The sequence below is a fragment of the Argentina anserina genome, chromosome 1 (assembly GCF_933775445.1).
Source record: "Argentina anserina chromosome 1, drPotAnse1.1, whole genome shotgun sequence".
Taxonomy (NCBI): Eukaryota; Viridiplantae; Streptophyta; class Magnoliopsida; order Rosales; family Rosaceae; genus Argentina; species Argentina anserina.
Window position 1 is genome coordinate 5,657,703 of NC_065872.1, and position 121,972 is coordinate 5,779,674.

The window sequence follows — 121,972 nt, forward strand, 5'->3', positions numbered from 1 at the left end:
CCTCTCCAAATCTATATCAACCTAAAACCATCTTCTAGCTTCAAAGCTCTAACCTAAGTGACCTGTTTCGAGCTCTCTGCTTCTCTTTCTCTCTTACCAGCTAAGTTATATATAAGTCTACCTCTGCTTATTACTCTCATGGCGATTATCCGAAAATCATCATCAAACAAAGCACTGCTACTGCCTCAAACGACAGCCATAAAGCAAATTCTCAAAAGGTGCTCAAGTTTCGGGAAGAAAAACATTGGCTACAATGGTGGTCTTCCCGATGATGTTCCGAAAGGGCATTTCGCTGTGTATGTAGGCGAAAATAGAAGCCGATACATCATCCCGATCTCTTGGTTGGGCCACCCGGAGTTTCAGAGCCTGCTGCAGAGGGCTGAGGAGGAGTTCGGGTTTGGCCATTACATGGGTTTGACGATTCCATGCGAAGAAGTCGTCTTTCGCTCCTTGATAGATCAGTATTGTTGAGTTCACTATCTGTGGCAGCAACGGTGGCTCTGACCATATGTGCGTGAGTGATTGATTAACTTGTTCAGTGTTAGTAGTGATCAATATATTAATGATGCCATAATGAGCGTGCATGTTAGCAGTAATATTTTTTCGGGTTGATGATATAGTAGTGTGCGTGCGTCCGTCATGTGTACCCTGACAGCCTCAGGGCTCGGACCGGACATTAGTATATTTAGATAAGTGACGGATTGAGTCGGTTATTTTTACAAATATGAAGATCTATTTCGGCTATTGCGGGTTTTTACGAGTCGGACCTTGCAGACTTGAATTATGAAAAAAAAACAAAATACTTTTATTTAAAGGTTTGAAACAATAAAAAAATTCTTAGAAAACATTCCAAAAAAAAGGTCATAAATAAATTCTAGTTTCAAAATATTATCGATCGACACGAGCAGATGTGATCGATATATATATTTTAGGGACCCTGTAAAAATTTCGTCAGTTTTGGACATGGTTTGACCGTCCATACTTACAGTCTACAAAAAAAGAGACGTTCTGATATATTAAAACTCATTTGACATAGACTTTGCCAAATTGATTTTCTCGGTGCGATCGCGCACGATCGGTAACAAAAATTAGGTGATTTTAAATATGCAAACGGTTTTCAGCATTCGGATCTTGGTAATTGGTCATCCCTTAGAGCATATTAGTGGTGTTTTTGGTTTACCAGAAATTTCGACGGTTAAACAATGTACGAATTGGATGAAATATTTACAAAGTTTCTAAATATATATATATCGATCACATCAGCTGGTGTCGATCGATCCCGAGAAGTTTCTTTCATATAGTCGCTTCATAATACGATAGTTTTTTCTAAACCTAATGTAAAGGTTATGATACATTAGTGGACAATTTGGTGATCGATAACTCTAGTTCAAAATATGGTCGATCGACACCAACATATGTGATCGGTATATATATTCAGGAACCCTGTAAATTTTGCGTCCGTTTTGGACATTGTTGGACCGTTCATACCCACGGTCAACCAAAAAGATGTGTTTTGACATATTAAAATTTTATTGACGTTTTCGCCAAATGGGTTTCCTCGGTGCGACCGCACACAATCGGTGATAAATATTAGGTGATTTCAGATATGCAAACGACTTTCAGCGTTCACATATTGGTAATGAGTCATTTCTCATGGCATATTAGTGGTGTTTTTGGTTTACTGGAAATTTCGACGATCAGACGAGGTTCAAATTGGATGAAATTTTTACAGGGTCACTAAATATATATACCGATCACATCGGCTGGTGTTGATCAATCATGAGAATTTTATTTCATATAGTCGCTTCATAATGTGATATTTTGTTCTAACCCTAATAAAATATATATGTATAATATTTTATTACGTGGCGGACTTTTACGGAAGGGTCTTGCGGGTTTTTGGCAGGCCGAGTCGGGTTTCACATTTCTAAACTAAGTTCGGCCCTCTACCTACGGAAGCGGGCTTTCTCACAGGCCGGGTAAAAGCTCATCAGACTTGCGGATCTCCGTGAACTTATTGGATATGTGGGCAAAATGATGAGGCCTACCTTGACTCTCTAAGAGAGACGGCTTAATTTGCATAAATGAAAGATATTCAAGGCCAGCAAGCTGTGTCCTTTCTCTCTCTCCTCTCTCTGTCTCTCTCTTCTTCTTCTTATTTTTTTTGGTCCAACTCTCTGTCTCTCTCTGTGGAGATATTCTGCCTGTTTTTTATGAGCTTCATTTCCACTGAAACTGCAAGGTTTTAAACAGTAACACTGGCAGGTGGCATATATAACAAAAGGAATTTCGGAGAAAAACAAAAGGAATCTAACCGGAAAAACCATAAAGCTAACGAAAAGGAAGAGAGAGGTCGACTTGACGGAAGAAATAATACAAATGAAATGGTGGTCTACACAATCGATCTACAGCACGCAGTATATGCTTACGTACGTAACGGTACGTTCTGAAAACTAGCTGCTAATTGCTTTTCACTTCGGATATCTTTCACTGTACTAATTCTTTAATCCATAACAAGCTCTCGATCACTACTGGATATAGCTAAATTATTCGCCAATTGAAAAACTGTTTTTTTTTTTCAACATAGATCAAATTTGTAGGATATTATGAATTAATACTATGAATAATTTTGGGACGTTTATACTAGCTAGTTAATTTATTTTGATCCATTTACAAGAGAAGGATTGGTATATATGCATATATAAATGACAGATATTGTAATAAATTGGTTTAACGTATTAATTTGTATCACTTCAGATAAATCTGATTAGTTAACACTAATGCATTCAAAATAATGCTGTCCAAGTTCAAAACACGTTTTTCTCTCTCTTTAAAATCATAATTATGGGTTACCCCATAAAAAAACAGATATGAAGGTACATATATTGGCCTCCATATAGTTGATGAAGATCCAAAGGTGTGGATGACAAGTCATGAAGATTTGATATGCAAAAGGAGAATTGAAGTTGTTTCCTACTTGGACTAGGAAAAGATTATGGTTTGTTTTTCCTACCAAAGAAGTCTTCACCGATTTGATTATGGGTAGATTGATATATATTTGGGAATATATATTTAGTTAAATGGTGTTTGGGAATTGTTATAGAAAAGAGATTTATTTTAAAAGGTGTATTCCATATTTATATGGATTTTTTCCTTTTTTATCTAAAGTTGTATTAGGAAGGGATTTGAGGTTAATACCTATTTGTGCTAGGGTTTAGATGATGGCCGGCTGGTATATATAAGATATATATATGCAGTAGGTTTGTAGCCTTCAAGCACACACGGATAGAGAAGAAACAAGGTGAAACCAAATAGAAGAAATTTCACAAAAAGGAGAGCTTAGTGCTAGAAGATCTGTGTGACTCTATTGAAGACCTTAGTGGCAACATCAACGTTCTTAGTGAGGTTGATCATCCGTGTGACTACAACGATCTTAGTGAAGTTGTATCGACACTTGAAGCAACGATCTTAGTGAGGTTGTTTCATACTTGGTTGTGACTATCAAGTAAGAAGTATTTTTACTTTTGAGAATAACATTATTATTGATTAAGGTGTAATCATTGTAATATTGTTTATTCAGTAGAAAAGTAAAATTCTTCTACATATTCCGTTGATATTACTCGTTATTGTTCTATCTTGTATTTTCAATTGGTACCAGAGCAGGTCACTAGACATACTTAGTGAGATCTGTGGGATTAAAGATGGAACGTTAAGGATTGAATCAACCACCCATGCTTTATAGTATGGATTTCGCTCAATGGAAGTTTCAAATGAGATCCTTTATATATGGTATTGATTTTCAGGCATGGAGAAGCGTTGAACGTGGATGGAAACCTCCAATGAAAGATGTTAATTCAAAAGCTACTGAGGGGACATCCACTAGTGTATTAAAAGACGAAGATGAGTGGACTGAAAATGAGATTAAGGCTAGTGAAGGAAATCACAAGGCTCTTAATGCTCTATATGCGTCAATGAGCAGAGAAGAAAGGAAAAGAGTTAAGAATTGCGTTACAGCGAAACAGGTTTGGGATAAACTCTGTGTTTTAAATGAAGGTAATGATATTGTAAAAGAACAAAGATTACAACAATATTATTCTGAAATCGATGCTTTAAAAATGAGAGATGATGAAACTATTGATGATTTTTATAGTCTTTTTACTGATCTCTCTAGTTTATGTGAAAGGCTTGGAAGACCTTTACAAGAATTTGATATTGTAAGAAAAATATTACGGTCTCTTCCAAAGTCTTACAGGATGAAAAAGACAACGATTCAGGAACAATATAATCTCAACACATATTCTGTGGACTTGTTGATTGGAAACCTGAAGGCTTGGGAGATGGAGCTTGAAGAGGATGAAAGACCGAAAGGTATGAATTCTAAAAATATTGCTTTAAGTGTTACAAAAAATCCTAAATCAAGCTCTGAGGAAGTTGAAAATAATGAACAGTTGATTTTGGAATTTGAGAAATTTTTGAATAAAAGAAATTCGAATTCAAATGAATAAAATAATCAAAATTCTAGGAGGAATTTTAATGGAAATAATAGGCGTTTTGATAAACGTAATGATAATTACTCACAAAAGAAGTATGAGTATGGAAATAGTAGTAATAGTAATAAGAAGTGTTATACTTGTGGTGACATTGGCCACGTTGCTACTAATTGTGGAAATACAAAAATTAATTCAGGTAATAAGGCTTACAAGTCCTCTTGGAGTGATGATGATGATAGTTCCCCAAAAAGAGACAAAACTTTTGCTCTTGTGTCTTCTTTCTCTTTAGATTATGCAGGTTCAAAAATTGAGGATGAAGAGGATCAAGAAGAAGATGGAGAAAACAACTATGAGGATAATGAGATGTTTAAATATCAAGCAAAAGTTATCAAGGTTGCTGAGAAAATTTCAGAAAAGAATGTTCTATTAAAGCAATAAGTGGAGAAGCTGGAAGGTGATAAAATGGAATGGGAAGTGGAGAAACTAAACCTGAGAAAGAAAAGTGACAATGGTGATCATGTGCTTGAAAGAAAACGGCTTCTAGCAAAGATTCAAATGCTCCAGGATGAGATAATCGAAAAAGACAATCTAATTGATTTATTAAACTATAAACTTGGCAAGTTGCAGGTTTTTCTTGATGGAACAGATAACAAGGTTGGAAAATTTCAAAATAGTTCGAAATCGATATCTGACATTTTAAGTTCAGGAAAGATCTACAATGATAGAACCGGACTTGGATATACTGGTAAGTCTAACTCAAATAGAAATTATAATTTCTCTACTAACTTTGTTCGTGAACAAATAGGTTCAAAAGCAAGTGAAACATATGTTGGAGAACATGAAAAAACTGAGAATATTCAGACTTCCTTCAATTCAAAAGTGATCAACTCGAATGACATATATGAGAAAGATATTAAAGATATTCGAAGTAAGTTGAAATAACATGGTCAGTTTTTACGTGATATTTCTCACTTTGTTGGTTTATCTAAATCTTATAAAGAAACTAAGCAGGATGTGAAAAAGCCTCAGAGATATCCAGGTAAGAAAGTCTGGAGGAAAAAGGAAGACCAGAGTTACATAGAAGCTTATTGTAATATGTGTTGTATTGATATAGATTATGAATCTGATGATAAAGAAACTAGAACTGCAATTAACTCTATAAATGTAATTGCTGATCATTATGTGGATTTGTCTGAATTATCTGATGATGGGTTTCCAAGAACTAATAATACAAATATGCAGTCACAAGGAGAATCAAGAGAAGTTGATAAAAGTTTACAACCTGCAACAAAATTTCGTACAGTTTTTAAACATGTTCAAAAAGATCATTCAACTAGAGATGTCATTGGATAAGGCGTTCGGACCAGAGGAAGGACAATGGAAATTGCGTCACACAAAAGAAAAAACGCAGAAAGCTCAGACACTAAAAATATGGAAATTAACAAAGCTCTAGTAAGTTTTATTAAAGAGAAAGTTAAAAGAACTAATGCTGAAATTGCAGGTTATTCTGATGCAGATTGGAGAGGTAATCTGCAAGATCGGAAAAGTACTAGTGGTGGTTGTTTCTTCGTTGGTAAGAATTTAGTTGCATGACATAGTTAGAAACAAATTTGCACTCATTGTCTATAACATAAGCTGAACATGTTGATCCATGTAGTTGTTGTACACAAATGCTTTGGTTGAAAAATATGCTTAAAGATTATGGTATTCCGCAAGGAAAGTTTGTTGTATTATGTGATAATACAAGTGCTATTAGTATTTCCAAGAATCTTGTTCAACATACTTGAACGAACCATATTGATATATGTTATCATTTCATTCGTGAACTTGTTGATAAGAATATTCTATCATTAGAATTTGTTTTTACAAATTATCAATGGGCAGACTTGTTTACCAAACCACTGGATACAGAACGCTTTATGACCTTACGTAATGTCATTGACATTTGCTCTCAATATTGACAAATAACAAATTTGGTGGGTATATATGTCAAGGTAACCTTCATTTGTCCTCGATCTTATCTTACTATGGATGAGTTACTGCACTTTACCTGTTATTTCTTTAGGGCTCTTGACATTGTTACTTTGGATCACCCATCCAATGTTCTCGGATATTATTCATGATCATTAGCCTTTATGTTTGATTCTCACGTACACATACTTCATAGTGGTGGACAAATCTGAGTTGAGTCACATAATCAGGAGCCGGTGTAGTTGAATACATGTTATAGATTGTGACTGCATGCAAAAAAAAATGTGTAAGGAATTTGTGCATGCAGTCTTAGGCCAGACTAGTTCTATATCTCCAGGAGTTGACTAACTACTCGACTCCTAGAGAAATGGACTGGTTTGGTCTCCCCGGAGGATATGATACTCTTAGGCCAGGCTAGCTCTCCTCTCCATGGATTGACTAACTACTCAATACCTGTTGGAATGGGCTGGCTTGGTCTCCACGGTGGTTGAAACATTGTCTCAGCAATGTTTTGAGCATATATTATCATTATCAAAGAAAAGAAAAAAAATATAATATAACTTATGGTGTTATAAGGTGATTTTCTGGAGAGATAGGGGGGAGTGTCGTTTAAGTTGGCTTGCGCATTTAATTACTCCTCATTTTCATTCCCATTATGAAGTATACTTAATGCACATCACATCTTGCTATTGGCTAATGATCATGCATATTACTCGAGGATGTTTGTTTGTGTGGTTGATAAAGTGTATTGTCTTGCTCAACAAGAATGTTCAGGTCATTGTATTAACTCTTACTATGGTTGTATGATACACTTGGACCGCTTGTGTTACTGTGATATTATGGTCTCTGTCATGCCCCTACAAGTAATGTTGAGAGCTAAGTGCATGTAAGGTCTTAAAATGGTTTATATCCTTAGAGTGGTCTGCCTGTTTCTTATTTATAGATTCAAAAATTCCCTCATACCTTGAATAGTATCTATGTTGGGTGGTTCAAACTAACATACTCTAGTTCTATTTTTAATTACATGCAATCTTCTTCAAAATTGAACCGTATGTGTGTGACTAGTCTTGCAAGTTTTCTCTAGGTTCTTATTTATTAGTAGTCGTGTACTAATATACATGTGATTTGCATGCAGTGGCTATTTGTGAAAATGCTTCTAGAGTTTGGTTTTCATGATAATTGATTATATGATAGAATGTAGAGTATTTTACTTCTTACATGTGTGGTTTTCTTGCCGTGTGCTTGATTTTTATGATGTGATTTGTTTTATGGACGGATATCTCTTATATGTCATAGTTATTTTGAGATAGTAATATGTATGCATCTGACTTCTTGCACATGTCTGTAAGGTTGGACCAAAAGCTATTCCCGAAGCGGCTGTCATTTTGAATGCCAGAGTTTTATTCGAATCATGAATTATTTCTTCATCATGCATATTGAGGCTTTACTCTTTGATCTCTATGATACTAATGTCTTACAAGTTTTTGTGAATGGTGACTTCCTCTTCGTGGTTTACGTCTCCTACCTCAAATATGTTATTATGCTTTATTTGTTCCTAACTATGTCTTTTAACATGAGTGGAGCAAGGAGCACTGGTCATGAGATAGAAGAGGATGATGTTCATATTACTTTCTCCTCCTTTGGCTTCATCAACTTAGGGGGAGAATCAAGTCCCTACAACATTAAATCAAGCCCCTACGACATTAGTGTTTATGTTTGAAGTTTGTTTATCGGAAAAAAAATGTACTTACATTGTTCATGGTGGTCTTGTAGGTACTTGATGGTGAAAGTTGCATGGAAGGCCAAAGGGGGAGATTGAAGGTACATATATTGGCCTCCATATAGTTGATGAAGATCCAAAGGTGTGGAGGACAAGTCATGAAGATTTGATATGCAAAAGGAGAATTGAAGTTGTTTCCTAATTGGATTAGGAAAAGATTACGGTTTGTTTTTCCTACCAAAGAAGTCTCTACCGATTTGATTATGGGTAGATTGATATATATTTGAGAATATATATTTAGTTAAATGGTGTTTGGGAATTGTTATAGAAAATGGATTTATTTTAAAAGGGGTATTCCATATTTATATGGATTTTTTCCTTTTCTATCTAAAGTTGTATTAGGAAGGGATTTGAGGTTAATACCTATTTGTGCTAGGGTTTAGATGATGGCCGGCTGGTATATATAGGATATATATATGCAGTAGGTTTGTAGCCTTCAAGCACACACGGATAGAGAAGAAACAAGGTGAAACCAAATAGAAGAAATTTCACAAAAAGGAGAGCTTAGTGCTAGGAGATCTGTGTGACTCTATTGAAGACCTTAGTGGCAACATCAACGTTCTTAGTGAGGTTGATCATCCGTGTGACTACAACGATCTTAGTGAGGTTGTATCGACACTTGAAGCAACGATCTTAGTGAAGTTGTTTCATACTTGGTTGTGACTATCAAGTAAGAAGTATTTTTACTTTTGAGAATAACATTATTATTGATTAAGGTGTAATCATTGTAATATTGTTTATTCAGTAGAAAAGTAAAATTCTTCTACATATTCCGCTGCTATTACTCGTTATTGTTCTATCTTGTATTTTCAAGATATCAAGGCCAATTTGAACTTTAAGGGCCAACGACAAACGCTTTATCATTTTCTTTATCTCAATTCCTTAATTACATGTATGGTTTATTGGCTTCATAGATTTGTGACAGTGAATAGTTCTGCTTACGCTCTGTGTTAGTAAGGCTTTAGCATAAGCCTCTTAATTTACACATATCATTTAAAAAAATTGCATATCCACACTAAATATTAATTCGTAGTGCTTGCTTTGCCAACCTCTTAGCATAACTGCTTTCTGCTTAAATTTTTAGTTGGAGACACCGACAAGACAAATAGCATATGGTTACTCTTGACCGGGGCCGGTCCAGAGCATTAGAGTGTTCAGTGCGAAAAAAAATTAGACCCTTTGCATTTATAAAAAAAAATATTAATAATAAATCCTAATGTTCTATTTAAAGAAAAATTGTATTTATATGTTGTACGTATATGTCCAAAGGGAACTCTTCTAGCTCAAGTACACAATCTTTTATTATCTACAATATTTTTTTTCTACAGCATAGCAAAGCCTAAAACTTATCAACACAGTAAATAACTAACCCCAAGTCTCGATTCAGCCTATTGCTCCAAGCTTCCAACGACAATATCAAGCAGTCCTTCAATTTAAATTCAAGAACAATATAAGGAACAAAAAGGGGAAAAATCAAGAAAAAAAGAGAGGAAAAAATCAATGTAACAGAGACAAGTTTCGAGTTTCAACCCCTTGACCTTCCTTGGAAATCGAATTAAGAGGTCGACCGTATTGTCACCAATGTTCTAAAAAACGGTCTAGGCGGCCGCCTAGGCGCTAGGAGGTCACCGACCACCACGCTTTTTGCCTCGGCGGCCATCTGTGGCGTTTTGTGAATTAGGCGGCCGCCTATGTGGTCATTCGCGGTTTTAGGCGGCCGCCTATGTGGTCCTTCGCGGTTTTAGGCGGTCTTAGGCGGCCGCCTAAGTGGTTCTAAGCGGTCTTAGGTAGCCCTATTTAGTCCTAGGCGGTCTAATTGGCTCTATTTAGTCCTAAGCGGTCAACCATCATTTCACATTAAAAAAAAACTAAAAAATGCCGCAGCTATCACTATTTGTCTATTTTCTGAAAACTGAATCTTATCAACAGAAGAAGAGGAAAAAATATGAATATTAAGTTTGAGTCCGTTACTGAATGAGTTAGGAAATAATTTGGAGAGAAATAAATTGAGATTTCATATTATTGCATTTGTTTCATTATTTATCTTTTCTTCAAATATTTTTATGGACTTTCTACTTAAATTATGTGAATTTAGACTATTTTAAGTATTTTTAAAATTAATATTAAACATCATTATATATTTTTAATCATTAAAATAGTTTAAATATATGTATAAAAATAAATAAATATTTAATAATTCAAAACCGCCTAGGCGCCGCCTAAGAGGCCGCCTAACCGTCTACGCGCTAGGAGGTGGTTGTCCGCCTGCATACCGCCTAGCGTTTTTTAGAACCTTGGTTGTCACTCTGACAACCACCTCTTTATGTTCTAATCAAATAAAATTTATTATATATCATAAATTATTTTTCCACTGAAAAAAAAATTGGGCCATGCCGACCGGAGGGCCTTATACGACCGCATCGCATTGATAACCCCAGAGCCGACACTGCCAGGGGTGGATCCAGCCCTGGCTTGACTGGGCTGGAGCCCAGTTGAAAATGAAGCCCAGAAAAAAAAAACCCAACCCTCTATTTTTAAAAAATCAGCACGGGTCTCTCTCTGTCTCTCACACTTTCGTGTTTTATTCTTTCAATCTCTGAAGACTTTCTCGTCTACTTCTGCTGATCTGCTCTTCAGCCTCTTCTTCTAATCATCTTCTCGAGTTCTCGTTCAAGCCTGCATGTCACCACTTACCACTCATCATTGCCCGTCGCCTTGTTGAGTATTTTCTTTGCCTATTTGGAAATTAGAATCAAAGTAGTGAAGTTTATTAATTAACATCAAGCGAGATAGATAAATAATGAAAGATAAAACAAAGGTGTAGAGATTAATTTAAAACAGCTTCATTCTTGTGACTAATATCGACATACCTAATACAAGGAGAATTTTTTGTTTGCGCTTAGCGCAAATAAAAGTAATTTTACGCATCGCATAAAGTTAGCCCCTAGTGACATTTTAATCCTATATCTACCACTGAACACTGCTCTTGACAAACGTACACTCTTCATGTACGTATCTACTCTCAAATTATGTAAAACAAATCCATGAAACCAATATATGTATGAGTAGTTCATAAGAATTTCAACGTACACAGTTTTTTTTTGGTCAAATCAACGTAAGCACTTCGCAGAGATCGATTTTTGATAATTCATGAACTTAATATACAAAGTTAGAAAAGAAAATGTAGCTCTCCGATCTAGCTTTCCCCGCCAATGATGCATCTCTTAGTTCTACCAAAGCCATGAAATGATCGCAACACGTAGTTAATTATTCAACCAATATGAGACTTAATTTACGAGTTTAATTGATTAAAGATTTCATGCCATGAACTTGGATCCACGTAAGTGAGATATCGAACAACCCAACGTATTTTCCACCAGTGAAGTCCTAATCTCTTTTAGCGACGCATTCATGCATGCTTAATTGGCCTCGATTTTTCTTCATTGAAGCACATGCAAAGTGGGTCTCATTGTCCACCTCTAACTTCTTTCTATGCTCTAGCTTGCTTGGAGGCTCTTAATAATCTTAATGAATCGGTTACTAGATCCCCATCTTAATTAATCAATCACTTACTAGATCACATCTTAATCTCAATCTCATTATTAATTAAACAATGAAACTTCTGGTATCTACCGTATACCACGGTATGCAAATTTTCACAAAACATACAAATATGATTTGTGATGGTACCACTTAAATCTCCAATTTAGAATCCAATTGCGTTTAGATTCATACGAGCTTGTTTTAGGAGATAGATAGAGATTGCTAGCTACTTAACTTTAGAAGATAGTAGTAACTAGGAGACATATGCGAAATGAGAATGTAGTGATGATCAACGCAAGCTTTCGTAGTATTATTTGACATCATCGATTTCTTAACACCATTATCAATTAGGAATATTTCTATTACAAAATATAGTGAAAGGGTTTACTTCCTTAATCGCATATGATGTATGCTAGATAACTACGTATTGATCGATCAATATTTCCACATGCATTTCACTAATTATACATTACTCTTCTAGAAATGTGACTGTATATTGGTCATCCGAAGTTGATTAATCAACCTGATTGGATATTTATCACTCGATTGATCTTGTTGCCCTCACCCACTGTAATTTGGAGAGATGAAGATTTCGATTATGATTTTTTTGTTAATTAAGTCGACTTTCCAAGAACCCCAGCACTCTAGATCTTTCTCTACAACAACACATTTACACATTAAGAGGAGTAATAAGGTGAACAAACCTGAATTTGCATAGAAGATATAATTCATGCTGCACCACTTTTCTCTTCATCTTGTGTAGTACGTTGTGCAATCTCTCCCACATGTATAGGGTTAGTTTGGCTGCAAGAAAGTCAGATACCGACCGTGCTGGAAATTGGGTCAGGTTGAGATGAGGACATGAGGTTGTAGGGCAAAACATGCATGGGGGCCTGGGGGGCTCAATTTCCACTTTATGTAGTTTCCGCTTTTATAATGGAATTTGGGGTTTAATTTTTCAGTACTACACAATCTTATAGAAAAAAAAGGTAGTTATATATATTTCTATTGGACGATAGCATTTGAATTTTCACGTACAATATTTATAATTCTATGATTTAAATAATTAATTTAATTTTTTTATAATTAAACCCAATATATCGAAAGTGGATGGTGAAAAATATTTGAAACGATCTTTATATATCTTCTGTTATAATAATTAGTAGTTGAATGTTTTTTTTTTTAAAAATTGAGTATTTATTAATTAAAAGCCGGGAATGTGAGATAGACCCGATCTCATCCTCCTCTCGTCCCGATCCCGACGGGATTAATTCTAAATTTGATGCATTCTTAAAAACAAAAATCTCATCTCAATTTCCTCCTGAATTAAAAAAGTGAGACGTGACTCGGGACTAGGGATGACCCGTCATGTACAAACAAGCAACCGAAAGAAAGAAACAGCCAGATTTTCTTGACAGGATAAGGGTGGGCCTGGAAGCCCATTAACACAAACAAGGCAGTGACAGACCCACAAGCATAATGTTGGGATTATTAGAGATAAATCATATCTATCGGTGATACTGTGATACTGATCAGTGATGGATGGTATCTACATGAACTGTTCACAATAGTTGATGCAACAAAAATTAGTCTAAATTTGTTGGATCGATAAATATTTTCTTCTAACCAATGCTTTTGTATCATTCTTGAACCTGATCTTTTTAGTTTTTACAGAAATTAGGTAGTATATGTGAAGTGGTATGGAGTTTTGTGGACATACACCAACGGTAGTTTCGTCACGAAAAAACAGTTAGCTAATTTGTGAGTTGTGGACTTGTGGCAAAGATAATTGTAGTAAAAATTTATTAAATTATAAAACTAAATCCCTCTCTCTTTGATGTTAGACCTCAATGAAGATTAAATTTTAGAAGCCTAAACTTCACCATATTTCATAACTGCACAATTGTTATAATTTGCTTCTGTTGATTGATCATAACATCTCATCCATATTTCGTTATGTTTCAGTTACACTAGTCACGTACAAGTCTGAACTTGTAACCCATATCAATCACCAATACCAAGCCTGAAATCCACGTATGGAAGAAGACAATTACATGTGAGAAATATATAGTCATTCAACATTGCCACAACTAAATCACATTGAGAAAAAGACCAGCAGGACTCTTAGCTATAGTTTGAGCTCTAGGAGACAGGCCCGATATTTTCACGATCTTATTTAGCAGCTTCTGAAGATCCGAAACTGGTCTATACACTAGTTTGTGGTAGTAGTGATTAACAATGCTCTTCATAAAGATTTACAATATACAAAAGTGTCCTCATCTATATCATATAACTCAAGACAATATATTATAAGAACATCAACCGATATTTATTTGTCTTTAGAAAATGAACCAAGGTCCAAAAAATATTTTTTAATGTTAGTCATTTCCTTATCCAATGCATCTAAGACCCTCTAATAATTTATAAACTATATCCATTCCAAGTGGTAAATACCAACAATATCAACAATATTTGATGGTTGAGATTAAAAATCATTTAATAGCGAGAGGGGACATGAATAAGCCGGATAAAATTCCGCAATAAAAACGAGACGAGACTAACGTTTTTAGACTTCGGTTTCGTCCCGTCCCAGATCGGGATTTGAGCTTTTTTATGCCTAGCCATACTTATTTCTTTGGCCATTTTCTGGTTTTGGTTTTGCTTTGTTTCTCTTTGGCCTTTGCACCTCCTTTAATCGATAATTATTCAGACCAACAAAAAAAAAAGGCCTTCATTGACTATTGAGGAGCATTTCGAAAGCTTTACACAAAAGGAAAATCCACTTGTCCTGTGTTTCAAACTCTTCCTACTTCCCAAACTTTTTACACTAGTCAAGTACCACCTAAAACATACCCCTCCCAGTCAGTTTCATTCTCTTTGCACTTTGGGCCTCCATACAAGTTCGCCAATTTAACGACATGTCGTGCAGGTATTCACAATTACCACCCTTACGACATCCCTTCGCACTTTTGAAAAACATGCAACGTCTCGAATTCTTGGCCTTCATTTCTGATGGGTTAAAGTCAGCAGACATTTTCATGTCCATCAAGTGATTAAAATTATCACCATTTTTTAACAACATAGGGTCCTGCATTTCTTTATTTTCTGTTCCATGTTGCCTAATGAGGTTCTTATAGTAGTTCAAGTCCTTGACACTTCCGGGTTCCTGGACTGGGAAAGATCTTAGGGGAGCAATGTTCTGTTGAGGCAATGCACTTGGTGGGGGTTGTGTCTGATTCGGCAGTCTGGGCAATATAGCATGGTCAGCTTGAGGGCTGGGCAAGGAAGGTAATGGTGGCGATGGTGCAGGTCGTTTTAGCCCAGATAATTGAAAAACATCCGGGATTGTATTCGAGGTAGTACCCAGTTTACCTGGCACGCGGAAGTTACCATCAGGAGTCCTTTGCATATCAGAGTTTGGAGGGGATGAGGAAACATGGGGAGTTGCCGTTCTTTGCATATCAGAGTTTGAAAGAGATGAGGGAACATAGGGAGTTACCATTTTCGTACTTGGTGCAGTTACTGCTGTATGTGTATTCATTGATGCAATGCCTGTATTGGCTTGGGGTCCATGTCCATTAATCAATTTCTTGAGCATTTTCGGATCGTTAAGAATCTTAATAAGCAAATCAGTGTCGATCATACTTTCCTTCTGGCTGGTTTTCATCATTGCAGTTAAAGCAACAGCCGTGAAATCAGCACTTTGATTAGGCAACTTCCCTGGTGCATGTACTTGCTCAAAACCAGGAGGGTTGGACTCAGAAGCATCATCAGTTTGAGATACCAGACCTTGGAAAAAACTTGGTAGCTGAGAGGAGGGGACAGAAGGAGTATAATCGTCTTGATCTTCTTGGGGTTCTTCTTCAATAGGATTGATGGGTACAGAAGGAGTGAGGCTATGATCATAACACTCACGTTCAACATCCAAAGAAACAAAGGGGCTGCAAAAGATAAAAGACATCAACCTCAATTCTACAATAAAAAAAAAAACTACTACCGAACATACTTCCAAAATAAGAGAGAAACCTTACCTAGGTGGAATTGCAGAAAAACGAGGATATACTGCCTCAAGCACCGACATCTCTCTTAGTTTTTGAGTCTTGGCTTCTTCACTATTCTCACCAGCCGCTACACACCAGTCATCACTCATAATAAGCTGTTAAAACAATATAAAACCCATCCGAATCAGTACATCAATTACAAATACAGGCAGATATGCATTTTGATTTTTTTTATAAAAAAATTGGAATGAGCAGAAAACATGTTCGAGGAACAGATGCCACGGGACTTTTGCATCCCAACCGTTTCACATAATATTTTTTCAAAGATTCATCATCTCCTTACCTTGGGAGGGCATCGCCACTTAATTCGAGGGACGGGAAAATATTGCAGTTTAGATTGCTTCATAGAGATACCAACTTCAAACCCAGGCGGGCTATCATTGGATTCGAGAGAGCTGGAATGCGACATACTTGTTGTCTTTTGTTGAAAATGACTTTGAAATGTCGAGCCAACTTCCACAGGACAATCCAAAAAAGAGAACAGCTTTACCTGTTTAAAGCCAACCAAAACTTAATCAGTGACAACGATCATCAATATGCCCATAAAATGTTAAAGAAAAAGTTTTGACACAATAATAGCGCATATGAAGGATCGTATTAAGAAACAGAGACATTATCTGAAGAACTATTCAGATTTTTAGGTGTTACGCTTCCTAATAGTCCAATTAAAGAACTCAGGCATGGATATAATACAAATGCAGGCAAAGGGCAAGAGAAAAATTGAAAATTCACATTTTCTCCCCAATCACTTTCTTTATAGAGCCTCAAACACTATAACAAAATTTGTAATATACAATTTTGAACCTACTACAGTGGCATTAGAGGGTTCAGAACTTTGATATAGATGTCCCATTCAAACTTAATAGCTAAATGAAACCTGGTTGAGTCTTGCAACTGTTTCACTCCAAACTGTACACAAACTGCTATTCACAAGAGGCTATGTCATTCGTTAATTTCATTCTGGCATCTATAAAGCAACACAATCATCACGGGTACAATATATAGCTGTTTGCAAATCTACTAATCTAGAATTAATCCGAAGGCAAGGATGGTACAATTAAACTTTGGGTGACTCCATGCGCTATTTCAGTTCAGCGCTATCAATTGACACAATGCCCTGTGTTGTTATCTTATTTCTATCAAAAATGGATAATACATGATGTATGAGAACACTTCGCAGCATTTTCTTTTCCAAGAACATAAAAGAACAAATTATAAATGATCACTGACCCTATTATTTAGATACCTCAATGAAACTGTTAGCTCTTATTTCAATCTGAAAAGGATATGCAGTAGTTACCACTCCTAACGGCTAACAACAAAGATGTAAGTAGGCAATTCTGTGTACTGTAACCCGTCGTTTATGGTTTAGGAAAAGTTTTTATTATTTAGAAATTTTCTGTTAAGTTAGCAAATATTTCCATTATAGTACACATAGAATTAAGGAATAAGCTCAAAGCACACGTTACTCACATAACAAAGGCCGGAAGGTTTAACTAATCAAATGCCTTAACGGCAGAGATAATTGTCGAAAAATAGTACTTTTTTTCTTAATGGCAGCTCCAAGGATAGTAAATATATGCTCAGAGAACAAAATGGTCCTCCTTACATGCTGTCATGATATTTTCTAAAGCCGTGACATTTTCTAAAGCCATTTTGTTGTTGATCTTGACGACACTTGATAGAAAAAAAACACACGATTTTGACACTATCGGCCATTCAAGATTGTTTACTTATGATCTAGATGACTTGAGAGAGCCATCAGATCATACTTGGTGGGACTTTCTTGATCCTCTTACAAAACCATTTGATTCATTGCTAGAGTATGGCTTATAGATTTTATCGCAACCCCAATCCTCTGGCTAATCAAATCAGGTTTGATCATGATTTTGTGATTTATTTCATCATAATTTCATCTACTTTTCGTCGATTAACATATTTCATAACAACAAATCGGTCATTGTCTTGATCTATTCAAGATTTCAGACAGTTGTCACAGCCAATATTGCGATGGCTTTCCTCTTTTCCAATTTTTCTTATTTTATCAATTGAAATCCAATTGTTCCTTGTGAACATTAAAACTAAAAATTAAGAACAATAATCATAATCAATCAAATCAGATTATCAGCACTTGTTGATTTCCTTGATGATTATACGAGGGGGAATCGCAGGCATCCGGAAATTTCAACAAACAAATCTAAGAACAAGCCTTGGACTCAAAATCCAACAAATTAAAAGGAAATCCAAAATTTTAAGATTTTGATTATACCTGACAAAGTTTAACTCCAGGAGCCCAAGAAATTGATTTCCTCGATCGCTTCATATTCATTCTCATAATCAAACAACGCTTCAGATTCAATTTACTACAACAATTTTCTTACTAAACGAAGAAAACAACAACAGCTTTTATAATCAGATTCGTAAAATCGCAGCAATCGAGATTCGCTTTTCCACACCCTAGCGCCTACCAGAACTCGGAGAGAAGAAGAATTGGAGACGAAGATAGAGGGATGCCCTAGTTTAGACGATTGCGTCGCTCAAGATGAAGCAGCGAAGCCCTCCTTATATACAGGAGAAAGATGTCATCGTTTTGGTTACGGTTTCTTATTTTCGCGGTGTAAATAAATACTGGGCGGGGGTGGTTTCGTAATTTAGAGTAGGACCATGTTGGGTTTTATTAGGTTGGAAACAGCTGCGCGCACCTAGGTTGAACGGGTACGGCCGCCGTGATGTACGGTGTACGCTTGGCTGGCTTTATACGCTTGTTTTGTGATTTATAGACAGACGGCTGTGATTTTGTTTGGTGTTTCCTCCAAATTATGCTTTAGTTTGAGGTTCGAGGTTTACGGAATTTGTCGGCAACCCTTCTCTAATGTGATTTGGGATTAATTTTTAATGCAAAAATTTCTTCATCGGTATCTAAATTATTGTGACAATGTCAATGTAGTATCTCAATTTTGAGTTGTACCAATGTAGTACCCAAACTTGTAATTCGCTATCAATAAAGGGTATGAGTTCAATTTCCGTTACAGCTCCGTTATCTCGATCACGTGTCTTGCACGTGACCACAAAAAAAAATTCAACAGTGATACCCAAACTCTTGTGACAAGGTCAATGTAGTACATAAACTCTGAGTTGTACAAATGTAGTACCCAAACTCGTTTTTCGCTATCAATGAGGGGTATAAGGCTAATTTTCGTCACGATTTCGTCTTATAGATCAAAGTAAAAAGGGTATTTATCTAAATAACTATATGTGGGTTCTAAGGTCCTAAATAAGAAACTCTTACAGTAAATATCTAGAATTAAAAAACAACTTACAAATTGGGCAAAACACATACCCATTCTCATTATGCTCTGGACACCTCATCCCCACCGTCTCCTCCTTCACCACCAACACCATCTTCGAGGTTCTCCACCTCTCTTTGGAACCCCCGATCCATTGACACGTCACGATCACATACCTTCACTCTGAGATTCTCGACCGCCGACCACACCACTTTGCATACCTCGAATGTCGTAGGTGGAGGGAGAGAAGGTCGTAGGTGGAGGAGGTGAGGGAGACGATGTTGTTGCTCAAGGCGGAGCTGGGATAAATCATCATCGTGGTTGAAAAGTTTGGAAGAAACACAACATGTAGTGTTGCTTTGCCTCGAAATTTGAGCTCAGAAAATACAGTGGAGAAGGAGTGAGAGTGAATGAGACTGAGAAGAAATGGAGAAAAGACAAGAAGTTATGACACGTGACCCAGATGATGAAATTGTGATAGAAATTGGCTTCAGATCCATCGTTGATAGAGAAAAACGAGTTTGAGTACTACATTGATCTTGCCACAAGAGTTTGGGTACCGATGTTGAAATTTTTTTTGTAGTCAGGTGCGGGACACGTGGTCGAGATAACGAAGCCGTAACAGAAATTAGGTTCAGACCCTTCGTTGATAGCGAATTACAAGTTTGGGTACTACATTGGTATAACTCAGAATTGAGGTACTACATTGACATTGTCACAATAGTTTGGGTACGATGGTGAAATTTTTTCTTTTTTAAAAAAAGTTGGTCGGATATTACTGAAAACAAAATTACTAAATCATGAATTCAATTTCGCAACTGTTGGGAGTTGAGAATGTTTCAAGCATCTCGCCGAAGAATATGGTAGAAACTATGTTGACAAGTCTATGAGGTTGTTCGGACAAAGGTGAAAATTTTACAAAAAGATGGGTTAATTTCGGTTACCATTGCGAGTTTAGAATGTTTAAGGTGGAACTTTGTTATGAAATAATTTGTGAAAATAATAGACTAATAGAGTTCTTGGTTGACTTAGAATAAGCATCCTGATTGAACTTGGCATGGCCACAAGAGTTTTTGATATTCATGGTTTGTTGAATGTTGATTCAATTCCATAACAATTAAGGAATAAACTAAGGCACATGAATTGTTATTCTTAAGAAGATAGTTCATCCAAAAACCGGTTATCTCTAAGGTTTCAGACATTGGAGTCTTCTTGCTTGTCTGTCGTTGGACGGGAGTTTGGAGGGTGGCCAGTTGGTGGTTGTGCCCTAATGGCTTGTGGTGGTGGAACACAAGAAGAAGACAATTACAGGCAACAGGTTGAGAAGCTCTGGTGGGTTTCTAATCACGGTCAGTTTGTTTGGCCATAACTTGTTGTTTGCCAAGCGGCGCTTTGTCTTATCGACAGTGGTAGGCGTTGCTTGAATCAACGGTGTGAGGTGAGATGAATGGGAGAGTGTGGCGGTAATCTGCCATTTATATTTGAGTTTGATTTAAGGTCTTGGTCAGGTTGTATCGTATCACTATCATGTGTGTCATGGCTATAGTACCGTTTTCGGGAACTATCTAAATGTAACACCATAAGATGGATCATCTGCCTTAATTCTAGTATCCTCCTCAGTTGCTATGGCTAGGATTATAGTTCATTTAGTCCCGTCTTCTCCTTTTGGGCATTATAGCCCAGCTTAAGTTGACTGAAGGACTGAGGGAGAAGGTGCAGTGCAGTGTGCACTAGATATTCATCTGGTAGCACAAGATTGATGTTAGATTGAGGTTCTTTGGTTTGTTTACTATTTAATCGGTCATCTTGAAAATGTGAACCATGACACCTCCTACACCAGCATACATAAGGCTGCTAAAAGTGTCAAAGATAGTGCCCCTGCTTGAGACTTGTCGATTTGCTTAAACTTCTCATGAACATATTTCAATAAACCATAGGCGTAGACGCGTAGTTCATCTCAAGGATGGTCCTACGTATGGTCTTAGACATAGTGGCTCTAATAATGTCTCTTCATATACTATTCTCCTATACTACGGATTTTCATGTTCATAAGCTGCATCATACTTATTGGTATCCTCTACTCTATACGGTCAAGTACCCCATAAAAATAATTCATCTAACTCATTTTTGAGGGGAAAGTACCTATCAAGCTGCCTCCTCCAGGTTTGGTAGCTGGCACCATCAGTTAAAAAGTTTTATTTGGTTAAAATTTACCACTTGGACACCTAAAGAGCAAAATAAATTTGTTAAGTAAAATTCTTATTTATATAATCATTGTCTCCACACTTCAAACTTGGGCAGCTTTCTGAACTCAAAGATTGGGCTCTGCTCCCCAGCTACTAAAAGGCCATTGTGAGCTATTTGGGCAACATATCACGATCCAACATGTAATTTGGGTTGGAGTTTGGATTAGAGCCATGACTAGGCTAACTGTGAGTTGTTGGTTAGTTACCATAACCGGCAACGTGAATTTATGTGTTCAATCTAATTGACATACACAAAGCTGAGTAGATTAAGGAATTTTAATATCTTTTGCCGTCTTTTAACAAACTCACTCTATTAAACCCAACTTTTGCATTTGTTAACACCACTACCCCTACGTTTTTCAAGTCTACCGTTGGACCAATGGCTCAACTTTCTTTGGTACCTTGGTGGATTTGATGAAATCACCATCTTTTGTATCTATACTTGTGCTATAATCAGTGTAACAAGTATAATTGCTCATTGCTTATGACCGATTTCACTCGAAAAATGATAGTAATTAGTTGTATTACAAAGGCAGGGTATAACAAACTTACAATGACCCCAACTCGATGGTCTAAGGCTAGTTTGGTACAACTTTGCTTTTAAAAGAATCAGCTTCTGATAACTTTGAAAAAATCAGTTTTTTTTTAATTGGTAGGTCACTCACAATGGCTTTTACTAGTAAAAAGCTGCTTTTAGAAATTATTTTTATTCAAAACTTAATAAATATTAATATTTTTTTGTAAAATCTCAAATAACTAGACTCGGCCCTGGCTATAGGCCTAGAACGCCTGTGCCTAGATTCCCCAAATTCACAAGGCCCCCAAAAAATGAATCCTCTTAAAATTATTAAATAAATAACATATAAATTCTCTTACCCAATGAATGTTAATTGTTGTAATAGAAAATAAGGTTGTATGATATATATTGTGGCGATTTTATGTTCAAACACGATTGCACCTATATATTTTTTTTATTTCATTATATTTTCTATTTTTTCTTTAAGTATTCTAGCTTTACACATTTTTGTAATCTTTACACTACCATTTATTATTGTTTTCATCATACACTCACTATCAACTTTATCTCTAAATTCGATTAATCATTTGAAAAATATGTTGTACTATATATTATAAATGAAATCGGATGATATATTATTTCACGTACTAATAATTTTTAAAGAATAAAACAGTTGGAAACATATTTGATTATAATGAACCCCATTTTAAGCGTTCACCTAGAGCCCTATAGAACTCAGGGCCGGCCCTGAAATAACATCCTTATGTATATTTATTTATAATATGTTAAAACAAAATCATGTCATTTTTTATCGTTAACCATTTCTACAACAGTTTTATTTAAAATATACCAAATAATTTATGTACCGACAACACTTGTAAAAGTAATATTTACCAAACAAAAAACTGTTTTGATTCACATCTGATTATTGTCACAGTATAACAAAAACAATTTTTTTTAAAAGTTAAAGCACTACCAAACTAGCCCTAAACATTATATTGCATAATCTAGCTGCCAACAAGAGTCCACTCTCAATTGCTACAATAGCAAAATAAGCACAAACAAAATATTTGTAAAGGACTAACATATTCAACAGGGGGTGACAATTCTGGTAACAAATTTGGCATTGTTTGGTAAACAACTTAATATTGATAATTCCTCTAGGGGTGGCAATGGTATAGAAAACCATTCCAACCAATTTGTATACCAACCGTACCAAATATGTTGGTATACCAAATACTTGATACATGGTATATGGTACAGTATACCGTACCAATATTAAAAATACGGTAGGTAGGTGGTATAGATTTTCCATATACCATGGTATATCGTACCTACCAACTTATATTATATTAAATTATTTAATTAAAAAAAAATATATATCTTTAAATTTCAATTGTAGATTTATTGAAAAATAAATCCAAACCATATATATCTACTAACCTTAATCTAGTCTCTCTGAGTTTCTTTCTCAAGTACACCATTTTTCTCGTCTTCAATTTCTTTATTTAATTATGAATGAATCGATTCAATCGAATTCCCAAGTACAAATGCTTAGACATATCAGTAGCACCATCACTGTTTACAATATGTCAACATATATCGCATTTAAACCTATCATTTATTTTTTCAATTGTTTTGAGAATTCATAAGTACTTTAACAGTTTGACTATTTGGACTTTGACTTTCTATTTATGACTTTGTATTTGGTAATTTGGTTGAAGTTATATAAGACTTTGGAATTCTATTGTTATTTCACTTATTTATTATTATTTATTTGGGTTGGGCCTTAAAATTTTTGGGCCTTAAATATGTTGGTACAAGCCCATTACCAACCGTACCAACCGAGTACCAACCGTACCACTTAATTGGTATACCAACGTTATTGGTTGGTATAAATTGTGGATTTTTCATACCAAATATATATTGGTTGGTATATGGTATTGGAAAATTAAGACTGGTATACCAACCAATCCAGCCATAAATTCCTCTCTACAAATTTAGCAGGGTCCTCTAGTGACCATCCACACATCCGACGTGCCATCCTCCTATTGGCCCCCAATTTTACCGCTAAAAGGGCGTCACTGTCCAAACACAGTGGCTCTCTGACCCGATCCGTCCTTAAAACCCACCCCATCATTTATCGCGAAGAAACTAAAAACCCAGCGAAGTCAGTCCTCCATTTTCCATCAGACTAAACAACAATGGCGTCCGAGAACGACACCAGCGCCAGATCCGGATCTGGATCCAACAGCGAGGAGCGTCGCAAGGTGGCCCTGATCACCGGGATCACCGGCCAGGACGGTTCCTACCTGACGGAGTTTCTCCTCAACAAAGACTACGACGTCCACGGCCTGATCCGCCGCTCCTCCAACTTCAACACCCAGCGGATCAACCACATCTACATCGACCCCCACAACGCCCACAAGGCCCGCATGAAGCTCCACTACGCCGACCTCACCGACGCCTCCTCCCTCCGCCGCTGGCTCGACACCATCGCCCCCGACGAGATCTACAACCTCGCCGCCCAGTCCCACGTCGCCGTCTCCTTCGAGATCCCCGACTACACCGCCGACGTCGTCGCCACCGGCGCCCTCCGCCTCCTCGAGGCCGTCCGCAACCACGTCGACGCCACCGGCAGAAAGAACGTGAAATACTACCAGGCCGGCTCCTCCGAGATGTTCGGCGCCACCCCGCCTCCCCAGTCCGAAACGACGCCGTTCCACCCCCGATCCCCGTACGCCGCCTCGAAATGCGCCGCGCATTGGTACACCGTGAACTACCGCGAGGCCTACGGGCTCTACGCCTGTAACGGTATTCTGTTCAATCATGAATCCCCTAGAAGGGGAGAGAATTTCGTGACCCGGAAGATCACTCGGGCCGTGGGCCGGATCAAAATCGGGCTGCAGAGCAAGCTGTTCTTGGGGAATTTGAATGCCTCGAGGGACTGGGGGTTTGCAGGGGACTATGTGGAGGCAATGTGGATGATGCTGCAGCAGGAGAAGCCTGATGACTACGTTGTCGCCACCGAGGAGTCGCATACGGTGGAGGAGTTTCTGGAGGTGGCATTTGGGTATGTGGGGATGAACTGGAAGGATCATGTTGTGCTCGACAAGAGGTACTTGAGGCCGTCGGAGGTGGATAATCTGAAAGGGGATGCGAGCAAGGCGAAGAAGATTCTCGGGTGGAAGCCAAAGGTTGAGTTTAAGGAGCTGGTGAAGATGATGGTGGATGAAGATGTTGAGTTGGCCAAGAGGGAAAAGGTTCTTGTTGATGCTGGATACATGGATGCCCAGCAACAACCATGAGTTTCCGCGATTTGGTTCTCCGATTTTTGGATCATATAAGTTATAATGTGGGTTAGTTTGATGGTTTCTAGAGTTCCAGTAATTCACAGTTCGTTTGTTCTCCTGAAAGGTTGTTTGATTTTTCTGTAAGCTCATTCATTCTATTTCAGCAGTTTCTACTGTCTAATTGTTGTTAATTTCAGTTCATGTTATGGATAGTGCAGCTCACTGGGATACGATGGGATCGAGATCCCTTTCATTATACAATAATTTGGTTCTTTCATTTTTGTGTCGGTGATTGGGATTTTTTCATTTCACGTGGATCTTATGAATGGATGTTTCTTACTAGCTTATTTGAAAGAGGGAAGAATAAGGACAAGAAAAAGCACAAAATCGTGGCGGGCTGTCTTGTGTCCTACTCTGTCTTACAGAAGTGAGAAAGACAACAGCAAACACTTTCACACTCAAACGCTCACTCATTTTCTTGAAGATACTTAGTTGGTACTTGGTAATCAACAATGAATATAGTTTCGTATAATTCCTGATGTCACTATAATCAGAATCTCTACAAAGTATCTGTACGAGAATTAAATAAAAACAGGATCAGTCTAACTTGGTTTCGGCAGAAGGTAGACTTAGGGTTGGCAAATCAGACGAGGTAGCTTGCTGTTCTAGGTGTTTTGTGCAGATAACTAACGGCTCAACAGATGACCGAAGAGATTCCGGTCCCTCCTCCGTGATTCTCTTGCACACTGCATCACAGTTGCTAATAACCTCCGTCAACCTTCCTTTAAGTTCCCCAAGCTCTACCTGCAATGAATAAACTGTGCCATGTTGCAATGAAAAGGTTAAAGTCTTCTGTACAACTCATTTATCAACACAGTAGGTCCATCAATATCTGTCAAAGCAAAAGGTCGTAGGCAAGCACATCTGATATGATCAATTACCTCCAGATAAATGTTGTGAGGATGTCTTCATGGCTGTCACTGAATAATTAAATCGCTGCTGAAGTTTAACAGCCAATGCGTCTGCAATTTCAATCTTATTCTCTATCTCTTCCTGCCACAATTATCATCAAATCACAATAGTTCTCGTGGAGAGAAGGGCGGGCAGGAGAAGCAAATCATCCCAATACGCTACCAAGCTTTCTCAAATCTTAATGTATATGCAAAATAGGTTGTCCAACAAAAAGAGAAATCAACTAAATTCGTAAAATTTTGATTGCCAAGAGATGGGAAATCAACAATGCCGTCATATTTTGAGCAATGACATATGAATACACAGTTGGAAGAGAACTTGTGCAGAGGACCAGCTAGCCATATCATAATATTGAGGAGGAAGAGCTTGAGCTTAAGTTTCATTCAAACATCTTCTTTTTTAAAGCTGTCTAACACGGTAGAATTGTGTAACTGATCTCAGACTCAAGTCACTCAACCATGATCCCCTTGCTTTCAGTTTCTATTACCTAGAGCATTTAGATAGAAATCTAAGACAACCAAAGCAATTAGGATGAAATACCAATCATAAATAGCTATGAATCTGATTAATCTGCAAGTGCACCAGGTCACTAGAGTGTCGTGATGGTAAAAGAAATCAGCTCGTCAACAAAACTAAAAGCTAGAAGATCACTCCAAAGATCACTGTAATACTTTCAATTCCATGATTCATCACACTGTGATTACAGAACCCCAATTTTGACATTTTCCATTATGAAAATCTATCAATTTGCTCCCTGGACCTTCAATCTACATGAACTACCCTTAACAGGTCAAAGACACACTGAAGCTCTGCAACATCTTTTATATGTCCAAACTAAAAACTAAATAGGCATCAATTCATCAATGCATATAGCTGCAACAAACCTGTTGTTGGCTCAGCTTTTTGACATTCTCCTCCTGCCACTCGCGGTACATCGCAAAGAGTTCCAACAGCACTTTCGGATCCACAATACCTATATAGACAATTCCGCACAGACTAATGAATAATCAGCCACAATACCTAGTCCAATTCCAACCTCTGTCACTCTTTGCTTAGAACTCTAAAATTGAAATTACTGAAGACTCAAACTGTTAGTCAGTAAAAATTTCATACATTATACTGCGGCGATCCTCAGTAGCTCAATACTACTTTTTCATTGCAGGAAATTAGGAAGATAAACAAAACCATAGCCATAAAATAGTCAAGCTCAAGCTTACTGGGAGCTGAAGAAGACGAAGGCTTCCTTACTAAAATGTCAGTCAAGCTCCCCTCACTAGGTGGTGAGGTCAATAACGGCGTCGACTGCAATCAACAATTTCCTATCATCAATCCAAACCCTAACTAACTTTTCCATCCAAATTAATCCTAATTTGAAATGCTGTAAAATACAAACTCACAATTCTTAGGGATCTGAGCCTCTCTAATATCGGATCGGCCACCTCCGATCGCTCCGACACGGTGGTGATTTCATCCGCCGGCCGGCTCTGCAAGATTTTACACTAGTCAATTAAATCAGGCGAAAAATAATACTGGAGTTGATTAGAGAGGTCTAGCTGGGCTACCTGTGAGCTCGAGAATGAGGATTCTGCGGCACCCATAGTTTGGCGGTGCTAACGATCAAAACGCAGCGTTTCAATGGCGCTGCTGCCACAAGTGTAATTAGAACCGGCGCGAATGAGGTTGGTTATTTTGGGCTCTTACTTTATATCAAAACGACGTCGTGTCGTCTTTGCCTCAGACTCCTATATAAGTAAACGACACAGCAGTTTTCCAATCATTTGCGTCCAAACTCCACCGTGGTCCGCCACTCACCCCGGTGACCTTGCTTCAAGTACCTAAACCCCAACCTTATTCGTTAGACTAGTAACTTTCATATACTGCGTATAATCAACATGAAGACTCGCAATGCCGGCGTTCCTAAACCGTCGCCGACCGCGAGGAAAACGCCGCCGGCGAGAAAATCCGCCTCGAAAGCAACGCCGTCAGTAGAGACTCCTAAAACCGTCGAGACGAAGCGGACTTCGGCCAGAGTAGCGAATCAGGTCAAGAAGACTGAAACTACTCCCGTCGCTGCTTCCAAGCGCCGTCAATCTTCAGGTACGGATTAAACTGATTCACTCGTTGCTTATCTCATTATAAACTTCAAATTATTAGGTCAATTGACTTAGTTAGGATTATTATTTAACTGCAAATTGAGTTTGTTGCTCTGAAAATCAGTAGCTTAGAGATGAATAAGCTGGAAAATTAAGCATAATATTAGCAATTAGTTTTAGTCTAATTCAATAGCTGCTTGAGTTTATGGATGGAAGTGTTAGTGTAGTGATTGACTTGTGTTTGAATTACTAGCCGAGGAAGAGTCGGCTGGTAGTGGTAAGGCGACACCAGGCACTGGTGCGGCAACTGCATCAGTAGGGAGAAGGACTTCTGCGAGAGCGAAGACACCGACATCATCGGTGTATGTTTCATCACTAACACAGCCTGCAAAAGTGAAAGGGAGACCATCGAGTAAGAAGAAAAAGGTAGATATCAAGGATGTGGAGTTGACTGAGGAGGAGGTTGTGGCCGAGTCTGATGGAGAGCCTGCAGGGATGGAAGAAAGAGTTGTAGCGGCAGAAGCGCCAGCCGTGGAGAATGTTGAAGTTTCTGCAGCTGATGAAAAAGGCGTGATAGGAGTAGAACTGGATCCTAGTAAGGATGAAAAGGATCCTATTATGGTGGAAGAATTTGTAGTTGAAGAGGTTGCACAGTCTTCTGATAGTGTGCGGTCCTGTGATGAAGTGGTGTATGTTGAATTAGAAGAATCTGGTGTTGAGGAGGTCGCAAAGTCTTCAGAGAGTCTGCCGCCCTGTGATGAAGATAATTCTGTAGAGAAAGAAGAACCTGTAGTTGAGGAGGTTGCAAAGTCTCCGGAGAGTGTGCCGCCCGGTGATGGAGAGGATCATGTTGAGAGAGAAGAATCTCTAGTTGAGGAGGTTGCAAGGTCTTCAGAGAATGAACCTCCCTGTGATGAAGAAAATCCTGTTGTGATAGAAACATCCATAATTGACGATGTTGCAAAGACTTCAGAAAATGATGCGCCATGTGATTTAAGACAGTCTGTACTTGAGGTTGTGGCAAGGAACTCAGAGTATGAGCCACTTTGTGCTGAAGAGGATCCTATTGAGATAGAACAATCTGTAGCTGAGGTAGTTACACAGTCTTCAGAAAGTAGACTGGCCTGCGATGTTGGAGAAAGAGTGGAATTGAAAGCTGAACAGGCCGAAGAGTCTAAAGGTACTGATATTGATGAGGAGACCTATTCTGAGCCTGCTAACAAGGTACAAAATGACAAAGTGAGGTTACAAGGAGAAGATACTGATCTTGTAAAAGAGATGTATGATGTTGATGAGGAAATGGAGGAGTATGGTGAGAAAATTGATCTTGAGGAACATGGAGAGGAGGAACTTCCAGGAGATGATGCAGAAGATCATGAAGAAGAAACTGTGGCATTGGAGGATGAACGCAAGCAGTTGAGCGCCATCACAAAGGAGCGCAAGACAAAGAAAGAGCTGGAGATATTTATTGATGGTCTTGATCCGGATGTTGAGGCGGATGATGTGAGAAGGGTCTTTGAGAGGATTGGCGGGATAGTTGGGGTCAGGTTACAGAAGAATCCTTCAACAAATAAGAATAAGGGTTATGCATATGTGGAGTTCAAAGATAAGGAGCATGCAAGGCGTGCTTTGTTGGAAATGAAAAATCCTGCTGTATGGATCTTACTTTTGTCTTTCCCTGTTTTTTTTTCATATGCTTCATTCTAATCATGAATTTTCAGATTCGAGGGAAACAATGTGGGACAGCACCCAGTGAGGACAATACCACGTTGTTCGTAGGTAACATTTGCAATTCGTGGACAAAGGAAGCTGTAAGTGACCAATCATTTTCATTCATGATTCTAAATTCCCTGAATACACAAATCACTTAAAGGTTATAAATTTTGATGTAAACCAAAATAAATATCTTTAAAATTTGTTAGAATTCTACTATTCTTTACAGGATTGTTTACTCTTGATAATTTCGGATGACAGATAAAACAAAAACTAAAGGATTATGAGGTTGAAGGCGTTGAGAACATAAACCTTGTCCCAGATATTCAACGTGAAGGGTTGAGCCGAGGCTTTGCATTTGTTGAGTTCTCCTGTCATGGTGATGCTATGGTTGCATACAAGAGGATTCAGCAGCCTGATGTTATATTTGGCCACCCTGAAAGGACTGCCAAAGTGGGCTTTGCGGAACCTCTATGTGAGCCTGACCCTGAGGTCATGGCCCAAGTGAAGTCAATATTTGTGGACGGGCTTCCACCTCATTGGGATGAGAAACAAATTAGAGAGCAACTTAAATGCTATGGAGAAATATTACGTGTTGTTTTGGCCCGAAACATGTCTACAGCCAAGCGAAAAGATTTTGGATTTGTTGATTTCTCTAGCCATGAGTCTGCTGTGGCATGTGTTAATGTTATTAACAATACACCACTGGATGATGGAAATATAAAGGTATGTTTCTGTTTTCATGGTCGATCCCTTTCAAGACAAACAATGAAGTATCTGGCACATTACTTAATAATTACTAAATTATTATGTTTCTTAAATCAATGGCCAATATTCACCAGATTTTTGTGTGTCATTCACTGAAAATAATAGCACTCGCATTTACATAATCTCAAGTCTATCCGAAGTATCAAACACTTATGTTGTGGATCCAACTTCAGATAAAAGTGAAAGCAAGACTTTCGAATCCTTTGCCTAAAACACAAGCTGTGAAGGGTGGAATATGTGGTGGATTTCGAATTGGCTTTGCTGGCAGCAGCGGTTCAAGATTTGGTAGAGTTCGTTTTCCTTATTATTTTTTATAAATGATGTTTTTATTTTATTAATATTTTTATAATTCTTCATTTCAAATTTAGTGTAAATTTTCATCATTATCTCTTCTTTTAACTCTGTTGGTTGTAGGTAGGGATTTTGGTCGCAGTGGACACTCATTCAATCATGCAAATTCGCATCATGACAGACATCTTTATGATGGTGGACGTGGTCAATCTGGCAGGATGGGTTTCAATGAACATGACTATGTTAATCAATATAAGGAGTTTTCTGGACGAGGTTAATTGTGTATATTATTATGTTTTCTAGTTTTCATCTCACCATTCATATATGTTGTGCTCATTCTGTATTGCAACTTCAGATGGCAGAAGGGGCTTGTTCAGAGGTGGCCAATTTACATATGGTGGAGGTTATGGAGTTGCTTCCCCATCACCAAGACCCTATGTTGATAGATCTTCGCATGTTGCCCCTGATAGAGGTCATGGTATGCCTGCTCCTTCTAGGAGACATCCTAATACTCCACAAGGACACTTTGATGGGCCACACAGGAGCAGTCACTTTGATGGTCCACACAGGAGTGGTCATTTTGATGGGCCACATACGAGGGGTCACGTTGATGGGCCATATACTAGGGGCCACTTTGATGGGCCACATTTGAGGGGTCACTTTGATGGGCCACATATGAGGGATCAATTTGATGAGCCACAAGCAAGGCATCACTTAAATGGCCCTCAGACGAGAGGTCACGTTGATAGGCCACACATGCGGGGTCACTTTGATGGGCCTCACATGCGGGGTCACTTTGACGGGCCTCACATGGGCAGCCACTTTGAAGGACCTTCTTTTCATGATGAATGTGATAGAACACAAGGCATGAAGCGCCCATTTCATATGAGAGTAAGCTTTTCTATAATGCTTTTGGTTGTGCTATTCCCTTTTATGTCACTCCATTAAATATGGATTGTGTTATCTTTAGGAGCATGATCCTGTTTATTTGGAGCCTAGTAGACAGCGGCCACGATTGAATTATAATGACCCAACAGCTTCATTTCACGGTAACCATTACAGTGGTATGCATATTTTGCTCTCACTCCAAGGCAAGCCCATATAGCTACTGAATTTGCTAATTACTCACGTAACTGGCTTCATCTTATAGATACTTATGGAGCTGGCACAAGACCATACCCTCATGAATTTTATGGTCCTGAAGTAAGCTGTTAATGCCTATGAGCTGCTGATTTTCATTCTATGTTGCCGTCATGATTATTTGATCTTCAGTTTCATTTTGCAGTCTCATTATGGTCCACATTCATCTTACCATGGGCCCAATCAATCATATGGTAGAAGGCGCTACTATTAACCTCGATAACTATTGGTAATACAAATTGTTGCGATATCAAGTTATAACTTTGGACCAAAAAAAAAAAACAAGTTATAACTTGTCATTGTGTATTACAAACATGAAGGATCTGATTGTCCTAGTTTATTGTGAATTTGTGATCAGGTGGACATGAATCTTTAGGACGCACTGTTCAAGGACGGCCAAGTGGCTTGCTGCTAGAAAGACGTTGCATATTTATTTTTTACTCTCTTGCCTTATCTTGCTTTTCCTCTTATTTTTATCTTCTTTACCTAATAGTTGTTGTTTAAGAAAATTTGGGTAGGGGGATTTCCCAAGTTTGATGTTTGTAGTTTAGGACCTTAGGCAGTGGTTATACTTAGAAAATAGTAGTAATTTGTGATGGAGGTTTAGAGAGATTTCCCCTTAAGCCTAGGCCTGGATAGCTCGAAGAACTTTGTTATGACTGTTCTTCTGAAATTAAGATGCTTGTATGATCATGGTTAATTTTGTCGTTTTAAGGAATGAAGTTTGGTTATTGGAAGTAAAAGATTTGTGATTTAGGATGTTAACTTTTCTTGGGGATACAAGAGTTAAGATTAATCCTGCAGATTGAAACATGGAGATTAAACTTTCAGTTTAGATTGGGCACCAGAAATTTTAGCTTATCATGGAGTTATAGTACTTGACACCAAGGAGATAATAAATCATGTTAAAGGCTTTCCATGTTGCATGGAACTGTTACGCTAGATGTCTACTAGAGTTTTTGTTCATATTTTTCTGAGGGAAGGGAGCAGCCACCAGTTGGAAAAGAATTGTGCAAATGAATTTTGTTCAATGCTCATTTGCGATTAGCATAACTGATGGATCAGGTCATATGGTGTCCAATTAATCACATTTACATATATAGTTGGAATTGTGGAAAATCCCGGAGGTATTTTTTCTGTAGCACCAGTTTATGTGGTTTAGATCGGATCAATTGTTTCCAGGTGAAAAGTATAGGTGGCTTCTTTTGAAGGTCATTTAGAACTATTGTTGTTGTCCTTGAGCTATGGATGGAAACTTGGGAATAGTAAAGTACAACATGTTTGTTGGGGTTTCACTAAGCGATCTCTAGTTCTAAGCATGTTTTGGACGATGTTTGCCTGTTGTAGGTTTTATTTTTATTTTAATTTTAAAGCAAGTGAGGATAGGATCCTAAACATGCTAGATTGGGTTCATAATTGAAGGTCAATGTTTGTGGTTTGGGTTTGTATTTTTGCAATAATGTTCTAGGTGGATTTCAGTAGGACTTTAGACTTTCTGGTACTATTATAGTTCGGCAAATGCTGGCCATTTACTTCTGTGATATTTTAGGGTCAGAACCGTGGTGTTACATGGCTATCCTCGTAGGTTTAACAATTTGAATGCTTTTTATAATTTGGTGTTTGATGGCCTTGGGGATACTTGTGATTTGCAAATTAGACCTCTTGTTATCCATCCCACTTCTAATCTGTTCTTATTGCATGCCTATCGATAGATGCATCATCTAAATGTATCCTTTTGGTAACAGCCATTGAGACATAAGGAATCCTTTTTAGGGAAATATGACCACATATCTTGCTGTGAACATAGTTAATGTTATATGCGGTGCAGCAGCTAATGTGTATATATGAATCTTCTGGTTTGGAGGTAGCATAAAAGTGAAAGTTCTTAAAAGTTAAAACTTCCCTTTTTATTTTTGAGCCAAATAGAACAGTGCAATTGTATGTAACTTCCAAAGCTTACTCTTTGGTATAATTACTGCCGCATTTTTTTTTTTGATTTGGAGGTTAAATTTGTGGTAGTCCTGAAGATCGTGTGCAGGAAACTTGGACGTCAGATGATGTTTTTCCAAGTAGACTTGTTCCTCTCCACTCTTGGCCGCAGTGAATTTTCTTTTAATTATTCCATTCATTTCTGCATTTTTGTCCCGAATGAAAACTGCGTTTTGCAAACAAATTTGTATGTTGAATAAGATCTGTATGCTATATTTATTGTCATTAACTCATTAGCTTAGAAAAATAGTTGAATACTTGTATAGGTCGAATGGAATATAAGAATACTGGTTGATGAGCCCCAGGGGTCCTATCACTCCATCTCTCTTTACTTGAACGGTTTGGTGCAAGCGTCTCGGACTCTCGGGAATCATATTTCATAAATAAAGAGAAGTGAAATCACAGTTCCTATTTATTAAACTCCCTTTTGCATCTGTTATATCTTGCAGAATTTCATTCCGTAAGGATTTTAACTAAAACGTGGAAAGAATGAATATGGATCAGGCGGGTGCTTTATATTCTTCGTTATGGTGTCTGTATCGTGGCTACCTGCCTTTTTTTTTTTGCCAAATAACCAGCATTTTAATTGCAGGAGACAAGAAAACGAACTTGAACCCTTCTGCGTTTTATTTGATGCTTAGTGGATCATCATGATACAGAACATTTGCTGGTATTAATCCGTAAATTGGAGCGCACACTGTATGGCAGAAGTGGATAAGAACGAATATAAGAGATCCGATATAGTAATCCCAATAACAAACCATACCATGACATTCTCCTCTCCTGGTAAACAAACTGTTACTATTTCCTGCCTCAACACAACCTTCAAATCCCAACCATTTTTGCTCCTTCAACTCACATTACAACCTTCTCTTTCTCTTCTTCAATCCCCTAAAAATTTCACTTCAAAACACAAATCATACCCTCAGAAAATCACCCTTAAAAATTCACAAGAAAACACAGACCCTAGAGAAAAACCAAAAGCCCAGAACCTTCTGTCCACGTGTACGATCGTTATCCTGCCACTGCGACAAGCAGCGACCCCCAACACGACCAATCAGATCCCTCCGTTGCTTTGCCGCGGATCGCTCCCGCCATATAAATATAGATAGGTCCGTTTCCTATCGGTGTTCTATGAAGTGTCTGCTCTCAGAAAAACCGTCGTTGTTTGTTCTGATTAAGCGATGTCTGCCACCGAAGAAGTCCAAGCTCCAGCCGTCGAGGCCCCGCCGGCGACGGAGGAACCCATCAAGGCTGAAGAGAAGCCGGTGAGGGGGAAAAAGCTCGGAGATCTGAAAGAGAAGAAGCCCAGACAGACCAAAGCCAAAGCCAAACCCAAAACTGCTGCCCACCCTCCTTATTTTCAGGTACTTGCATTGAACTTTTGCTTAGTTTAATTAAGGGTTTATGTTTCTTTATTGTTGTTGTTGTGGTTACTTATTATGTGATTGTGAATTTTGTGTAGATGATCAAGGAGGCACTGTTGGCTCTGAACGAGAAGAGTGGCTCGAGCCCATACGCCATAGCCAAGTACATGGAGGAGAAGCACAAAGCGGTGCTTCCGGAAAATTTCAAGAAGACTCTGGCTCTGCAACTCAAGAACTCGGAGGCGAGAGGGAAGCTGATCAAGGTCAAGGCCTCTTACAAGTTGTCTGTGGCAGGGAAGAAGGACCAAAGCACTGTCAGAAGAACAACTCGATCTTCTAAGCCCAAGGAAGAGGAGAAGAAGAAGAAGACCATGACCAAGCCTAGGACCAAGGCTGTTAAGGCAACTGCTACTCCGAAGAAGAATAAGCCGGCGAAGAAGAACAAGAAATCGAGCGCAACAAGGCCGAAGCAGCCCAAATCGATAAAGAGCCCGACTGCTAAGAAACCCAAGAAGGCTGCTGCTTGAGGCGTGTCGGGAAGTTGTATATAAGTCTAGTGGTAATAAGTTGAAGAAGGTTAATTAATGGTTCTGGTGTTTTAGGACTGTTGCTCTGTTTCTGTTTTGGGAATGTGATGAATGTTTAGGTTATGAATTGCACGGGGTCTTTAATATGGTAGCTTTTGGGTTTATGATGGAATGAAACAGACTTTTTCTATTCGTGCATTTGTGTTTTGGGATTTGGATTTTAGTTCTTTCATCTTTACTTGCTGATGAACGTGAGCCTAAAAAATTCAGACGAGTTTAGCCTGAAGTTTATGCATATTTGATGCCTGCAACTTCAAATTGATCATATGCTTGTAAGTTGATATAACTAGCCAAGTACTTGCTGGCTTGCACAGTTGCACTCTAAATTTGATTAGTCTTTTGGAGGAGTGGATAGATAATCTAAAGGGGCATTCATGGTGTGGCACAAAATAAAGTACAGCAGGGGGTGGCAAACAATAAGAATCTCCTTTATCCATTAATGGTTACTATGGTTTATTACATGTGATGCTGTAGTATTGTAATACGGTAAGGACTTGACTCACTCGAGACCTTACTCATACTCATATGGCATCTGAGGTTATTTTGAATGGTAAATTATAGATTTGTACATATTTATGAATTAATTATAAAAATATTATTATATTTAAATAGAAATTAAAAAAATCAATAAAATTTAAAAAAATCGATTTTAAAATATTTTATATATTGTTTTACCATTTGTCACTTTATTTTTTATTTCAGCTAAAATTTTCGTCTGACGATAGATTTTGATGAAAGTGGTACCGTTAGAAATATCTCGCTTTCCTTTTTCATTTGATATACTATCCACTCCGAATCGACCAACCGTACAAGGTGCAACAACCATCACAAAGGGTTGCCGCCATCAATGGCAGTGCTCCAAACAATTCCGTCAAAACCGAAGCTCAAAGTTCCTTAATTCTAGCTCTTCTCTTCATTCTGAGCATATTTATACCGATCTCAATCTCATTTGAATTTTAACAAAATTTCGCATATTTCCACATTTCCTCTCGGCATGTCACACCTACTGTCACAATCACTGTCACATACACTATCACAACCACTGTCACACTACCTCTTACACTAACTGTCACACCTCATGTCACAACCGCTATCACACCCACTGTCACAGAAGCTGTCACAGAAGCTGTCACAACCTTTGTCACACTACATGTCACAACCACTATCACACTACATATTACACTAACTGTCACACCCACTGTCACATCTGCTGTCACAACCACTGTCACATCTGCTGTCACAACCACTGTCACACACATTGCACATGTCACACTACCTCTTACACTAACTGTCACACCTCATGTCACAACCGCTATCACACCCACTGTCACAGAAGCTGTCACACCTACTGTCACAACCTTTGTCACAACCACTATCACACTACATATTACACTAACTGTCACACCCACTGTCACATCTGCTGTCACAACCACTGTCACATCTGCTGTCACAACCACTGTCACACACATTGCACATGTCACAACTCATGTCACACTACCTATCACAACCCCTGTCACAACCTTTGTTACACTACCTGTCACAACCACTATCACACTACCTACACTAACTATCACACTCACTGTCACAACCACTGTCACACACATTACCCCTGTCACATTACCTGTCACACTACCTATCACAACCTCTGTCACAACTCCTATCACACCCACTATCACAACCAATATCACACTACCTATTACACTAACTGTCACACACATTGCCTCTGTCACAACTCATATCACACTACCTGTCACACTACCTATCACAACCCATGTCACACTACCTGTCACAACCTCTGTCACAACTTCTATCACACTACCTATCACAACCACTATCACACCCCCTGTCACAACCTCTGTCACAACCAATATCACACTACATGTCACAACACCTGTCATAACTCACAACCCCCTGTCACAACCTGTATCACACTACTTGTCACAACCCTATCACACTGTCCCACTACCCACTGTCACACTACCTATCACAACCACTGCCACTGTCACACTTTCTGTCACACCTCATGTCACATCATTTTATGTGACTGTTGTGACTAGAAGAAGAAGAATGACTAGAAATAACGTACTTTTGTTTATTATTATGTGATCTTGAACTTCTTAAATCAACTCATATAATCCAAATATCGACATTAATGTGATGTATTACACTGCCTATCATAATAGTTATCACACTACTTGTCACACTATCTATCACACTACATGTCACACTAACTTTTTGCTGTGACAGGTATTGTGATAGCTAATGTGACAGACAATGTGATACTAATAGTTGTATACTCGTTCAACATCTTTTCTGATGACAAAAATATGCAAAAAGTTAGCCATGCAGCTCCACATTACTCTGGGCACCTGTAATAACCCTAAATTTTAAAATAATATTTGGTTCAATTTAAATTCTGTTAAGTGGTGAAGTTTGATAAAAAAACGAATGTGATGGTTGCAATACTTTGAAACGAAAAACGGAAACGTTTTTGGAACAATTATTAAGAAAAACGTTACGTTTCCGAACGAAATGATCGACTTTTATTCCGTCGCTCGGTTGCGAAAACTTCCTTCATGAAAGTTGTAGGGCTCATCGATACGAGTCCGTGAGTATGTGACGCATTCGAAACGGACGTCGTATGTAAAAGTTATTGACGACGGAAGTTAGTTTCCGATTTTAGAGGAGGGGTATAAAAGGAAATTTTCAGCTAGGGTTCCCATAATTGGAAACCCATTCTTCTTTCCCTTCCCTCCGCCTCCATCATCTCTCTCTCTCGGTTCTCTCTCTCACCTATCGTGCTCTCCCCGAGTCTCTCCCTCTCACTGATCACTCACTCCCTCTCCCACTCACTGATTCACTTCTCCTTCTCCTTCTCCCTCTCACCGATTCACTTTCTTCCTCTCCCTCTCACCCGAAACTCACTCTCCTTCACCTCAGAAATCGCCTCCGTGCGATCTGCTTCCCTAGGCTGCTGTGACACACACACCGCCCATCTCTTCGACACCGCAAGGACCCCTGCAATCACTCTTCAGCTCGCCAGCTCGAGCCTCGCCGCCGTGAGGACGCCCGACGTCGCCAAGCAAATCGCCGCGCCGAGCTTCTCAGCCACCACCGAGCTAGAAGCGAGCTCACCACCATCGATTAGGTGAGGGCTTGATTTTATTTGGTTGTGTTGATTGTTGTTGTGAATTTGGTTTGAATCGGAGGTGGATTGATGGAGGATCGGAGGAGGAGGAGAGTTAGGGATACCGCCGCCTTAGGCGGCGCGTGTGGAGGTGTGGGGTGGCGTAGGGGCTGCCTAGGATCGGAGGAAGGAAGAGGGGAGAAAGGAGGAGGGGTTTGGGGTGGTGGCGACATCACACGCGCCGGTTTTGGGCTCGGCGCGTGTACCCCACGCGCCGCCACGTGCGGCGGTGTGACAGTGTTTTCCGATAGGGGTATTTTGGTAATTTACTTAAATGTAAATGTAAATTTTATTTACTACGGTAAATGTAATTAAATTTTACCTTCGGTAAATGTAAATATCAATTACTTTCAGTAAATGTAAAAAGTAATTTGTAAAAGATGATTAGTAAATTTTATTTACTGAGATTGTATTTACATTTAAATAGTACGTATACGTACAAAATACGTATTAATATTTATACGTACAGAAATACGTATATAATATTTATACGTACAGAAATACGTATTAATATCTATAGGTACAGAAAATACGTATATAATATTTATACGTACAGAAATACGTATATAATATTTATACGTACAGAAATACGTATTAATATTTATACGTACAGAAATACGTATTAATAGTAACAGTGAACAGTAACACTGAACAGTAATTTCGTAAAACCGAAAATTGCTGAACAGTAACCGATTATTACTGTTTCGGCATTTAAAGGTTTACGAAACGATTCTAAATTCTTTTCTTATCTTTTCAAGGTGATCATTAAATCGAGGAAAGGAATTATCATCAGGAATTGTGGAATTACGCTCGAGTCGATAAGGTGAGTAAAATCTCACGTATTTACGAATCTACCCTCGCGGTGATTCAATATTTTGCAAGGGTATTTAATAATGAATTACGAAAATGTATACAACATAGTGGACTACATATATACTGTATAAATGGTAATAAGTATATATATATATATAGTTCATTATGTTATGTACTGTTATTAATTCATTAGAAAAGGTCATTTCAATGACGAGAAATTGTGTATTGAGCATGTGTTTGTGAAATATGACATGTATAGGATATAGTAAACTATATATATGTATTGTATAAATGGTAAATAAGTACGAATATATATAGTTTTCTATATAATATACTGTTATGAGTTTTATTGCGATTATATCGAGCATAATTTTGAAACGTACAATATGATGTGTGATTATTGTACGTGAGTTTAACATTGAGTTTGTTGAAAAGTTAATTTGTCTTTGGACGTGATTTAGTACAATATGATGTGAGATTATTGTACATGTGTGGCAAGTCGGAACCTAGCCTTGGCCGGGCGAAAGTTACGATACAGTTAGAGCTCTAGTCTGTCAGCCATAGTACTTCATGTGAGGTAACGGGTGGTTATCTACTCATGAGTACTCAGATTGTTTTGGATGTTGGGTAGCGGGTGGTTACCCAATATCAGCGTAGTACTGCATGTGAGGTAACGGGTGGTTATCTGCTCATGGGTACTCAGATTGTTTGGATGTTGGGTAGCGGGTGGCTATCCAATATCAGCGGTGTATTACGAGAGGGGTAACAGATGTGTACCAGCGTTCTTGGTACCCGTATTATAAATGCATTTAGGTAACCAGAAGGGTTACTTAATTTCTCATAGGCGTTTTATTTCATATTTCTTTGGGACAACCAGATGGGCCGTCCATTGACTCATGAGGGCATTTATATTGTTGATTGTGATTTTTCGTATAGATTGATATGCGAATTGTATTGTCATTTTACTCATACGAGCTATAAGCTTACCGGGTTTGTGTTTACAATCCCGGTGCACCAATTCAATGGTGTAGGGGATAATTCCGCAGGTACTGATTAGCGGAGATTGAGTGACGACTCCGGAGATTCGAAGTCGTTCGTATCCTGTTCCTGGTGAGATTTCTGGCGTGGATTTGTGTGAGAATTTGAGTGAATTTATTTGTAAGCTTTGTGAGAGTTTGTGAGGATTATTACATTTTCCATCATATTGTAATGTCAAATTATAAATTTGGTTTGTAATAATCGGTTTGACTGAGTTGTAATTGGAACTCAGAGATGATCCGCTGTGCACGTTAAATGATTTCGATTTATTTGAGATTATTTTGTGTTTAACGACTTTAGAATTTTGAGTTTTTAAGCTCGAAATTTTGGGGTCGTTACAGTTGGTATCAGAGCCTAGTTGCGTATTTGGCGATTATCAATATCATCCGGGAGCGATGATCCGACTGCAGGCGGGCACCCATCACATGCTCCTCGGTATTGATATGTCGTCGGGTACACGAGAGTGTTTTAGGAGCCATACCTAATGGTTTGGTCCTCTGAGAAGTATCGTGATGATACTTCGATGATTCATCTTATCCTGAAATTTCATGTTAATACCTATTGAATCTGTTTTAGTTGAATTCGAGATTTCACAAGTATTGACTAAGTGTTTCGTTGTTTGAAGGTGATGAACGCTGATAAGGGCCGAGGACGGGCGAGAGGCCGAGGTCGAGGTAGGACCACAGGCCGAGTCCGCAACGTGGAGAACCTTTATGAGGAGGCTGCTCCACAGGAAGAGCAGGTTGAGCCTGCTGCTATGGTTAGAGATGATGGACGAGTGTTGAAGCTGATCAAGGATATCAGTGCACTGTCAGCGCCTACTTTTCATGGTGGACTAGATCATATGGTAGCTGACCATTGGATCGAGGGCATGGAGACATATTTTGATATGATAGAGTGCACATCGATTGAGAAGAGAAAGATAGCTACTTTCTTTCTGAGAGATGATGCTCTAGACTGGTGGAAGAGCATGCGACAAACAGTGGATGTGGCTACATTCCCATGGGAGGGTTTCACTGCCCTTTTCCGAGAGAAGTACTTTCCAGCCTCCGTACAGCCGAACATGGAGCTTGAGTTTCTGGCACTGGTACAGGGAGACATGACCGTTAGAGAGTATGATGCTCGATTTTCGCAGCTGTACCGATATGTCAGGCCTATGAGTGCGACCTCTTTGGCTCAGAAGTATCTACGTGGGCTGAAACAAGAGTAGAAGACCATGATATCAGTCCTTTGCCTGACTTCACGGGAGCAGATATTTGAGAGTGCTATGAGTTTGGAGCAAGCAGAGAAGACTCAAGCAGGTGATGTGGGGAACAAAGATGCACAGGGGAAAGGCAAGGCAGTCTATACAGGCAGCGAGCACTCAGGGCCGAAGGATAGGTCATGGAAGAGGCCAAGACCCCACTATCAGGCCCCGACAAGGGCACCACCCCTAGCTAATAGGGCGGCGCCAGTCAGACCATTAGCAGTAGTGAGGTGTTATGGCTGCAACGAGATGGGACATTACGCCTCAGCTTTTCCGAAGCCGAAGAGAGCAGGCTGCCACCGGTGCGGGCATGTGGGACACATAGCTCGAGATTGTACTCGACCACTTCCGGTTAGACAGGAACGGCCGCAGAGACAGCTACCAGCGGGCCAAGCTAGAGTGTTCGCAGTGGGTCAGCGAGACACAGGGGTGGAAGGTACATTATCACTTTTTGACTACCTTGCTAGAGTACTGTTCGATACGGGAGCATCGCATTCATTCATTGCTAGTTCGGTAGTAGAGATGTTAGGATTGATTCCTACACCTCTTGGGGACGCCTTATGTGTCACTTCACCCCTTGGAGTGTCACTTGAGTTAGAGACAATCTGCAAAGCTTGTCCTATTTTGATTGGAAGTAGAGAGTTCTCTGCTTCGTTGATTGTGATTCCGGACCACACTTATGATGTGATCTTGGGGATTGATTGGTTGAGACCACAGCATGCTGTGATTGATTGTTTTGACATGGTGGTGTCCTTTCATAGACCCGGAGAGCCAGTGTTTCGTTATCGTTGTCTCAAGTCGGATAACGCCATGAGATCAGGAGTTTTGGCACATGTGGAGTCAGTGGATCAGAAAGTATCTATCGCAGACATTGTGGTAGTATCTGAGTTTAGTGAAGTGTTCCAAGAGATACCGGGGCTACCTCCTCGAAGAGTGGTAGATTTCTGCATTGATGTAGTACCCGGTACGGTACCTGTGTCAAAGGCGCCATATAGAATGGGGCAGAATGAACTTAAGGAGTTGAAGGTGTAGATCGATGAGCTATTAGACCAAAGGTTCATTAGACCTAGTGTTTCACCTTGGGGAGCACCTGTTTTGTTCGTAAAGAAGAAAGATGGTTCTCTGCGGTTATGTGTGGACTACAGAGAGCTGAACAAGGTGACCATCAAGAATAGGTATCCCTTACCTAGGATTGATGACTTGTTCGATCAACTCAAAGGTGCTACGGTGTTCTCTAAGATTGATTTAAGATCCGGTTATCATCAACTCAGAGTGAAGGAAGAAGATATATCGAAGACAGCCTTCAGGACCCGGTATGGACATTATGAGTTTGTCGTCATGCCATTTGGTCTAACGAATGCACCAGCTGTCTTTATGAGTTTGATGAACCAAGTATTTAGCCCGTACTTGGATGAGTTTGTTGTGGTGTTTGTGGATGACATTCTGATATACTCCAAGACACAAGAAGAACATGTGGTGCATCTGAGAACAGTGTTGCAGACCTTGAAGGAGGCGAGACTGTATGCCAAGCTAGAGAAGTGTGAGTTCTGGAAAGAAGAGGTCAAATTCCTTGGTCATGTTGTCTCAAAAGATGGAGTACTAGTGGACCCGTCAAAGGTAGAGGCAGTAAAGAATTGGAGTCGTCCAAAGAACCCTACAGAGATACGTAGTTTCCTCGGTTTGGCAGGATACTACAGGAGGTTTATCGAGGGGTTTTCTAGTATTGCATCTTCATTGACCAAGTTGACCAAGAAAGATACTCCGTTCGTGTGGACGGATGCATGTGAGGAAGCATTCAGCAAACTAAAGACTAGACTGACCACAGCTCCAGTATTGACGATTCCTTCTAGTGGTGGTGGCTATGTCATTTACAGTGATGCTTCGCTCCAAGGTTTGGGTTGTGTGTTGATGCAGCATGGAGGAGTGGTCGCTTATGGCTCGAGACAGTTGAAGATTCATGAGAAGAATTTTCCGACACACGACCTAGAGCTTGCGGCAGTTGTGTTTGCCCTGAAGATTTGGAGACATTACTTGTATGGAGAGAAGTTTCAACTCTTTTCAGATCATAAGAGTTTGAAGTACTTGTTTTCTCAGAAGGAGCTGAACATGAGGCAGAGGAGATGGATGGAACTCCTCAAGGACTATGACTTCACATTAGAGTACCACCCGGGGAAGGCAAATGTGGTGCCGATGCCTTGAGCAGGAAACCGATAGGCGTGGTAGCTTCACTTATGGTCCAGGAATGGTTCATGCTAGAATCTGCATCAGAGTTCGATTTGGTACCATCGGAAGGAGAACCAAGGGTCTTTCTTGGTAGTGTCACAGTGCAACCCACATTGATCACGAGGATCATACAGGGTCAGGCGCAGGATAGACTCTCACAAGCTAAGTTGGCAGATCTTGTAGTTGATACGCTTGATGAGTGCCCTTATGAGTGGAGAGTTGGACCCGATGGAGGGTTGAGGTTTGGGGCAAGATTGTGTGTCCCAGATTGTGATGATCTTCGGGATGAGGTCCTCCGTACGGCACATCGTTCACGTTATACCGTTCATCCAGGGAACAACAAGATGTACAAGGACCTTTGCAGGCAATTCTGGTGGAACGGTATGAAGAAGGATGTAGCGGAGTTTGTATCGAAGTGCCTTACATGTCAACAAGTGAAAGCAGAACATCAACGACCAGCTGGCATGTTGAAACCATTAACTATTCCTCTTTGGAAGTGGGAGCAGATATCTATGGATTTTATGACCGGATTGCCTAGATCAAAGAAGGGTCACGATGCCATATGGGTGATTGTCGATCGGTTGACGAAGTCGGCTCATTTTCTCCCAGTGTCGATGAAGTACTCAGTGGACGTGCTTGGGAAACTATATGTGGATGAGGTAGTGAGACTTCATGGTGCCCCAGTTTCTATTGTTTCTGATCGAGATGCACGTTTCACTTCGAAGTTCTGGGGTGGTTTGCAGAAGGCGATGGGCACCACCTTGGATATGAGTACAGCTTTTCACCCTCAGACTGATGGACAGACGGAAAGGGTGAATCAGCTGATGGAAGACATGTTGAGAGCTTGTGTGCTGGATTTCAAGGGTAGCTGGGAAGATCATTTGAGATTGATTGAGTTTGCCTACAACAACAGCTACCATTCTAGCATTGGCATGGCACCGTATGAGGCACTTTATGGTAGACCATGTCGATCTCTGATCTGTTGGGCCGAAGTTGGTGATGAGGCACTGATGGGTCCAGAGGTAGTTCAGGAAACCACGGAGAAGATCTCGATCATTCGGGATATAATTCGGACCGCTCAGAGCAGACAGAAGAGCTATGCGGACTTGAAGAGGAGACACGTGGAATTTGAGATCGGCGATCATGTGTTCTTGAAAGTTTCACCTATGAGGGGTGTGGTGAGATTTGGCAAGAAAGGAAAGTTGGCACCGAGGTATGTTGGGTCCTTTGAGATACTTGAGAAGGTGGGCGAACTAACATATCGGCTAGCCTTGCCTACTAGCATGTCGGGCGTTCACAATGTCTTCCACATTTCCATGCTGAGGAAGTATGTACTAGATGAGTCACATGTGATCGATCATAGCACCATTGAAGTGAAGGAAAATGCCACTTTTGTTGTCGAACCGGTTCGTATCCTGGATAGATCCACAAAGAAGCTTCGGAGGAGAGAAGTTGAGCTAGTCAAGGTGCTGTGGAGTCACCATGATGAGGGTGATAAATCTTGGGAGCTAGAGTCAGACATGATGACCCAATATCCACAGTTGTTTGTTGAGTGAGCTTGAATTTCGGGACGAAATTTCTTTAAGGGGGGTAGATTGTAATAACCCTAAATTTTAAAATAATATTTGGTTCAATTTAAATTCTGTTAAGTGGTGAAGTTTGATAAAAAATGAATGTGATGGTTGCGATACTTTGAAACGAAAAACGGAAACGTTTTTGGAACGATTATTAAGAAAAACGTTAAGTTTCCGAACGAAATTATCGACTTTTATTCTGTCGCTCGGTTGTGAAAACTTCCTTCGTGAAAGTTGTAGGGCTCATCGATACGAGTTCGTGAGTATGTGACGCATTCGAAACGGACGTCGTACGTAAAAGTTATTGACGACGGAAGTTAGTTTCCGATTTTAGAGGGGGGGTATAAAAGGAAATTTTCAGCTAGGGTTCCCATAATTGGAAACCCATTCTTCTTTCCCTTCCGTCCGCCTCCATCATCTCTCTCTCTCGGTTCTCTCTCTCACCTATCGTGCTCTCCCCGAGTCTCTCCCTCTCACTGATCACTCACTCCCTCTCCCACTCACTGATTCACTTCTCCTTCTCCCTCTCACCGATTCACTTTCTTCCTCTCCCTCTCACCCGAAACTCACTCTCCTTCACCTCAGAAATCGCCTCCGTGCGATCTGCTTCCCTAGGCTGCTGTGACACACACCGCCCATCTCTTCGACACCGCAAGGACCCCTGCAATCACTCTTCAGCTCGCCAGCTCGAGCCTCGCCGCCGTGAGGACGCCCGACGTCGCCAAGCAAATCGCCGCGCCGAGCTTCTCAGCCACCACCGAGCTAGAAGCGAGCACACTACCATCGATTAGGTGAGGGCTTGATTTTATTTGGTTGTGTTGATTGTTGTTGTGAATTTGGTTTGAATCGGAGGTGGATTGATGGAGGATCGGAGGAGGAGGAGAGTTAGGGATACCGCCGCCTTAGGCGGCGTGTGTGGAGGTGTGGGGTGGCGTAGGGGCTGCCTAGGATCGGAGGAAGGAAGAGGGGAGAAAGGAGGAGGGTTTTGGGGTGGTGGCGACATCACACGCGCCGGTTTTGGGCCCGGCGCGTGGGCCCCACGTGCTGCCTGCCGGAGGTGGCGCGTGTACCCCACGCGCCGCCACGTGTGGCGGTCTGACAGTGTTTTCCGATAGGGGTATTTTGATAATTTACTTAAATGTAAATGTAAATTTTATTTACTACGGTAAATGTAATTAAATTTTACCTTCGGTAAATGTAAATATCAATTACTTTTCAGTAAATGTAAAAAGTAATTTGTAAAAGGTGATTAGTAAATTTTATTTACTGAGATTGTATTTACATTTAAATAGTACGTATACGTACAAAATACGTATTAATATTTATACGTATAGAAATACGTATATAATATTTATACGTACAAAAATACGTATTAATATTTATACGTACAGACAATACGTATATAATATTTATACGTACAGAAATATGTATATAATATTTATACGTACATAAATACGTATTAATATTTATACGTACAGAGATACGTATATAATATTTATACGTACAGAAATACGTATTAATAGTAACAGTGAACAGTAACATTGAACAGTAATTTCGTAAAACCGAAAATTGCTGAACAGTAACCGATTATTACTGTTTCGGCATTTAAAGGTTTACGAAACGATTCTAAATTCTTTTCTTATCTTTTCAAGGTGATCATTAAATCGAGGAAATGAATTATCATCGGGAATTGTGGAATTACGCTCGAGTCGATAAGGTGAGTAAAATCTCACGTATTTACGAATCTACCCTCGCGGTGATTCAATATTTTGCAAGGGTATTTAATAATGAATTACGAACATGTATACAACATAGTGGACTACATATATACTGTATAAATGGTAATAAGTATATATATATATAGTTCATTATGTTATGTACTGTAAACTATATATATATTGTATAAATGGTAAATAAGTACGAATATATATAGTTTTCTATATAATATACTGTTATGAGTTTTATTGCGATTATATCGAGCATAATTTTGAAACGTACAATATGATGTGTGATTATTGTACGTGAGTTTAACATTGAGTTTGTTGAAAAGTTAATTTGTCTTTGGACGTGATTTAGTACAATATGATGTGAGATTATTGTACATGTGTGGCAAGTCGGAACCTAACCTTGGCCGGGCGAAAGTTACGATACAGTTAGAGCTCTAGTCTGTCAGCCATAGTACTTCATGTGAGGTTACGGGTGGTTATCTACTCATGAGTACTCAGATTGTTTTGGATGTTGGGTAACGGGTGGTTACCCAATATCAGCGTAGTACTGCATGTGAGGTAAAGGGTGGTTATCTGCTCATGGGTACTCAGATTGTTTGGATGTTGGGTAGCGGGTGGCTATCCAATATCAGCGGTGTATTACGAGAGGGGTAACAGATGTGTACCAGCGTTCTTGGTACCCGTATTATAAATGCATTTAGATAACCAGAAGGGTTACTTAATTTCTCATGAGCGTTTTATTTCATATTTCTTTGGGACAACCAAATGCGCCGTCCATTGACTCATGAGGGCATTTATATTGTTGATTGTGATTTTTCGTATAGATTGATATGCGAATTGTATTGTCATTTTACTCATACGAGCTATAAGCTTACCGGGTTTGTGTTTACAATCCCGGTGCACCAATTCAATGGTGTATGGGATAATTCCGCAGGTACTGATTAGCGGAGATTGAGTGACGACTCCGGAGATTCGAAGTCGTTCGTATCCTGTTCCTGGTGAGATTTCTGGCGTGGATTTGTGTGAGAATTTGAGTGAATTTATTTGTAAGCTTTGTGAGAGTTTGTGAGGATTATTACATTTTCCATCATATTGTAATGTCAAATTATAAATTTGGTTTGTAATAATCGGTTTGACTGAGTTGTAATTGGAACTCAGAGATGATCCGCTGTGCACGTTAAATGATTTCGATTTATTTGAGATTATTTTGTGTTTAACGACTTTAGAATTTTGAGTTTTTAAGCTCGAAATTTTGGGGTCGTTACAGCACCCCACTACCCCCACCATCTTTTCCGATGAGTTCAATCTAGCTCCTCTGTGCATCAATCGCCCACATCTTCACATTTCCAAGCTTTCCTCAGCATCTCCTCTATGATAATTGTCCTCTCCTCAACGTGGTCCATGCAGCTTCGACGTCCCCATAGTTCCAATCATCCCCGCACCTCGTCTCCGCATCTTGGAGGTCGTCCCGTACCTGCGCCTTCGACGTGGTCCAGTACCAGTGCGCCACTAGCGTCGTCCTCGCAGCTTCGACTTTTTCCCAAAGCTCCGATCGACCCCGCAGCTCCGATCATCCCCGCACCTCGTCTCCGCGTCTCGGAGGTCCTACATGCGCCTCCGATGTGGTCCAGTACCAAGCCTCTAGAGTCGTACCGCACATGCTCCAATGTCATCCCCGCATCGAGAGAGAGAGAGAGAGAGAGAGAGAGAGAGAGAAGCAACATCGCAATACCATTTGAAATTGCAGATCTGGGTTTTAGAGAGAGAAATAAGGGATTAGCTGCAGTGGCATTTCATAATATTCTTGAAAGTCAAGGGCAACGCTGTAAGAGTTTTAGAAAATGACTAAATTCTAATTTTTAAACTTGATCTTACGTTTTTCTAATTAGGTGTGTAGAAATCGATATTTTTATGATCTACCCTATTTTTAATTTTAAATGGGATTAAGCTTAATCAAGATGTTTGGGCTTCTTCTCAACTACTGGAAGCCTCCAGGTCTATTATGGATCACATATGAAACGCTTGTGCATTAGATATTGGGGCAAATCAACTGAAGGCCCAAATTACTCTAAACTTCATACTCGTTATATTCCTCGCACATCTGAAATGAGGTAAGGTCTAAACTGTTTTTTTTTTTGTTTTTTTTTTGGGAGTAAAGATTGATGATCATTTCATTGATATAGCATATACTAGAGTATTTAATTTCCCTTCTTCAACGAGAAATTAATTAGTACCATTACAGTTGAAGCAATTCTACTCCAACAATTATTTAAAACAGATGGATAACTATGTAGATAGCAACCTTCGCCAAGGCGCTCAATTGCGAAGCTCCATACCCTATCACTATCAAATTGCCAAATAACTCTTGATGTTTTGCAGCTTTGAAAGACCAGTGGTAGAATCCTAAAGTCGGCTTGTCCTCCAATTGAGTTAAGGTCTCAATTAAATGATGTCAAGAGAGATATATAGTGTTGGATTTTTCATCATAATGGAAGCAAGTTGGTGTCACTGGCAAGTTGTAGCAAGAAGATTAAATGATGGGCTATGAGAGTGAGGTTACTATTTCTTCCGGCGCCGTTTGACTAATTAGAATAGACGATATAAAATGAGCTGAACGTCTCTTTCCGATTGTAATGCCGAATTCCCATTGGACATGATCAATTGGTGTCACCCATTATGGTCTTTTTTATTTTTTCTGATCGATCGAATTGGCCGGCTATACTCGATTGTACCATCCAGAAGGGTCGGTCTGCATTTCTTGGGTTCCATATATATGCTATCGATCATAGGACTAGCTAGCTGTCGTTGGACTTCCAAATGGATACTTGGTTTTGGTCAACCACGGTACTAATTGCTATATATTCTTCCTGATCTTCTCTCTCGCATCTGTCCAGTTTCAAAAGCTACCATAAGATGATCGATGGAGCACTCACTTTCTGAGCTTGTGCTGTGGAAGCTCTGAGTTGGCCCATAACCTAGCCAACCCGACCAATGTGACCAAGAGACGAAGTTTTATAGCACACTAATTAACCTGTCTAAAATGATACCCTTTTTGAGCTTTTGGTATGTTGGCCTGGCCGGTTCGATGAAGGTGTTACTGCGGCCATATCTATTATGCAGCACATGTACAGAAAAACGATATGCATTGTCAATTTTAACAATTTGGCCGCCTTAATATTGGAGCAATTAGTGCTATCATTTGTTTTTTCTTATTCATTTGTAATTAATCTCAGCAATTATTGCTAATATTTCATTCTCTTTTCTTTTCTTAGTTTCAATATAAATAGGGCTTTAGGTTTCATTGTTAGAGGTCCTCGACCAAACACTCAACGCGGCTAAACTATTTTCTTATCAATATAATTCTACAATTCATAACACACCAGTCTACTTTCAATTTCCAAGTTTACTTCATCGTTTTCTTTACCGGTATTTATCTTTCTGCACTTTTCTATATCGTTCTTTACTATATTGTTCTTTACGTTATTGCTTTATATTTCCCTGTCTTTTTTTTATGTTGCTTACATTAAGTATTAAGAAAATCACAAAGAACCACAATCACATCACATTCACAACATTCACCTGTACCACACAACACTAAGATCGCGGCTAGCTAGCCGATCCGTGTTAAAGTCCTTGTATCAAGGCATTGATAACCCCGCGGCCGAGAGTGATCATTCCTCGGCCCACAGTCGTTTGATTACAAGTTAGATCCGCGCAAACAACAACTTTAGAACCTCGCTTGGCCCCTTGGCTGCGAGTTGGCACGCCTTAGCAAACTTCACAAGCCAGAAGGACACGTGGAAACCAAAGAGGGCCCTCGCCGGGACGATTTTTGAGCCAACATCTTTTGGCACTCCCAGTGGGGCTCTGTTTGAACCTATATTTTGCAAGGCCCACGTGGCATAGTAGGACATATGAGCCGCGTCTGCGATGATTCCTAGAGTTACCGCAACCATAATATGTTACTGCGGCCATAGCTATTCTGTGAGCACATGTACATAAAGATGATTTGTATTGTCAACTTTGATAATTTGACCGCTTTAATGTTGGAGCAATCAATGCTACCGTTTATTTTTCTTATTCATTTGTAATTAATCTCAGCAATTATTGCTAAGATTTCATTCTCTTTTCTTTTCTTAGTTTCAATATAAATAGGGCCTTAGGTTTCATTATTAGAGGTCCTCGACCAAACGCTGAGCGCGGCTACACTATTTTCTTATCAATACAATTCTACAATTCACAACACACCAGTTTCCATTTAATTTCCAAGTTTACTTCATCGTTTTCTTTACCGGTATTTATCTTTCTGCACTTTTCTATATCGTTCTTTGCTATATTGTTCTTTACGTTCTTACTTTATATTTTCCTGTCTTTTTTTTTATATTGCTTACATTAAGTATTAAGAAAATCACAAAGAACCATAATCACCATCACATTCACAACATTCACCCGTACCACACAACACTAAGATCGCGACTAGGTAGCCGACATCTTTGATAAGAAAATAGTGTAACCGTGTTGAGCGTTTGGTCGAGGACCTCTAACAATGAAATCTAAGGCCCTATTTATATTGAACTAAGAAAAGAAAAGAGAATGAAATCTTAGCAATAATTGTTGAGATTAATTACAAATGAATAAGAAAAACAAACGGTAGCATTGATTGCTCAAACATTAAGGCGGCCAAATTGTCAAAGTTGACATTGCAAAGCGTCTTTCTGTACATGTGCTCGCAGAATAGCTATGGTCGCAGTAACATATTATGGTTGTGGTAACTCTATGGATCATCGCAGGTGCGGCCCATCTGTCCTACTATGCCACGTGGGCCTTGCACAATATAGGTTCAAACAGAGCCCCCACAGTCCTTTGAGCTTCGGTACACATGCCGAGTGTTTGAAGGACTAAATGAATAAGTTTAAGAAATTTATTTGGCAAGGAACACATTATATTATGTGTTGCCAATATCGATAATGCAATGATCATTTAATGTATGTTATTTTCCATATCACGACTATTGTATAGTCTTCGACATTACTTCAGGCCTCAAATTCCTTGTGGACCCTATTCACATGTATGTCATATAAGCGTTGCCAAATTAACACAGAGCCTCCCTAGTCCCTTGAGCGTCGGTATAATACCGAGTGGTTAAGGGACTATAGGAGAATATTACCAACTTGTATTGCTTCATGGCTATTTTTCAGCCGCGGTCATTTATAAGTCACAACCATTAGCAATGGTCGATTTGCCAATTGAGATTATGCATTAGCCGCAACCATAAGTCATGATCGATTGATTAACCGCGATTATCACTTGTTGCGGCCATTCATTAGTGGCTGCCATTAAACATGGTCGATTAATTGTATTCACCGCGGCCAACCAAAGAGAATATACAATTAAACACTATCAATGACCAAAAGAAGTGCGGCCAACAATTAGCCGTGATATCCATCTAATTAGCGCAGCGGGCAATTAGCCGCGATCAACTATCTAGGTCGTCGCGGCTAGCTATTAGTCAAGATCAAATATCAAGCCACTGTGGCTAGCACTTAGCCGCGGTCCTTTTATGTTGCATTGTACTTTGGAATAATGGCACTGAAAGAATTTCATTAATCTACAAATACAGAAAAACTGCATATAGAATAAAAATCAAACAAATAAATTGAAAAAATAACAAACAAATTATCACGGCCAACTATAAGTACAAGGAGGTGGCCAGCGATGTTTTACCCCAAGTTTTGAATCTTTCGCATTCTCTGCATAAATTTTGAATTTTTCTAGGCCGATCCTGATTGACTCATGGGGATCATTGTGACTTGATTTCTTTTCGACTTTCCTGTGAGATGAACTCTCATTGTCTACATGCGTACTAAGAAGATCAAACATGGTCAGAAATTTCATTTTAGCTAAAACAGGCTTCTCCAAGTTAGCTTTGTTTCCAACAACCATGTCAAAGTGTTTGATTTTCTTAATCATGTAATCCTCGTCATTAATCGCATTAAGGTCAATCACCTGACTTGTCTCGGCCTCTAGATCAATACTAATGAGTTTTAGATTGTTGAAATCGGCCTTGTTTCCAACAACCATATCAATCCTCACATTCTTAACAAACATTGCATTGTAATCAACTTGCTTATGATATAGAAGTTCTAGTGCGGCTAGTTGTGTCTCTGACACATGTGTTTGGGCACAATTAACATATGACTCATCTATTGATTGCCCATAACCATAGTCGTTACCACATTGAGATTGAATGGTGGGCTTTTGGTGATCCCAAGATGCATGACTATTCAAATCAACAAAACTTTGGTATGTGGAATAGTTGTATCTACTATTATAGTCATACAATTGATCTTGGACATGTGGGTCATTGTATTCATAATAGCCGTGTAAGTTCGGCTCATAGTAATTCATCTGTGAAAATACATAATATGTAATGTCTCACAAAATGATATTATATCATTCACCAATACATGTCCCACTGGGCGTGCCAAAAGATGTTGGCTCAAAAATCATCCCGGCCGCGTGTCAATAGGTCGGGGTCCTCTTTGGCTTCCACGTGTCCTTTTGGCTTGTGACATGTGCTAAGGCATCCCAACTCGCGGCCAAGGGGCCAAGCGAGGTTACAAAGTTGTTGTTTGCGCGGATCTAACTTGTAATCAAATGACTGTGGGCCAAAGAAGGATCACTCTCGGCCGCAGGGTTCTCAATGCCTTGATACAAGGACTTTAACACGAATCGGCTAGCTAGTCGCGATCTTAGTGTTGTGTGGTACGGGTGAATGTTGTGATGGTGATTGTGGTTCTTTGTGATTTTCTTAATACTTAATGTAAGCAATATAAAGAAAAGACATAGAAATATAAAACAAGAACGTAAAGAACAATATAGTAAAGAACGATATAGAAAAGTACAGAAAGATAAATACCGATAAAGAACACGATGAAGTAAACTTGAAAATTGAAATGAGACTGGTGTGTTGTGAATTGTAGAATTGTATTGATAAGAAAATAGTGTATCTGTGTTGAGCGTTTGGTCGAGGACCTCTAACAACGAAACCTAAGGCCCTATTTATATTGAAACTAAGAAAAGAAAAGAGAATGAAATCTTAGCAATAATTGCTGAGATTAATTACAAATGAATAAAAAAACAAACGGTAGCATTGATTGCTCAAACTTTAAAGCGGCCAAATTATCAAAGTTGACAATGAAAATCGACTTTCTGTACATATGCTCGCAGAATAGCTATGATCGCAATAACATATTATAGATGTGGTAACTCTAGGGATCATCGCAGGTGCAGCCCATTTGTCCTACTTTGCAACGTGGGCCTTGTAAAATATAGGTTTGAACAGACGGATGATCAAAAAAATCAACATGGTATTTCACTGTAATTATACTCATTTGATGGAACGTGAAAGATCGAAACGAAGTGCTCATGGAGACATGGGTAGCTTGACTTGCTTATGAGTTTTGAGTTTGACGTCTCTGCAGTTCTGCGGCGGGGTCGGCAAAAGAAACAATTTATTGCTGCCGTACTAAACACTAAGATCTCCTTTTGAATCCTATTTAATCTATGACATGCTTTGATAAATTGGCGAGACTACCAAATTTATTTCATTTGGATACATATGATTAGCAACCAACTCACGGCGAGATGCTATAAGAGTAGTAAACACTAAAGTTTTTATTGGACAATGTGGAAAGGATGTCTATTAAGTTGACGTACAACGAGCAGTATCTCATGATGCATGCATTCTGTAATGAACTACTCCCTCAACGCATTTTATCAAATATTTCATCCATCTGGCTAGAATTATATGTTGAAAAACAAATTTCTAGTGATCGAAATTCACGATGTGGATAGGCATCATTAATTCTCTTATATATGTTCATGTTCTAACTTGAAAATAATCTTCTGTTTACATACATTGAGACCCACTGTAGAATTTCCTTTTTATATACCTAAAAAGTTCAATAAATTAACTCTATATCTATATGATGAATGCATACGTGCACAAAGAAGTGAAAGAATAATCTTAATCGCCGACCATGCATATATATTCTCCCCTGCTGCCTCTGATATATATGTGGTTCGAGAATCATCCGCATAAATTAACTAATCTAGAATCGGTTTTAAGATAGACACAAATCACATGAATGTGGTTGTTCTAGTGCTCAAACAGCGGAGCCACTGCACTATGATTTTTTCATCATATGAATAACTTGCTGCTGGGGTAATCATTCCTAATGTGAGATAATGTAATAATTAACATACATGTAGATGCTGAGACTTGTCAAGTTCCTATTGGCCGGGCGGCATTCAAATGTACCAAATTACATGTATGTTGTAGAAAAATTTATCTATGTCTAAGGCCAATTTAATTATATCCTTAAAAAATAAGAAATCCCAAGCCTGTTCTATCTAAAATGAATGAAGTATATATAGTGACTCCAATATATAAGCTACTACATGTGGATAGACGGATAGTGCTTTGCAAAGATTTTCTGTTTCTTGTGCATATGCTTTATATTGATTGATGATCAATTGGTTAAAGTGAAACACATTTACAAGCTAATGAACAAAGCACTTCATACTAATTAGGGCCTACTAATTATGCATAATATATATATTCAGGTCAAGTATTATCTGTAGATCCCTTAAGCCCCCTAAAAGAAAAGGAAAACATGAAATGTAGATCCCTTAATTACCAAGTGAACATAATTAGTAAACCAGCTGATACAGATAACAATTTTCTCATATACTTTAAGCCAGTGGCCAAGAGAAGATCGAGTACTCAATTGATTAAGCATATAAATCTTAATAACATTAAATCTAGTATATGTTAACAATCAACTTGACACGGAAGAAGAAAAAATTAGAAAAAGGTGCAAAACTCACAAAGATGCAAGTAATTTACAATACCGGCCTCCTTAAAATTCAGAGCTCCAATTATTGGCCATCCTGCCAAAAGTACAGTGTACATGTATAATCGCTTCTCCTTTAATCGACAACATAAATGTGCACAATCTAAATGGTCCACAATGTATTTGAGTGGTGTGCTTAACTTTCGATCAGTTCAATCGTCAACCAAACTGATCGGAAACCAATGAGAAATAGAAAATTATGCAAATTACCTCAAGAATTAAGATTACATACGTTTGTGATCTTGTCCAATGTTAAAAAGAGTAATAATCTGATTGTTGTATAATTGTAATCAAATCAGCTTGAAGCTAACGAAAGAAACCCATAATTAGTTAGGGTTAATTCCTCCTATGGTACCTAAAGAATGGCTACTTGGACAATTTAGTACCTGATGTATGAAAACGGACAATTTGGTACCTGATTGTAAGCCATGTTGGTATCTCTATTAATATTGATTATATTTTTAGAGTTATTTTCGTCATTCTAGCCCTAAACTCAAAATTTCACATTTTTCTTCATTTCTTCCTATAATTGCCTCTTTTTGTAGATAATTAAATTGATATATCTACTCCAATTAGCATCTACTTCGCATATATAAAAAATAAATTTTTTTTTCTTAATATATTTATTGTATCCTAATTATTTTCTACAAAGGAAATAAATTGCCTTTATTCAATTGTAATTTTTTATTAAAATATTTTTTTAAATTACTTATAATTAAAATTAATTTAGATTGATAGCTAGATTATGAAAATTTATATACGTAAATCATCACAGATACTAAGTGGATGAGTTATCAAATTTTTAGTGATAATTTAGAGGCAATTTGGAGGTATTATGAAAAAATGAAGTAAAATAGAGATAAAATGACGGAAATAATTCTGAAAATATAGTCAAAATTGACATAAGTACTAAAATGGTCTGAATTTGATAATTTTAGGTACTAAATTGTCTGTTTTCATACATCAGGTACCAAATTGTTTAAATAGTCAAACATCAGGTAACATACGATGAATTTACCCAATTAGTTATTGTATGGCATAGATATGTGTACATATGTATATATTAGGAGGCTAGCTAGGGCATAACGCATGCATGTGAAGCTAAGAACACTTTAAGATATGATGCCAAAATGTCAAATGAGGACAAAGCATGCCCAACAGTACCATGGTGCACAACGCATGCTAGACAAGTAGACACAACCCCCGGGTCCACCGTACCGCCACACCTGCATATATGGTCATCTAGATGCCGGCCTCCATGGCTCACCGGCCACCTGCGACCATTAAGCTCGTCTCGATCGATAACATGACTGTTTAATTTGCTTATTCAGTAAGTTCATTTGTATATTAGTAACTTAATTATTAGCGCCTTAGTTCTCTATGAATTTAGATATCTATAAATCTTTCAACACGTGAAAGAGCGCGCAATACATGCATGTTTAATTGGTAATATGAAAACTAGGGTTTAAAAAACCTCTACCTACACTAATTGTGAACACAATGGATCGGTGGGCTAAAACACTATATGGAGGTACGTTCTGGAAAAGGGAAACATAGTTATATACCAACCTTCTTATTGAGGCTTATGGCATCCAGTCTTACTGGAGGAGTTAAAGGCCTATATATGGCATTATAATGTAATCTGGATCTAGCTCGTAAGGCACATGCATTTCCAACTGGGATATACAGATATACTGTTAAGACTAACGCATTTCCCAGATACAACTTACAAGCAATTATATATGAAAATTTGTGTAAGCCCGGCCTTCAAAATGAGAGAGAGAGAGAGAGAGAGAGAGAGAGAGAGAGAGAGAGAGAGAGAGAGAGAGAGAGAGAGAGAGAGAGAGAGAGAGATATACACTCACAATCATATTTTTACAAAATATGTCTTAGGATCGGTATTTAATCAACTCTCGTATATATAACATTTATATATAATACCCACCGATCGATTATGCAGAATAATTAATTACCTCCCATCTTCCACTCTTATTTCATTTTTCAAATATGCATATTCCAAGATCGCAATCCGAGCTGGAGCTTAAAAACCCATTCAACTTGTTCTCGTCATCCCCTTGCAATAACAACAATGCCGCCATATCCGAATCATCATGATCATGAACACCGAAGCTTGAATACTCTCCATGATCACCTAATTCATTATACTTATCTTCTTGACTTAACTGAGATGCTACAAACTTGTCCAGGTCCCTCCAGTCAGTCACTGTAGCTGCTTTATTGGCATTAATACTGTTGCCGCTGCACCCTCTAATATTAATCAACTCCACTTCTTCTTCGACATTGTTCTCCGACGAAGATATCAGACACACTGATGAACCCGGCCTCTTTATTAAGGGAAGAGATGGGCTCTCTAGCTGAGGGAGCTGAACAAAATGATCAGAAGGCATGAAAGTACCATTCAAACTGTCAGCTTCAGCTGTGATCTCTTGCTTACACAAGAAACTCTGGGAAGCTAAGAAGCTTTGCGCCGCCCTTTGTGGCTGCCTAGAGACGAAAACGGCTGGATCCACGATGGAGCTGACACCGTGAAGTTCGTCGTATAAATAGCTCGAGTCCCAGCCTTCCATGCTTTTGTTTTGGGTACTGGTTCTTTTCTTGAATGCTCGGCATACCACCCATCCTTCTTCCTGCAAAAGTTTAAACCAAATATGTTTTCGTTTGTCAATAAAAGTGTTACCATTTTGTTGCTATAATAATTGTGTTGTGTAAATGAGGTTGAGAGGGTCAATGGTTCCTTAAGAGAAAAGATAATAGTTCTTATTGTAGCTTTTGGCGTGTTCTTCGTGTTTGGTAAAGAGGAGTAGTAAGTAGATTGACATCTAAAGGCAGTTACCATGCAAAGAGAGGAAATGAAACTTCAATTTTGACAAACTCAATGAGGACCAGAAAAAGAATTTGATGAGGGAAAGCAACTTAGTATATCCAATAATCCATGCTTTTGAAAGCATGCATCGACTTTTGACTTTGATCGAATTGGTGGAAGTTAGAGTGCACAAGTTAGTGGTCTACGACCCGTTACGCATGCAGATTATGTGTAATGCTACTTATTTTCCCTTTAGGAAAACTACACTTCCAGAAAATCACCTTTTATGTATGTTAGTTTTCCCATTATGTGTAGCCGACTTTGTCTTAGTTTGCTATACTGTATAATAAATACTACGATCTAAGATAAACTATTTTGTATGTATTTGTATACTTAATGTATCATCTGTGTATTGTTTCTCTCACATGTTTTCGATCACGTATTAGATTAAAATATATAGTGATAAAAGAAATTATTTACAACACGAAACACCAGTTTCTGAGTGCTGCATGACCTGCATCAAATTAATATAGCGAGCAAATTTTTTTGAAGAATAATATAGCGAGCAATTGCTCATCTCAGTATATGTGTACATATTACCTAATGTACCAGTAACTATAAGTCGTGGAGAAAGGTGCTGATCGTTAGTACGTGGATTAATTATATATAGTATTTCGATCAGTAAAGTAGGAGAAGTATATATAGTTTTGTTTTGTTTTTTTAGAAGTAGAAGTATATACAGCAGGAACGTACGTACTAGTCATGTATATATTTTAGTTTCCTGAACAGGTTTTGTACGTTCTAGGTCATGACGAAGTGAACAGCTAGCTCCTGCAAAGCTAGTACGTAGGAGCATATATAAGCCTGAATGCCTGATCGATGTAACAGATTCCGAACTTCTGTTTACAACTACATGATTAAACAGAAGACATTGAATCAACGCATATATGATTAGGTCAAGAAAGGCTGTTTGAAGCTGCTTTCGTTGTTGACCATGGAAGCCAGTATGAGTACTTATGTTGGTTTAAACGCACCACCCTTATTATAAATGTTATTAGTGTGTGCAAAATTATATAAGTGAGTGAATGCGTGAAAGATCAAAGAGGTGAATGATAATGAATTTCAGTGGTACTTGCCTGAGGTGGTCCATTTTCGTCTGATTCGAGTCGGTATTCATGCATGATCCAGTCGGTTTTCTGTCCATTTGGAGCCCTCCCTTTATAAAAAACAAGAGTTTTTCTCATTCCAATCAGCTTGGACTTATCATACACCGATTTGTCCCTCCCCGTCGCCTTCCAGAACCCGGCCATGGTAGCCCTGTTGGTCCTTGTTCCCGTCGGATACTTCTTGTCTTTGTGGCTGAAGAAGTACCACTCGTTCTGCTCCTCATATCCGATCCGGCATCTATCTGCAAAGAACATATATAACATATGTAATTATGTATACAAACCCTAATCAGCTTGATCCATAATGTTCATGAAACGAAAACCCTAACTATTATGAAAATACCTTGCAGATCCCATGGCTCTATTCGGTAGAGATCAATGTCTCTGATGACATCGAGATCGATCTTCTGTGAGGCGACTTTCTTTCTCAGGTAATATCCAACGAGTTCCTCATCTGTCGGATGAAATCGAAAACCTGGCGGAACAGTGGACTCGATTGACTCCATGATATAGCTTCGAAGATGATACGACACAGCTGCATCAATTCACCACTTCCATAAGTAACAGCTAGCTAGAGCTTCATCATTCTTTAAATCATAGCTAATTTCAGCTTACAAATAGAGAGAATATATGGAACCTGGGAAAGAAAGGTAATAGAGGCTTTTGCCAGTACTTTAACCTTAACTGCTAAAAGCTAGGCTAGAAAAGAACATTAATAAAATAAAAAAAGGAATAATAAGAAAAATAATCGATGAAGAACTCCTTTAACTGAAAAGGTAGACAAGTGTTATCAGAGCTAATCATCAGCTCATTGGGTGGTGAGCAAACCCCACCAGTTTTGGTTTGTTAACAAATAAGCGCGTGTTATATATACAATTATACGTAAATTTTAATAAATTATCTGATCAGAGACTATAATTTACTCTGTTGCTCCTGGGTGGTGAAATACGATTAATAGAAAATAATTAATCATGAGAGTTGGTATTTGATAAAAACCAAGATGAAACGGGGACAAGTAGAGGTGTTTGTGCTAATGATGCTGTCTTGTGTTGGTGAATGGTGGAAATGATGCATCAAGAACGGGGTTTCTAGATTAATAATACTATACAATACTCGATTAACTAACACTAAAGAACTATAGCCTAATTAAACTATAAGAAAATGAAAAATTAGAAGGTTAATTTGATCGAAATGGAGAGTTAGCCCTGGTGAGTGGATGACGTGATCACAATTAAGCACGCGTTTGTCGAAATAGAAAAGGGTTTTGGAAGCAAAAAGAAGGGACGGACAGTACCGTTCCATTGGATCAAAGCCTGATTCTAAAGGGAGGTCGATATGAAAAGAGAGAGAGAGAGAGAGAGCACAAAAATACCGAGTGTGAGTCTCAGACTTTGAGTGTCTCACGTTGTGCAGAAACGGGGTTCTGACTCTTGTCTGTTTGTCGAGAATTTCCATAGCACATATCTAATCCCTTTTGCTTTCATATAGAATGATCAGAAATTGTTGACTTCAGAAAAGTTAGAGAAGATGGTAAAAGCTATCGCTCGCTACCTATGCTCTTATCTCATGACCTTATCCTGGTATCTTATTTGAATTATTTGAACTACTTGTGCTTGCTTAATCTAGCTCGATTACTTCTTGTTAGTTGTTACTTCTGTTCCCAAAACAATGGCAAGCAGCTATGGCTAGCTTGGAGCCTACAGGTATAGGATAATCATACTGTTTTTGCAGAAGTGGAAGTACGTAGGCAAAGTAATTAATTTGTGTTGCCGCAGATAGATCAGGGGTAGAATGTAATCGATCACTCGATCATTATCAAACGCTGGAATCTTGGTCTCATGAAAGGATCTCGTGGAGAAACTACGATCAAAATTCCACTAGGTCAGATTGTTGTTCTGAAAAGGGTAATAAGAAAACTATACCATTCCACGATCCGGACGGAGACCACGAGTCAGCGCGACCAACGTATTCCGATGATACAACGTACTCTAACGATGAAGAATATCCAAAGCCAATATGTATATAGTACTGGGAATTAATGGTTCAACAGTTGAAGGAGGAGGAAGAAGAAGCACAGAAGCAAGCCCTAATGAGTTTGCATAGCTGCTGGGAATTTATCGATGTCTTATAGTCAATTCTGGATATACACAAAGTGTTTAAATTTGGAAAAACTTGAGCTGAAGCTAAGGATCAATATTGACTACAAATGGTCTTTACCTTGAACAAGCAGAGAGGACCATCATACATACATACCAAAAGTTTCCTGATACTACTGATCGATGAGAAGCTACGTTTTCTACAAGAATTTTCCATGCAACCAACCACAAACTAATTCAAAGAATAATTAATTAAATTAACATACCTGAACTGCTGGTGTAGTTACGTGTTTAAGACAGAAGCAATGAAGAAGAAGAAGACAAACAATTTGATGAAGGTAGGAGGAGTCTATTCAAACAAGAACAAGCTCATAGAATCAAACGAAAAGAAGAAAAGACGAAGAAAACTGATCGAAGAGAGGAATGGAGGAGAGGTAAGAAAATTCCGTTAAGAGCCGGGGATGGCGAGAATATAAAAAGCAAGGAGTGAGGGGGTGGACCGCTCGATTGCGCATGGGTTCAACCTTGTCCCCAGTAGGGATGTCATAATCTGTACCTTCCTACAATCCTACAGAAATCCCCTTTTTTTTCCGTCCAATTTCTCATCTCATGTCTCACGATATTTTTAAAAAGGCATCTTGCATGCTTCGTTGAAATTCTTATTTTCTTTTATTTGTGGGAAATGTTCGTTTGTGATCTAAATCACCTAATATGTATTAGAATAATGTTACACGAACCACACTTTCAGTCATGAATGTTGTAGGAGTCTTCTTAGTTATCATCAGCATATACTCATTTATTAATATGTATTAAATTTTTAAAAACTTATCGTTAATGCGCACATGTAGTTAGGGGTGTAAATAAGTCGAACCGAACCGAATACTAAGTTGTTAATGTTTGGCTCGTTTTTCAGTTGATCAAGCTCGAACCGGGCTAAAATTTGATTTTTGTTCTTCATGTTCAAACTCGACTCGGCTTGAAAAGTTCGAGCTGAGCTCGGGCCGGCTCATTTTATTAGATGAGGCCGAACTCGAATTGAGCGGCCTTGAATCATATGAAATTAAAATTTTAAAATTAAGATATTGAAAAAAATTAAATCTAATGCATAGTATCACACAAAATCCCCTTTATTTGTAATAAACTAAAAATAGCAAATCAAACTCGTTATTAAACTTAAAGTCTTTAACTAATTATTTTAGAAAAAAACATTTCAGTTCTTTCGAATTAATATTATATTTTTAATATTATTTCTTATATAAAAATTATACTTTATATATACTATAAATTTTAATAAGTTAAGCTTTGTTTATTAACGGGCCGAGCTTTTAACAAGCCCGAGCTAGCTCGCAAGCTAAACGAGTCGAACGAGCCGAATACTTATTGTTCAAGGTCGGCTCATTTTCAAGGTCAGACTTAATATTAAGCTCAAACTCGGCTCTTTTAACTTTACAAGCTTGAGCCGAACAGGCTAAAAGCGAGCCAAACACGAGTCGAATATGAGCGGCTCGAGCCTACTTACAGCCATACATGTAGCTATTGATCGAGAGTACTAACTAGGGGCATATCTACATATGGGCTGCCTAACCTCAAACTTCATACATCCATGGTTTTATAAGCTTTTGCCCATAAAATTATTTGCATAAATACTCTAAATAGGGCATAAAATATGAGGAAGAAGATTCATATATACTCACCATAAATGTAGAATGTTAAAAGATATTTTTTAAATGCCTAGATCGGAGTGGTTAATTAAGAAAAAGTCTAAGAAAATTAATGACCAATTGGACATTATAAAGGAAAAAAAAACTTAACAATTGACATATGAAAATGAATAATGAAAAGGGGATGGAAAATGGTCAATTAATGTGTAATTTTAGCAAATTATTGTAATGGACTCGATCTCTCGTTGGCTCTTTGCATAGAAAAAGAGTATGGAGCTCATTCTCTCTTTAAAATTTAATTGTATTTCACATCACGTAATCGATCGATATATTAGTGCCGAACATAATGTTTAAGATTCAAATCCAGAGTGATCGATAGTAAAAAGATGAGCAATGGTATTTCATTACTCTAAAAAAAGTATTTTAAGGAACACTTGTATCCATTATATCAATATTCAAAAGACTAAATTTTGCCCAACCTAAAACGAAGTTCTAAATCCACCACTAGTACTAACCATAGATTGAGGTCATAAATCAGCTTTGATTTTTTCCTTTTTCCTAAGTTCTCATTGGTTTGCTGAAAGTATACTATGAGAAACGAAAAGTGTTCTTGCATCTGTTGAGACTCTAAAAATAATAGAATAAGAGTATATTCGATGCATGGCGTAGATCTTTATATATAGTGGGAACGAACTAAATGAGAGAAAATCATATAAATACATGGTGACCCGACTCTAAATATGAAGGATATTCAATGGTTAAGAGCCTAAGACTGCGTGGTATATCATACACGTCGTGGATACAATTTTTTTTTTCATAATAGACGAGAATACCTAAAGATAATACATACTTTATCTATTTCTTGAAGTTAAGTACTATCAAGTTCTTACCAAGAAAATAAACATATACTTTAGCCGTACGTGAGTAATACTACATTCCTCGTTCCCCAATGGGACCCCGACTGATAGCTTCATGCTATCTTCAACTAATTATCAGCAAAATCGACCTTATGAGATTTCAAATCTCGATCATCAGAGTGAGAATACAGATCGATAGATTATATTCCCCAGTCGCTTTCCGTCTTCAAACTTCAAAACATTCTCACTGACATATACATACACAACTGCCATGCTGGCGCTAAATCACTACATTCTCGCACCACGTGTTGCCGCCAAAACGATCTGAGACCTACCGGCATCTCCGACTTCAGCCGAGGCTCAAGGCTGGCATGGCTTCTCAGCCAGCTGCATGCAAATTTACCGAAAGCTCCTCGTCCCTCCGGTCTAGGGTCGTTTTGGTCATTTTGGAAAGATGATGATCCAGTATTTAGGGGATGCAAATGATTTGGTTTCGTTGTGGATGAGTACTTCTGGAGAAGGAAAAGCGTATAGGGAGGAGAACAATCGAAGCAAACACTGCGACGCGTCAGTGAAACAGTGGAGAAGAACTTTACGTAGAAGATAAACAAAGGGAAACACATAAACATTTTGCAAAGAAGTATCAAGACCTACCTATAAAAAATTGAGTTTTCATTGCTAGAGGACCCCCACTCCAATTGGCAAAATTTTACGTACAAAACTGCATAATTTCAAGTTTGAAATGTTGGTTTTCGCTTTTTCCCCTAGCTAGGCTTATTTGAGGGTTAAAATGCTAGCTTTAGTTTGCTATAGAATCCAGCTATAAATCATATAAAGTGAAACAAAAATAACAACCAAATTGCTCTTAACATTGGGTGTACGTGCAGTTAAAGAGGACTTTAATTACTACCGTAGCAGTGCATGCTCTAATAGGAAATGCATGGGCAAAGCTAATTAATCCAAAGTTTTAGCTGCTTAGTTAGGTAGAAATAGGAATGTGGTGTGGTACCTAATTACAGTACTTACGCGGTCCTGGCTCTAGTTGTGTTTAGTCACAATTTCGATGGTTATATATATGGAGTCCAAAAGTGTATCACAATATTTCTATTGATCAATTGGCGGTATGCATCTTGAAGGACCAGGGTAGTAGTTTGATCGAATTTGCTTGCTTTATTATGTGCCGATCGTTGTACGTATTACTTGTATATATGGTAACTATATATTATTTGTAAATATATATATATATATAGACGTTCTTGGCTACGAAGGTCTGGATCATCCGGGTTCACCGTTTTCGGCGACGGCATGCAGCAACGGTGGGGCGGACCACGACATCCACACTACCCACCTATGTTGCACGGAATCGGATACGGGTACGTGGAAACGAAACGTTTGGAAACGCGGAAGCGTGTTTTTCAAAAAATTTAGGAAGTTGGTACGTTTTGGAAACGTCAAAATAAAAAAAAATTATAAATATATATAAATTATACAAAAAATAAATATAATAACAATTTTTTAATTTAAGTAACTCAAAATCTCAAATAAAAAAAACATAAAAAAACCTTTATTTTTTGGAAACTCGCGTTTCCACCGCGTTTCCAATTCGGAAACTCGCGTTTCCACCGCGTTTCCAAAACTCATTTTTCTGGAAACACGTTTCCGAACCGTTTTCGGGCGTTTTCGGCACGTTTCCGGGCGTTTCCGGCGCGTTTCCGAGCGTTTCCGGTCGTTTCCGGAGTGGTTCCGGAGTGGTTCCGCTTCGGAAGCGGGAAACGTGGGTGTATGCACGTTTCCGTGTTTCCTAGCTACCCACCTCCCGACGATCCCGTATGTACCGGTCGGAGCTCCATTGGCGACTCACGACACCTGGAATATGCAAAAAACAAGTTTCTGGGCAGATTCCGGAGATTTCGCCATTCCGGCCACTATGGGTCACGGATGGAGCTCCGATAAGCACATACGAGATCGTTGGGAGAGGGAGCATGGCTGGTACCATCCGCGCCGTCGTTGCGCGTCGCCAGTGATCAGAATGGCTGAATCCGGACGGTCCGGACATCCGGAGCTGAGTGATGATCTCATAGTAATATATATTTGTTTCGATCTTTGTTAGATTACCGCGATCTAATAGTGACTCTATGCCAACAGCATAGACTTTTCTAGAATAAGGTCACAATCTTATCCCACAGAAAAGTGCTTGTAATAAACATTTCAAAGATATCTGTGGTTACAAGGCGGTGAGGCCGGTATTACAGTGGTAGTATAACCAATATGCATGTGTATATCAGCTTTCCTTCAGCTAATGATTATAAGATCAAGCTCAGTGTTTTTAATTTCATGTCATTTTCTTTGTAGGATCGAATTTGTTATAACAATAAAAAGAGCTTATTGCTAGATTTTAAATGTATCCAAGTTTGCTTCTCCACTCAACTTTAATTTGTAATTTTATACAATGAGCATTGTATAGAGAGGAAACCAGTTTAGTTGCAAAAAAGATCCTGTACAGCAAATACCGTAAATATATTAGTGATTAGATCAGCTCGGGGAAAAGTATGAGTTATTCGAAATGTACCTTCTTCTTTTTTGGGAATAATTCGAAATGTACTTAACAGTTCACTGACTCATGAATCTCTATAAGCTCAAATGTTCATGATCGATCGGTACCCTCTAAAGTTGACGGAAGGGGCGAATTAGGAATACTAGGTAAAGTTAGTGGCAGTTATGGAACTATATATAATTGCAAAGGGAGAAGATTGAAAGAAGTGAAGCTGCTGAGCCAAAACCCTAGCTAGCTAAAGGCTTAGAAGCTGGCTGGCTTCTAGTGGATGGAGAGTGAACAGTGATTTGGACGTGCAGTCCACGTAGGACGGTGATGGTCGGCCGTGGGTCTCTAATCATGCGGCGGACCGAATCATGAGCTTCCCTGCATGTGGCCCCTCACACCTCCGCCTCCTCCCTTCTTCTTCAAGCTCGATCTCCATCGTAGTCTCGATCTCTAGCCCATATAGCTGGGCGGTGAGAGGAGGCTCTCTCTCTCGATCTCTCTTGAAAAATACAAATTAAGAAGAGAGAGAGAGTGAGTGAGACTGTTAGAGTACTACGTACTGTAATTTTTAGGGTTAGCGTAACCAGCAAAAGGAGATATCCTGCGGGGGGTCCTATTAGGATCTTAACCCTTTTTGACATCGACCACCCTCCAAACCTTCTCTTTCCCTCTCAAATATCAATCTCAGAATTACATCCTACCCCTTTCAAATTATGGGTTTTGATTATTGTTGTAGTTGGTGAAGATAAACGTAAACCACCATTTCCTTCTTCCTGAGAAATTCGTTTATATATTAATTGACTAGCTCTCCTCTAAATTATTTTCACTTTCTCTCTTTTATCCTCAAGGTGTGGAACAGAAGCTTCTTCCATGGACATGGATGATCATTGCACTTGTTATAGACTTGTTAGCTACAAAAGATTACATTTCATTCACAAATATATAAAATATATTACTTTCTAGACTTATCAAGTTTCACTGGAGAGCAAAGAGAGTATGATTAACACCAACAATTGTTAGACCCGGCCCTAATTGATGGAAATTGTTTGTACCTTTCTAGATTTGTAATTGTGAGGAGAGAAAAAGTTCAATTAATTACATGTAATTTGTCATTTCTCTATGAGGCGATGATTATTGATCATCATGTGTATATATTACAGTGGACGTCCTGTGGCTAATTTATAAATATGGATCAAATTTGAAAAAGTTGGGGAGTGATTGACGATGGCATCGTCGATGATCTCTAAAATGGTAGAAATGTTGTGGCAATGTGGGTTTTGGGTATTGGGTCATAATTGCCAGAGATTGATCTATAGCAAGTAGGAAGAGAAGTGTTTGAGGTTGAACCCAAAGTAAAATGTACTCATGGTTTATCATATCAATGAAACGGAATGTGAAAAAAGAAGGGAAAGAGATAAATTGGCAACTGAAAGAGTACATATTAATATGATCTTAAAAGATTCAAGTGGCATGCATGGAAACCATTCATGTTGCAATGACAAATAATTAACTATAGGCAAAATTGCCAAAATACACTATGAATTTGGCTAAAATTGTCAATTTACACTCTGAACTTGTAAATGTGAAAATTTACTTCCTAAACTTGGCAAAAATTACCGGTTTGCACCCTCACTGTTAAATTTAACATTTTTCATCCAATTTATGGTCACATGTCATTTACATGATGAACATTTTTGTCATTTAATATTTATTTTATTTTTAATGATAAAAATGTACAAGGAATTTAAGTTTTGTAAAATTATATTTGCTCACTCATTCACTTTACGATATTTATGTTTCTTGATAAAAAAAATTTTCCAAATACCTATACATAATTACGACCATAAGTGAATAACTAAAACTAATGAATTATGTCTATAGTCTCTAGCAATCGTCAAGTTTATTTCCAAGGTTTTGTCGTTTCAGAAATTTGAGTTTTGTCTTGTGTCCTCACTTAATTAGCTAATGAGGAATGTTAAGTGTAATAACGGGGAAAAAATATTAAGAAAAAAAACCATGAAGTAAATGAGTGAACAGATATAATTGTACAAATATTAAACTCTTTGTGTTTTTTGTTATTAAAATGAAATATATATTAAATAATAAAAATGTTCATCATGTGCATGACATGTGACCACAAATTGGATTAAAAATGTTAAATTTAACGGTGAGGGTGCAAATCGACAGTTTTTACCAACCAAGTTGCGGAGGCAAATTTTCGTATTTACAAATTCGGGGTGTAAAATTGACAATTTGAGCCAACTTCAGGCTGTATTTAGCAATTTTGCCTTAACTATATGATTATACTGGCATGTTATTGTGGGTTTGTTATAATCAGTTGAATTGGGTTCTCTCATTTGGGTTTTCTTCGATCAGGCCTTAACCTAGCAAAAGCAATTACATAAACTAGCTAGTATATATATTGTTGATGGCCGGACAAGTTATACTTGAATTTGCATATGGTATGTACAACCAACACGTCGTAGATTGACCTTAAGCAGCAACAATGATAGATAGAGAGGTTATCATCTTCAACAGAAACTCTCTAGGTATGTGATATGACCCATTGATTGAGAAAGGATTGGAATAGATATTATGATGTTCAAGCGGCAGCAGAAGATGATGGTGGGGAGAACCAATGCGTTGATGAGAGCTTTTCCAACGTTTACAGTGAGGAGTCCAAGTCGGAATCGATTAACATCGATGATGACAACGCTCCGAATAGACTTGCTAGATCTGTTGCTTGTGTTGCACAGACATGCCTTTTTTGGTTCTAGATACATATTTGCACTAATTAGACATGCTGTTTGTGCAATTGTTTGTCAAAAAGGTCCTGATTTTGTTTCTCAGCGCTGGAAAAGTTTCCAGCCTTTCAGGCACATAATTTCTGCAGCATTGCAATTAGGTTATACCATATATAGCTCAATGAAAACAAGTTGCTTAATGAGCAAAAATTTAGAAGAAGAAGAAAAGAAGAATTCGGAAATCATAGCAACCATGATGAACTTAGCCAGATATGAAATGCTATAGGAAGTGGACTTATCAACAAAATAATAGAAAGCATCACAGAATCATTACAGTTTCACTGACTCTCACTGAGAATATTGCCACATACACATACCCCGGCCCTTAATTTTCTTTTTTCTCATGTAATCCTTCTTCTTCATCAATGGACTTCATTCACTTATATACATCTCTGGCCCCAGATAGTATCTGAATTCTGAACCAAACGTGTGGACGATGAAGGTGAGGAATGGCTAACCTGTAAACATCTTCTGGAAGTATTTTTGAGATTAATCATCTCTTTTTCATACGCACTAGGACAAGTTGGTTTGAGCAGAATGATGAATGAGAACTTTTTAGGGCACAATCAATCACCATGAATTAATTCAGTGTCAAGCATGTATCTGCACGGTTAATATGTCTAAAATCATCAAATCAGTCATAATTATCTTACTTTCAACTGAACTTGCAATTATTTTTTGATGCTGGGGTAGATATTGGTGAAGAAGCGATTGAAGATGAGAACGTCATGGGTGATCGACCTAATGGTGCTTGTGTGCAAATATGTGATCTTTAGCTAGTATTCAAATACAACGGGTGATTATAAACTCTCAATATATGTAGAAGAAAAATTCCTGCCTCAATTTCGGCTTAAGATCTCAATCGGGGGAAAATGTGTTTCAACATAGGTCAGAACTCGACGAATCGACAATTTCTTTTGGGGCCGATAATTTGAATTGACTCCTAACATTCAATATTGAATCTTTTTTCGATTCTTTATTATTGGATGAGATAATAACTTTTAAATTAGTGACAGTATGGCAAAGTAACAAAATGGGGATGTAACTCAAGTGGTAGAGTGATTTCAATGTTTGGAATAGATCTTGGTCCGACTCCTTGCGTCTCCATTGTATTTTTTATTATTATTGTTATAGCATATGTATATCATAGCTAACTGGTAGAGCGTGATTTCAACGGTTGAAATAGATCTTAATTGGTTCAACTTTGCATCTCCATTTATAGCTTTTACGGTGGTGTCATTCCCATACCCAAAAGCTCTTTTACCACACCTCATATCTGTTTTTTTAATATTATTCTAATTTGATTTAGTTTACAAACCACTCAAACTACCTTTTTTAAAAACTTTTTTTCTCTCCATGGAATAGATTTTAGTTCAACTTCTTGCGTCTCCGTTATGTTATATATGTATTTGTTTAACTAAAATAATTTCCAATATTGCAAAATTCCATCCCTCATCCATTTCATTTCTCCGAAGCCCACTAACATGTCCAATAGTATGGTCCAGCCCACCCACTGGGCCATAGTATGAACCTTCGTAGGAAATTGCCACACTCGACAAAACACGCGTGTGGCTCCCAATCTCTCTCTCTCTCTCTCTCAGCTCATTTAGTTGATTTCCAAATCTGAACCGAAATCCCAAATCGGAGCTCCACAAAAATGGCGTCCACCACCTTCAGCGGAGACGAAACGGCTCCCTTCTTCGGCTTTCTCGGCGCCGCCGCCGCCCTAGTCTTCTCCTGTAAGTATAAACCTTCCTCAGCTCTCCGATCATAATTTTCTCGCATAGAAATTTCAGGTTTCTAGGGTTTTGTTCTTTTTCAGGCATGGGAGCGGCGTACGGGACGGCGAAGAGCGGCGTCGGCGTGGCGTCGATGGGAGTGATGAGGCCGGAGCTGGTGATGAAGTCGATTGTGCCGGTGGTTATGGCGGGAGTGTTGGGGATTTATGGTTTGATCATTGCTGTGATCATCAGTACTGGGATTAATCCAAAGGCTAAGTCTTATTATCTTTTTGACGGCTATGCACATCTCTCCTCCGGTCTTGCTTGCGGCCTCGCCGGTCTCTCTGCCGGAATGGCTATCGGAATCGTTGGTGATGCCGGTGTTAGGTGAGCTTTTGGCTTTGTTTTAGTGTTTATTGTTTAGTTTTGTTTGAATGTTTGGTGTTTTCGTTTGGTTATGTTTGAATGTTTGGTGGCATTTCGAATTCGCTAAGGAATTGTGTTGTTGTTTCGAGTAGCAGCAGTAGTGTAGAAATCGAGTGATTCTTAGTGTTTCGTATCGATGAACGTTGTTGAATTTTGTATACAATGTTTGCTCTGTTGATAACAAATTGAATTGGATCCTGATCTTCAGGCTGTTGATTATGAAATTCTCGTTATGGATAAGTTATCTGTGTTATGTGTTTACTTGGCTCTGATGTAGCGATACTGATGAGCTTGTTCTCTTGTGGTCGCTGGGCTTACTTTGTATATAGTTTCACTAGAATGTAATGTGTTTAGAGGTGATTATTGGATATTTGCTTTCGATTTTATGTGCATAGCGTGTGGATAAAAGCTGTTTATTCGAATTGGTGTTTGCTTGGTTCTCATTTTGCTGAATTGATTTTCTTTGGCAGAGCTAATGCACAGCAGCCAAAGCTTTTTGTTGGAATGATTTTGATTCTCATCTTCGCTGAAGCGTTGGCTCTGTATGGTTTAATTGTTGGGATCATCCTTTCATCCCGAGCTGGGCAGTCCAGAGCAGATTAGAGGTACCATTCGTGCAGGCTTCTGATGCGAGTTGTTTTGCGTCTTAAGTTACTCGCTGGTCTAAGATACTCATTCGGTGTGCAGAGTTCCCCCCGTGTGTGCAGTGTTTCGTTATGTTATCAGTCTTGCATAGTTGGGAAGAAATATCCATTTTCTTTTGTAGGATTTGATGATTTGTCTTGGAAATAAAAGCTCTTATCAACTGATTCTTCACCTTTTTATTTTTTTGGCTGTAAAAATTATAATTGCAGAGTTCTGAGCTCAACCTCCATGAAAGCAGAAAGCTCTTATCAATGCAATGATCTTTTATTCCTCTAATCAACATTAAAAATTCAAATATCTGATTACCATATATCGAAATACATAAGCAGGTAAATGCCTCTTTAGATAGTAACACGAGCAATGGGAAGGTTGGAACAGAGAAAGAATTTGTTGAATGAACCATTGGTAATAATAGTCTGTACTTCAGAAAAATAACAAAGACATAACATAACAGAAGGTAGAAGTTCAAAATCAACCACCGGGATTCCTAATCTACATTGGCTGCTTAAAATGCCGTGGTATATAGCACACTCATGGAATTACTTTACAAATATACTAGGAAGCATCAAACCTTACATCTAGCCTGAGCAAATTTACAACCTTTCTTACAGTCGAATACAATTAGAACAGGGACAATAGCAAATGGAATATTTGCCAAGGAACCATAACCATATACATTAATGGTATCAGACGCCCTCAAAACTTCTACAATGTTAATCCCAGAACAAGCTTAAACCAGATGCTTCAAACTCTCTGTCCAACGGTAAGATCTCCGCCTTGTCGTAGATTCTCGAGGTGTAAATCTTAGTCCAAACATTTCCTTGAAAGCCTGCTCTGGCTCTACTGAACCAACCAGCTTAGCAACAACATTAGCACTATCTGAAATGTGATCCATGTTGTTTGTATCACTCCACAGGCGATTTGCTAATTGCAACCTCCTATTCTTCGAGTTTAGGCCAATACCCCATTTTAGGTAGAGGTTATCTCTTTCGTCTTTGGAGAGCCTCTTGCTCATTTGCTTGCTCAGCATGTGTCTCTCACTGCATAAAGCCCTCAGGCTATTCATACAATAAAACATGTTGAATTCAATCAGTGCATACAACAGACTGTAACAAAGTGAAAAAGTGAGATTCTTGACTACTAAGAGATCGGTTATGATACCTTGAAGCGGGTGTTAGACCATCTTCGAAAGCTTGATCTCCCTTTAGAAAGGTGCCTTTAAGGAAGGACAATCTCCTGAGCTCAACCTCCATGTATATAGAATCACTTGGATCACCTTTAAATAGCAGGAAGAAGTAAGTCCTGTGAACCAACGATACATTGCAAGCGTGCCAAAGTTCAACAATCTCTCTTTGCAGCCGCTTAAATTCTGATGGCCACGTTGAATCATTTTCCTCATCCATAGGCATTGGGTCCAAGCCAACATCTTTTACCTCCCTCGTAGATGGTATCGATCTTAAACCTGTCTCTTGTACAGGCCAATCCACTGGTATCAACCTTAGATCTGTCTCTGGTGTAGACCTTGCATCTGTCTCTGGTAGAGTCTCTGGTATAGGTGTCGTATCAGTCCCCGATAACTACAATTGGAGGCAACAGTTGTTAGTGACAAAAAATAGGACAACCATTATTGGCTTTATAGCAAGTACAATTAGATTCAATAACGTATCTTCTTACTACCAAAATCAATGGTTTTTGGGATATTTCACAAAAGTGATAAAAATGAAAACACTCACCATCGAATCAGGAAGTTGAGTAGTGCTCTGGGTGTCCATCATTTCCGTTATTCCATCAACTGAATAATTGCTTTGAGTAATCTTGTCATCAGTTTCTTCAACTAAATAACTTCTTTCAGTAGTCTTCTCATTGTCATCAGTTGTGGTTGTTTCCCTCGTATCTTCAACTAAAGAACTGCTTTCAGTAGTCCTGTCATCAGTTGTGGTTAATTCCTTCGTTTCTTCAACTAAAGAACTTGCTTCAATACTCTTGTCATTAGTTGTGGATTCAGTATTATATGGTTTGCACTCATCAAAAGGTGGAGTTCTTGCAGAAGCCTGAGAATCATTTTGTGATAACCTTTCAATCTCACTATCATACTTGAATGAAGGAAGTTTCTTCTGTAGACCCTTGGGCCTTCCTACAAATTTTTTCTCAAACTCGGTTGGAGGTGTGCTCTCATCATAACTTTTCTCGAACTCAATCAAAGGCGTATCCTCATTCTTCTCTCCCATCTCAAACAAACAGGAAGAGAAGCTGGTCAAAAGACTTGCTTTACAACTTCTACTCCGCCTTAACTTGTAGATCAAGGGAGTGGGCGTCTCTTTCTCTGGGAACCATTGAGATGTCTCTTCAGGAGATGGAATTACAAAACCTTTATGGTTCAATAGGGGAGACTTATTAGTGCCATCTCCATTCTCAACCACTGTCAATCCTGAGGTAGCTGTGTTTGCTGCAGGAGATGAGAAATTTGAGTATCTGCTTCTGCTGGAATATGATATATTTGATGGAACAAATCTGTTTGTGTTTGACTCTTCCATCTCAATGCACCGGACTTCCTTGCAAACATCCTCTGAATTTACATCAGACTGTTCTTTGTTCTCCTCCTGATGCAGATTTGCATCAATGGAATTACTAACTGACAACTGGCTGGACGAGAACACGTGTGGGATCAGGAAATTGTCATCAAAGTCTGGACGTTGGGGTAGAGTATCCTCAGAACTCGTCCTACTGTCTACATCTGAATACTGAGATGTGCCAAATGATCTAACACTGCCTCGGCGGTGGTGAGAACCAGCCAGAATAGGTATTCCTGATGGTTGAGTTTCAATGTTTTCCCATGAATTTCGCACTCGCAATTTGGGGTAATAACGATCAAGATCCACCTACATTATAATGGAAACCAACTGAACTTAGTACAGGACAAACATATTGAAGTAAATTGGATTCTTCAGTTTAGAAGCACATACTGATGATGGCTTATCATCTTCAAGCACTCGTACCAGATCCTTAACCTCAGACTGAGCAAGGTCTCGTTGTAAAGTCAGCTCTGACACCTCTTTCTTAAGCTGAATGGTGAAATAAAAAAACACAAAAAACCAGGTTATATACAGAAGAATAATAACAAACTATGTTTTTTTTTACACAAACTAGGGTTCATAATAAGGTGTATTTAGGAAAAAAAAAGACATAAAGAGGTTCAAGAATCAAGAATCATGACACAGAACAAAAGCAGATAGCATCAATTGATAAAAACTTCGATCAAATTGTCGAAAGACCAGGAAGGAGATATTTTTGTATAATCATTCATAATTTGAGCCTTTCTTATACTCTTTAGCGAACTTTACAAATTGTGCTCCATTTTTCCTGTTTTGGATTATTTTCACCATTATTGATGACTTATATGCACTATTTGACATTCACTAAACTGAAAGGAAACAACATTTGATAAGAAGATAAAAAGAAAAAAACAATCGAACTATATCAGAGAGAAATAAACAAATTAACTTTTTCAGTTAGCCCAAAGCATCTTATGTTTTTATGTAGAGAGGAAATGCGTAGAGCTTGTAGGGATAGATTGGAATGTACTATATTTCAAAAGAAACCAGATCATCTACCTTTTCAATTTGAAGGTCTTTTTCTCTCAGAAGTGTAGAAGAATCAGCTGGACCAATCTTTGTCCCGGAAGATTTCAACTCATTCTCTAATTTAGCCAATTCTTTTTGCAGATGCTTCACCAATGTTTTATCTGACATGACTACATTAACCTGTGCATTTGTTGTTACTTCTTTAGCACAACTAGCGAACAAAAGGGTGTTTCTTGATTGCTCGACATGGCTATGTGCGGGACTCAAAGTACAGATGATGGCAGTTCTAGCATTTCCACCTAAGGAGGACTGTAATATGCGAGTTAGCTTTGAATCTCTATAAGGAATATGCCCATTTCTTCCCTTGCTGCAAGATATATGAGTTGAACAGCTTAGTACTATATAAAATTATTCTTATCCTAGAACTAAGAAGCAAAAACCATGTGAGATAAAATTAAGCCTCAAAAATACAACTCCACAAAGTAGAAAAAATGGCAAAGATTGTAGCTGCAGTAACAGTGGAGAAAATAAATAAAAATTCTGCAGAAGGTCACCTCAGCTTACGGATAACAGTGCCCAGAGTTAGTAAACTGCGATTTATGTGGCAACCCTCTTTCAACCTTGTTCCAGCTGATAAAGTCTGGGATGCACGCTCACTTCCAGCAAGATCGACAAAGTTCTGCACAGAAAAAAGGAATTGAATAATCACAATTTGGTTATTCCGATATTCATAGTTTTTAACTTAACTAAGGAGGGGGAAAGACTAGTATTTAATTCTTGTTATTTTCTTATCCCTTGAAAACATAAAATCATCGACACTTACCACCATAGCAGTAAGAGAGCTTGACTTGTCATAGCCAAGAAACTCACGTGCTGAGCTTTCTATTACCTGATCAACCACAACAGTGTCCAGGGAAAGATAATCGTTGTTAGGCAAATAAACATTGCTTAGAACAAAAGAACTTAAGAAAAATATCTATACCAATCTGAGAATCTGATGAGATCTGGAGCTTGCTTCATTTAAAGATGTTTCTCCTATCTGTCTTTGATCTGCAAATTTAAAGAAGGCATTTTAGGTGTACAGACACAAGCTATCATTCAAACTAATAATGGCTCAAGCCATTCTCACCTTCACATATGGCTAGAAGTTCTCTAAAATGATTCCAGTCCCTAAGAGTTTCCTCAGTAAGTCTTTCAACAATTGTACCTCTCTACAAAAAAATTGACAATTAATACAAAAAACTTATGTGTACCAGTTCTGCAGCATATAGAAAATGATATTTACCTCAGGATCATCCAGAAGCCTAAGGGGAGTGGTATCTGCACTAAGAAGATCCCTAACAGATTCGTTGTAAATCTCCAAGGCAGAAAATTTTAACACAAACTCTCTCTCCTCATGCTACATAAAACAGAGTATTGCATCAAAGATCATAACAAAGGAGTGTAATCAAAATTATAGACCAAAAAAAAACTACTAATATATAACAAACAATTACCTTATCTATGTAGTCATATATATCTGCAACAGCATACTCGGTAATTCCACTCATAGTGTACGTCTTTCCGCTACTTGTTTGTCCATATGCAAAAATACTTGCTGAAAGAAAATTATTATAAAATAAATGAATATATATAATTTTGAAGATACAAGAAATTTAATAAATAGAATAAAAAAGAAACAAAATTGTACTGTACTCACAGTTTATACCACTGGCAACTGAAAGAGCAACTTTCTTGGCTCCTTCTTCATACACCCGCCTTGTGGAGCAATCATTACTAAACACTCTGTCTGGTATCAAGAGAAACAAAAGAAGATATTAGAAGACTGAGCACATTTGAACTCGCCAAATCGGAATCCAAGTAACAGTCTCAGCTGTACAAAATGCTTTACCAACAAATATGTAAAACAATTTTGAAATAACCTCACAAGAAGAAGCAAAGGAAGAGGAATAAGATGAAAAAACCAGACATTAAAACTGCAAGGAGATTATTGAAATGGCAAAAGTTTCTGAAACTCTCAACATTGAGAACCAGCTGAACCAGTATGTTTTAAAGGAAATGGTATGATAAAATTGTAGGGGTTCAGAAAGTGTACAGGCCTGATCATGATGACCATGCCAGATATATCTTAAAACACCGTAACTTGATGAATTTATACACAGAAATGATATTCATCAACCAAAGAAAATCATAAAAGTTTACAAGATTGCAATACGAGAATTTCCTTACCAAATGTATAGACAGTTGGGTACATGGAGCGCTCAGAAATCGAAAGGTTGTTCCTGTATATGACAGTGTTTTCATTAATGCATTCCCAATCCGACACATCATTCCTGGCAGTCTCCTTCTCACTCAGAGGGCGCAGCCGAACAGAAACAAGTATCCTCTCCCCGTTGCCTGGCTCCTGCATTGGCTCCTGACCGCCAATGGCCACCATTACTCCCCCCTTCTCTTCCAAAACCCTCCTCCAACAGAGGTTAATAACTAGAATATCTCAAACCTTCAACAGATCCCAACAACCACAAACCAATCATCTACTCTTATGTTCAGCTCCCAATGACCTTTTCTTTCTTATTCGACTAATGTATCATGTTCCCGTAAGCTTCTAAAGCAAATGTGTTGCTGGGTTTATACAGAACATTATGGCCACCACCAAAACTATACACCCACAATCATCATCTGCACCAACAAATTAATCATTCGTCAAGGCGTATATTATTCACTGTTTTGTCTCAACCAATATGGGACTGAATTTCTCCACCTCCTCTTTAATTCACAAATATGAAAGATAAACACACATACCCACAAAAACCAGTGGCCACCGTATTATAATGGAAATCTTGGATTTTTCTGAGATAGTAGTATTCCAAACACAGGCTGTCAAAACCTCTTATTCTAATCCAATTAAAAAACACACCTTTCACAGCTTCAAAGAATCAAAATCTGAAGATGATGAAGAAAAAGAACAACGTCTTTTTTATTTTCTTAACCTTGGGGTTAGGAATTCACACTGGAATGTTTGTGACCCTTAATGATGCTTGGTATTGATTTTTGGATGCTTCCCTCTCTCTAAATATAGCTGTGTACAACCAAATCCAGACAAGCCAATCCAACTCCATTAACCCAAAATAGACTCACTCACTCACAAGTCCAAAACACCCCCACTTCCCATTTTCACCATCTTCACAAATCACAACCAATGCCAGCACATTTCACCCAAAAAGATCAAAACTTTAGAAAACCCAGAACCCAAATTAGCATAAATACCACAAAAAAGAAACCCAGACAACTCTCACACATAGTGGGACACAAATCACAACCAAAACAATCCAAAATTGAACCCCAAAAAAAACAAAAATGATTCAAACTTTACCTTGTGAACAATTGAAGATGGGGAATGTGAATCCCAGACCGCCATTGTCTGATAAAGTTGAGGTTGAGATATAACCCTCTGAAGGGTTATATGGGTTTCACTGTTTCAGTGTTGGATATGGAGTCTACTTCTTCATTCTTCTTTGGTTTTTGGGTTAGCTATAACACTCATCATTTGTTGGTTGCTCTTTCTCTCTCTTTGAATTAAACTACCGCGCTAAACGTAAAGACGACTGGTTACCCGTGAGGTTGAATGACGAATATGCCCATGATGTTAGAGTGAATTTTCCCGGCGGACCACTGGAAAAAGGTGTTTGAATAATTGGTGGCCGCTGTAAAATCGGCGGAGGCCCATGCCTGACTTAGACCACAAGGACTTTCCCGCCAGACATGGTTAGTGTGTCCAAAAGTTCTTACATTAATTAATGTATCCATTTCGGAATAAAGAAGGAAAAAACATATCCGCTAAAGAATATTTTGATGTTCAGTTATCTTCATCATAGTATATATATTAGTCACGAAAATTTTATAATGATCAAGTAAATAACTATAAAAAAAATCAGTTGTTCAAGTCTCGAAAAAAATTTAAATGACATATTGACATTACAAGTAACCAAGTTAAGAAGTAAATACATTTTTAGATCACGCTACATAATCAGAGCATTCTCAATAAATTATTAATCTTCAGTTAACTCTACAGTTATAAAAAGCATTTTCGCCAAAATTATCTCAAGATCGACTGATCAAGGGAGAAGAAATTGGAAAGAAAACAATCAAACAAGAACAAAGTAGTAATTTCATTAACCAAAAGAACAGCAAATCATGGCATGCCGGGCTCTTTTATAGAAACAAAATAAAGTCAGCTTGGAGGCTTTTATTATATTTCCCCCCAAGAATGAAGCAAAACAAATCAAAGGCTGGTAAAGCCAAGAGTATGGGGACCGTCTTCTTCCCTTGACCAAAAGAAGAGAATAATAACACACAGACCACCCCATGTGAATCGAAGAACGGCCCTAGCTTAGCCATGCATTAGAAATCTATAGGACCCCCGGTCCCATATTTGCATCTGTCTAGCTGACAACTACTAAATGAATACATGATTACGAACGAAGAGATAGAACAATGCCGGGATGGCAATAGATCGCTCGATCGAGCAGTCCTCTTGGATGAATTCGTATATGAAGATTTCATATAAGAGAGGTTTCGTGTTTAACTAGTTTTCGCTAGCTGAGTACCTAAGACTTTCGCCTCGTCTTTAAGAGTCTCTCGTAGTTGTTTTGGATAATATTTTCTTTGAGAAAAGAAAAAAGAAATTGCATGGAATCAAAATGGCATGTGAGAGTGGAATGAATGGGAAACAAACTAATGATTAACATGCATGCCATTTCGACTTCAGAAAATATATACGAGCAATCCATGCATGTGCTGGTCCCAACCTCCACCAATTTTCAAGTTTTAACTTCATATTCCTCTCATTCATACATTCGTAGCTGCCGACAGTAAGATATTTCTTAATTTCTAGCTACCATTTTATCTGTATGATTATGCTAACTCTTTACTGGCATCATGCCAGTGGCATGGAACTGATGGAAGCTAGCTCACTCAGCTCAGTATTCAGTAATGGTGTTTGTTTTAATTTCTGTAGTATAATAAGCTGATCAGATCGAATTTGAAGGACATACAACTAGTCGATGAGCTACTTAGTAATGCAAAGTGAACCACATTTTGGTTTAACTCATATAGCCCATCTTAAGTGACAGCTGACGTGACATAGCCACATCATCACACAATTTATAGTTCTTTTATGTTTTTTTCTTAAATATATAAAAAATCTCTTGAACTCTATATTTATCTTTCTAATATGATATAGATGATTTCCCCATCTATTAATCTTTTTTCTTTATGATCTTTTATTCTATACCATTTCCATAATCTCTCATCAATTAATTGAATTGATAATGCAACGTATTCGAAGTCTCTCTCTATTAATAATAAGGAGATGGAAAACAAATGGTGTGATCCTGCACTCATGATCCTTAATTAAGAATCCCAAGTTTTCTTTTAATCTGGGATTTTCAAAATTAAAACAAGTTATACCTATCAACTCCACTCAATTCGAGCCTTAAACTAAAGAGATCGAAACACGTTGGGGTTTAAGACTTGTTGAATACCCGTATAATGAAGATCTTTCTTCATCGATCATGTTGAGATAGCAAGATCAAAAACATAATTGATAAACCTAATTTTGTGCTCAATCATTACTATGGCATTCATTTGGCATAAGAGATGGGTGATGATAGTCACGAGATGAGAGGAGAATAGAATATAATTGCTTCTGTTGAAGACGCAATATTTGATCGATCAAAAAGAGGACTAATAGGGTTTAAAGATGAGTTCATCAATTAAAAACAATACTAGAAAAGTATTTCGTAAAATTTGTATAAAAAAATCAGATATTATGTCATAATAATTTGGATAGGCCATGTCATCTGCCACCTAAAGTGGACTATACGTGGTACATCAAAATGTGGTTCACTTAACATTACTCATACTCAGTTAGTATGTATTGCCCATGAAATCTGAAGGAATTTAGAGAGGTGCAAAGTAGGTTGCGGGTAATAATGAACATTACATCTCTTCTACCTACCACTAATAACCAATTAATCAGTGGTACGTAACCCCTTCCTACGGACGTTTTAAATCGAGTACTTCGTCTTAATTGAGTTAATTCTAACCTTTTCTTTACTTAGCAAACTAGCGAGAGAGTACAATGGCCATTCATTGATTCCATCTTATTAGGTGGTTTTGGTACGGTTTATAGGTGGTAATGGAGGAATTATTATTACACCTGTAGGACAATGTTCAATATATATTGCTTTTAATTGGTGCATCATGATTCTGAGTTGATTCTTTAGAGACGTATTTAGAGTTTATGGTTTAATTTTTTGCTCTTGGACCATATAAGCTATAGATAAACCCTAGATCTAAGCCTCTAGGTTATCTTGCAACATCAACTCCAAATTATCAACACCACCATATCTACCTAGCGATCAAGAAATAATATTATTGCCACAGATAACTTAGTATGCGTACGTAGCATTACGTACTGATACTCACAATATATACCACTCGATCAGTGACCAGTCGAGGTGAGCAAGCTAACGAGCATCTAGCACAGAGATCCATCTTGAACACTGAAAATGAAAACCTAACTAAGTACTAATTAACCCAAACTCTTTCTCTATGCATCTATTTGACTTACCGATGCAGTGAGTCGCTCTCGTTCAGAACAGCGCACCTTTCTGCTAATATTCTGGGATTAGTTGCATGCCTACGTTTGCTTGCCATGCAATGTGGCAAAACCCGAAAACAGATCGAAGTCGAAATATGAATCGGTCCCAGCAGAAAGTCCTGTTTCTTCATAAACCGTCCGTGTTACAGACTTACAGTAGCCAATTGCATACGAAAGTATATAGATGCATGTCAATATCATAATATGTTTGAGTTAGGTTTATTTGCTTGCGATGAAATTAAAGAAAATTTTAATAAATAAAAAGGCTACTGCTGCGAACTGCCCCCGTTAGGTGTGGCAGTGACATCCGATCCCTAACCAGAATAATTAATAGTCTGATCGATCTAGTGCGGAGATTGGAAACAGACATGGATATATATATAAATCCTGAAATCCATGTTGAAGTAGGTAATTGGATCAGTAAGCCTTACTACTGCTATTGATTCAGGGTGAATCATGTCCAATTCACTCCCAGCCAATTTGTTAGTGGAACTGGTAGAATCATGATTTCCCTTGCATATATACTTCAGCAAAATTACTATAACCACGCAAGTGCCACCTGATCGATAATGATGATCGAATAGATTTAGTATTATATGATAGTTTTCTCATCTAATATGGGTTAAGTGGAGTACTTTTCTCGAAGATTTTTTTTTGGGCAAGACTTTTCTCAAAGATGATCGAGAAGAATTGGTCCCATTCAAATACTTTTCGTTCTCGATACAATTAAACGCGGGAGAAAATAAGCGATGGACAAGCAATCTTACAAAGGAAATGCCCCATTCATTAATACTTGTTAAGGCGTTGAAAACTTTGGAATGATGATAGCAACCATAAGATAGGGGGCTGGGTCATGAGCATGCAGGCTCATGCGTCCTTAAGTCAACTGTGTAATAAGTTTACAAATCATAATCAAAATTATATATGACCCCAGCAGAAGAGAAAAGCTTAGTCCGAAGGAAGAAGATGAAATTTGCCCAAAAAAAAAGGGAAGAAGATGAAGAAAATAGAAATGGCCTTTTACCCTTAAAATTAGAAACACACACATGCATAGAGCAGATATATTTTGAAACCAAGAACAGTTCTGAAGCCCATGTCGTGACCTATGACACTGTATAACTGAACCCACATCAAGCTAAGCCCGTGGATGATATACAAAGCCACCATTCACCTGTTTCGGCGGCTTGGCCGTGAATCGACCGAACCAACCCGTATGCTGCAACTGCACTCAATCTTGCAAGCACATTGTTTGGAATTGGTTCATCATCTACTGCCTGCCTAGAGTCCGCCTAAGTCTCTCTTTGAAACCGCCTAGCACAGTTGAGCACCCGCCTAGAGTCCCGCATAGTTCTCGCGTAGAGTCCGCCTAGCACCACATAAATTCCCGCCTAGAAGCTGACTAGCCCGCCTTGCTCCCGCCTAGCGTGGTAGGAAATATCGTATAGCTCCATGCTATTCGCCTATTCCTCATATTGTACTCAACGATTTAAACCCTTCTCAATTCTTAAGCCGAAATCTGGTGGCCAGAGACTCACGTTTTCATATAGTTACTGATATGTAGCTCATTGGAGGTTACTTAGTCGTATTGAATAGGCCGATAAATTACTAGAAGGTTAACTTCAGTTGAGGAAGGAATGCAGACATGCAGTAAATGAGAAAGTCTACTTTCAACGCTTCAGCCTTCAGGAGTTTGTAGGCACATTAACTTTAGTGGCGGAGCTAGGATTGGAATCTAGGGTGGACTTGAGTTTGCCGATAGACAAAAAAACCTTTGGGAGGAAATTCATTAACCTGAAAGGAGAGATACACCGAAAAATGGAGGATATAGTCTTATCCCTAAAATGCAATTAAAGAGAATAAACTAGCTAAATTTAACTCTATGGTTCAATTAAACGTCAAACTCCTGTATGACATCCTCATTGAAGGTCATGTATGGCTCAGTGACTGTAATCAATATTAGAGAAGAAAGTGTGCGAAGTCTTTAGAGTCTTTAATTAGTATTGGCCGATTGGTTTTAGAAGCCTTCTATTAGTTAAGTTTAATAGTTTAAGAGGGTTTTTATATATATAGCATTAGGATTTTTTTTTTGCCGTGAGAACTGGGTGGACTTGAGTCCACTCGCCCCTGCCCTCAAAGGAAACTTAGACAAACGATATGAACAAGCTCACCAAACTCAACAACTAGCATGATGATCTGAATGGCCATGAACTATTGTGATAATGAAGGCTATGGTTGAAGAAGAAAAACATATCATGATGGCCTACTGGTGTAACACAATCGAAAGCACCGAAGCTCGAGCTGGGAACAGAAAACTATAATTTTCAGACATTATTCTCGAGGAAATCTAAACGTACAAAAAAAACATCGTGTCATTTATCAAACTAAAACAAAAATTTCTTTTAGAATCAATTGATCAAGCAGGTATGGCGGGCTACAGAGACACAGTAAGAACAAACTCCAGAAGCAAAGTCGTGTGGTTATCACCGTCCAAATATTAAAGGTTAATTTGCTGAAAGAGGCATATATATTGATCTCTTCTGGAACCAAACAATCGAGCAAAATTGTTTTGGGATTTTCTATAACCCTACGGACATTTTCATTTTCATGTTGGAGGCAGGAAACAACGCAGAAATTTCTCATAGTTCAGCATCTTTGTACTCTCATCTGTTCAAATATGGCATATGCCACATTAAGTATAACCCTGCATTAGCTACTTTTAAGCTTGAGGCCAAAAGTGAATCAATTAATTACAAGCACAGGTATATATGATCTAAATTGCTAACAGGGCTTGTCCCATGCATTTGATCTCTTCTTTTGTGAAAGCCAAGATCATAGTAATTCGATTTGTATGGACTCAGATTCGAATCCAACCCCAATTTGTGTCTTAACATGTTCTTATATTTGTAAACTATAATTCACGGCTATGATCAGGACTCAAAAGTTGAGCAGATCAATATATACCTCAAATTAAAGCAGAGAATTTGGTTCCAATTACTATAGTGACATGATCGGACAAAGCTTGCTTAGTGCCTAATTAGTACTTCTATATCTCCTCTTAAACGATAGTTGGATTCTTAAGCCTTATTTAAGTGTAGTTTAGGTTAATTAACAGATACTCGATGTGACATACAAGGATATCATACCCTTTCAAGTTTCAATACAACCGTGTGGGCTGTAGCCATGATGATGAGTATGTTTCATTTGTCTGTATCCCTGGTACGATATAACTGCGTATCTGCTAGGAAAGTTCATCACCGATCGGGAAGTTACTCCCACAAGTGCAAGAATAACGTGCAAATTAAACTTAAGTGACCTCGCCTAAGGTAATACCCCAAACCTAAGTGTGGCTTATATAAGGACCGCTACCCTTATGCTTGTGAAGCAGGCAAACCAGAACTAAAGAGCGAGAGATTCCTATTTAAGTATTCAAAAGCCCTAACTAGCCAGGAAGCATGCAGGTTGAGATTGAGGAAGTTAACAGCTGCGAGGCACTGCCTTTGCTGTCACTCAATCATGTGTCTTTGCTATGCAGATCAGTGTGGGACTCTATGAGGTTCTATGAAGAAGTGTTGGGCTTTGTTCTCATCAAACGCCCTTCATCCTTCAATTTCAATGGAGCTTGGTTAGCTTTTCTCACTCTATCTAGCTACTTGTTCAAAGTTCTTTTCAATTAATGCTTTACTGACCAGTGACCAACTACTTTGTTGTGTACAGGTTGTACAACTACGGAATTGGGATACACCTGATTGAAAGTCCAGCTATGGAGGACTTCGAACTCCGACCAATTAATCCCAAGGACAATCACATCTCCTTCCAAGTATGAGTTATATTAGTTTTCCTGCAATACTAGCTAGTTAAGCACACAACATGCAGCAACACATATGATTTGCTTATGACAACAAATGTTGTGAATGGTTTTGAACATGCAGTGCACTGATGTTGGACTTGTCAAGAGGAAGCTGCATGAGATGGGGATGAGGTATGTTACCGCTGTGGTAGAGGACAATGGGGTCAAGGTCGATCAGGTGTTCTTCCATGACCCAGATGGGTACATGATCGAGCTCTGCAACTGTGAGAACATCCCCATTATCCCTGTCTCTGCTTGCACCTTCAAGCCCAGAAGTAGCAGCTTCACTAAGGCACCAACTTCATGTGGTTTCATGGAGACGCTGATGATGGAAAGCTTGAGCCTGGACATGATGAACTTCTCATTCTAAGTTTCGGCAAGAGTGAGAAGTGCCGCTGCTTTTTGGCTGCTGCTGCAAGAAAATACGCTGCAATGTTTTGTTACAAGGTCTATATAGCAGAATGGTGTACCTTTGTTTGAAGGTGTTTGGTTTGGTTTTCTGCTTAAAATAAATTTGTGAGAAAAGATCAAGTCGTATTGTATGTAACTGTGTGCTTAATCTATTGAAGCCAGTGTGTGCTCTGTGACTATTGCCATATCGTTGAGAAGGAAACAACTCTATATACAGTTCTTGTTACATATCTATCTCAATTCTCTGTAATTCTAGCAGTTCTGGCATGAGCTTCAAACAACTGTATGTACCTCAAAAAGAAAACAGTCATCTGTTAGACGCTTTTCCTCCTATTCTTGTTCATCAGATACGTATCACCTTCATGTGTGGGCAAGGTGCTGGATGCCCGCAAGCATCAAAGAAACACTCTTATTACAGTAAGACAGAAGCAAATTATATTTCCCAATTCCATGGTTAAGAGCTAGATATATTATGCAGGTGTCCATCTATATCAGGAACAAAACCTTTGTCCATCATTTCCACTTTTACTATTTCATAAGTAATTCGATTTGGGATCAAACCTCTCTCCAGCATCTCATTTAGAAGTTCATTTGCATCTACAAGCTTGTCCTGCACACAATATCCCTTGATCAGCACATTATATGTTGTTATATTTGCTCGTTTCCCTTCTTTCTCCATCCGAGTCCTCAAGTTCAAAGCTGCCTTTAGGTTTCCTTTCCTGCAGTAGCCATCCATCAAATTATTGTATGTCAAATGCCTTGGGCTCAAACCCTTTGTAAGCATCTCATTCAAGAATCGTTCTGCCTTTCTTGGCTCCCCATCTTTACATAAGGCATCTATCAGTATATCATATGTAATTTGATCAGCTTTCAAGCCCTGAGCCTCCATTTTCTGTAAGAACTTATTGGCTGTTTCTACGTTTCCCTGTTTAAGCGAACCAGCTATCAAGCAGTTGAATGTTGACGTGGTTGGGTTAACCCCTCTCTCTATCATCGTGTTATGCAATGCATATGCTTCCTCCTCCATCTCATTCTTACAATAAGCATCAATGAGTGTATTAAATGTAATGACATTGGCTACCAAGCCTCGCTCACAAATGTTATTGAACAGCTCTCTAGCTTCTTTCAGCATCTTCTTCTTGCAAAACCCATTTATAAGTGCATTGTAGGTTGCTATAACTGGCTTCAAACCCAAGCCAAGCATTTCATCCCGCAATCGACAAGCCTCCTCAAGCTTCCCATCACAGCATAACCCATTTATCAGTGAATTATAAGTAACCACATTGGGTTTCAAACCCTGCCTCCTCATTTCCTCAAACACCTCAAACGCAGCTGATACATTCTCATCCTTACAGAACCCATCAATTAAAGTATTGAACGTGACCTCATTCGGACAAACATTACTCGCCACCATCTCCTTCAATACGGCATCAGCCTTATGCATTTTCCCCAACCCGCCCAATTTGCAATACCCACGAATGATAGTATTATAAGTAACCACATTTGGTGCAACCCCCCAAGCCTTCATATCATCCATAACATCCTTTGCCTTATTCAATTTCCCGACTTTACACAACCCATTAATCACAATACTGAAACTAAACAAATCCGCCACTATCCTCCTCCTAATCATCTCCTTATACACAAACTCAACACACCCAATCTCTTTCTCCTTCACCAAACCACTCAACAAAGCATTACAAGACAGCTTTGACAACCTAAACCCATAATCCCCAGCTCTCTGAAACGCCTCAAAACCCAAACTGGTCTTGGAATTCTTAACATAAGCCAGCACAAGCATATCAACTATAACTGAATTAGCACAAAACTGACTGCTACTAGACAATGAAAGCATGTGAAAAACTGAAGAAACAGAATGCTTCTCATTCCTTCTAACAAACTCATCTAATAAAGCTCTCATCTTCGGGAACTTCTTCGCATTCGAAAGCGACTGCAACAGCCTACAAGTGATTTCAATACTGTGAGGAGCATTTTGGGCCTTCTGGGCCCAGTTGAAGTACCTGTGTACGAGCTCAGGGTCAGCTCCGGAGTCGAGCAGTTGGGGAAGAACTGTGATAAAGGTTGAGTCTTTGAGATGGGTTTTGAGCTCCGACCATTGTTGCTTTGCTATGCGGTCTGAAATTAATGGAACATTTAGTGATTGTGGGTTTGGAGATTCGGCGATGGAGACTGTGGAACAGAGTTTGATTAGGCGGGTTTGATGAAGCTGTTGCAGGTGGGTTCGGGCATGGAGGCGTGAAGAGGAGGCGAGGAGGAGCTTCAGCATTGTGTTAATGGTGGGAGTTGAAATTGGAGGGGGCGAATTGGAATTGAATTTAGGGTGTTTATATGTCAAGGGGGAACCGCCATTTCTGGGAAAACTTGAAACTCACTCAGCCAAATAGGTTGAAAGCAAAACATTCATTTAGTAAAGAAGATAGATACAATTATTCTAAAAACAAAAAATGCCTGCTCTTTTAAAAATATTTTTTTTGTTAATCCATGACCACAACGCTATTAATGTTAAACTACTTAACCAACTAAGTCAAGGCTCATCGGCATAATCCTCTACCTAGAGAACTACAACTCTAAACTCTTAAAATGTTCAACTAAATTAGACATGGGTTTAACTTTTTACGTGTGACAGATTACCTAGCAACATATGGTTATGCTAGGCATAATCAGCTTGACTTGGCACATTCACCATATAATCAAGAAGTAGATACGCTACCGTCAAGATAGTAGCAACATTTCTAGATTGACAATAATTTCGACCTCATAGCTATCAAAACACATGGCGTCAAGAAGGCTCAATTGAAGTTTAGAAAACTGATGTTTATGCACATCATCCCATATCAAAAAGAGAAATAATTGATAACTTCTTCATTCACTGCAAACATAAATACATTCACTGATTTAGCAACAGAGTAGCGAAGTAGACAGATTTTTCTTTCCTAACACCACATTGTCTTTCATTTGGCATGTCTCAAAACCCCTCGCCTCATATATTAACGTACTAACTTGATCCCGAAAGGTTAAGGATGGTGTGTTAGAGTTAGACCCCCTCTAATTCACTAAATTAACAATATTTTAGGGGCATTTGTAGAAACTACCATTATTAACCGTTTGAAACCTATCACTTTACTTGGAATTAAATGGTAAAAACCGTAAAATCAATAGGACTATGGGGAGGGTCCTTTCTTTTCCCCTTGAAGACCATCATTTATGAGTTCAATTACGCGACAAGAGACTAGTTCTCGTCTTTTCTCTATTATGGTACAACCTTCCTCACCTCATTTCCAAACTCACACATCACTACGCCCTTAGTTGGCACATTCATGGTGTCACGTTCTGTCCTCCGATCACATCATCATCATCATCCTCATATTTTTAGGTAACAGATTATATCAGGGGCCCAGAGACTCAGAGAGAGAGAGTGCTATGTGGACGGCAATGCGGGTTTCAAGATCAAACAAAGGGAGCAGAGCAAAAGCCAAGCCAAGAGTCCAATCACTCCAAATGCCACCACCACCTTCATCCCAAGAACAAAAGAAAGAAAAAATGCAAACCAACAATTCAACTAGAAACACCTCAATAGGGGACCTACCTCCGATATGCTTCCGGTGGGTGAGAATCCGCCAAGGGCCTCCATCAGAGTATAATCAACCCCACTGCCTTTTCAAACTTGTGGCCATGGGAGTCCCTGAGCTTCACTTGGAGCAAATACAAAGTTGACAATAAATCATCTCCATTTCTATTTATTTTAATTTTTCATTGAGTCATCACGTCTCCTTCTTCTTCTCTGGTTATAATTATTTTTCCTCACCAAATATATAAATTATTATTCTTTGGCCTTCTCGAATCTCCCCAACCCAAACCCACTTTTCTTTATCCCTTCCTAATCCGTTCTTAGTCTTTCCACATCATTATTAGCTCCCACCAAACCACAGTGGTATTGGGGTCTGTGTTGTTTTTGGGATCTAATCTTTTCCATCTTTTCTGGCTTTGGATTGGATGTGAAGGCTGCTGCCTTATAATCTATAGCTGGGGTTGTGGCGTAGAAATATGAGAGTTGTGGAAGGCACTAGTACTTCTAATTATGCGAACACTTTGCGACGCTTGTGAAAGCGCAGCTGCGATCGTTTTCTGTGCTGCCGACGAAGCTGCTCTTTGCCGTGCCTGTGATGAAAAAGTATGTTTCTTTTAAGCTTCTGAGTTTGGTCTTCCTCAGTTTTGACTTACCCAATTAGTAGCTTCAAGTAGTAAAGCCTAGAATCTAGGGAAAGTATGATGCTTTGTTTCATATTTTCAGTTTACTTGGTGCAAATCGGACCATCTATGGTGTTAGTTAGTTGTAGATAGTTAACCACTTAACCTTGATTTGCTGGTAGAATTGTTTGTTGTTTTCATGTTAGTATAGAATGAGTATATTTACTGTTCCATCAAAACCTAAGGAGTTGTATGGAGCAAGGGCATTGCCTCTTATCTTTCCCACATTGTATGTCCTTGTCAAGGTAACTAATTTCCCAGAAGTTGATTTTTTTTTCTTGTGCTAAACTCTTGGACATGGTCTATATAGATCGTATCAATAAAGCGATTAAGGATTTTTGGCCTAATCTAGAAACTATAATAGACTCTTAGAAAGCAATGCTTTAATCTGTTGATGGGGTGGCAGGTGCATTTGTGCAATAAGCTCGCTAGCCGACATGTCCGGGTTGGTCTTGCAACTCCCAGTGCTGTTCCCCGTTGTGATATTTGTGAAAATGCACCAGGTATGCAGGCGTATTAATGCTGATGTTGGTCTGTCATTGAGGTTATATTTGAGAAAAGAAATAAAGAAATCACATCACACTTATATTTTGTTTCTGAAAAACACATGTAGCTTTCTTTTATTGCGAAGTAGATGGGAGTTCGCTTTGTCTGCAATGTGATATGGTTGTTCATGTTGGAGGTAAAAGAACACATGGAAGATATCTTGTACTGAGGCAAAGAGTGGAGGTGTGTTCATGTTAATATCCTTTTACACCAAGAATTTATCGATGTTTTAATTTTTACTTTTTAGGCTGCTGTACATTACTTGAAGTTTTACACTATATTGGTTGCTCTGTACTTCTGTAGTTTCCAGGGGATAAACCTAGTAGTAATGGTGATGATCTCACTTCCCAACCCCCCATCGACCAAGGTGAGACTAGAAGAGTACAACATCAACAACCAAGAATGACGATTGGAGACATCCATCAAAATCACAGGGCATCTCCTGTTCGTCTAGCAGATGCCAATGATGAGGGGCATGTAAAGATGGATAATAAGTTAATTGATTTGAACATGAAGCCTAATCGGATGCATGGACAAGCTTCAAATAAAGAGGTTAGTAAGTCTTCATTATTCAGTACCAGCAGTTGAACTTGTATCTGAACGACTGAACTCTTTAGGAACTTTCCCATTCCTAATAAATAATAATATAATATGGTTCCAAACTCTTGGCTATTACACATCTCAGCAGAGGGAAGATTACCACCTGGTCTGGACTCTTAGACATGATTTAGTTCGTAATTGCTTATTAGTGGCATTATGCCAAAACTGGTTAATACATGTGAATTTGTCTTTTATTTCCAACGTACTGAACTAATGACGAGATCTATTTGATTTATAAGCTAAAGACCTGAATCAGCTAGGTAGCTTGATCATTATGATTTACCTTTGTTGCAGTAGAATTCTTATTTATAGATCCTTTTGCTTCCATTACATAAATATATAACAGTATCTTGGAATAGATTCTAGTCCATGAGCTTCTATCAGGATAAGATCACTGTAGTTACTGTAGGCTGAGATTATTGCCGAACTTTACAATTACAAATGCGAGAACATAATTCCAGCACGTTGTCTATAAAATAATTCTTTAAGCTCAAGCTTCTGCACTACACTATCCATTTTCGGATGTTGAACTAAGAGGTTGAAGTTGAAGTACAATATGCATAAATCAACAGGAAATTCAAAACTTTCGTATGATAACCAACTTACCTTTAAACAGATGAGCATTGAACTTGTTGGCTGTCATATATCAATGCATCATTTGACTCATGCATACAAGTACTATTTCTAAGTTACAAGCATCTGTTGTTCTTATCAGGACCAATAGTGGCATATTTAGAAGCATGGACTCGTGCAGATTACTTTCACTAGTCGCTAGAAGGGCAATTCACCTACTCCTTGGCTATCTGCTACTTCATGAGGAACTCGCTCCTTTAATCATCCATTCTGTTAAGTGGCTCTCTTGGTCATCAAGGGTTAAAGAGTGTCTACCATCAAGTAGTTTAGTTGTGCAGGATATAGTTGGTTACTCGGAAAGCATTCAAAACTTGCCTTGAAAGCAAAATACTGTTATCTATGCAACTGATGTCGTGGTACTCAGTTGCCATTGTTGAAATCTTTGCGAGTGCTTGTATTGTTGTATTTCCACTGCAATTTTAATTTTTTTTTGTAAGTACCAGTTGATCATGGTAGCAAACGGAGAACTCCGCGCTTTACTGGAAAAAAAAAAACTGTAAGCTCATCCAAATCCATGAGTGGAACGTTTTCGGATTTCCTTGTATTTGATTCAACTGCAATGGATAAGTGTGTTATTAAGTCCTTATTTCTTCAATTTCTTGGGTTATTTTCAAAGTATGTCGTATGTATTTTATGTCATCATCCTCAATGGATTCACCAAACAAAACGTAAAAATATCTCAGCCGAAATTACTCTTATCGTAATTTCATGAATAATGTTATTTATACTATTAATGTTTGTCATTCAAAAGGTATGTGAAGTTACATGTATATCTTTGCATCATATAATAATTTGAAATAATTAAGGAGTACAAAGATAAATAACAAAATTAAAATAAATTAATATTTTAGATACTATCCACTCCTTTCAGCCGATAAGTACTCACTATCGGCATGCTAGGATCGTAACACCCACTATCACTACTCTCTTATTTTCTAAAAATTGTTTAAATCTGCATTTGCAAGTTTTTAAAAAAAAAAGAATAAAAAAAAAAGCGGGACTCATTGAAAGTTTGAAACGACACTACCCGTTTTTTGGGCAATGTCAGTAAGCCCATTCGTAACCGGATAAACCCGCTCCGGCCCAGTAACATATTGTTAAATGTTAAAAACTCGAACCAAATGTCAGAACAAGATTGCTTGCTTCTGCCTTCTGTTTGACACCACTCATACCTCTCCGGCCAATCGGCGATGAAGCTTCCTCCGGCAACGACGCCGTTTCTGCTCTCCTTCTTCTTACTCACCACACTCCTCACGACGTCGTTCGCTTTCACGCCTCGGACTTTTCTCCAGCTCCAGAGCTCCGCTGCGAGCACCAATTACTTGACCGATAAGTCACTCTGGTTCCCCCAGACTCTCGATCATTTCTCGCCGTACGATCACCGCAAGTTCGATCAACGCTACTACGAGCTCCTCGACTACTTCCGGCCATCCGACGGTCCGATTTTCCTCAGAATCTGTGGTGAATCGGCCTGCAACGGAATCTCCAACGATTATTTAACCGTAAGTTTTCTGATTCCATTCGTCGCCGGAATCGGAAATTTACTAAGGTTTTGGTGAATTTTGTTTTACAGGTTTTGGCGAAGAAGTTTGGGGCGGCGGTGGTGTCGCCAGAGCATCGTTACTATGGTAAGAGCTCTCCGTTTAAATCACACTCGACTGAGAATCTCAAGTACTTATCATCTAAGCAAGCGCTTTTCGATTTGGCTGCTTTTCGTCAGTTTTATCAGGCAAGTGTGTTTGGATTTCGTTTCTATGATTTTTTCCACTGTGTTAATTTGAACTAGTGAATTGAATTGGATGATTTGAGCATGCGGTTTAGTGTTTTTAAGGTGTGGTTTTGTTGTTTAGGAATCGTTGAATGTGAAGCTGAATAGGACTAAGGGTGAGAATTCGTGGTTCGTTTTCGGGGTGTCCTATGCAGGAGCTCTTAGTGCTTGGTTTAGGCTCAAGTTTCCTCATTTGACATGTGGAAGTCTTGCGAGTTCTGCTGTTGTTGAAGCTGTGTTTAACTACACTCAATTCGACCAGCAGGTGACCACAAGCTTAATGGCTTTAAGTTTCTTGGTTGTTTTCCCTTTTCACTTACGAGATAGGAAATTGAAGTGGATTGTACTTATTTGTATTCAAATGCAGATTGGTGAGTCTGCCGGTCCAGAGTGTAAAGCTGCACTGCAAGAAACTAATCGTCTTATCGAACTGAGGCTTGCAGCTAATGGAAAAGCAGTGCGGGGTTTGTTTGGTGCAACTCAGGTGTGATTAAAGACTTTCAGTGGTTCACTCTGTTTGGGTTTTGGTGTACACTCTTGCCATGGAATTTGACCTCTTCTCTGTTTGCAGCTAAATATTGATGGTGATTTTATGTATTTTCTAGCCGATGCTGCTGTTATTGCGGTGAAGTTTACTTCCCTAGTTTCCCTTTTGATTTTTAATTATATCACATTAAAAATACCGAGGATTTCTGATTGGGAAAATTGCAGTTTCAATATGGAAATCCTGACAGACTCTGCTCCCCTCTTGTTCAAGCAAAGAATCATGGAGAGGATTTGGTGGTAAGTTCCTCTTATTTCCAGTCTATTCTGTTCCTCAATCGGTGTACAGTCTTTTTGTCAGGCCCAATTAATTCATGGGCATATGTTTCTTTGGGTTTCGATGTCATTTATCTCTTGTTGTCTAGTGTTTCTAAGGAAGCTATGATCATATCTTTGCAGGAAGCATATGCCAAATACGTTAAAGAGTATTACGTTGGGACTTTTGGTGTTGATGTCGAAACATACAATCAGAAACACTTGAAGAACACTGCTGTTAATGAAGGAAGTTCTGACCGTTTGTGGTGGTTCCAAGTTTGTACCGAAGTTGCCTATTTTCAAGTAGCACCTGCAAATGATAGCATGCGATCTTCAATAGTTGACACCAAGTAAGTGACAGATTATGGCTTCTTTTATAAAAACCATTTTGATATTCATGTCTAATTCTAGGGTGTTCAATATGTACTTCTGTATGTTAATGATGAAAAGGTTATTATTATTGCAGATACCATTTGGACCTTTGCAAGAATGTCTTTGGAGAGGGCATCTATCCCGAGGTTGATGCGACAAATTTATATTACGGAGGCAAAAAAATTACAGGTCAAAACTTTTTTATCTTTGCCTTATCCATGTGTTTATCTTTCCCACACACGTATATTCTGTGCCCTTATTTTCATTCACATATGTAATTTACCTACTGGCAATGTAAAATGTCAAGTCTCTAACTCAGTAATATACTAATACATGCATGCTTGTGATAACACACATACTGATCTTTATATGAATTCTTTTGTCATCCTTCAAGCTAACAATAAAGCTCCTTACTCAGTTGTTTTATGATCTTATATTATGGGTAGAACCTTTCTTTAAAGATATTATCAAGTTTTTGGTTCTTGTTAACCCTTCTTTTACTGAAGTTTGGCCAAAAAATAAATTGTCTATCTGGGAGAAGCTTTAAGAGGCTAAAAACCATATATTTCTTTATATTCATATTTAATGTTTAAGCATCCAATTATGAAAAGCTAACCATGCATCAAATAGTTGAAGGATTTCTATTACGAGTTGATTTTGCATTGTTTCATTAGTTTCATATTATGAAAGACGGCACTAGTTATATTTTTCCTCTATTTGAGATTATCATTAGTCTTAAAGTTGACGTTATCGTCTCAAAATTGAATCTGTAGGTTCAAAAATAGTTTTCACAAATGGCTCACAGGATCCCTGGCGTCATGCATCCAAACAGACTTCATCTCTAGATAGTAAGTATTCTGTTACTTCAATGAAAAGTCACAAAATAAGATTGCACTACTAGGAAGAATTTTAGTGAAACTCCCATTTTTGATGCATTAGTCATTACAGTATTACTGGTTAGTTTGTGCGACAGAGTTTGCTGTAGCCAGTCTCATCTCATCTCCAGTATCAAGCTTCTATCCTAATGATATTGTACATCTACTATGTTGTGAGGAGTTAATTTGATCCGTAACTGTCTGATTTTGTGTTTCTTATTGAAACTTTCAGTGCCTTCATACATTGTCTCATGCCATAACTGTGGCCATGGAACAGATTTGAGAGGATGCCCTCAGGTTCCCGTAAGTCCTGAAGGTATGTGGTTTATCTGTCCTTCTTTGTTTACTGATAGTACTCTTCTGTAGGGGTGTTAATCGGTGTGAATGGTTCGGTTTATAGGTGATACCGAACACCAAACCGTTCTATTTATTCGGTTTGGTTCGGTTTGGTTTTTCACTTTTTTTTTCAAAAACCAACTGTGTTCGGTTTGGTTTTTCTCTGGTTTATATCGGTTTTTCTTTCGGTTATTTTGTAAAGAAAATCGGAGTTTTTTTCCTTGTCTATCTACTTGATTCTTAACGAAATAAAAATAACATGCGGACAAATTTGAAAAAATCTATTTACAAGATATAGTTGCTTCACAAATGCATACAATTGCAAAAAGCCACTAAACAACTTATACCACATTAGTAGGCATGTTGTGGTTTCAATGTCTAAAATTCAAAATATTAAATTTTGACCATCAGATGTGATCAGCATATTTAAATACAGATATGGTAAACAATTCATCTAATTTTGATAAAATTTGGGTCTCGATCGATGTGGTAAACGTTAACTTAATTTCATCTAATTAAGTGTGAATTCGTTCTTACCCCCTCCTTCTTGACTAGTTTTGGTGGATTCTTTCACGCACACACTCTCATATATATGTGATGTAGCAGCTCGTGTAAAAGTTTCAAAAATTTTACCTTCCAGGGATAGGGCTACCCATAGGCCCATAGGGGATAATAAGCGTAAAAATGGTTGACCGCCTCGATCGGGACACAAACGTTATCGAAAATATGTGATTTTTTTACCATAACCATATTTCACAATATGTAACGCATCATGCGGACATATTTGCAAAATTATATTTATAATATATAGTTGCTTCACAAATGCATACATTTGCAAAAAGCCACTAAACAAGTTATACCACATTAGTAGGCATGTTGTGGTTCTAATGTCTAAAATTAAAAATATTAATTTTTGACTGTCAGATGTGATCAGCATATTTAAATAACGATATGGTAAAAAATTCATCTAATGTTGATAATATTTGGGTCTCGATCGATGTGGTCAACATTAACTTAGTTTCATCTAATTTAGTGAATTTGTTCTTACCCCCTCCTTCTTGACTAGTTTTGGTGGATTTTTTCATGCACACACTCTCACATATATTTGATGTAGCAGCTCGTGTAAAATTTTCAAAAATTTTACGTTCCAGGGATAAGGCTACCCATAGGGGATAATAAGCGTAAAAAGGGTTGACCGCCTCGATCGGGACACAAAGGTTATCGAAAAGATGTGATTTTTTTACCATAACCATATTTCACAATACGTAACGCATCATGCGGACATATTTGCAAAATTCTATTTATAATATATAGTTGCTTCACAAATGCATACATTTGCAAAAAGACCGCTAAACAAGTTATACCACATTAGTAGACATGTTGTGGTTCCAATGTCTAAAATTCAAAATATTAAATTTTGACCGTCAGATGTGATCAGCATATTTAAATAAGGATATGGTAAAAAAATTCATCTAATGTTGATAATATTCGGGTCTCGATCGATGTGGTCAACATTAACTTAATTTCATCTAATTAAGTGAATTTGTTCTTACCCCCTCCTTCTTGACTAGTTTTGGTGGATTTTTTCATGCACACACTCTCACATATATGTGATGTAGCAGCTAGTGTAAAATTTTCAAAAATTTTACGTTCTAGGGATAAGGCTACCCATAGGTGATAATAAGCGTAAAAAGGGTTTACCGCCTCGATCGGGACACAAACGTTATCGAAAATATGTGATTTTTTTACCATAACCATATTTCACTATACGTAACGCATCATGCGGACAGATTTGCAAAATTCTATTTATAAGATATAGTTGCTTCACAACTGCATACATTTGCAAAAATACCACTAAACAAGTTATACCACATTAGTAGACATGTTGTGGTTCCAATATCTAAAATTCAAATTATTAAATTTCGACCGTCGGATGTGATCAACATATATAAATTCAGATATGGTAAAAAATTCACCGAATTTTGATAAAGTTTGGGTCTCGATCGATAACATATTTAATTATGTATATTAAATATATCTATAAATAATATAATTTCTTTATAATATATATATATATATATATATTCGGTTTTTCGGTTCGGTTTCGGTTTCCAAACATCCCAAACCAAAACCACACCAAATCTTTCGGTTTGGTGCGGTTTTTTTGCGGTTTAGTGCGGTTTTTTTTTTCTTCGGTTTTTTTCGGTTATGGTTCGGTTTTTTTCGGTTTTCGGTTTTCAATTAACACCCCTACTCTTCTGTTATGAACATGCTGATACAATGTTATTCATCACTGAGCAGAAGTTTTATATTTGCCTATATAAAATATACTCAGTTGAATTTCTGCATGATTGTAATCTAAATACCTCCATGATTGATATGTGGTATATGGTAGACACACACACACACACGTGTAAGCTTTCTTCCCTCATTTCACTGGTAGAAGGATGCATACAACATGAGGGAAAATTAGGTTCATAGTTCTGGTTCATTTGGCTTGCAGACTTGCAACGAGATTTCAAATCTATAATGTTTTCTCTGCATCAAGTGCTCGTCTTCTCTTCTGAATCTTTGGGAAAGAACAAAAATTAACTGAAATTGCAAAAGGAAAAGTACTGCCATAAGGTTATTTTGGTAAAAATAATTTCTTAAATAAAAAAGTGGGCACTGTTGTGAGGTTATCTTTGCAAATTTAATGAAATCATGCCGTTCCAGTAACAGTGTTGGATAAAGAGTAATGTTGAGTAACTTAATTTTATCAGCACGAAACTAATTTTATCAGCCATCAGAAGTTTACCATGTTTAAAGAACGTTGTATACATCTCCACAGTTGACTACTTTGAACAGAAACTGAACATTATTTTCAGGATGGATGTGCTTGTTGCTTACATTTGTGTTCTTAGAGCTGCATATATATAATTATGAATTTGTTTCAGGTAATGCTGGGAATTGCAGCAACCCTGATGCAGTCCACAAAGTTAGACAACAAATTGTAGAACATATAGACCTATGGCTGTCTGAATGCCAAGACACGGGTAGGAGCTACATGTAAATATAATAATGTGATGTGTAAGATGGTTCTGTAACTAATATTACCTCACTGTTTACCTTCTTAACAGATGTTTGATTACTAATCTATGAAGGATATGGTAAGTTGTCTCCTTATGTACATAAATATTCATTTCTGTACATCATGGTAAACATGTTTTTTCCTCCCTCTTGGTGTTTTTCCACTTGCTACTTCTATGTTAGTGCATGTTCCATGCAAGTGTGAATGCTTGATTAAGATTTTAGACTTTCTAATAATAAAGACGTGCATGTTGCAGCACGAGTAAGTTCTAGACCTCTTGCTGTCTTCAGTGTATTCACAGTTTGAGCTGCAAGCTCATTAGGTTGCTTTAAAAACCAAAGATTGTATATCATTTGTGATGCTGATTACATATGTGCAAGTTACTTAAGTCAATCGAATAAGCTATAGCCTTCTTCATCATCATGTAAATAGTCATCTGGAAATGGTTCATTCTCTGGTTCTTGATCTTCAGTTCTGTCAGCCCCTTCCTTCATTTTCTCATTCTCGACCTTCTTTTTCTTGAGAAAATTGACAAGCCCTTTTAGAGTAACATCAGCATCATCACTCTTCATGAGCTCCTCAGCAACCTCTGCAGGGGTGACATCAGTGCTACCTATCAACCCTTCAATTTCTCCAGACAGGTGATGTGGGTTGCTTTCATGAATACCAAGGTAGTTAGAGGCTAGGACTCTGAACCCGCTCGGGGTGCAGTATGACATATGAATGTGCACATCCATTCGCCCCGGACGCAGCAGTGCAGGGTCTAGCCGATCCTTGTGGTTGGTGGTGAACACTATAATTCTCTCGTCCCCGCAGCTTGACCAGAGGCCATCTATGAAGTTCAGTAGGCCTGATAGTGTCAACTACAATTAAGGAAAACCATGTCATCCTCATAGTCATGAAATAAAACCTAGGAAACAGAAAGGAGAAGAGTACTGACCCTGTCGTTATGAGCTTGATACCTCCGTGGATCCGGTTCTTGTCCCCTGGTATGTACTTTGGCGCAGCAATCAATGTCCTCAATCACCAGAATAGAACGATTTGAAGTAGAAAGCAATACCGTCCTCAAATGAGAATTACTCTGAATGCTAGAAAGCTCCAAGTCATAGACATCAAACTGGAGATAGTTGGCCATGGCTGCAATCAAGCTCGATTTTCCTGTACCAGGTGGACCATACAGCAAATACCCTCGCTTCCAAGCCTTCCCGACCCTTTTGTAAAACTCCCTCCTCCTCACAAACCTATCCAAATCATCAATAATCATTCTCTTAAGCTGTGAATCCATTGCCATTGTTCCAAAGTTAGATGGATGCTCCATCCTCACGGAACCCCAACCGCTTAAATTCCTTTTGCCCTCCTCATCATCACCCAGACTCGAACCCCGGGTGTAAAGCCTAACAACTTTTTCCCCTTCTTGAATGGCTTTAGCTTGAGCAAAAACGTAGGGCAAGTAAGTGTCCATCACTTTGTCCTTGTGTTTCTTGTCAAACACTAGCTCAAACCGACACTTGTTGTCATTACCAGAGCGGAAATCGTCCTTCTCAGGCTCAGCGAAGCGCCATTTCAATTTGATGTCATTGTCAAATGTGTCGGTGATTTCTTCGCCTTTGTCCATGGCAATGCTGATGCTCTTCTTCCTTGGTGTTTTGCTGATCTTGAGGCGTTCAGTGAAAGGACTGATCTTTGTTGTGAGGTACACCTCTGCAGCATCATAGACTTGGTTTCGCGTCATGCCACAGTACTCTTCAACGATCAAAGTAAGGTTCGAGGAGGGAGAGGTAAAAAAGTGACTGAAGAATGAGTATATGTACGAGCGCAACTGGCGGGGGATGAGTTGGTCTGTAATAGAACGGAGCAACATCATTGATGCAGCAAAGGAGGCATAGGCTGAGAACAATGTTGATGCTGTGGTTGGCATATCTTTGAGATTGAGAGTAAACATTGTGTTACTGACTGAGGGTTTGCAAAAATGTTAGGTTGGGAGTTAAAGGATATGATGGGGTGTTTTATAATGAGCTGAAGGAGTGACGATATTTGGGCAGCAAGGAAATGATTCTGTGAGTTGCTTCATCTCCAAGTCATTTTTCTATTTTCTTACGGTTCCATTCATCTGAAACTTAAAAGTCAAACATGAGTATTCTATAATTACATCAAGTATAGAGAATAGATTGTTGGCATGTATGGATCTGTCTGGATTTAAAAGCCATTGATCTTCATTACTAGAAAAAAAAATCATATTTAAAGTTTTGAACCATTCCTCTCCCAAACAAAGTTTCAGCTAGCTGTATTTAGGTTGACTTGAAATAGAATAGTATATTACACTCTTAATCAATCTATACCCACTAATGTCATATATATAATCAAGTAAACATACACTTAAACAACAATTCATCCCTTAATTCCTTCCGTGATTCACGCCGACATTCCCCCTCAAGTTGGTGCATACATATCAACCATGCCCAACTTGCTAAGTGAATTATAAAAGACATTTTTAGACACTCATTTTATGAGTATATCGGCAAGTTGCTCTTCTGTATGAACAAAAGGAAAACTGATGATTTTTGCGTCTAGCTTCTCCTTTATAAGGTGACGATCAACTTCCATATGTTTTGTACGATCATGTTGCACAAGATTCTGGGAAATATTAATAGCAGCCTTGTTGTCACAGTACAGCTGCATAGCACACTTAGACTTAATACCCAAATCTTGTAGCAAATTTCTAAGCCATAATAATTTGCACACTCCTTGAGCCATACCTTTGTATTCTGCTTCAGCACTAGATCGAGCTACCACTTTTTATTTCTTACTCTTCCATGTAACAAGATTACCCCCTAACAAAGGTAAAGTACCCTGATGTAGATCTCTGATCTATTATATTTTTAGCCAGTCTGCATCCGTGAAGTCACAAACCTCAAGGATATTATTGTGATTAGAGAACATTACTCATATCCTTGGAGCTGATTTTAAGTACCTCAAAATCCTTACAACAACATCCATGTGGTCCACACTGGGATTATGCATGAACTGACTCACTACACTTATTGCATACGCAACATCTAGTCTGGTATGTGATAAATAAATTAGGCGTCCAACTAGCCTCTGATAACGAGGTTTTTCAGTATGCACTTGATCTGGATATTCTGCTAACCGATGGTTCTGCTCAATAGGAGTATCAATGGGAGTGCAATCCAGCATACCGGTCTATGTTAGTAGATCAAGGATGTACTTCCTCTGACACAGATAGATACCATCACTTCCCCGGGCTATCTCAATGCCCAAGAAGTACTTAAGTGTACCTAGGTCTTTCATCTTAAACTATGTGGCTAGCTGTTTCTGTAATCTATCCACCTCAACAGTATCATTTCCAGTAACTACCATATCATCAACATATATAATTAAGGCTGTTACATTCCCTTGTTGATCTCTTCCTCTATTGCTTTCCTCCATTTTGGATCTCTCAATGCATCATGCACTTTGTTAGGTACTGATATAGTAGATATTTGATTCACAAATGATTCATATGACTTAGAAATCTTTTGGTAGACATAAAATTTTCCACAAGATACTTAGTTTTTGCCTGAAGGGTATGTTCATATTTTTTTGTTGGCTGACCCCGAGTAGACCTATTTGGCAAGACATATTGTCTACTATTAGCCTCACTAGTATTAGTCTCAATAGAATGACTAACCTCAAATGAGTGATCTTCCGTACCGGGAGAGCATTAGTCAGATGTATAAACAGTAGTACGGGAGACATGAGTTGTAGTTGTGTTGTCATCTTCTGGTACCTGAATCTCTGAAGTGATTATACCGGAATCACCTGGTGGTGCCTGTATAGCGGACACATTAGTAATCTCAATTGATCTTGTCACCATATCTACTGGCTTACTTGTCTCCCCCTCTCCATGATACAGCTCTTCAAAATATGAATTCTCCCCCTGAAGATAGTATCGGAAGAGGGAAAATAACTCATGTCCTCAAAGAAAGTAACATCCATAGTGACATAGTACTTCCAGGTAGGCGGATGATAGCACTGGTACCCTTTCTGATATCCGTCATACCCAACAAACACATTTAACGGCTCGGGCATCCAACTTAGATCTCTGGTGTTTTGGAAGATGGACAAAAGCAACACAACCGAAAACACATGCAATAAGATTATTAAAAGAGGGTAAGGAGACATGAGATGCAAGCACCTCATATGAAACTTTGCCTTGAAGGACACGAGAGGGAAGACGATTAATGAGGTGGGCGGAAGTTATGACAGCATCACCCTAAAGGTATTTGGGCATATGGGCACTAAAAAGAATACACCGAGCCATGTTAAGTAAATGACGATTTTTCCTTTCAAACTCCATTCTGCTCAGGTGTATAAGGACACACTGTTTGATGAACAATTCCGTGTGTATTAAGGAACTCCTGAAAGACATGATTCACATATTCCCCCCCCCCATTCTCAGAACGAAGAACTCTAACTGCGGCATTATATTGTGTTTGGACAGTGGTATAGAAGACTTGAAAAGTGGGAAAAACCTCATCATTAGTTTTGAGGAGAACAATCCATGAAAGACGGGTGCAATCATCAATAAATGACACATAATACCGCATCCTTGACACAGTAGACTCTTTGGAGGGTCCCTAAACATCAGAATGAATTAATTCGAAAGAAAGAATACGTTTATTAGAAGTACTAGGGGAATAAGTAGATCGATGACTCTTGCCTAAAACACATGTCTCAAAATGTAAAAGTGACTCATCCACACTAATAAACAAAGTAGGCATATATGTTTTCATAACACTAAAAGATGGATGCCCTAAGCGACGATGTCATAACAAAACTTCACTTAGCTTGTCAGAAGTGGAGATTAAAGCGGTCCGAGACTGTGCTCCTGGTTTCTCCCCCGCATATGTCTGATCTAGATGAAACAACCGGCCCCTCAGATACCCCCGACCAATTAACTCCCCGGTGAGAAGATCTTGAAATATCACATACATAGGAAAAAAATGTCACAGAGCACTTAGCGTCAGTGTTCAATTGGGGGACAGATATCAAATGATGAGATAAAACAGGTACATAGAGCACATTGTGAAGCTCTATTGTGGAAGTAATATGAACAAACCATTTCCCTAATACGGGGAAGGCCTCACCATTCACATTAGTAACATAGAGTACTGGTGGAAGAGACAATACGATAAAATAAGATTTATCATAAGCCATATGATCAGACGCACCAGAATCAATAATCCATGTATCAAAACCAACAAAGTTAGAAATATTTAAAGCCATACCAATTTTACTACGACCAGCGATGGATGCGGTAGGTATTGCTCCTCCTGCGGTATGATGATCATGTCTAACCACACCATAGATATCTGGTTCCTGGACGAATTGAATAGCTGCTTTCGCCTTGGGACAATAATTAGACCGCTTAGGCCTAAGGTGTGGATACAGCTTCCAACAGGTCGCACGAGCATGGTTAGTATCATGACAATAAGAGCAAGGAGGGCGGGCTGATTCCTTAAGCCTGGTGGCGGTCCGCACTGATGAAGATGAGCTGAAGTTGCTTGTGGAAGTGGTGCTAGAGAGCTAGCACGAACAATGTGGCTAGAAACTTCAACTTGTGTCTGATCAAGACTCTCCTGTTGAGATTCATCCTTACAGATATATGTGAAAGCTGTAATTAGGCTAGGGGGTTCGGTATTTCTGAGTAATTCTCATTTCGCACTGTTATGCTTTGCATCAAGACAGTTCAGGAAATGGTGAACTCGCTCAAGCTCCTTTTCTTTGTGGTACCAAATAACATCATCTTGATTCTTGATCATGCAAGGACGTTTCACATCAATCTCAGCCCAAATATTCTTTAGTTTGGTGAAATATTGCGCCACCGGTTGTCCATCATGTTGCATCGTCAAAGCTGTGCACATTAACTCATGAACCTGTATGAAATCAGAGTCATTAGTATATAAGCCTTCCAGTGTCTTCCATATTGCCTGCGCAGTGTCACATGCCTCCACCAGATCAACGATCTCTTCATTCATAGATTTCCACAAGACGGACATTACAAGACCACCATCGTTGTCCCACTTAGTGTAGGCAACAAGATCATTTGTACTAGGAGCCGTAGTTACTCTGGTTACATGTCCCATTTTGTGTATGCCTCGAAGATGAGCGGCCATAATTCTCTTCCATTTACGGAAATTGGTCTCATTGAGTTTGGTTCCCCCAAAGGAACCACTATCAGAACTCTTGATAGATACTTCAAATGTCAGAACATCATTTAGCTGAGAACCCATTGAAAAGTAATTAAAAAATCAGGAGGTATATGTCGGAAACACAAAAAAAAACGGAGATGAACCTATCTTGGGTGCACGTGCACCGTCGGTGAACCTGCACTGTCAATCAAGACTATCAAATCTGGTCTGGGTCGGATCGGGTTGAAGGTGGTCCGGGTCGGGTTGGAGATGGGCCGGGTCGGATTCGTGCAGGCGGGTCGGGAGAGTACCCGAATGATTGAGGAAGCGCATCGCCGTTTCCAGCGACGTCGGGTCGGAAGATCATGGGCGGGATACCACGGAAGATCACGAGCGGGTGGCGTCACGGGCGAGCGGCGTCGCCGGAGCTTGAGGAAGCCGGAGCCCGAGGACCGCTGGTCGAGAGGCGAGCAGAGGACCGTCGTGTGCTCGTGGCCTCGATGACGATGGCTGTTGTGAGGCTTGTGCTTCCTGGTGAGTTGGCCAAGCACGCTATTTTGGAGGGGACCAAGTTCACTAGCTGCTGGAAGCAGCGCAGAGGGCCGGGAATAGGTGATACCAAGAACATGAGTAGAGCGCAGAGGAGGAGGATGCTGTTGGAGGGGCACTTCACATCACATGAGCAAGAGTTCACATCACATGAGCACGGTACCAAGAACAGGTGATACTAGCCAAGCTCGCACCAAACCCAGAACATAGCACTGCTCTGATACCAAATAGAATAGTATATTACACTCTAATCAATCTATACACACTAATGTCTTATATATAATCAAGTAAACATACACTTTAACAACAATTCATCCCTTAATTCCCTCAGTGATTCACTCCGACACTTGATAAGTTATGTTAGAGTTTGATCTCAGCATTTACTTGTGTTTTTATAAGTTTTTGTGCCAGAGAGTTTAGAGTTAACATTTATGACAACCAAATCCTCATTAAATCGAGGTTCGAGTATAAAGAGGTTTCCGAGCTCAATGAATGTTAAAGTTCAGTTTTGAAATTTTCATTCTGGGCCAAATCGCAATATGCAATTTAGTTTGTTATCTGCTTGATAATATTGGAAAAACCTCTGTCCAATATATGAAAAATATCTTCCATCTTTTCACTGTTACATAGAACATGCAAACGATATAGTTTTGGTTCTTCTGGTGTCTTGCTATGCGTCAAATTAATCTGATGTGTCATGTGTGATAATTCTGTAACTCTGATGTTATTTAAGATGGTTTTGTACTTCGGTTACAATGATACATACATAAGTCTCATTTATATTAAATGTCAAGTCTCAAGAGTTTCAGAGCTTGATGATTGAAGATATTAAGACTTGAATGAATAATCTCATCTTATCAATGTTATAGAGGGTCACTGCAGCTTAAGATTGAACAAAACATACAAAATATGCAATCAAGGGTTTATCAACTGTCAGCATCTGATAACTCAACTTGTATCATATGCTACCAAATCTACCAATTTTCGGAAATTTCAGATGCATTATACTCTGTTTTCTGCCTCTTTTCTTTTCCAGCTTCTTCTTCCTCCTCTATCTTGGTGGTCTCGAGCCTCTTACGCTTGAGGCATTCCACAAGTCCTTCAAGAACAATATCAGCATCATCACCATCACCCCCACCCCTCATAAGCTCCTCACAAACATCTGCGGGGGTGATGTTTGTGCTCTCCATCAACCCCTCAATCTCTTGGCACAGCTGATGTTTGCTGGTGTCCTGAATGCAAAGGTAGTTTGAGGCTAAGGTTTTGAACCCTTTCGGGGTACAATACGACATGTGAATGTGCATGTCCATTCGACCAGGCCTCAACAATGCAGGGTCTAGCCGTTCCTTGTGATTGGTGGTGAATACAATAATCCTTTCATCACCGCAACTTGACCACAGACCATCAACAACATTCAGTAGACCGGAGAGTGTGAACTGCAATTATCATAACACCATGTCAGATTCTCAATGCCTCTAAACAAAATACAACAGCATAAAATGTAAACTATACATAATATACAACCATTTGTTTGGAAACTCATGCAAACTATTTTTATTTGCAGTATCTGCAGTGTCATAATCAAAAACAAAACAAAAGAACAGAAAAGTTGTACTGACCTTGGATTTGGTTTCGGAAATTATGAAGTTTTTGTTCTCTTTTGATTCCCGGCTTACGGATTCCTTGCTGCAATCAATATCCTCAAACACCATGATAGAACGATTTGTAGTAGACATCAAGGCTTTCCTCAACTCATCATTGCTGGAAATGCTAGTTAGTTCCAGGTCATAAATATCAAAATGGAGGTGATTGGCCATGGCTGCAACCAAGCTAGACTTTCCAGTACCGGGTGGACCGTACAACAAGTAACCTCTCTTCCAAGCCTTGCCAACTCTCTTGTAGAACTCCCTCTTGACGAACTTGTCCAAATCCTCTATGATCATCCTCTTCATCTCCGGCTCCATTTCCATTGTCTCAAAAGTAGCCGGGTGCTCAAGATCCACGCTACTCCATTTGCCGGAAGAAGGTACGAAGTCATCTTCGTCACCACTACCGTAGTGATGGACCGAGGAGGAACGTCTGCTACTGTAACTATAAAGCTTTAAAACCTTTTCTGCATCTTTGATAGCCTCGGCCTGAGCCAATACATATGGTATGTATGAGTTTATAACTGTCTTTGTGTTTCCTGTGGAATGTTAGCTCAATGCTGCTCTTGTTGGCATAGCGACGGCTTTCTTCGGGGAAGATCATGCGCCACTTGACTTTAATATTCTCGAAAGTGTCATTGATTTCCTGGTTGGTGGTAACAGCAACTGTGGGTGCCTTCTGTTTCGGTGCTTGGCTGATTCGAAAGAATTGGGTTTTTGGGTTGATCTTGGTCGCAAGATAGGCCTCAGCAGCTTCATAGACTAGGTTGCACCGTGAACTTATGCCGTCGAAGAAGTCTTCATCGGCAGAGTTGTCGACTAGGAGAGTTATGTGATTGGCTAGAGGGTCCAAGAGGTAGCTGAGGCTTGATTTTAGGTATGAGTAGACGTATGATTTGAACTCGTAAGGGAGGAAATTAGTGTTCATGGATTGAAGCATAAACATGTAACCAGCAAAGGGGGCATAGGCTGAGAAGAAGGAAGACATTGCTTTGGGCATCATATCTTTGAAACTGGAACTACTATGGTTATCATAATATTCCTCCTCCATCTTAAAACGGAACAGAGTTTGGGGCTGCAACAGTTGCGGATTATGTTGTAAAGGGAGATCATTAAAAGTCACGTTCGTTAGAGCGTAGTGCCTCTTATGTACAGGTTCACACTATCAAGGAGTCTCTAGAATTTTTTTTTTGTGAAAAGATAATCTCTAGAAATTTGTTTCCTTGTAGGAGTAGAATCCTTCTATTAGGTTTAGCCGTTTAGGAGTCCTAAACCTAGCTATCCTTCTATTAGATAATCCTTCTATGTTGAGAAGCCTCCATTCTCTACAATTTGGCAGATTTAACGTTGGTCAGTCTCGAAACCTAGCTATCGGAATTAAGATGGCTTCTCCGAATTTGCAAGATTTGATGCCAAAAGCGATGTCTTCCTTCTTCTCGGCATATTGTCACGTCCCTATTTTGGGAGTGTCAATCGTGGGCTGCTGGTTGAAAGAACTTCAAGGATATATGGGATTTGCTCCAAGATTCAATGTGTGGGAGATATATGGCTGCTCCTTCCGAAGGGTTCAGGCATGCCGATTCGGTTAAATTCGGAGAGTTTGTCGCTAGTCGAGGACTTAACGTCAAAGAGGCGAGTTGGCCGCCCTACACACAGGCAGGGGTCTGGAGCCGATCCCCTGATGAGCCCAAGGCAGGGCGAAACCAGTGTTTTGTCCCGTTGGATAAGGCTGGTTCCATAGGGATGGAGCGCCGCATGGACCAAGTGTGGCAGCCGAATGGCTAGGTCCGTGACAAGTGGTATCAAAGCCACCTCAACATCGCTGTCGTTGTGTTCGCCAAGCGCTCACACGTGTCGCCGTGTCCCCAAGATACAGGGGGCTCCGCGGGAGAGTCGAGTAGGCAGGGTCGCCTCCAGGGGGGAGGACCGGACGAGAAGATCCGTGGTAATGTCCAGGACAAGAGAGATCCGGCACGAAGTCATTGTTGGGTGGAAGATCTTTGGGAACTCCTTTTTGTCGCTCTAGGCATCGCGGGCATACAAGGGATGCGCGTGCCGCAAGTGAGGATGCTGTGTACGAGGACGTACACCAAGTTTGGTGGGGGAGGATGTCACGTCCCTATTTTGGGAGTGTCGATCGTGGGCTGCTGGTTGAAAGAACTTCAAGGATATATGGGATTTGCTCCAAGATTCAATGTGTGGGAGATATATGGCTGCTCCTTCCGAGGGGTTCATGCATGCCGACCCGGTTAAATTCGGAGAGCTTGTCGCTAGTCGAGGACTTAACGTCAAAGAGGCGAGTTGGCCGCCCTACACACAGGTAGGGGTCTGGAGCCGATCCCCTGATGAGCCCAAGGCAGGCTCTATGGGGATGGAGCGCCGCATGGACCAAGTGTGGCAGCCGAATGGCTAGGTCCGTGACACTATGCTCCCTTTGCTGGTTACATGTTTATGCTTCAATCCATGCAAACCAACTTCATACCTCACCAGGTTCAATCGTACATACACTCATACATAAAATCATGCATTAACTACATCTTGGATCCTCAAACGAATCACATAACATTCCTCGTAGACGGTCAAAGCCAACGCGACTTATCTGGATTGCGAAAGGTGAACCAAGTCTATGATGCTGCTGAGGTCTATCTCGCCGCCAAGATCAATCCGAAAACCCAAGTTTTTCGAATTTCTCAACCACCTAAACAAAAGAAGGCCAGACTTGCCGTTGTCACCAACCAAGAAATCATCGACACTTTCGAAAACATTACAGTGAAGTGGCGCATGATCTTCCCTTCCAGAGAGGGCTATAGTAGCGAGAATTATGCCCGCATGGAGCTAACATTCCACAGGAAACACAAAGACAAGGTGATGAACTCGTACATACCCTATGTGTTGGCTCAGGCCGAGGCTATTAGAGATGCAGAAAAGACTCCAAAGTTTTATAGTTACAATGTAAAAGGTGGCTCGTTTCAATTCAACCATGATAATGAGAACCATGGCTCAAGACTTCGTAGCTACGAACCATCTTGCGGCAGTTGGAGTTGCGTGGACCTTGAACACCTGGCTACGTTCGAGACAATAGCAATGGAGCCAGAGCTCAAGAGAATGATCATACAGGATTTGGACAAGTTCGTCAAGAGGAGGGAGTTCTACAAGAGGGTTGGCAAGGCTTGGAAGAGAGGTTACTTGTTGTACGGTCCACCGGGCACCGGAAAGTCTAGCTTGGTTGCGGCCATGGCCAATCACCTCCACTTTAATATTTATGACCTCGAACTTACTAGCATTTCGAGCAACGATGAATTGAGGAAAGCCTTGATGTCTACTACTAATCGTTCTATTGTGGTCTTTGAGGATATTGATTGCAACAAGGAATCCCTTAGCCGGGAATCAACAGAGAACAAGAACTTCATAGTTTCCGAAACCAAATCCAAGGTCTGTAGTATTGCATTATTTCTGTTTTTTCTTTTTCTTTTTAGAGATGCACTAAAAAGAGTATACAAACAAGAGTAATTTGCATTAGAGTGTTTTCAAAGAAGTTATTGTATACAATGTATAGTTACATTTTTCTTAAACTATTCCGTTTATATATAGGCATTGAGAATCTGACATGAGATTAATTATGATTATTGCAGTTTACACTCTCGGGTTTACTGAATGTCGTCGATGGTCTGGGGTCAAGTTCCGGTGATGAGCGGATTATTGTGTTCACCACCAACCACAAGGAGCGGCTAGACCCTGCATTGTTGAGACCTGGTCGAATGGACATGCACATTCACATGTCGTATTGCACCCCAAAAGGGTTTGAGACCTTAGCCTCAAACTACCTTGGCATTCAGGACACTAGCAAACATCAGCTGTGTCAAGAAATTGAAGGGTTGATGGAGAGCACAAACATCACACCTGCAGAGGTTTGCGAGGAACTGATGAGGGGTGGGGGTGATGATGCTGATACTGCTCTTGAAGGACTTGTCAATTGCCTCAAGCGTAAGAGGCTCGAGACCTACAAATTAGAGGAAGAAGAAATACGAAAAGCAAAGAGGCAGAAACCAGATAACAACGGGTCTGATATTTCCGAGAATTAGTAGAACTGATAGCATATGACGCCAATTGAGTTTGAGTTGTTTGTTGGTACTAGTTTGAGGTATGTTGATCTGGGTGTAAAACCAGCAAATCAAGCTAGACATTGTGATAATTTTTTCAGATAGGTTGCATTTTGTTTTAGCTTTTGTGAAAGCTCTAGCTCAGTTGCTTGATTAATAATTTAATATTGTTCAATTTCATTTTATCATAATCATCATATGTAGAAGAATTCGTAGTTCATATCATGATCCCCTTGACGTCTTGGTCTCTCTTTTTTTTTTTTTTTTTTTTTGACGTCTTGATCTCTAATTCATAACATTTTGCTATATGTACTGTTCTAGCTAGCTTTTTGTTTCTTTTGATAATGATACTATTCTAGCTTCAACGTTTGTTATTTTAGTTGAAATGGAATATTGATCTGTCCAATGTGTACTTAGTTTGATTTCAATGCTAGTTCGATCAGTATGGCAAGGTTACTGTTCAGTAGAATGCCTTGAAAAATAAACACAAGAAAAGCCAACAGCTAGCAAAGCAACAACAAGAAAATTAACAGATTCTTGCGGAATGTATGCTGAAACGTACTGACGTACAGACGGTTTTGATGATCCAACGATATGGTATAGCTGTTGCTTGAGCTGGGTGACGTACTCCAAGCTCGTAATAATGCCACTTGATCAGTTTGATGTTTTGAAAATTGTTGGTGAAAGCTCCATCCTTTTACTATGGAGGGAATGTGCATGTACTAATATTCTTGCTTCAGAAATTAGTGAATGTACTGAATCAGGGGAGCTGAATGACCCCTGATTATACAAATTGATCTTAAGCTGGACAGCATGTTTTAGCAAAGGTGCAGTAGAATACCTCAAACTCTCCAGCTCTTTCAATATGTCAAGCTTGACTTGCTTATTTTACACTTCGACGAACAATTAACTCAAACAGTCAAACTAGTACTAAACAAACCATTTATACTTTAATTATATCTTATGCTATCAGTTCTACCAATTTTCGGAAATCTCAAACGCGTTGTTATCTGGTTTTTGCCTGTTCCTATTTTTTCTTCCTCTACTTTGTAGGTTTTCAGTCTCTTACGCTTGAGGCAATTGACAAGTCCTTCGAGAGCAGTATCAGCACCATCACCCCCACCCCTCATAAGCTCTTCACAAACCTCTGCAGGGGTAGTGTTACTGCTCTCCATCAATGCTTCAATTTCTCCACACAGGCTATGGTCACCAGTGTCCTGAATGCCGAGGTAGTTCGAGGCTAAGGTCTTGAACCCTTTAGGGGTGCAACATGACATGTGAATGTGCATGTCCATTCAACCAGGCCTCAACAATGCAGGGTCTAGCCGCTCCTTGTGGTTGGTGGTGAAAACAATAATCCTCTCATCACCGCCGCCCCCAAATCGCTCCTTTCTTTCTTCTCCAACCCTACACGGCCCAAGGCCGCCTCCAAACCTCCTCACGCATTCACACGCGCCGCCGTAGGCGGCGGTATCTCCTCCTCCTCCGAATCTTCCCCAAATCAATCCAAAATCATCACACAATCACACACAAACATCAAATATATCAAATCATACCTAGATCGTACGGTGGAGCCTTCAGAACGTCGTCGGAGAGGGATGGATCGCCGATCGTGGTCGATTCCTCGTGGAGGGCGTGTCGTGGCTCGAATTGTAATAACCCTATTTTTCAAACAATATTTGGTTTGATATGAATTTTATAAAGTTTTGAAATTCAAGTAAAATAAATTTGATTGTTTGCGACTTTACGAAACCGAAACGTTCTCAGAACGTTTAATTAGAAAAATGTTACGTTCCGAATTAATATATCGACTTTTATTCTGTCGCTCGGTTGCAAAAACTTCATTCACGAAAGTTGTAGAGCTCGTCGATACGAGTTCGTGGACGCTTCATGCATTTGAATCGGAAGTCGTACGTGAAAGTTATTAACGTCGGAAGTTAGTTTCCGATTTTGGAAACTAGTATAAAAGGAAATGTTTTCAGCTAGGGTTCCCATAATTGGAAACCCCTTTCTCCCCCTCTTTCTCCCTGCCTCCCTTTCTTCTCTCTCCCGAAAACTCTCTCTCATCCTCTCGGCTCGCTGACGATCTCCCTCCTCCGAGGGACGTGCTCCTCACCGCCGGCACCAGCGACCTCGCAGGCACGACGCGACGCACCACCGAGCAAGACCCGAGCCAGCTCGCTACCGTGAAGCTCGTCGCGCCTCGTCGGACCGCACGACTGGACCAAGCTCCCCGACGATCTCCGGTGCCTCCAAGACCAAAAATAGGTGAGGTTTCGACTCTAAGTGATGTTGTGATTGTTGTTGTGTGTATTGTGGATGTTTTGGTTGATTTGTGGAAGAGATTGGAGTGAGATCGGGGGGGAAAGAAATGATGAATACCGCCGCCTTAGGCGGCGCGTGTGGGGGCGTGGGGCAGTCTAGGGGTGGTCTGAGACCGTAGGAAGGAGGAGGAGGACGAGAGGAAGAGTTTTGGGGCGGAGATGGCGTGATACGCTCCGATGTCGGAGTAGGCGCGTGGGCCCCACGCGCGGCCGCCGGCGAGTGGCGCGTGAACAGTGAATCGACACAGTAATTTGTAAAAATTTATTTTACAATGGTGAATGTAAAAATGTAATTTACGTACGGTAAATGTAAATTTAGTTTATGTACAGTAAATATAAATTACTTTTAGTAAATGTAAAAAGTAATTTTAGAAGGGTAATTCAGTAATTATTATTTACTGAGACAGTATGTACATTTGAATAGCTATACGTACATAAATACGTAAACAGTATGTACTCGTACATGAATACATAATGGAGGTGTATTTGTACATAAATACATGAATAGTAAATACGTGAATAGTACTCAGTGAACAGTACATTCGTAAAACCGAAAATTGCTGAATAGTAACATATTATTACTGTTTCGGCATTTAAAGGTTTACGAAACGTTCTAAATTCTTTTCTTATCTTTTCAAGGTTATCGATAAATCAAGGAAATGAATTATCTTCGGAAATTGTGGAATTACGCTCAAGTTGATAAGATGAGTAAAATCTCACTTATTTACGAATCTACCCTTGCGGAGATTCAACAATTTGCAAAATATTAAAGAACGAAATATGACATGTATATGATATAGTGGATTATATATATCGTATAAATGGTAAATATGTACATATATATATAGTTTGCTATATTATATACTGTTAGGATTTCGTTTGTGAATATCATTACAGTGGTGATGAGAATTACATATTGAGCATGTGATGCGTTTTGTACAAATAATGAGTAGATTATTGTACGTGGTTTTAACATTGAGAATTGTTAAATCGTTTTGTCTTCGAACGTATTTAAGAAATATGACATGTATATAATAAAGTGGATTATATATATATTGTATAAATGGTAAATAGGTACATATATATATAGTTTGCTATATTATATACTGATAAGATTTCATTTATGAATTATGATCACAGTGGTGATGAGAATTATATATTGAGCAAGTGATGCAATTTGTACAATAATGAGTAGATTATGGTACGTGTTTATGTCTTCGGACCAGTCTTCGGACGTGTGTGGCATGTCGGAACCTAGCCTTTGGCCGGGCGAAAATTACGATACAGTTAGAGCTCTAGTCTGTCTGTCAGAGTACTGCATGTGAGGTAACAGGTGGGTTATCGGCTCATGAGTACTCATATTTTTGGACATCGGGTAGCGATGAGGTTGCTCTATGTCGGACGTTGGGTAGCGAGGAGGTTGCCCAATGTCGGGCGTTGGGTAGCGAGGAGGTTGCCCAACGTCGGCGGGGTACTACTTGAGGGGTAACAGAGGTGTACCAGCGCTCATTAGTACCCTCATTATAAATGCATTTGGATAAACAGAGGGGTTACCCAATTTCTCATGAGCACTATCATTTTCGTATTTTTGGGACAACCAGATGGGTCGTCCATTTACTCATGAGTGCATTTATATTTGTTGATTTGTGGATTGTCGTATATGTTGATATGCAAGATATATTGTTTTATTTTACTCATACGAGATGTAAAGCTTACCGGGTTTGTGTTTACAATCCCGGTGCACCAATTCGATGGTGTAAGGGATACTACTGCAGGTGTCGATTAGTGGGAATCGAAGGATGACTCTGGAGACTCAAAGTTGTTCATTATCCTGCTTGTGGTGAGGTTTCTATTGCAGATTTGTGTGTGAGAACTTGTGAGGATTTATTTTTGAGTTGTGAGAGATGGTGAGAATTATTACATTCCCATTATATGTAATGTTGAATTATAAATTTGGTTTGTAATAATTGGTTGTCTGAGTTATATTGTGAACTCAGTAATGATCCGTTGTGCATTTAAATGATTTCGATTTATTTGAGATTGTTTTGGTGTCGTACGACTTTAATATTTTGAGTTTTTATACTCGAAATTTTAGGGTCGTTACACGAATTGAGTTCCAATTACTCGTAGGCGGCGTCGGAGGGTGGAGGGGGATGAGGGGCGAGAGCTTCCGTCGGCGGCGTGGGGTTTGGTCGGCGACATAAACCTCGTAGGGGCTCGGGGATGTTGCGCGACTTCATGGCGGCGAGGCGAGGCGTCTCGAGCTCGGGGTCGTGTGCGGTGGTCCTAGCGAAGCTATCGAGCGGGGCGGTGTGAGGGAGAGGGGTGAGGTCAGGGAGAGAGAGAAGAGAGGAGAGAGAAGGAGAAAAGGAGGTGGGGTGAGGGTTTCCGAAAATGGAAACCCTAGCTCTATTAAATTCCTTTTTATACCTTTTTTCAAATCAGAAACTAACTTCCGTCGTTAATAACTTTCACATACGATGATTTTACATGGGTGGGTGTACACATGCCGAATTGAGCTTTTGTTTATCCTCTTTGTTAGAGTTTATCAGACATAAGAGGTCAGAATTCTTTTGTCCCCCTCCCTTTTAAAATAAATTTTTAAAAAATGTACGAGTCCGTCACCTTGTCCTTGTGTTTCCTGTGGAAGGTTAGCTCAATGTGGGGGCTCTGATCACTTTGGCCGGTGGAAGGGAAGATCATGCGCCATTTCACCTTAATATTTTCAAAAATGTCGATGATTTCCTGGTCGGTGGTGACGGTAAGTTTGGCCATCTTTTGTTTATGTGGTTGAGTGATTTGGAAAACTTGCGTTTTCGGATTGATCTTGGTGGCGAGATAGACCTCAGCAGCATCATAGACCTCGCGTGTGTTGGGACCGTCGACGAGGAAAGTTATGTGATTAGTTTGAGGGTCCAAGAGGTAGTTGATCCATGATTTTATGTATGAGTGTATGTATGATTGGACCTGGGGAGGTATGAAATTGGTTTTCATGGATTGGAGCATAAACGTGTAACCAGCAAGTGGAGCATAGGCCGAGAAAGAGGAAGACATCGCTGTTGGAATCGAATTTTGCAGATTCGGAGAAGCCATTCCGATAGCTTTTCTATGTTTCGAGACTCACCAGATGTGCATTTGCATAAGAGAGCCATTTGCCTAAAGATCACTCTCCTGGTTTGCTCATATAAATAACTGATCGATTCTTGTTTCTGGTCTAACTTCTTTCACAAGTAATCTTCAATTGTTGCCGATTGTATTTTCCAACTATGTGAGATATTTTAATCCTTTAACAAAGTTCATAGTTCATGTCGACGCATTGCCTAGAGATCTTGATATCTACTTCTTAACGTTTTCTACATTTATTATTCTAGCTAGTTCATAGTGGATTAGTGGTTTGTTATATACTTAAAGTTGTCTGTGTGTATTTATACATATGTTATGCTAGTGTAAAATATGTGTTCTACAAGTTGTAAGTCGGTGACTTAGTTTAGTATAAAGATGTATGCTGATGTAAAATAGTGTGTGTGAAAACCCCAGCTATCAATACAAACCTTTATTTCCTGTAAACAGCTCCTCTGTTGATGTAATAACCCTAAATTTCAAACAATATTTGAGTTTGATTTGAATTCTATAAAATTGTGAAATTTAATTAGAATGGATGTGATTGGTTACAACGTTATGAAACGAGTAACGGATACGTTATCGGAACGTTTAATTCGAAAAACGTTACATTTCCGAACGATTATATCGACTTTTATTCTGTCGCTCGGTTGCGAAAACTTTCTTCACGAAAGTTGTAGGGCTCGTCGATACGCGTTCGTGGACATGTGACACGTTCTAATCGGATGATGCACGTAAAATTTATTAATGATAGAAGTTGTTTCCGATTTTGGAAACTAGTATAAATAGCTAATTATAGGAGTTAGAGTTTCCATTTCTGGAAACCCATACCCGCGCCTCCCTCTCCCTTTTTCTCTTCTCTCTCTCCCCGAAAACCTCTCCCTCTCCCTTCAGAAATTCCTCCAACCGATCCGGCGAACTCCGACCTCCGTGACTCTCACCGCCGATCCAGGGAGTGTCGCGCGACCCTCCGCAGTCGACCCCTAGGTCGACGCACCTCCTCGCGCCGTCGCGAGCCTTCGCGCTCCAACCCGAGGCCGCACTCTGTCGCCACAGTCGATCTCCGTCTCTAGCGACCTCCGGTGGTGCTCTAGCTTGTCGAGGTAAGGGTTTTGCATGGTTGATCGATCTGTGTGGTTGTTTTGTTGATTTGTGAGGTGTTGTTGTGGATCGAAAGGGGAAGGAGCGAAGAGAGAGGGGGGGGGAGACTCCGTCGCGTTGAGTGGCGCGTGTGGGGGTGTGAAGTAGTCTAGGGGCGGCGTGAGGCCGTGGGGAGGGAGAGGAGGAAGAAAAGGAGAGAAATGGGGTGGCGGTGGCGTGATACGCGCCGTTGGTGGCGTCGGCGCGTGAGCGCCACGCGCGGCCTGCCGGAGGTGGCGCGTGCACCCCACGCGCCGCCACGTGCGGCGGAGCGTGAATAGTATACCATAAGGGTATTTTGGTAATTTACTGCGTACGGTAAATGTAAATGTAAATTTAATTTACGTACGGTAAATGTAAATTTAATTTTACGTACGGTAAATGTAATTAAATTTTACGTACGGTAAATGTAAATATAAATTACTTTCAGTAATTGTAAAAAGTAATTTGTAAAAGGTAATTAGTAAATTTTATTTACTGAGATTGTATTTACATTTAAATAGTATGTATACGTACAGAAATACGTAAATAGTATGTATATGTACAGAAATACGTAAATAGTGTGAATACGTACATTAATACGTTTTATTTTGTGTATTTGTACAGTAATACATGAACAGTACTGTGAATAGTGACCGTGAATAGTAGCTGTGAACAGTAAATTCGTAAAACCGAAAATTGCTGAACAGTAACCGATTATTACTGTTTCGGCATTTAAAAGTTTACGAAATGTTTCTAAATCCTTTTCTTATCTTTTCAAGGTGATCTATAAAGCGAGGAAATGAATTATCTTCGGAAATTGTGGGATTACGCTCGACTCGATAAGGTGAGTAAAATCTCACATTTTTAGGAATCTACCCTTGCGGTGATTCCAAGATTTTTGCAAGAGTTTTATATATTGAAATACGACATGTATATAATATAGTGGATTATATATATATTGTATAAATGGTAATAAGTACATATATATAAAGTTTGCTACATTATATACTGTTATGAATTCATTTGAAATAGGTCATCTCGATGACAAGTATGTGATTTTATTATGGAGTTTGTTAAACGTTTTGTCTTCGGACTTGTTGATAAAATTATGACATGTATATGATATAGTGGATTATATATATATAGTATAAATGGTAAATAAATACATATATATAAAGTTTGCTACTAAATATACTGTTATGATTTTATTGTGTTGATGTCATTTTAATGACAAGATTTTATCGAGCATGAAAATTTGGATTTGTACAATATGATGTGAGACTATTGTACGTGATTTAACATGGAGATTGTTAAAATGTGATTTGTCTTCGGACGTGATTTTTGGTACAATATGATGTGAGATTATTGTACGTGTGTGGCAAGTCGGAACCTAGTCTTTGGCCGGGCGAAAGTTACGATACAGTTAGAGCTCTAGCCTGTCTGCCTTAGTACTGCATGTGAGGTAACGGGTGGTTATCTGCTCATGGGTACTCATATTGTTTTGGATGTTAGGCAGCGGGTGGCTATCCAATATCGGCGGTGTATTACGAGAGGGGTAACAGATGTGTACCAGC

The 121,972-nt window shown here is 38.9% G+C and overlaps 15 protein-coding genes and 2 pseudogenes across 18 annotated transcripts; 9 read left to right on the forward strand and 8 right to left on the reverse strand.

Moving 5' to 3' along the window:
- The first annotated feature begins 138 nt into the window (after positions 1-138).
- LOC126790772 (auxin-responsive protein SAUR50-like) lies at positions 139-471 on the forward strand. Its single transcript, XM_050517119.1, has one exon. The coding sequence runs from the start codon at positions 139-141 to the stop codon at positions 469-471; it is 333 nt and encodes a 110-aa protein (XP_050373076.1).
- Positions 472-14,500: 14,029 nt separating this feature from the next.
- LOC126782292 (zinc finger CCCH domain-containing protein 30) lies at positions 14,501-18,404 on the reverse strand. The gene is made up of 4 exons (XM_050507514.1): positions 18,115-18,404; positions 16,129-16,335; positions 15,816-15,940; positions 14,501-15,725 (listed from the first exon to the last, which is right to left on the reverse strand). Exons 1-4 carry the CDS (start codon positions 18,178-18,180, stop codon positions 14,627-14,629), a joined length of 1,497 nt encoding a protein of 498 aa, XP_050363471.1. The 5' UTR covers positions 18,181-18,404; the 3' UTR covers positions 14,501-14,626.
- Positions 18,405-24,056: 5,652 nt separating this feature from the next.
- On the forward strand, positions 24,057-25,370 carry LOC126782119 (GDP-mannose 4,6 dehydratase 1). Its single transcript, XM_050507289.1, has one exon. The coding sequence runs from the start codon at positions 24,100-24,102 to the stop codon at positions 25,201-25,203; it is 1,104 nt and encodes a 367-aa protein (XP_050363246.1). The 5' UTR covers positions 24,057-24,099; the 3' UTR covers positions 25,204-25,370.
- Positions 25,371-25,699: 329 nt separating this feature from the next.
- Positions 25,700-27,850, reverse strand: LOC126782127 (uncharacterized). The gene is made up of 6 exons (XM_050507303.1): positions 27,723-27,850; positions 27,558-27,644; positions 27,378-27,462; positions 27,045-27,133; positions 26,130-26,241; positions 25,700-26,006 (listed from the first exon to the last, which is right to left on the reverse strand). The coding sequence occupies exons 1-6, from the start codon at positions 27,756-27,758 to the stop codon at positions 25,786-25,788; spliced, it is 630 nt and encodes a 209-aa protein (XP_050363260.1). The 5' UTR covers positions 27,759-27,850; the 3' UTR covers positions 25,700-25,785.
- Positions 27,851-28,017: 167 nt separating this feature from the next.
- Positions 28,018-34,567, forward strand: LOC126789608 (uncharacterized). Its single transcript, XM_050515827.1, has 11 exons — positions 28,018-28,257; positions 28,507-29,906; positions 29,975-30,064; positions 30,228-30,692; positions 30,908-31,019; positions 31,149-31,298; positions 31,381-31,916; positions 31,996-32,089; positions 32,176-32,228; positions 32,311-32,394; positions 32,524-34,567. The coding sequence occupies exons 1-10, from the start codon at positions 28,053-28,055 to the stop codon at positions 32,377-32,379; spliced, it is 3,174 nt and encodes a 1,057-aa protein (XP_050371784.1). The 5' UTR covers positions 28,018-28,052; the 3' UTR covers positions 32,380-32,394; positions 32,524-34,567.
- A 727-nt stretch (positions 34,568-35,294) lies between these two features.
- Positions 35,295-36,240, forward strand: LOC126787850 (histone H1). Its single transcript, XM_050513764.1, has 2 exons — positions 35,295-35,521; positions 35,620-36,240. The coding sequence occupies exons 1-2, from the start codon at positions 35,339-35,341 to the stop codon at positions 36,046-36,048; spliced, it is 612 nt and encodes a 203-aa protein (XP_050369721.1). The 5' UTR covers positions 35,295-35,338; the 3' UTR covers positions 36,049-36,240.
- A 22,434-nt stretch (positions 36,241-58,674) lies between these two features.
- Positions 58,675-62,890, reverse strand: LOC126787816 (NAC domain-containing protein 37-like). 2 transcript variants are annotated; one of them, XM_050513727.1, is made up of 4 exons: positions 62,747-62,890; positions 61,168-61,359; positions 60,795-61,066; positions 58,675-59,482 (listed from the first exon to the last, which is right to left on the reverse strand). In XM_050513727.1, exons 2-4 carry the CDS (start codon positions 61,328-61,330, stop codon positions 58,829-58,831), a joined length of 1,089 nt encoding a protein of 362 aa, XP_050369684.1. In that variant the 5' UTR covers positions 61,331-61,359; positions 62,747-62,890; the 3' UTR covers positions 58,675-58,828. The 2 variants fall into 2 exon arrangements, with proteins under 2 accessions (XP_050369684.1, XP_050369691.1); XM_050513734.1 differs by lacking the exon at positions 62,747-62,890 and having other exon boundaries at positions 58,675-59,478; positions 60,791-61,066; positions 61,168-61,428.
- A 9,464-nt stretch (positions 62,891-72,354) lies between these two features.
- Positions 72,355-73,740, forward strand: LOC126796173 (V-type proton ATPase 16 kDa proteolipid subunit-like). The gene is made up of 3 exons (XM_050522969.1): positions 72,355-72,523; positions 72,607-72,892; positions 73,402-73,740. The coding sequence occupies exons 1-3, from the start codon at positions 72,442-72,444 to the stop codon at positions 73,532-73,534; spliced, it is 501 nt and encodes a 166-aa protein (XP_050378926.1). The 5' UTR covers positions 72,355-72,441; the 3' UTR covers positions 73,535-73,740.
- A 389-nt stretch (positions 73,741-74,129) lies between these two features.
- On the reverse strand, positions 74,130-80,696 carry LOC126805034 (kinesin-like protein KIN-7C). The gene is made up of 14 exons (XM_050532123.1): positions 80,531-80,696; positions 79,387-79,836; positions 78,857-78,946; positions 78,654-78,754; positions 78,443-78,556; positions 78,287-78,368; positions 78,140-78,207; positions 77,981-78,046; positions 77,712-77,836; positions 77,188-77,524; positions 76,540-76,638; positions 75,310-76,455; positions 74,738-75,153; positions 74,130-74,634 (listed from the first exon to the last, which is right to left on the reverse strand). Exons 2-14 carry the CDS (start codon positions 79,592-79,594, stop codon positions 74,307-74,309), a joined length of 3,180 nt encoding a protein of 1,059 aa, XP_050388080.1. The 5' UTR covers positions 79,595-79,836; positions 80,531-80,696; the 3' UTR covers positions 74,130-74,306.
- A 6,577-nt stretch (positions 80,697-87,273) lies between these two features.
- On the forward strand, positions 87,274-88,038 carry LOC126785262 (glyoxylase I 4-like). Its single transcript, XM_050510894.1, has 3 exons — positions 87,274-87,443; positions 87,536-87,638; positions 87,751-88,038. Exons 1-3 carry the CDS (start codon positions 87,274-87,276, stop codon positions 88,036-88,038), a joined length of 561 nt encoding a protein of 186 aa, XP_050366851.1.
- Positions 88,039-88,512: 474 nt separating this feature from the next.
- Positions 88,513-90,440, reverse strand: LOC126785253 (pentatricopeptide repeat-containing protein At1g09820). The gene has a single exon (XM_050510884.1). The coding sequence runs from the start codon at positions 90,364-90,366 to the stop codon at positions 88,534-88,536; it is 1,833 nt and encodes a 610-aa protein (XP_050366841.1). The 5' UTR covers positions 90,367-90,440; the 3' UTR covers positions 88,513-88,533.
- A 1,486-nt stretch (positions 90,441-91,926) lies between these two features.
- LOC126786197 (B-box zinc finger protein 19-like) lies at positions 91,927-94,707 on the forward strand. Of its 2 annotated transcripts, none has more exons than XM_050511962.1 (5): positions 91,927-92,271; positions 92,755-92,851; positions 92,983-93,077; positions 93,198-93,446; positions 94,210-94,707. In XM_050511962.1, the coding sequence occupies exons 1-5, from the start codon at positions 92,179-92,181 to the stop codon at positions 94,216-94,218; spliced, it is 543 nt and encodes a 180-aa protein (XP_050367919.1). In that variant the 5' UTR covers positions 91,927-92,178; the 3' UTR covers positions 94,219-94,707. The 2 variants fall into 2 exon arrangements, with proteins under 2 accessions (XP_050367919.1, XP_050367910.1); XM_050511953.1 differs by having other exon boundaries at positions 91,941-92,271; positions 92,962-93,077.
- Positions 94,708-95,278: 571 nt separating this feature from the next.
- Positions 95,279-101,739, forward strand: LOC126805132 (probable serine protease EDA2). Of its 2 annotated transcripts, XM_050532241.1 has the most exons (12): positions 95,279-95,629; positions 95,701-95,856; positions 95,978-96,160; positions 96,263-96,379; positions 96,467-96,520; positions 96,607-96,678; positions 96,838-97,043; positions 97,160-97,254; positions 97,839-97,913; positions 98,173-98,256; positions 101,213-101,311; positions 101,396-101,739. In XM_050532241.1, the coding sequence occupies exons 1-12, from the start codon at positions 95,318-95,320 to the stop codon at positions 101,401-101,403; spliced, it is 1,461 nt and encodes a 486-aa protein (XP_050388198.1). In that variant the 5' UTR covers positions 95,279-95,317; the 3' UTR covers positions 101,404-101,739. The 2 variants fall into 2 exon arrangements, with proteins under 2 accessions (XP_050388198.1, XP_050388196.1); XM_050532239.1 differs by having other exon boundaries at positions 101,213-101,739.
- On the reverse strand, positions 101,736-103,324 carry LOC126800496 (AAA-ATPase At2g18193-like). Its single transcript, XM_050527870.1, has 2 exons — positions 102,287-103,324; positions 101,736-102,209 (listed from the first exon to the last, which is right to left on the reverse strand). Exons 1-2 carry the CDS (start codon positions 103,286-103,288, stop codon positions 101,736-101,738), a joined length of 1,476 nt encoding a protein of 491 aa, XP_050383827.1. The 5' UTR covers positions 103,289-103,324.
- A 5,736-nt stretch (positions 103,325-109,060) lies between these two features.
- LOC126800506 (AAA-ATPase At2g18193-like) lies at positions 109,061-110,783 on the reverse strand (annotated as a pseudogene).
- A 1,778-nt stretch (positions 110,784-112,561) lies between these two features.
- Positions 112,562-113,814, forward strand: LOC126800516 (AAA-ATPase At2g18193-like). Its single transcript, XM_050527890.1, has 3 exons — positions 112,562-112,698; positions 112,768-113,164; positions 113,365-113,814. The coding sequence occupies exons 1-3, from the start codon at positions 112,562-112,564 to the stop codon at positions 113,812-113,814; spliced, it is 984 nt and encodes a 327-aa protein (XP_050383847.1).
- Positions 113,815-114,782: 968 nt separating this feature from the next.
- LOC126800525 (AAA-ATPase At2g18193-like) lies at positions 114,783-119,249 on the reverse strand (annotated as a pseudogene).
- Positions 119,250-121,972: the final 2,723 nt, after the last annotated feature.

What these genes read in the sequence shown, in the direction of transcription:
- LOC126805132 (XM_050532239.1), top strand. Translation starts at nt 95,318, where the DNA reads ATGAAGCTTCCTCCGGCAACGACGCCGTTTCTGCTCTCCTTCTTCTTA. An exon ending in CCGATGCTGCTGTTATTGCG is followed by an intron (nt 96,521 to 96,606) that starts GTGAAGTTTACT and finishes GGAAAATTGCAG; the next exon opens with TTTCAATATGGAAATCCTGA. An exon ending in CGGAGGCAAAAAAATTACAG is followed by an intron (nt 97,255 to 97,838) that starts GTCAAAACTTTT and finishes TTGAATCTGTAG; the next exon opens with GTTCAAAAATAGTTTTCACA.
- LOC126782292 (XM_050507514.1), bottom strand. Translation starts at nt 18,180, where the DNA reads ATGAGAATGAATATGAAGCGATCGAGGAAATCAATTTCTTGGGCTCCT. An exon ending in AGTGGCGATGCCCTCCCAAG is followed by an intron (nt 15,941 to 16,128) that starts GTAAGGAGATGA and finishes TTGTTTTAACAG; the next exon opens with CTTATTATGAGTGATGACTG. An exon ending in TTTTCTGCAATTCCACCTAG is followed by an intron (nt 15,726 to 15,815) that starts GTAAGGTTTCTC and finishes TATCTTTTGCAG; the next exon opens with CCCCTTTGTTTCTTTGGATG.
- LOC126787816 (XM_050513727.1), bottom strand. Translation starts at nt 61,330, where the DNA reads ATGGAGTCAATCGAGTCCACTGTTCCGCCAGGTTTTCGATTTCATCCG. An exon ending in AGAGCCATGGGATCTGCAAG is followed by an intron (nt 61,067 to 61,167) that starts GTATTTTCATAA and finishes TGTTCTTTGCAG; the next exon opens with ATAGATGCCGGATCGGATAT. An exon ending in ACGAAAATGGACCACCTCAG is followed by an intron (nt 59,483 to 60,794) that starts GCAAGTACCACT and finishes AAACTTTTGCAG; the next exon opens with GAAGAAGGATGGGTGGTATG.
- LOC126785262 (XM_050510894.1), top strand. Translation starts at nt 87,274, where the DNA reads ATGCAGGTTGAGATTGAGGAAGTTAACAGCTGCGAGGCACTGCCTTTG. An exon ending in TTCAATTTCAATGGAGCTTG is followed by an intron (nt 87,444 to 87,535) that starts GTTAGCTTTTCT and finishes TGTTGTGTACAG; the next exon opens with GTTGTACAACTACGGAATTG. An exon ending in ACAATCACATCTCCTTCCAA is followed by an intron (nt 87,639 to 87,750) that starts GTATGAGTTATA and finishes TTGAACATGCAG; the next exon opens with TGCACTGATGTTGGACTTGT.
- LOC126790772 (XM_050517119.1), top strand. Translation starts at nt 139, where the DNA reads ATGGCGATTATCCGAAAATCATCATCAAACAAAGCACTGCTACTGCCT.
- LOC126782127 (XM_050507303.1), bottom strand. Translation starts at nt 27,758, where the DNA reads ATGGGTGCCGCAGAATCCTCATTCTCGAGCTCACAG. An exon ending in CCTCATTCTCGAGCTCACAG is followed by an intron (nt 27,645 to 27,722) that starts GTAGCCCAGCTA and finishes AAAATCTTGCAG; the next exon opens with AGCCGGCCGGCGGATGAAAT. An exon ending in GGCTCAGATCCCTAAGAATT is followed by an intron (nt 27,463 to 27,557) that starts GTGAGTTTGTAT and finishes TGTTGATTGCAG; the next exon opens with TCGACGCCGTTATTGACCTC.
- LOC126800516 (XM_050527890.1), top strand. Translation starts at nt 112,562, where the DNA reads ATGGAGCTAACATTCCACAGGAAACACAAAGACAAGGTGATGAACTCG. An exon ending in TACAATGTAAAAGGTGGCTC is followed by an intron (nt 112,699 to 112,767) that starts GTTTCAATTCAA and finishes ATCTTGCGGCAG; the next exon opens with TTGGAGTTGCGTGGACCTTG. An exon ending in TTTCCGAAACCAAATCCAAG is followed by an intron (nt 113,165 to 113,364) that starts GTCTGTAGTATT and finishes TGATTATTGCAG; the next exon opens with TTTACACTCTCGGGTTTACT.
- LOC126787850 (XM_050513764.1), top strand. Translation starts at nt 35,339, where the DNA reads ATGTCTGCCACCGAAGAAGTCCAAGCTCCAGCCGTCGAGGCCCCGCCG. An exon ending in CCCACCCTCCTTATTTTCAG is followed by an intron (nt 35,522 to 35,619) that starts GTACTTGCATTG and finishes AATTTTGTGTAG; the next exon opens with ATGATCAAGGAGGCACTGTT.
- LOC126782119 (XM_050507289.1), top strand. Translation starts at nt 24,100, where the DNA reads ATGGCGTCCGAGAACGACACCAGCGCCAGATCCGGATCTGGATCCAAC.
- LOC126786197 (XM_050511953.1), top strand. Translation starts at nt 92,179, where the DNA reads ATGCGAACACTTTGCGACGCTTGTGAAAGCGCAGCTGCGATCGTTTTC. An exon ending in GCCGTGCCTGTGATGAAAAA is followed by an intron (nt 92,272 to 92,754) that starts GTATGTTTCTTT and finishes ATGGGGTGGCAG; the next exon opens with GTGCATTTGTGCAATAAGCT. An exon ending in TACTGAGGCAAAGAGTGGAG is followed by an intron (nt 93,078 to 93,197) that starts GTGTGTTCATGT and finishes GTACTTCTGTAG; the next exon opens with TTTCCAGGGGATAAACCTAG.
- LOC126789608 (XM_050515827.1), top strand. Translation starts at nt 28,053, where the DNA reads ATGAAGACTCGCAATGCCGGCGTTCCTAAACCGTCGCCGACCGCGAGG. An exon ending in AGCGCCCATTTCATATGAGA is followed by an intron (nt 31,917 to 31,995) that starts GTAAGCTTTTCT and finishes TGTTATCTTTAG; the next exon opens with GAGCATGATCCTGTTTATTT. An exon ending in ATGAATTTTATGGTCCTGAA is followed by an intron (nt 32,229 to 32,310) that starts GTAAGCTGTTAA and finishes TTCATTTTGCAG; the next exon opens with TCTCATTATGGTCCACATTC.
- LOC126800496 (XM_050527870.1), bottom strand. Translation starts at nt 103,288, where the DNA reads ATGTTTACTCTCAATCTCAAAGATATGCCAACCACAGCATCAACATTG. An exon ending in ATCAAGCTCATAACGACAGG is followed by an intron (nt 102,210 to 102,286) that starts GTCAGTACTCTT and finishes CCTTAATTGTAG; the next exon opens with TTGACACTATCAGGCCTACT.
- LOC126796173 (XM_050522969.1), top strand. Translation starts at nt 72,442, where the DNA reads ATGGCGTCCACCACCTTCAGCGGAGACGAAACGGCTCCCTTCTTCGGC. An exon ending in CGCCGCCCTAGTCTTCTCCT is followed by an intron (nt 72,524 to 72,606) that starts GTAAGTATAAAC and finishes GTTCTTTTTCAG; the next exon opens with GCATGGGAGCGGCGTACGGG. An exon ending in GTTGGTGATGCCGGTGTTAG is followed by an intron (nt 72,893 to 73,401) that starts GTGAGCTTTTGG and finishes TTTCTTTGGCAG; the next exon opens with AGCTAATGCACAGCAGCCAA.
- LOC126805034 (XM_050532123.1), bottom strand. Translation starts at nt 79,594, where the DNA reads ATGGTGGCCATTGGCGGTCAGGAGCCAATGCAGGAGCCAGGCAACGGG. An exon ending in AAGACCTTCAAATTGAAAAG is followed by an intron (nt 76,639 to 77,187) that starts GTAGATGATCTG and finishes TTCACCATTCAG; the next exon opens with CTTAAGAAAGAGGTGTCAGA. An exon ending in GGTCTAACACCCGCTTCAAG is followed by an intron (nt 74,635 to 74,737) that starts GTATCATAACCG and finishes TTGTATGAATAG; the next exon opens with CCTGAGGGCTTTATGCAGTG.
- LOC126785253 (XM_050510884.1), bottom strand. Translation starts at nt 90,366, where the DNA reads ATGCTGAAGCTCCTCCTCGCCTCCTCTTCACGCCTCCATGCCCGAACC.